Source organism: Salvelinus fontinalis, chromosome 2 (genome assembly GCF_029448725.1).
Source record: "Salvelinus fontinalis isolate EN_2023a chromosome 2, ASM2944872v1, whole genome shotgun sequence".
Classification (NCBI taxonomy): Eukaryota; Metazoa; Chordata; class Actinopteri; order Salmoniformes; family Salmonidae; genus Salvelinus; species Salvelinus fontinalis.
The window spans coordinates 96,446,318-96,590,496 of NC_074666.1; the positions used below are offsets into that span (position 1 = coordinate 96,446,318).

The 144,179-nt window shown below is 43.8% G+C and overlaps 7 protein-coding genes across 8 annotated transcripts in view; 5 read left to right on the top strand and 2 right to left on the bottom strand.

Annotated features, from left to right (window-relative positions):
• LOC129868491 (NACHT, LRR and PYD domains-containing protein 3-like) overlaps positions 1–3,515 on the top strand; it is a 47,568-nt gene extending 44,053 nt beyond the window's left edge. The window contains exon 14 of the mRNA XM_055942522.1: positions 1–3,515. This exon is cut by the window's left edge and continues 3,859 nt beyond it. The gene's annotated coding sequence lies outside the window, so the exon portion shown is untranslated.
• Positions 3,516–17,971: 14,456 nt separating this feature from the next.
• On the top strand, positions 17,972–70,240 carry LOC129868404 (NLR family CARD domain-containing protein 3-like). 2 transcript variants are annotated; one of them, XM_055942358.1, is made up of 10 exons: positions 17,972–18,048; positions 27,197–27,313; positions 60,760–60,876; positions 61,144–61,228; positions 61,358–61,580; positions 63,610–65,398; positions 65,679–65,852; positions 67,713–67,886; positions 68,136–68,182; positions 68,604–70,240. In XM_055942358.1, the coding sequence occupies exons 1-10, from the start codon at positions 18,011–18,013 to the stop codon at positions 69,134–69,136; spliced, it is 3,297 nt and encodes a 1,098-aa protein (XP_055798333.1). In that variant the 5' UTR covers positions 17,972–18,010; the 3' UTR covers positions 69,137–70,240. The 2 variants fall into 2 exon arrangements, with proteins under 2 accessions (XP_055798333.1, XP_055798342.1); XM_055942367.1 differs by lacking the exon at positions 60,760–60,876.
• A 3,920-nt stretch (positions 70,241–74,160) lies between these two features.
• LOC129867819 (chromosome alignment-maintaining phosphoprotein 1-like) lies at positions 74,161–78,041 on the top strand. Its single transcript, XM_055941316.1, has 2 exons — positions 74,161–74,361; positions 74,413–78,041. Exon 2 carries the CDS (start codon positions 76,128–76,130, stop codon positions 78,039–78,041), a length of 1,914 nt encoding a protein of 637 aa, XP_055797291.1. The 5' UTR covers positions 74,161–74,361; positions 74,413–76,127.
• Positions 78,042–79,713: 1,672 nt separating this feature from the next.
• LOC129867830 (piggyBac transposable element-derived protein 4-like) lies at positions 79,714–80,880 on the top strand. The gene has a single exon (XM_055941321.1). It carries the CDS (start codon positions 79,714–79,716, stop codon positions 80,878–80,880), a length of 1,167 nt encoding a protein of 388 aa, XP_055797296.1.
• A 4,468-nt stretch (positions 80,881–85,348) lies between these two features.
• LOC129868485 (stonustoxin subunit beta-like) lies at positions 85,349–87,639 on the top strand. Its single transcript, XM_055942509.1, has 3 exons — positions 85,349–85,518; positions 85,762–85,808; positions 86,324–87,639. Exons 2-3 carry the CDS (start codon positions 85,787–85,789, stop codon positions 86,881–86,883), a joined length of 582 nt encoding a protein of 193 aa, XP_055798484.1. The 5' UTR covers positions 85,349–85,518; positions 85,762–85,786; the 3' UTR covers positions 86,884–87,639.
• Positions 87,640–96,797: 9,158 nt separating this feature from the next.
• LOC129867840 (stonustoxin subunit beta-like) lies at positions 96,798–97,325 on the bottom strand (the record flags this gene model as incomplete). Its single annotated transcript, XM_055941329.1, has 1 exon — positions 96,798–97,325. A coding segment is annotated over one exon (525 nt), but the record flags the coding sequence as incomplete, so codon positions are not given.
• Positions 97,326–102,798: 5,473 nt separating this feature from the next.
• LOC129867850 (uncharacterized) lies at positions 102,799–128,886 on the bottom strand. The gene is made up of 3 exons (XM_055941336.1): positions 127,853–128,886; positions 126,932–127,759; positions 102,799–103,362 (listed from the first exon to the last, which is right to left on the bottom strand). The coding sequence occupies exons 1-3, from the start codon at positions 128,260–128,262 to the stop codon at positions 102,843–102,845; spliced, it is 1,758 nt and encodes a 585-aa protein (XP_055797311.1). The 5' UTR covers positions 128,263–128,886; the 3' UTR covers positions 102,799–102,842.
• Positions 128,887–144,179: the final 15,293 nt, after the last annotated feature.

Genomic DNA, 144,179 nt, shown 5'->3' on the forward strand with positions numbered 1-144,179 from the left:
TCTTCTGTAGTGTAGTTCTACTGTAGTGTAGTTCTACTGTAGTGTAGTTCTACTGTCGTGTAGTTCTACTGTAGTGTAGTTCTACTGTAGTGTAGTTCTTCTGTAGTGTAGTTCTACTGTAGTGTAGTTCTACTGTAGTGTAGTTCTACTGTAGTGTAGTTCTACTGTAGTGTAGTTCTTCTGTAGTGTAATTCTACTGTAGTGTAATTCTACTGTAGTGTAGTTCTGTAGTTTAGTTCTACTGTCGTCTAGTTCTTCTGTAGTGTAATTCTACTGTAGTGTAGTTCTGTAGTGTAGTTCTTCTGTAGTGTAATTCTACTGTAGTGTAGTTCTGTAGTGTAGTTCTGTAGTGTAGTTCTGTAGTGTAGTTCTGTAGTGTAATTCTACTGTAGTCTAGTTCTACTGTAGTCTAGTTCTACTGTAGTCTAGTTCTACTGTAGTCTAGTTCTACTGTCGTGTAGTTCTACTGTAGTGTAGTTCTACTGTAGTGTAGTTCTACTGTAGTGTAGTTCTACTGTAGTGTAGTTCTACTGTCGTGTAGTTCTACTGTCGTGTAGTTCTACTGTAGTGTAGTTCTACTGTAGTGTAGTTCTACTGTAGTTCTACTGTAGTGTAGTTCTACTGTCGTGTAGTTCTGTAGTGTAGTTCTACCGTAGTGTAGTTCTCCTGTAGTTCTACTGTAGTGTAGTTCTACTGTAGTTCTACTGTAGTGTAGTTCTACTGTCGTGTAGTTCTGTAGTGTAGTTCTACTGTAGTGTAGTTATTCTGTAGTGTAGTTATTCTGTAGTGTAGTTCTACTGTAGTGTAGTTCTACTGTAGTGTAGTTCTACTGTAGTGTAGTTCTACTGTAGTGTAGTTCTACTGTAGTGTAGTTCTACTGTAGTGTAGTTCTACTGTAGTGTAGTTCTGTAGTGTAGTTCTGTAGTGTAGTTCTGTAGTGTAGTTCTGTAGTGTAGTTCTGTAGTGTAGTTGTTCTGTAGTGTAGTTCTACTGTAGTGTAGTTCTACTGTAGTGTAGTTCTACTGTAGTGTAGTTCTACTGTAGTGTAGTTCTACTGTAGTGTAGTTCTACTGTAGTGTAGTTCTACTGTAGTGTAGTTCTACTGTAGTGTAGTTCTGTAGTGTAGTTCTACTGTAGTGTAGTTCTACTGTAGTGTAGTTCTGTAGTCTAGTTCTACTGTAGTGTAGTTCTACTGTAGTGTAGTTCTGTAGTCTAGTTCTACTGTAGTGTAGTTATTCTGTAGTGTAGTTCTGTAGTGTAGTTCTACTGTAGTGTAGTTCTGTAGTGTAGTTCTACTGTAGTGTAGTTCTACTGTAGTGTAGTTATTCTGTCGTGTAGTTCTACTGTAGTGTAGTTCTACTGTCGTGTAGTTCTACTGTCGTGTAGTTCTGTAGTGTAGTTATTCTGTAGTGTAGTTATTCTGTAGTGTAGTTATTCTGTAGTGTAGTTATTCTGTAGTGTAGTTCTACTGTAGTGTAGTTATTCTGTAGTGTAGTTATTCTGTAGTGTAGTTCTACTGTAGTGTAGTTCTACTGTAGTGTAGTTCTACTGTAGTGTAGTTATTCTGTAGTGTAGTTCTACTGTAGTGTAGTTCTACTGTAGTGTAGTTCTACTGTAGTGTAGTTATTCTGTCGTGTAGTTCTACTGTAGTGTAGTTATTCTGTCGTGTAGTTCTACTGTAGTGTAGTTCTACTGTAGTGTAGTTCTGTAGTGTAGTTATTCTGTAGTGTAGTTATTCTGTCGTGTAGTTATTCTGTCGTGTAGTTCTACTGTAGTGTAGTTCTATTGTGTAGTTCTACTGTAGTGTAGTTCTACTGTAGTGTAGTTATTCTGTAGTGTAGTTATTCTGTAGTGTAGTTATTCTGTAGTGTAGTTATTCTGTAGTGTAGTTATTCTGTAGTGTAGTTCTACTGTAGTGTAGTTCTGTAGTGTAGTTCTACTGTAGTGTAGTTCTGTAGTGTAGTTCTGTAGTGTAGTTGTAGTGTAGTTCTACTGTAGTGTAGTTCTGTAGTGTAGTTCTACTGTAGTGTAGTTCTGTAGTGTAGTTCTACTGTAGTGTAGTTCTTCTGTAGTGTAGTTCTTCTGTAGTGTAGTTCTTCTGTAGTGTAGTTCTGTAGTGTGGTTCTACTGTAGTGTAGTTCTGTAGTGTAGTTCTACTGTAGTGTAGTTATTCTGTAGTGTAGTTCTACTGTAGTGTAGTTCTATTGTGTAGTTATTCTGTAGTGTAGTTCTTCTGTAGTGTAGTTATTCTGTAGTGTAGTTCTGTAGTGTAGTTCTGTAGTGTAGTTCTACTGTAGTGTAGTTCTACTGTAGTGTAGTTATTCTGTAGTGTAGTTCTACTGTAGTGTAGTTCTATTGTGTAGTTATTCTATAGTGTAGTTCTGTAGTGTGGTTCTACTGTCGTGTAGTTCTACTGTAGTGTAGTTCTGTAGTGTAGTTCTACTGTAGTGTAGTTCTGTAGTGTAGTTCTACTGTAGTGTAGTTCTACTGTAGTGTAGTTCTACTGTAGTGTAGTTCTACTGTAGTGTAGTTCTGTAGTGTAGTTCTGTAGTGTAGTTCTGTAGTGTAGTTATTCTGTAGTGTAGTTCTACTGTAGTGTAGTTCTACTGTAGTGTAGTTATACTGTAGTGTAGTTCTGTAGTGTAGTTCTTCTGTAGTGAAGTTCTACTGTAGTGTAGTTCTGTAGTGTAGTTATTCTGTAGTGTAGTTCTGTAGTGTAGTTCTACTGTAGTGTAGTTCTACTGTAGTGTAGTTATTCTGTAGTGTAGTTCTACTGTCGTGTAGTTCTGTAGTGTAGTTCTTCTGTAAAGTATTTAAACTGGAAAAACCATTTCACTAATGGATTCAATATATCCAAGTAACAGATTAATAGTTTAGAAGAATGTTTTTTATGTTTCTGTAACATTCAAAGTCAGCATGCTTTGTATTCTGAAGACCTTAGTCACTCCAAAAGTGTGTCTATAGACCTGTACTATTCTGTTGTGTTTATAGACCTGTACTATTCTGCTGTGTTTATAGACCTGTACTATTCTGTTGTGTTTATAGACCTGTACTATTCTGCTGTGTCTATAGACCTGTACTATTCTGCTGTGTTTATAGACCTGTACTATTCTGCTGTGTTTATAGACCTGTACTATTCTGCTGTGTTTATAGACCTGTACTATTCTGTTGTGTTTATAGACCTGTACTATTCTGCTGTGTTTATAGACCTGTACTATTCTGCTGTGTTTATAGACCTGTACTATTCTGTTGTCTACATAGACCTGTACTATTCTGTTGTCTACATAGACCTGTCCTGCTCTCCGGTCCCTGTTTACTAGTTCTTGGGGAGAAGCAGCAATGCATTTCTCACAGTCTTGTTTTCCAGGCGTTTTTCCCAGTCGGATAAAATTCATCAAGGAATCTTCAACTGCATCCACCTCTATTGTCGACCAAAACCTTTTTGTTCCTTTGGCAATTTTGTAAAGAGATGACATTATGAATGACATTAAATAAAGGTTGACTACAACACAGTACTTGAACATCTCTCTGTATTAACTCTACCAGGTTACAGCTGTATCTGCAGAGAGTGTTGAGGTTAAACTAACAATCCCAACTAAATAACTACATAGAGAAAGATGTGAGAGAAGAATGTGCAATGCTGACATCAAGGCAGACTCAATCTGTATGGAATCTAAGCCCAACAATCTGTATGGAATCTAACCCCAACAATCTGTATGGAATCTAAGCCCAACAATCTGTATGGAATCTAACCCCAACAATCTGTATGGAATCTAACCCCAACAATCTGTATGGAATCTAACCCCAACCATCTGTATGGAATCTAACCCCAACCATCTGTATGGAATCTAAGCCCAACAATCTGTATGGAATCTAAGCCCAACAATCTGTATGGAATCTAAGCCCAACAATCTGTATGGAATCTAAGCCCAACAATCTGTATGGAATCTAAGCCCAACAATCTGTATGGAATCTAAGCCCAACAATCTGTATGGAATCTAAGCCCAACAATCTGTATGGAATCTAAGCCCAACAATCTGTATGGAATCTAACCCCAACAATCTGTATGGAATCTAACCCCAACAATCTGTATGGAATCTAACCCCAACAATCTGTATGGAATCTAACCCCAACAATCTGTATGGAATCTAACCCCAACAATCTGTATGGAATCTAACCCCAACAATCTGTATGGAATCTAATCCCAACAATCTGTATGGAATCTAAGCCCAACAATCTGTATGGAATCTAAGCCCAACAATCTGTATGGAATCTAAGCCCAACAATCTGTATGGAATCTAACCCCAACAATCTGTATGGAATCTAACCCCAACAATCTGTATGGAATCTAACCCCAACCATCTGTATGGAATCTAACCCCAACCATCTGTATGGAATCTAAGCCCAACAATCTGTATGGAATCTAAGCCCAACAATCTGTATGGAATCTAAGCCCAACAATCTGTATGGAATCTAAGCCCAACAATCTGTATGGAATCTAAGCCCAACAATCTGTATGGAATCTAAGCCCAACAATCTGTATGGAATCTAAGCCCAACAATCTGTATGGAATCTAAGCCCAACAATCTGTATGGAATCTAAGCCCAACAATCTGTATGGAATCTAACCCCAACAATCTGTATGGAATCTAACCCCAACAATCTGTATGGAATCTAACCCCAACAATCTGTATGGAATCTAACCCCAACAATCTGTATGGAATCTAACCCCAACAATCTGTATGGAATCTAACCCCAACAATCTGTATGGAATCTAAGCCCAACAATCTGTATGGAATCTAAGCCCAACAATCTGTATGGAATCTAAGCCCAACAATCTGTATGGAATCTAAGCCCAACAATCTGTATGGAATCTAAGCCCAACAATCTGTATGGAATCTAAGCCCAACAATCTGTATGGAATCTAACCCCAACAATCTGTATGGAATCTAACCCCAACAATCTGTATGGAATCTAAGCCCAACATTCTGTATGGAATCTAACCCCAACAATCTGTATGGAATCTAACCCCAACAATCTGTATGGAATCTAAGCCCAACAATCTGTATGGAATCTAAGCCCAACAATCTGTATGGAATCTAACCCCAACAATCTGTATGGAATCTAAGCCCAACAATCTGTATGGAATCTAACCCCAACAATCTGTATGGAATCTAAGCCCAACAATCTGTATGGAATCTAAGCCCAACAATCTGTATGGAATCTAAGCCCAACAATCTGTATGGAATCTAAGCCCAACAATCTGTATGGAATCGAACCCCAACAATCTGTATGGAATCGAACCCCAACAATCTGTTTGCAATGTAAACCTTCTCATTAAAGCAATACCTATTAAATCAAGTTCCCTCCCTCAAGAAAAACAATGTAAAGTGTGGTAATCCTTCTGTGTTAACATCTATCCTGACACACTAGTTCCAGATCTAACGTCTTGACTTGTGTCCAATCCAAACTGAACCGTTCTGTGCTGGCATGGGTGGAAATACACTAACTGATGGAGACAGGATTGATCTGGACCAGCACAGCACCATACGTTGACACTACAGAGTTAAAATGCACTGACTGAAGGCAGACAGGATTGATCTGGACCAGCACAGCACCATACGTTGACATTACAGAGTGAAAATACACTAACTGATGAAGACAGGATTGATCTGGACCAGCACAGAACCATACGTTGACACTACAGAGTGAAAATGCACTGACTGAAGGCAGCAGGAAACATGCTAACCGTGTGAGCCTCTCTCTTGTCCCAGCTTTCCCTTGGTCATTGGCTGTTGTCCCAGCTTTCCCTTGGTCATTGGCTGTTTGTCCCAGCTTTCCCTTGGTCATTGGCTGTTTGTCCCAGCTTTCCCTTGGTCATTGGCTGTTGTCCCAGCTTTCCCTTGGTCATTGGCTGTTTGTCCCAGCTTTCCCTTAGGCATTGGCTGTTGTCCCAGCTTTCCCTTGGTCATTGGCTGTTGTCCCAGCTTTCCCTTGGTCATTGGCTGTTTGTCCCAGCTTTCCCTTGGTCATTGGCTGTTTGTCCCAGCTTTCCCTTGGTCATTGGCTGTTGTCCCAGCTTTCCCTTGGTCATTGGTTGTTTGTCCCAGCTTTCCCTTGGTCATTGGCTGTTGTCCCAGCTTTCCCTTGGTCATTGGCTGTTTGTCCCAGCTTTCCCTTGGTCATTGGCTGTTTGTCCCAGCTTTCCCTTGGTCATTGGCTGTTTGTCCCAGCTTTCCCTTGGTCATTGGCTGTTTGGCCCAGCTTTCCCTTGGTCATTGGCTGTTTGTCCCAGCTTTCCCTTGGTCATTGGCTGTTTGGCCCAGCTTTCCCTTGGTCATTGGCTGTTTGGCCCAGCTTCCCCTTGGTCATTGGCTGTTTGTCCCAGCTTTCCCTTGGTCATTGGCTGTTGTCCCAGCTTTCCCTTGGTCATTGGCTGTTTGGCCCAATCTTCTCTCCTGGAAAACATCAGTGTAAAACATGTCATTTTCCAACAGGACATTGTAGTTCAGAATAGGTCCATGTATATGTGAGGTATAGACATACCTGTCAGATGTTCTTCATAGGAATTGTCTTCCTCTGATGATCCTGATGCTCTGGGACATAATCATCTCCACTGTTGTCAACGCTGGTTATTGAGTCATCAGTCTCGTATCCAAGCAGAGCTCTGATGATCCTGAAGCCCTGGGACATAATCATCTCCACTGTTGTCAACGCTGGTTATTGAGTCATCAGTCTTGTATCCAAGCAGAGCTCTGATGATCCTGATGCCCTGGGACATAATCATCTCCACTGTTGTCAACGCTGGTTATTGAGTCATCAGTCTCGTATCCAAGCAGAGCTCTGATGATCCTGATGCCCTGGGACATAATCATCTCCACTGTTGTCAACGCTGGTTATTGAGTCATCAGTCTTGTATCCAAGCAGAGCTCTGATGATCCTGATGCCCTGGGACATAATCATCTCCACTGTTGTCAACGCTGGTTATTGAGTCATCAGTCTCGTATCCAATCAGAGCTTTGGTCAACTGTGTTGAAGAAAACAAGGATCTTGGAGAACTAGACAGACGACACAGAAAGGATTTGGACTCCGACACATTTTGATTAGTTATGGCTCTGTGCTCCTCTACTTTACATTTTGATTAGTTATGGCTCTGTACTCCTCTACTTTACATTTTGATTAGTTATGGCTCTGTGCTCCTCTACTTTACATTTTGATTAGTTATGGCTCTGTGCTCCTCTACTTTACATTTTGATTAGTTATGGCTCTGTGCTCCTCTACTTTACATTTTGATTAGTTATGGCTCTGTGCTCCTCTACTTTACATTTTGATTAGTTATGGCTCTGTGCTCCTCTACTTTACATTTTGTTATAGTACAATGAATATGGGATGAAAGTGGAGACTTTCCCATCTTTGATTTACAAAACTGATTCACAAGAACTTACAGTATGTGCTGGTGTTGAATAACACTTTAACTTACGTATATACTGTCTGTTCTGATCAACGGAGGTGCATCATCCAACACATGGACTATCGACCCAGAGGTACTGGAGCCTCAGAGGTACTGGCAGCCTCAGAGGTACTGGCAGCCTCAGAGGTACTGGCAGCCTCAGAGGTACTGGCAGCCTCAGAGGTACTGGCAGCCTCAGAGGTACTGGCAGCCTCAGAGGTACTGGCAGCCTTGGTGTCTGACATCTAAGGATACAATAAAATGATATTAGTCATGTGTAAATTAGGCAATAGGACATGATAACGATTCAACAATCCCCAGTATCCTCATTCTAAACAACTGACAAACCTGAACTTGGGGATTTATCATTTCCTTTTCAAATCTGGCCTCACAAGTTCAATGATGTTTCTTTAGAGTTTCCATGCATCTTCTTATCCTCTGCAAAGCCTTTGAAAAGGAAGACAAGTTACAAAAAGAATAGATGAGACATAATAGAATGACAAGATTGGCTCACAACATAGAGGAGGGGCTGTGGGACACCAATGACTGTTATCATTGACTAATAGAGGGACTGTGGGACACCAATGACTGTTTATTTTTTTATAATTATCTATTACAAAAAACACAAGGAAGGGGAAACATAAAAATATTATAACATGAAGGACAAACAATACATCATCAAGACGCTATCAAACATGTATCAGTCTTTCTACAACAGAGCCATCCTTATGTGTCAGGGTGTCTACTACTACTATCAAACATGTATCAGTCTTTCTACAACAGAGCCATCCTTATGTGTGAGGGGGTCTACTACTACTATCAAACATGTATCAGTCTTTCTACAACAGAGACATCCTTATGTGTGAGGGTGCGTGTGCATGATAGTGATATAAAATATATGTCATCGTTTCCTTTTTCATGATCACAATCTTGTGAAACCCGAACCCTCCAAGATCCCCCCATAGTTCCCCAATAGCTGTCCCTCAACCATTCCAGACCCCTCCCCCCCCACAGTTCCCCAATAGCTTTCCCTCAACCATTCCAGACCACTCCCACAGTTCCCCAATAGCTGTCCCTCAACCATTCCAGACCCCCCCCCCATAGTTCCCCAATAGCTGTCCCTCAACCATTCCAGACCCCCCCCCCACAGTTCCCCAATAGCTTTCCCTCAACCATTCCAGACCACTCCCACAGTTCCCCAATAGCTGTCCCTCAACCATTCCAGACCCCTCCCACAGTTCCCCAATAGCTGTCCCTCAACCATTACAGACCCCTCCCACAGTGCCCCCGGAAGAAAACAATTTCAAATTAAAATATAAAAATAAATGTAAAACAAAGGACATCAAGGACAACTGAAATCATAACAGCAATGCCAACTGTATATGTTTGTGTGCATGTCTGGCACTATTACTGTCACGTTCCTGACCTATTGTTCCTTTTTCTTTTATTTATTTGGAACAAACTCCCTCACGACGCCAGGACAGCGGAGTCAATCACCACCTTCCGGAGACACCTGAAACCCCACCTCTTCAAGGAATACCTAGGATAGGACAAAGCAATCCTTCTGCCCCCCCCCCCCCTTAAAAGATTTAGATGCACTATTGTAAAGTGGCTGTTCCACTGGATGTCATTAGGTGAATGCACCAATTTGTAAGTCGCTCTGGATAAGAGCGTCTGCTAAATGACTTAAATGTAAATGTAATTTAGCTGGTCAGGGCGTGAGTTGGGGTGGGTTGTCTATGTGTGTTTTTCTATGTTGGGGTTTTTGTGTTCGGCCTGGTATGATTCTCAATCAGAGGCAGCTTGTCCCTGATTGAGAATCATACTAAGGCAGCCGGGGTTTCGCGTGTGTTTTGTTGGTGGTTGTATCGCATGTCTGTATTCGTTACCACACGGGACTGTTTGCGGTTTGTCACGTTTATTGTTTTGTATGTTAAGTGTTCATTCTATTTTCATTAAATAATCATGGACACAAACCACTCAGAGTATTGGTCTGATCCTTCTGATCCTTTACGACGACCGTTACAATTACATGTATCTGTGTGTTCTTGTATGTGTTTATTTGAATGAGAGTGTGTGTATATGCATGTGTACAAACACCTGCACGGCATCAGTCTCAGGCAAACCGGCAGTAGTTGTAAAAACACTGCCACCTAGTGTCATTCAAATGTACTTTTATTATGTTTTATTTTGACTTTTTTTCCTTTGACCATCATTCTATCTCTCACACAGCAACTCCACTCCCACTTGTCTCCAATTCCACATCCCAACCCCCAGCTTCCCTCAGCCCCTCCCATCTATCTCTGCTGGCCACCCTCAGCTTCCCTCGGCCCATCCCATCTATCTCTGCTGGCCACCCTCAGCTTCCCTCAGCCCATCCCATCTATCTCTGCTGGCCACCCTCAGCCCATCCCATCTATCTCTGCTGGCCACCCTCAGCTTCCCTCAGCCCATCCCATCTATCTCTGCTGGCCACCCTCAGCTTCCCTCAGCCCATCCCATCTATCTCTGCTGGACACCCTCAGCTTCCCTCAGCCCATCCCATCTATCTCTGCTGGCCACCCTCAGCTTCCCTCAGCCCATCCCATCTATCTCTGCTGGCCACCCTCAGCTTCCCTCAGCCCATCCCATCTATCGCTGCTGGCCACCCTCAGCTTCCCTCAGCCCATCCCATCTATCTCTGCTGGCCACCCTCAGCTTCCCTCAGCCCATCCCATCTATCTCTGCTGGACACCCTCAGCTTCCCTCAACCCATCCCATCTATCTCTGCTGGCCACCCTCAGCTTCCCTCAGCCCATACCATCTATCTCTGCTGGCCACCCTCAGCTTCCCTCAGCCCATCCCATCTATCTCTGCTGGCCACCCTCAGCTTCCCTCAGCCCATCCCATCTATCTCTGCTGGCCACCCTCAGCTTCCCTCAGCCCATCCCATCTATCTCTGCTGGCCACCCTCAGCTTCCCTCAGCCCATCCCATCTATCTCTGCTGGCCACCCTCAGCTTCCCTCAGCCCATCCCATCTATCTCTGCTGGCCACCCTCAGCTTCCCTCAGCCCATCCCATCTATCTCTGCTGGCCACCCTCAGCTTCCCTCAGCCCATCCCATCTATCGCTGCTGGCCACCCTCAGCTTCCCTCAGCCCATCCCATCTATCTCTGCTGGCCACCCTCAGCTTCCCTCAGCCCATCCCATCTATCTCTGCTGGACACCCTCAGCTTCCCTCAACCCATCCCATCTATCTCTGCTGGCCACCCTCAGCTTCCCTCAGCCCATCCCATCTATCTCTGCTGGCCACCCTCAGCTTCCCTCAGCCCATCCCATCTATCTCTGCTGGCCACCCTCAGCTTCCCTCAGCCCATCCCATCTATCTCTGCTGGCCACCCTCAGCTTCCCTCAGCCCATCCCATCTATCTCTGCTGGCCACCCTCAGCTTCCCTCAGCCCATCCCATCTATCTCTGCTGGCCACCCTCAGCCCATCCCATCTATCTCTGCTGGCCACCCTCAGCCCATCCCATCTATCTCTGCTGGCCACCCTCAGCCCATCCCATCTATCTCTGCTGGCCACCCTCAGCTTCCCTCAGCCCATCCCATCTATCTCTGCTGGCCACCCTCAGCTTCCCTCAGCCCATCCCATCTATCTCTGCTGGACACCCTCAGCTTCCCTCAGCCCATCCCATCTATCTCTGCTGGCCACCCTCAGCTTCCCTCAGCCCATCCCATCTATCTCTGCTGGCCACCCTCAGCTTCCCTCAGCCCATCCCATCTATCGCTGCTGGCCACCCTCAGCTTCCCTCAGCCCATCCCATCTATCTCTGCTGGCCACCCTCAGCTTCCCTCAGCCCATCCCATCTATCTCTGCTGGACACCCTCAGCTTCCCTCAACCCATCCCATCTATCTCTGCTGGCCACCCTCAGCTTCCCTCAGCCCATCCCATCTATCTCTGCTGGCCACCCTCAGCTTCCCTCAGCCCATCCCATCTATCTCTGCTGGCCACCCTCAGCTTCCCTCAGCCCATCCCATCTATCTCTGCTGGCCACCCTCAGCTTCCCTCAGCCCATCCCATCTATCTCTGCTGGCCACCCTCAGCTTCCCTCAGCCCATCCCATCTATCTCTGCTGGACACCCTCAGCTTCCCTCAGCCCATCCCATCTATCTCTGCTGGCCACCCTCAGCTTCCCTCAGCCCATCCCATCTATCTCTGCTGGCCACCCTCAGCTTCCCTCAGCCCATCCCATCTATCGCTGCTGGCCACCCTCAGCTTCCCTCAGCCCATCCCATCTATCTCTGCTGGCCACCCTCAGCTTCCCTCAGCCCATCCCATCTATCTCTGCTGGACACCCTCAGCTTCCCTCAACCCATCCCATCTATCTCTGCTGGCCACCCTCAGCTTCCCTCAGCCCATCCCATCTATCTCTGCTGGCCACCCTCAGCTTCCCTCAGCCCATCCCATCTATCTCTGCTGGCCACCCTCAGCTTCCCTCAGCCCATCCCATCTATCTCTACTGGACACCCTCAGCTTCCCTCAGCCCATCCCATCTATCTCTGCTGGCCACCCTCAGCTTCCCTCAGCCCATCCCATCTATCTCTGCTGGCCACCCTCGGCCCATCCCATCTATCTCTACTGGCCACCCTCAGCCCATCCCATCTATCTCTGCAGGCCACCCTCAGCCCATCCCATCTATCTCTGCTGGCCACCCTCAGCCATTCCTGAACCTGAGACCAGAAACAGGCTACCTGGGGGCAATACCAAAATAAATGGTCTATTGATTCTGTATCTGTCACGTTCCTGACCTGTTTTCTGTTGTTTTGTATGTGTTAGTCGGTCAGGGCGTGAGTGTGGGTGGGCATTTCTATGTCATGTGTTTCTATGTTGGTAAATGGGTGACCTGATATGGTTCTCAATTAGAGTCAGGTGGTTTTCATCTCCTCTGATTGAGAACTATATTAAGGTAAGTGGTTTCACATTGTTTGTTTGTGGGTGATTGTCGCTGTGTCTGTGTTATTTGCACCACACGGTACTGTCTCGTCTCATTCGTTCGTTCGTTCTTTCCTGTTCGTGCGTTCTTCATTTTATGTAGTTTGCATGTTCAGGTCAGTCTACATTGTCTGTTTGTTATTTTGTATTTATCAAGTATAGTTCGGTTCAGTGTTCGTCTTGTCTAATAAATTCATGATGTCTACATACCTCGCTGCACATTGGTCTTCCGATCCCTCTCTCCTCTCCTCGTCCGAGGAGGAGGAAGAACTAGAGTTACGTCATAGTATCCTCACAACAAAATCTGCAGAGCTTCGATGATTTTATGCCCCAAATATTCAACATTTTGTTGTTGGCAAGAATTCTATATAATAATTTTAGCCTAAAAGCACGAAGTCTTGAATCTTGCGTTGTTTTATATATCAACTCATACACCCTGTACCATGGAATCGGTACATCACAAATCTCTTCCCAACTATTTTGCCATCTGTATGGCCCAGTTGTCAACATCCTGGTCCTCAAATGAAACTGGTGTACTTTCCTATTGATGACATTGTTATTCCTCTGCCAGTTCTGATCCTTTATATTTGGCAGACAGACCAGTTCAATACCTCCTCTATTTTTACCTACATGTACAAACTACCTCAATAAGCCTGACTAACCGGTGTCTGTATGTAGCCTTGCTATTCTATTTTCAAATGTCTTTTTACTGTTGTTTTATTTCTTTACTTACACACACACACACACACACACACACACACACACACACACCTTTTTTTTCGCACTATTGATTAGAGCCTGTAAGTAAGCATTTCACTGTAAGGTCTACACCTGTGGTATTCGGCGCACGTGACAAATAAATGTTGATTTGATTTGATATTGGGCAGACAGACCAGTTCCCTACATCCTCCCGCTGCCACCCGCCTCCTCCATTTTTGGGGTAATGCTGTAATCAATTGGTTGTACTCTTGGATTGAACAGACCTTCCCAAACAATTCTGATAACTCCATGAAGAACGTAACTCTACCATTACAATTTACAATATAATTTAAGAACAAAATACCTTTTCAAACATCTTTCCCATAAATACAGGTATTTTATCAACTAGCACATTTGAGTTCAGCCATAATATTTGTTTTAATATTTGTTCTATCTTTTCAGGGGCGGATGAAATTAAAATTGTAGCCAGCTCTGCAATGCTGGTTTTAAAAAGAAAGATACTTTGAAAAAAGTATAATTCTCAATTAATCTAAAATGAGACATGGCAATCTGCACAAAGACAAAAAGGCAATTGTTAAACAATGGATGAGCTTTTCTTATTAATCTACTGGAGAACCATTTAGGGTTCAAGTAAAACTGTTCAATAAGTAAAGCTTTTAGAGAGAGGTTTAGGGCTTTTATATTTAATAATCTCAACCCACCCAGTTCATATTCATTATACAGATAGTCACGCTTTATTTGGTCTGGTTTAGCGTCCCAGATAAAGAAAATATTTGTTGCTCATATGATTTGAAAAACTAGTCATCAGGAACAGCAGCATCATAAACTGAGAGAAGATTAAGGGGTTAATCAGGGCAGTTTTCCATAAATAGACAGGTATTTACCTCTCCACAGACCAGGGCAGTTTTCCATAAATAGACAGGTATTTACCTCTCCACAGATCAGGGCAGTATTCCATAAATAGACAGGTATTTACCTCCACAGATCAGGGCAGTTTTCCATAAATAGACAGGTATTTACCTCTCCACAGATCAGGGCAGTTTTCCACAAATAGACAGGTATTTACCTCCACAGATCAGGGCAGTTTTCCATAACTAGACAGGTATTTACCTCTCCACAGATCAGGGCAGTTTTCCATAAATAGACAGGTATTTACCTCTCCACAGATCAGGGCAGTTTTCCATAAATAGACAGGTATTTACCTCTCCACAGATCAGGGCAGTTTTCCATAAATAGACAGGTATTTACCTCTCCACAGATCAGGGCAGTTTTCCATAAATAGACAGGTAATTACCTCTCCACAGATCAGGGCAGTTTTCCACAAATAGACAGGTATTTACCTCCACAGATCAGGGCAGTTTTCCATAAATAGACAGGTATTTACCTCTCCACAGATCAGGGCAGTTTTCCATAAATAGACAGGTATTTACCTCTCCACAGATCAGGGCAGTTTTCCATAAATAGACAGGTATTTACCTCTCCACAGATCAGGGCAGTTTTCCATAAATAGACAGGTAATTACCTCTCCACAGATCAGGGCAGTTTTCCATAAATAGACAGGTAATTACCTCTCCACAGATCAGGGCAGTTTTCCATAAATAGACAGGTAATTACCTCTCCACAGATCAGGGCAGTTTTCCATAAATAGACAGGTAATTACCTCTCCACAGATCAGGGCAGTTTTCCATAAATAGACAGGTAATTACCTCTCCATGGTTGCAGGATCTTATTAAAAAAAATGTGTTGTACTTGTTTCTGATCATGTGACATTGCCCTTGTTTATCAAATCAAATCACATTTTATTGGTCACAAACAAACACATGGTTAGCAGATGTTATTGCGAGTGTAGTGAAATGCTTGTGCTTCTAGTTCCGACCGTACAGTAATATCTAACAAGTAATCTAACAATTTCACAACAACTACCTTATACACACAAGTGTAAGGGAATGATTAAGAATATGTACATATAAATATATAGATGAGCGATGGCCAAACGGCATAGGCAAGATGCAGTAGATGGTATAGAGTACAGTATATACATATGAGATGAGTAATGTAGGGTATGCCTTAAATTCTGAGATGTTGTAAAGATTTGTCCTTTTGTATTGATGAGGTTGAGGTGAGAGAATGTCAACATACCAATAATTAGAAAAATCTTAAAAACCATGCATATGCAACAAATTATATACACCGAGCTACCAAAGTATTGGGACAGTGACACATTGTTTTTGTTTTGGCTGTACTCCAGCACTCTAGAATTTGAGTTAAATAAAAAATATAAAATCAGTGGCTTTTTTGCAGACTAAGAAGGCAGCATCTCCCTCCACCCTTACCCTGTCATACAGTATCAACTTACAAAACTCACAGTACACTTTAATATCTAAAGATGGTCAACTCTGCCATGATAAAACTCAACTGGCATCCCATGTACTGCAAATTAAAGTCAATCCTATCTATCTATCCATCATCTCACTGTGAATAGAAAACATTTCCCCACTAAGCAACATAAGACCATGGCACTGTAGAGTGGCATAAAGTGGCATAAAGTGGCATAGTTTAAAGTGGCTAGTGATACATGTATTACATAAAGATGGCAAGATGCATATGATAAGATGATATACAGTACAGTATATACATATGAGATGAGTAATGTAGGGTATGTAAACATTATATAAAGTGGCATTGTTTAGTAACTAGTGATACATTCATTACATCCAAAAATGTATTATTAAAGTGGCTAGAGTTGAGTCAGTATGTTGCCAGCAGCCACTCAATGTTAGTAATGGCTGTTTAACAGTCTGATGGCCTGGAGATAGAAGCTGTTTTTCAGTCTCTCAGTCCCAGCTTTGATGCACCTGTACTGACCTCGCCTTCTGGATGATAGCGGGGTGAACAGGCAGTGGCTCCGGTGGTTGATGTCCATGATGATCTTTATGGCCTTCCTGTGACATCGGGTGGTGTAGGTTTCCTGGAGGGCAGGAACTCAGTCTGCCTCCTCAAATTGCACTCTATAGTGCATTACTATTGGCTCTGGTCAAGTAGTGCACTATATAGGGAATAGTGTGCCATAGGACTCTGGTCAAGTAGTGCACTATATAGGGAATAGGGTGCCACTTGGGACAGAGCCTCAGACTTGAATCACTGGTCCTGGAGACTGCTAGTTGTTCATACAGTGTTGTTTTTAATGATTAACCTTGAAATGCAGTGGACTGAATCAGGGTCACAGTGTTTGTTGGAAGTCTTAAACAAATCTACTTTGAGACAAAGGTATCCACCTCACACACATGGTTCTGGGCTTAAAAACAAGAAGACACCTGTACCATGTCAGATATGGAGTTGAAATGTATTCTATATTGGTTTTTCATCCCAATATGACACTTTATATACATCACAGTTGACTGAACTATAATAAAAACCATTTGGCAGAGAAACACCGGAATTTCGGCCAAAAAAAAAGGTATTATGTTAATTAATTATGAAAATATGAATAACATTCCAACCATGAGGTCACTAGGTAATCTGACTGCAGGAAAGGACTCCAGGTAATAATGATACAATATGAATAACATTCCACCATGAGGTCACTAGGTAATCTGACTGCAGGAAAGGACTCCAGGTAATAATGATAAAATATGAATAACATTCCACCATGAGGTCACTAGGTGACTGCAGGAAAGTGGTAGCTACACAGAGATGTTATTGGAAACCCCTGGCTTTTCTGGTAAACAGGATAAACTGGTTAAACTGGTTTTCTGATGATGCTGACATGGGGTCAATGCCACTAAACTTTAACAGAACTGATGGTGTCTTAAGTTAATCAGAAACAAAGATGACAAAGTTTCCTGACATTGGGGAGGTGAATAAACCGTTCCCAAGGTTTCTTTCTCAACACAAAGGAAACTCTCACCGACTTGACACATTCTGGTTTTGAATTCAGGCTGCAAGGTAAGGATCCTACCAGGCATTATTCATGTATGATGTTGGTAGAATGTTGAAGTTAGGATAGTAGTAAGGATCCTACCAGGCATTATTCATGTATGATGTTGGTAGAATGTTGAAGTTGGGATAGTAGTAAGGATCCTACCAGGGATTATTCATGTAGGATGTTGGTAGAATGTTGAAGTTGGGATAGTAGTAAGGATCCTACCAGGGATTATTCATGTATGATGTTGGTAGAATGTTGAAGTTGGGATAGCAGTAAGGATCCTACCAGGGGTTATTCATGTAGGATGTTGGTAGAATGTTGAAGTTGGGATAGTAGTAAGGATCCTACCAGGGATTATTCATGTATGATGTTGGTAGAATGTTGAAGTTGGGATAGCAGTAAGGATCCTACCAGGGATTATTCATGTAGGATGTTGGTAGAATGTTGAAGTTGGGATGGTAGTAAGGATCCTACCAGGGATTATTCATGTAGAATGTTGGTAGAATGTTGTAGATACAGAGCCACTTGTCATCAGAAAGGTGCTCTCTCAGCAGAACAGAAAATATATAATTTACTTGACATGTTCTGGTTGTGAATTCAGACAACAAGGTAAGACTTTTCCCAGGGAATATTGTAAAGTGTGAAAGAAATTAAATGTATGGTGTAATTCTAGTATAGTGAATGACAGTAAAACACTCAGATCTAACAGTCCATTTCACCTGGGACAGCTACGTGACAGTTCAATCATACAAAATGGCGCTAACTGGGCGTAGGCAATACAATGTAAAAACATTTTGTTCATATATTCGTATATTGTGGATATTTTACAATTTGTACATTTTTCATGTATTATAGTTCAATGACATGTTGGATCTCTGTTTAGGAGTCATTGCTCGAAAATGAACCTCTCTGGGGAGAGAGAGGAGGGACCTGCCTCTAAAATGAGTCTCTCTGGGGAACATGACACCAAAGCTAAGAGGTGAGATTACAATTTTGTTTAAGAATTTATGAAGAGTTTATTTCCAAAACGCTATGTCCATAATTTTTTCACACGTGTGTTTTTTCATCAGAAATTAACGCTTCTGGGTACCTTCATGTGTAAAATATTACTGTTCTAAGATGCATAGATTTTAGTGTCTGATATTTTCTCCTAAACGTCAACTGAGCAGAGACACCATTCATATATGTGCAGACTCATTACAACTTCAGCTGTAAACACAACGTGATGTTGTCCGTCTGTGACCAAGAGAAAGTGGTCTGAGTTAAATTTTACCAAATTATTTAGTTTTTTTTTTCATTTTGGGGGCTGAACATCACAGCGAATATTGTTACATCACAGCGAATATTGTTACATCACAACAAGATTAAACTAATATTGTTACATTCTCTAGATTCTCCTGTTTAATTTGATCTATAGAGCCCCACAGTGGAGGTGTCATAATACCCATAACACCTAGTGGTCACACAGGGAAATGGTTCCAATAGTTTTATAGAGCCCCACAGTGGAGGTGTCATAATACCATTACATTTACATTTACATTTAAGTCATTTAGCAGACGCTCTTATCCAGAGCGACTTACAAATTGGTGCATTCACCTTATGACATCCAGTGGAACAGCCACTTTACAATAGTGCATCTAGATCTTTTAAGGGGGGGGGGGGGGGGGGGGGCAGAAGGATTGCTTTATCCTAGGTATTCCTTGAAGAGGTGGGGTTTCAGGTGTCTCCGGAAGGTGGTGATTGACTCCGCTGTCCTGGCGTCGTGAGGGAGTTTGTTCCACCATTGGGGTGCCAGAGCAGCGAACAGTTTTGACTGGGCTGAGCGGGAACTGTACTTCCTCAGTGGTAGGGAGGCGAGCAGGCCAGAGGTGGATGAACGCAGTGCCCTTGTTTGGGTGTAGGGCCTGATCAGAGCCTGAAGGTACTGAGGTGCCGTTCCCCTCACAGCTCCGTAGGCAAGCACCATGGTCTTGTAGCGGATGCGAGCTTCAACTGGAAGCCAGTGGAGAGAGCGGAGGAGCGGGGTGACGTGAGAGAACTTGGGAAGGTTGAACACCAGCCGGGCTGCGGCGTTCTGGATGAGTTGTAGGGGTTTAATGGCACAGGCAGGGAGCCCAGCCAACAGCGAGTTGCAGTAATCCAGACGGGAGATGACAAGTGCCTGGATTAGGACCTGCGCCGCTTCCTGTGTGAGGCAGGGTCGTACTCTGCGGATGTTGTAGAGCATGAACCTACAGGAACGGGCCACCGCCTTGATGTTGGTGGAGAACGACAGGGTGTTGTCCAGGATCACGCCAAGGTTCTTAGCGCTCTGGGAGGAGGACACAATGGAGTTGTCAACCGTGATGGCGAGATCATGGAACGGACAGTCCTTCCCCGGGAGGAAGAGCAGCTCCGTCTTGCCGAGGTTCAGCTTGAGGTGGTGATCCGTCATCCACACTGATATGTCTGCCAGACATGCAGAGATGCGATTCGCCACCTGGTCATCAGAAGGGGGAAAGGAGAAGATTAATTGTGTGTCGTCTGCATAGCAATGATAGGAGAGACCATGTGAGGTTATGACAGAGCCAAGTGACTTGGTGTATAGCGAGAATAGGAGAGGGCCTAGAACAGAGCCCTGGGGGACACCAGTGGTGAGAGCGCGTGGTGAGGAGACAGATTCTCGCCACGCCACCTGGTAGGAGCGACCTGTCAGGTAGGACGCAATCCAAGCGTGGGCCGCGCCGGAGATGCCCAACTCGGAGAGGGTGGAGAGGAGGATCTGATGGTTCACAGTATCGAAGGCAGCCGATAGGTCTAGAAGGATGAGAGCAGAGGAGAGAGAGTTAGCTTTAGCAGTGCGGAGCGCCTCCGTGATACAGAGAAGAGCAGTCTCAGTTGAGTGACTAGTCTTGAAACCTGACTGATTTGGATCAAGAAGGTCATTCTGAGAGAGATAGCAGGAGAGCTGGCCAAGGACGGCACGTTCAAGAGTTTTGGAGAGAAAAGAAAGAAGGGATACTGGTCTGTAGTTGTTGACATCGGAGGGATCGAGTGTAGGTTTTTTCAGAAGGGGTGCAACTCTCGCTCTCTTGAAGACGGAAGGGACGTAGCCAGCGGTCAAGGATGAGTTGATGAGCGAGGTGAGGTAAGGTAGAAGGTCTCCGGAAATGGTCTGGAGGAGAGAGGAGGGGATAGGGTCAAGCGGGCAGGTTGTTGGGCGGCCGGCCGTCACAAGACGCGAGATTTCATCTGGAGAGAGAGGGGAGAAAGAGGTCAAAGCACAGGGTTGGGCAGTGTGAGCAGAACCAGCGGTGTCGTTTGACTTAGCAAACGAGGATCGGATGTCGTCGACCTTCTTTTCAAAATGGTTGACGAAGTCGTCTGCAGAGAGGGAGGAGGGGGGGGGAGGGGGAGGAGGATTCAGGAGGGAGGAGAAGGTGGCAAAGAGCTTCCTAGGGTTAGAGGCAGATGCTTGGAATTTAGAGTGGTAGAAAGTGGCTTTAGCAGCAGAGACAGAAGAGGAAAATGTAGAGAGGAGGGAGTGAAAGGATGCCAGGTCCGCAGGGAGGCGAGTTTTCCTCCATTTCCGCTCGGCTGCCCGGAGCCCTGTTCTGTGAGCTCGCAATGAGTCGTCGAGCCACGGAGCGGGAGGGGAGGACCGAGCCGGCCTGGAGGATAGGGGACATAGAGAGTCAAAGGATGCAGAAAGGGAGGAGAGGAGGGTTGAGGAGGCAGAATCAGGAGATAGGTTGGAGAAGGTTTGGGCAGAGGGAAGAGATGATAGGATGGAAGAGGAGAGAGTAGCGGGGGAGAGAGAGCGGAGGTTGGGACGGCGCGATACCATCCGAGTAGGGGCAGTGTGGGAAGTGTTGGATGAGAGCGAGAGGGAAAAGGATACAAGGTAGTGGTCGGAGACTTGGAGGGGAGTTGCAATGAGGTTAGTGGAAGAACAGCATCTAGTAAAGATGAGGTCAAGCGTATTGCCAGCCTTGTGAGTAGGGGGGGAAGGTGAGAGGGTGAGGTCAAAAGAGGAGAGGAGTGGGAAGAAGGAGGCAGAGAGGAATGAGTCAAAGGTAGACATGGGGAGGTTAAAGTCACCCAGAACTGTGAGAGGTGAGCCGTCCTCAGGAAAGGAGCTTATCAAGGCATCAAGCTCATTGATGAACTCTCCAAGGGAACCTGGAGGGCGATAAATGATAAGGATGTTAAGCTTGAAAGGGCTGGTAACTGTGACAGCATGGAATTCAAAGGAGGCGATAGACAGATGGGTAAGGGGAGAAAGAGAGAATGACCACTTGGGAGAGATGAGGATCCCGGTGCCACCACCCCGCTGACCAGAAGGTCTCGGGGTGTGCGAGAACACATGGGCAGACGAAGAGAGAGCAGTAGGAGTAGCAGTGTTATCTGTGGTGAGCCATGTTTCCGTCAGTGCCAGGAAGTCGAGGGACTGGAGGGACGCATAGGCTGAGATGAGCTCTGCCTTGTTGGCCGCAGATCGGCAGTTCCAGAGGCCACCGGAGACCTGGAACTCCACGTGGGTCGTGCGGGCTGGGACCACCAGGTTAGGGTGGGCGCGGCCACGCGGTGTGAAGCGTTTGTATGGTCTGTGCAGAGAGGAGAGAACAGGGATAGACAGACACATGGTTGACAGGCTACAGAAGAGGCTACGCTAATGCAATGGAGATTAGAATGACAAGTGGGCTACACGTCTCGAATGTTCAGAAAGTTAAGCTTACGTTGCAAAAAATAAAAATAAAATACAAGATCTTATTGACTAAAATGATATAGTACTGCTGGCTGGTGAAGTAGCCTGGCTAGCAGTGGCTACGTTGTTGAAAGTGAAGCTGGCTAGGTAACCTCGACAATTTCACTAAATTTCTCTAAACTACACAATTATCATGGATACAAGGACAGCAAAGACAACTAGCTAACACTACGCTAATCAAGTCGTCCCGTTGTAGTGTAAGTTTCTACAGTGCTGCTATTCGGTAGAAGTTGGCTAGCTAGCAGTGTTGGCTAGGTAGGAGGACGGCAGCGCGGCAGGCGAAAAATAGCTGGCTAGCTAACCGATAATTACTCAAAGCTACACAATTATCTTAGATAAAAAGATACCCATAACACCTAGCGGTCAAACAGGGAAATGGTTCCAATAGTTTTATAGAGACCCACAGTGGAGTTGTCATAATACCCATAACACCTAGTGGTCAAACAGGGAAATGGTTCCAATAGTTTTATAGAGCCCCACAGTGGAGGTGTCATAATACCCATAACACCTAGTGGTCAAACAGGGAAATGGTTCCGATAGTTTTATAGAGCCCCACAGTGGACGTGTCATAATACCCATAACACCTAGTGGTCAAACAGGGAAATGGTTCCAATAGTTTTATAGAGCCCCACAGTGGAGGTGTCATAATACCCATAACACCTAGTGGTCAAACAGGGAAATGGTTCCAATAGTTTTTTGAGCCCCACAGTGGAGGTGTCATATTACCCATAACACCTAGCGGTCAAACAGGGAAATGGTTCCAATAGTTTTATAGAGCCCCACAGTGGAGGTGTCATAATACCCATAACACCTAGTGGTCAAACAGGGAAATGGTTCCAATAGTTTTATAGAGCCCCACAGTGGAGGTGTCATAATACCCATAACACCTAGTGGTCAAACAGGGAAATGGTTCCAATAGTTTTATAGAGCCCCACAGTGGAGGTGTCATTATACCCATAACACCTAGTGGTCAAACAGGGAAATGGTTCCAATAGTTTTATAGAGCCCCACAGTGGAGGTGTTACAGTACCCATAACACCTAGCTGTCAAACAGGGAAATGGTTCCAATAGTTTTATAGAGCCTCACAGTGGAGGTGTCATTATACCCATAACACCTAGAGGTCAAACAGGGAAATGGTTCCAATAGTTTTTCCACCATACATTTTTCCCATAGGGAATTGTAGAAACATTTAAAATAAGGGCTATGTAGGGTGGGGTGGCGTGGCGATTCTTGTGGGCAAATTGTGTCGTCAAACTTTGTCATCAAAGTCTGGCATTCTCTGGATTTATGGTGCTTTTACAACAACTTGGAACTCTGAAAAAAGCAAAGTCGAAAAATTGCATAATTTATCTTCAGGTCGGAGCTCCAAAAAAAGTCCAGTGTCCCCGACTTAGAATTTAGAGTTGGATGACGTATTCAAGACGTATTTTCTCATTTGGAGCTAGTTTTTTCCGAGTTCCCAGTTGTCTTGAACACACTGAAATCTGAGATTTCCACGTTTCCAGTTGTTTTGAACTCAGCAGAAGTCACAGCATGGCCAATGTATTCAACCTTTTCTGGTCCATGGTGTTGCTGGTGAATGTTTATCCTTTTAAGCTTGGAAAAGACTTGGACCACACCCCCTCTCCAATTTTAGAATTTTAGAGATCTCCCTGTATATTTTGCGGTGACGTAGTGTCTCCATGAGTGACAGAACACTTAGCCAATCATGACGCAACTATTTATTTATTATTTATTTTTTGACTGAATATCAGGTGGGGCTCTGCACCTGAATAACAGGTTGCCTCTGTTCCAAAGCAGGAACCACTGATTGGCTGCATGTTCTAATATCAAAATACCTGCTGGTACCTCTTAACTGGTTCGGACAGCTCATGAGGTTATTATACCTGCTGGTACCTCTTAACTGGTTAGGACAGCTCATGAGGTTATTATACCTGCTGGTACCTCTTAACTGGTTAGGACAGCTCATGAGGTTATTATACCTGCTGGTACCTCTTAACTGGTTAGGACAGCTCATGAGGTTATTATCCATTATCCTGTCCTAACTACTTAAAAATCATACAATGTGATTTTCTGGATTTTTGTTTTAGATTCCATCTCTCACAGTTGAAGTGTACCTATGATAAAAATTACAGACCTCTACATGCTTTGTAAGTAGGAAAACCTGCAAAATCGGCAGTGTATCAAATACTTGTTCTCCCCACTGTATATTATTACTGTGTAAAACCTATCAGAACTACTGATTTCTCTGAGAGTGAGGTAGATATATATTATTACTGTGTAAAACCTAGCAGTACTACTGATTTCTCTGAGAGTGAGGCAGATATATATTATTAGTGTGTAAAACCTAGCAGTACTACTGATTTCACTGAGAGTGGGGCAGATATATAGCATTTAGCAAATACCCATGATTATTTGTCCCTCTGAAATGAAACCATCTAGTGATAGATTTTAAACAAAATCATATATCTGTCATTGAACAAACCAATGCCATGATTAAATAATGAAAAAACACTCCAATCTCTTTCAAAATATCTTTAAGAAATAAAAGCTTATTTACGAACGTTTCTGAAAAGTAATATATAGCGTTTTGGAATGAAACTTATCTTATGTTTCCCCATGTCACGTTCCTGACCTGTTTTCCTTTGTTTTTGTATTTATTTAGTTGGTCAGGGCGTGAGTTGGGTGGGGTTGTCTATGTGTGTTTTTCTATGTTGGGGTTTTGTGTTCGGCCTGGTATGATTCTCAATCAGAGACAGCTGTCAATCGTTGTCCCTGATTGAGAATCATACTTAGGCAGCCTGGGTTTCACTTGTGTTTTGTGGGTGTTTGTTTCCTGTCTCTGTGATTGTCTGCACCAGATAGGTCTGTCTCGGTTTTTGCACATTTGTTATTTTGTATTGTTGTTTGTAGTGTTTCACTTGTTCTTTATTAAACATGTTTAACACTAGCCGCGCTGCACTTTGGTCCTCTCCTTCACCTATGGAAGAAAACCGTTACAGAAACACCCACCAAACCCGGACCAAGCAGCGTGGCAACGGGCAGCGACAGCAGCAGAGACAGACAGAGGAATGGACATGGGAAGATGTCTTAAACGGCAAGGGTTGCTACACATGGGAGGAGATCCTGGCTGGAAAGGATCGCCTCCCATGGGAACAGCTGGAGGCAGCGAGGAGAGCAGAGGCAACCGGAGAGAGGAACCGGAGGTATGAGGGTACGCGACTAGCACGGAAGCCCGAGAGGCTCACCCAAAAATTTCTTGGGGGGGGGGGGAGGCTAAAGGGGAGTGTGGCGAAGCCGGGTTGGATACCTGAGCCAACTCCCCGGGCTTACCGTGGAGTGAGAGGGCGTCGTACTGGTCAGACACCGTGTTATGCGGTGGAGCGCACGGTGTCCCCAGTACGCGTGCTTAGCCCAGTGCGGGCTATTCCACCTTGCCGCACTGGTAGGGCTAGGTTGGGCATCGAGCCGGGTGCCATGAAGCCGGCCCAACATATCTGGCCTCCAGTACGTCTCCTCGGGCCGGCGTACATGGCACCAGCCTTACAGGTGGTGTCCCCGGTTCACCTGCATAGCCCATTGCGGGCTATTCCACCTCGCCGCACTGGCAGGGCTACGGGGACCATTCAACCTGGTGAGGTTGGGGAGGCTCGGTGCTCAAGAGCGCGTGTCCTCCTTCACGGTCCGGTATATCCGGCGCCACCTTCCCGCCCCAGCCCAGTACCACCAGTGCCTACACCACGCACCAGGCTTCCAGTGCATCTCCAGAGCCCTGTTCCTCCTCCACGCACTCTCCCTATGGTGCGTGTCTCCAGCCCAGTGCCTCCAGTTCCGGCACCACGCACCAAGCCTCCTGTGCGTCTCCAGAGCCCTGTACGCACTGTTCCTTCTCCCCGCACTCGCCCTGAGGTGCGTGCCCTCAGCCCGGTACCTCCAGTTCCGGTACCACGCACCAGGCCTATAGTGCGCCTCGAGAGTCCAGTGTGCCCTGTTCCTGCTCCCCGCACTCGCCCTGAGGTGCGTGCCCTCAGCCCGGTACCTCCAGTTCCGGCACCACGCATCAGGCCTATAGTGCGTCTCAGCCGGCCAGAGTCTGCCGTCTGCCCAGCGGTGCCTGAACTGTCCGTCTGCCCAACGCCGTCAGAGCCATCCGTCTGCCAAGCGCCATCGGAGCCATCCGTCTCCCCAGCGCCATCGGAGCCATCCGTCTCCCCAGCGCCATCTGAGCCATCCGTCTCCCCAGCGCCATCTGAGCCATCCGTCTCCCCAGCGCCATCTGAGCAATCCGTCTCCCCAGCGCCGTCTGAGCCATCAGTCTCTCCCGAGCCGTTAGAGCCGCCCGTCTGTCCCGAGCCGTCAGAGCTGTTCGTCAGTCAGGAGCCGCTAGAGCCATTCGTCAGTCAGGATCTGCCAGGGCCGCCAACCAGACAGGATCTGCCAGAGCCGCCAACCAGACAGGATCTGCCAGAGCCGCCAACCAGACAGGATCTGCCAGAGCCGCCAACCAGACAGGATCTGCCGGAGCCGTCAGCCAGCCATGAACGTCCGGAGCCGTCCAGCCAGGACCAGCCAGAGCCGTCCAGCCAGGACCAGCCAGAGCCGTCCAGCCAGGATCCGCCAGAGCCTTCCGCCAGCCAGGATCCGCCAGAGCCTTCCGCCAGCCAGGATCCGCCAGAGCCTTCCGCCAGCCAGGATCCGCCCCTCAGTCCGGTGCTGCCCCTCAGTCAGGTGCTACCCCTCAGTCTGTTACTGCTCTTTGGTATAGTGGGATTGACATGGAGGGTGGACATTGGGAGGAGGCCACGGAAGCGGGGGTTGACTATGGTGGGGTGGGGACCACGACCAGCGCCAGAGCCGCCACCGTGGACAGACGCCCACCCAGACCCTCCCCTAGACTTTGTGCTGGTGCGCCTGGAGTTTGCACCTTAAGGGGGGGGGTTCTGTCATGTTCCTGACCTGTTTTCCTTTGTTTTTGTATTTATTTAGTTGGTCAGGGCGTGAGTTGGGAGGGGTTGTCTATGTGTGTTTTTCTATGTTGGGGTTTTGTGTTCGGCCTGGTATGATTCTCAATCAGAGACAGCTGTCAATCGTTGTCCCTGATTGAGAATCATACTTAGGCAGCCAGGGTTTCACTTGTGTTTTGTGGGTGTTTGTTTCCTGTCTCTGTGATTGTCTGCACCAGATAGGTCTGTCTCGGTTTTTGCACATTTGTTATTTTGTATTGTTGTTTGTAGTGTTTCACTTGTTCTTTATTAAACATGTTTAACACTAGCCGCGCTGCACTTTGGTCCTCTCCTTCACCTATGGAAGAAAACCGTTAAACCCCATCTGAGCTCAGAGTAGATGAGAGATGTAATGTTTGTCTCTGTTGTGTTGAAGACCAATCAAGCCGGAGAGACCAGCCTCCCCTGTACCCAGCTGTGTGTCCATGAAGAGTGACTGGTCTATGGATCCTCCTCTAAACTTTAGAGAGGGAGACTTTTCTACTGAACAAAGGTAAGAAGAACTCATGGGTCATGGTCAGTGAGTTAAACAACACTGTCTCTAGTCATTTCTCCTCTCCCATTTTCCCATTTATTTTGTTGTTTTCGTAATCTATAAGATAATTATTTTGTCCATTTTCATAGTCCTAAAACAATATTAAACAAACACATCATTCCGTGTGTGTGTGTGTGTGTGTGTGTGTGTGTGTGTGTGTGTGTGTGTGTGTGTGTGTGTGTGTGTGTGTGTGTGTGTGTGTGTGTGTGTGTGTGTGTGTGTGTGTGTGTGTGTGTGTGTGTGTGTGTGTGTGTGTGTGTGTGTGTGTGTGTGTGTGTGTGTGTGTGTGTGTGTGTGTGTGTGTGTGTGTGTGTGTGTGTGTGTGCACTCCCTGGATGAGGAGAAGTAATCTCCATCCTGATTGCCTAGTCAGTTTTATCCCTACCTACATGTACATATGAACTCTATTACCTCAACTACCTGGTACCCTGCACATTGACTCAGTACTGGTACTCCTTATAGTCTCATTATTACCTCAACTACCTGGTACCCCTGTACATTGACTCAGTACTGGTACTCCTTATAGTCTCATTATTACCTCAACTACCTGGTACCCCTGCACATTGACTCAGTACTGGTACTCCTTATAGTCTCATTATTACCTCAACTACCTGGTACCCCTGCACATTGACTCAGTACTGGTACTCCTTATAGCCTCATTATTACCTCAACTACCTGGTACCCCTGCACATTGACTCAGTACTGGTACTCCTTATAGTCTCATTATTACCTCAACTACCTGGTACCCTGCACATTGACTCAGTACTGGTACTCCTTATAGTCTCATTATTACCTCAACTACCTGGTACACCTGCACATTGACTCAGTACTGGTACTCCTTATAGTCTCATTATTACCTCAACTACCTGGTACCCCTGCACATTGACTCAGTACTGGTACTCCTTATAGTCTCATTATTACCTCAACTACCTGGTACCCCTGCACATTGACTCAGTACTGGTACTCCTTATAGTCTCATTATTACCTCAACTACCTGGTACCCCTGCACATTGACTCAGTACTGGTACTCCTTATAGTCTCATTATTACCTCAACTACCTGGTACCCCTGCACATTGACTCAGTACTGGTACTCCTTATAGTCTCATTATTACCTCAACTACCTGGTACCCCTGCACATTGACTCAGTACTGGTACTCCTTATAGCCTCATTATTACCTCAACTACCTGGTACCCCTGCACATTGACTCAGTACTGGTACTCCTTATAGTCTCATTATTACCTCAACTACCTGGTACCCTGCACATTGACTCAGTACTGGTACTCCTTATAGTCTCATTATTACCTCAACTACCTGGTACCCCTGCACATTGACTCAGTCCTGGTACTCCTTATAGTCTCATTATTACCTCAACTACCTGGTACCCCTGCACATTAACTCAGTACTGGTACTCCTTATAGTCTCATTATTACCTCAACTGCCTGGTACCCCTGCACATTGACTCAGTACTGGTACTCCTTATAGTCTCATTATTACCTCAACTACCTGGTACCCTGCACATTGACTCAGTACTGGTACTCCTTATAGTCTCATTATTACCTCAACTACCTGGTACCCCTGCAAATTGACTCAGTACTGGTACTCCTTATAGTCTCATTATTACCTCAACTACCTGGTACCCTGCACATTGACTCAGTACTGGTACTCCTTATAGTCTCATTATTACCTCAACTACCTGGTACCCCTGCACATTGACTCAGTACTGGTACTCCTTATAGTCTCATTATTACCTCAACTACCTGGTACCCCTGCACATTGACTCAGTACTGGTACTCCTTATAGTCTCATTATTACCTCAACTACCTGGTACCCTGCACATTGACTCAGTACTGGTACTCCTTATAGTCTCATTATTACCTCAACTACCTGGTACCCCTGCACATTGACTCAGTACTGGTACTCCTTATAGTCTCATTATTACATCAACTACCTGATACCCCTACACATTCACTCAGTACTGTTACTCCTTATAGTCTCATTATTACCTCAACTACCTGGTACCCTGCACATTGACTCAGTACTGGTACTCCTTATAGTCTCATTATTACCTCAACTACCTGGTACCCCTGCACATTGACTCAGTACTGGTACTCCTTATAGTCTCATTATTACCTCAACTACCTGGTACCCCTGCACATTGACTCAGTACTGGTACTCCTTATAGTCTCATTATTACCTCAACTACCTGGTACCCCTGCACATTGACTCAGTACTGGTACTCCTTATAGTCTCATTATTACCTCAACTACCTGGTACCCCTGCACATTGACTCAGTACTGGTACTCCTTATAGCCTCATTATTACCTCAACTACCTGGTACCCCTGCACATTGACTCAGTACTGGTACTCCTTATAGCCTCATTATTACCTCAACTACCTGGTACCCTGCACATTGACTCAGTACTGGTACTCCTTATTGTCTCACTATTACCTCAACTACCTGGTACCCCTACACATTGACTCAGTACTGGTAGTCCTTATAGTCTCATTATTACCTCAACTACCTGGTACCCCTGCACATTGACTCAGTACTTGTAGTCCTTATAGTCTCATTATTACCTCAACTACCTGGTAGCCCTGCACATTGACTCAGTACTGGTACTCCTTATAGTCTCATTATTACCTCAACTACCTGGTTCCCCTGCACATTGACTCAGTACTGGTACTCCTTATAGTCTCATTATTACCTCAACTACCTGGTTCCCCTGCACATTGACTCAGTACTGGTACTCCTTATAGTCTCATTATTATCTCAACTACCTGGTTCCCCTGCACATTGACTCAGTACTGGTACTCCTTATAGTCTCATTATTACCTCAACTACCTGGTTCCCCTGCACATTGACTCAGTACTGGTACTCCTTATAGTCTCATTATTACCTCAACTACCTGGTACCCCTGCACATTGACTCAGTACTGGTACTCCTTATAGTCTCATTATTACCTCAACTACCTTGTACCCCTGCACATTGACTCAGTACTGGTACTCCTTATAGTCTCATTATTACCTCAACTACCTGGTACCCCTGCACATTGACTCAGTACTGGTACTCCTTATAGTCTCATTATTACCTCAACTACCTGGTACCCCTGCACATTGACTCAGTACTGGTACTCCTTATAGTCTCATTATTACCTCAACTACCTGGTACCCCTGCACATTGACTCAGTACTGGTACTCCTTATAGTCTCATTATTACCTCAACTACCTGGTACCCCTGCACATTGACTCAGTACTGGTACTCCTTATAGTCTCATTATTACCTCAACTACCTGGTACCCCTGCACATTGACTCAGTACTGGTACTCCTTATAGTCTCATTATTACCTCAACTACCTGGTACCCCTGCACATTGACTCAGTACTGGTACTCCTTATAGTCTCATTATTACCTCAACTACCTGGTACCCCTGCACATTGACTCAGTACTGGTACTCCTTATAGTCTCATTATTACCTCAACTACCTGGTACCCCTGCACATTGACTCAGTACTGGTACTCCTTATAGTCTCATTATTACCTCAACTACCTGGTACCCCTGCACATTGACTCAGTACTGGTACTCCTTATAGCCTCATTATTACCTCAACTACCTGGTACCCCTGCACATTGACTCAGTACTGGTACTCCTTATAGTCTCATTATTACCTCAACTACCTGGTACCCCTGCAAATTGACTCAGTACTGGTACTCCTTATAGTCTCATTATTACCTCAACTACCTGGTACCCCTGCACATTAACTCAGTACTGGTACTCCTTATAGTCTCATTATTACCTCAACTACCTGGTACCCCTGCACATTGACTCAGTACTGGTACTCCTTATAGTCTCATTATTACCTCAACTACCTGGTACCCCTGCACATTGACTCAGTACTGGTACTCCTTATAGTCTCATTATTACCTAAACTACCTGGTACCCCTGCACATTGACTCAGTACTGGTACTCCTTATAGTCTCATTATTACCTCAACTACCTGGTACCCCTGCACATTGACTCAGTACTGGTACTCCTTATAGCCTCATTATTACCTCAACTACCTGGTACCCCTGCACATTGACTCAGTACTGGTACTCCTTATAGTCTCATTATTACCTCAACTACCTGGTACCCTGCACATTGACTCAGTACTGGTACTCCTTATTGTCTCACTATTACCTCAACTACCTGGTACCCCTACACATTGACTCAGTACTGGTAGTCCTTATAGTCTCATTATTACCTCAACTACCTGGTAGCCCTGCACATTGACTCAGTACTGGTACTCCTTATAGTCTCATTATTACCTCAACTACCTGGTAGCCCTGCACATTGACTCAGTACTGGTAATCCTTATAGTCTCATTATTACCTCAACTACCTGGTTCCCCTGCACATTGACTCAGTACTGGTACTCCTTATAGTCTCATTATTACCTCAACTACCTGGTTCCCCTGCACATTGACTCAGTACTGGTACTCCTTATAGTCTCATTATTACCTCAACTACCTGGTTCCCCTGCACATTGACTCAGTACTGGTACTCCTTATAGTCTCATTATTACCTCAACTACCTGGTTCCCCTGCACATTGACTCAGTACTGGTACTCCTTATAGTCTCATTATTACCTCAACTACCTGGTACCCCTGCACATTGACTCAGTACTGGTACTCCTTATAGTCTCATTATTACCTCAACTACCTGGTACCCTGCACATTGACTCAGTACTGGTACTCCTTATAGTCTCATTATTACCTCAACTACCTGGTACCCCTGCACATTGACTCAGTACTGGTACTCCTTATAGTCTCATTATTACCTCAACTACCTGGTACCCCTGCACATTGACTCAGTACTGGTACTCCTTATAGTCTCATTATTACCTCAACTACCTGGTACCCCTGCACATTGACTCAGTACTGGTACTCCTTATAGTCTCATTATTACCTCAACTACCTGGTACCCTGCACATTGACTCAGTACTGGTACTCCTTATAGTCTCATTATTACCTCAACTACCTGGTACCCCTGCAAATTGACTCAGTACTGGTACTCCTTATAGTCTCATTATTACCTCAACTACCTGGTACCCTGCACATTGACTCAGTACTGGTACTCCTTATAGTCTCATTATTACCTCAACTACCTGGTACCCCTGCACATTGACTCAGTACTGGTACTCCTTATAGTCTCATTATTACCTCAACTACCTGGTACCCCTGCACATTGACTCAGTACTGGTACTCCTTATAGTCTCATTATTACCTCAACTACCTGGTACCCCTGCACATTGACTCAGTACTGGTACTCCTTATAGTCTCATTATTACCTCAACTACTTGGTACCCCTGCACATTGACTCAGTACTGGTACTCCTTATAGTCTCATTATTACCTCAACTACCTGGTACCCCTACACATTGACTCAGTACTGGTACTCCTTATAGTCTCATTATTACCTCAACTACCTGGTACCCTGCACATTGACTCAGTACTGGTACTCCTTATAGTCTCATTATTACCTCAACTACCTGGTAGCCCTGCACATTGACTCAGTACTGGTACTCCTTATAGTCTCATTATTACCTCAACTACCTGGTTCCCCTGCACATTGACTCAGTACTGGTACTCCTTATAGTCTCATTATTACCTCAACTACCTGGTTCCCCTGCACATTGACTCAGTACTGGTACTCCTTATAGTCTCATTATTACCTCAACTACCTGGTACCCCTGCACATTGACTCAGTACTGGTACTCCTTATAGTCTCATTATTACCTCAACTACCTGGTACCCCTGCACATTGACTCAGTACTGGTACTCCTTATAGTCTCATTATTACCTCAACTACCTGGTTCCCCTGCACATTAACTCAGTACTGGTACTCCTTATAGTCTCAGTATTACCTCAACTACCTGGTACCCCTGCACATTGACTCAGTAATGGTACTCCTTATAGCCTGATTATTACCTCAACTACCTGGTACCCCTGCACATTGACTCAGTACTGGTACTCCTTATAGCCTCATTATTACCTCAACTACCTGGTACCCTGCACATTGACTCAGTACTGGTACTCCTTATAGCCTCATTATTACCTCAACTACCTGGTAGCCCTGCACATTGACTCAGTACTGGTACTCCTTATAGTCTCATTATTACCTCAACTACCTGATACCCTGCACATTGACTCAGTACTGGTACTCCTTATAGTCTCATTATTACCTCAACTACCTGGTACCCCTACACATTGACTCAGTACTGTTACTCCTTATAGTCTCATTATTACCTCAACTACCTGGTACCCTGCACATTGACTCAGTACTGGTACTCCTTATAGTCTCATTATTACCTCAACTACCTGGTACCCCTGCACATTGACTCAGTACTGGTACTCCTTATAGTCTCATTATTACCTCAACTACCTGGTACCCCTGTACATTGACTCAGTACTGGTACTCCTTATAGTCTCATTATTACCTCAACTACCTGGTACCCCTGCACATTGACTCAGTACTGGTACTCCTTATAGTCTCATTATTACCTCAACTACCTGGTACCCCTGCACATTGACTCAGTACTGGTACTCCTTATAGCCTCATTATTACCTCAACTACCTGGTACCCCTGCACATTGACTCAGTACTGGTACTCCTTATAGTCTCATTATTACCTCAACTACCTGGTACCCCTGCACATTGACTCAGTACTGGTACTCCTTATAGTCTCATTATTACCTCAACTACTTGGTACCCCTGCACATTGACTCAGTACTGGTACTCCTTATAGTGTCATTATTACCTCAACTACCTGGTACCCCTGCACATTGACTCAGTACTGGTACTCCTTATAGTCTCATTATTACCTCAACTACTTGGTACACCTGCACATTGACTCAGTACTGGTACTCCTTATAGTCTCATTATTACCTCAACTACCTGGTACCCCTGCACATTGACTCAGTACTGGTACTCCTTATAGTCTCATTATTACCTCAACTACCTGGTACCCCTGCACATTGACTCAGTACTGGTACTCCTTATAGTCTCATTATTACCTCAACTACCTGGTACCCCTGCACATTGACTCAGTACTGGTACTCCTTATAGCCTCATTATTACCTCAACTACCTGGTACCCCTGCACATTGACTCAGTACTGGTACTCCTTACAGTCTCATTATTACCTCAACTACCTGGTTCCCCTGCACATTGACTCAGTACTGGTACTCCTTATAGTCTCATTATTACCTCAACTACCTGGTACCCCTGCACATTGACTCAGTACTGGTACTCCTTATAGTCTCATTATTACCTCAACTACCTGGTACCCCTGCACATTGACTCAGTACTGGTACTCCTTATAGTCTCATTATTACCTCAACTACCTGGTTCCCCTGCACATTAACTCAGTACTGGTACTCCTTATAGTCTCAGTATTACCTCAACTACCTGGTACCCCTGCACATTGACTCAGTAATGGTACTCCTTATAGCCTGATTATTACCTCAACTACCTGGTACCCCTGCACATTGACTCAGTACTGGTACTCCTTATAGCCTCATTATTACCTCAACTACCTGGTACCCTGCACATTGACTCAGTACTGGTACTCCTTATAGCCTCATTATTACCTCAACTACCTGGTAGCCCTGCACATTGACTCAGTACTGGTACTCCTTATAGTCTCATTATTACCTCAACTACCTGATACCCTGCACATTGACTCAGTACTGGTACTCCTTATAGTCTCATTATTACCTCAACTACCTGGTACCCCTACACATTGACTCAGTACTGTTACTCCTTATAGTCTCATTATTACCTCAACTACCTGGTACCCTGCACATTGACTCAGTACTGGTACTCCTTATAGTCTCATTATTACCTCAACTACCTGGTACCCCTGCACATTGACTCAGTACTGGTACTCCTTATAGTCTCATTATTACCTCAACTACCTGGTACACCTGCACATTGACTCAGTACTGGTACTCCTTATAGTCTCATTATTACCTCAACTACCTGGTACCCTGCACATTGACTCAGTACTGGTACTCCTTATAGCCTCATTATTACCTCAACTACCTGGTAGCCCTGCACATTGACTCAGTACTGGTACTCCTTATAGTCTCATTATTACCTCAACTACCTGATACCCTGCACATTGACTCAGTACTGGTACTCCTTATAGTCTCATTATTACCTCAACTACCTGGTACCCCTACACATTGACTCAGTACTGTTACTCCTTATAGTCTCATTATTACCTCAACTACCTGGTACCCTGCACATTGACTCAGTACTGGTACTCCTTATAGTCTCATTATTACCTCAACTACCTGGTACCCCTGCACATTGACTCAGTACTGGTACTCCTTATAGTCTCATTATTACCTCAACTACCTGGTACCCCTGCACATTGACTCAGTACTGGTACTCCTTATAGTCTCATTATTACCTCAACTACCTGGTACCCCTGCACATTGACTCAGTACTGGTACTCCTTATAGTCTCATTATTACCTCAACTACCTGGTACCCCTGCACATTGACTCAGTACTGGTACTCCTTATAGCCTCATTATTACCTCAACTACCTGGTACCCCTGCACATTGACTCAGTACTGGTACTCCTTATAGTCTCATTATTACCTCAACTACCTGGTACCCCTGCACATTGACTCAGTACTGGTACTCCTTATAGTCTCATTATTACCTCAACTACTTGGTACCCCTGCACATTGACTCAGTACTGGTACTCCTTATAGTGTCATTATTACCTCAACTACCTGGTACCCCTGCACATTGACTCAGTACTGGTACTCCTTATAGTCTCATTATTACCTCAACTACTTGGTACACCTGCACATTGACTCAGTACTGGTACTCCTTATAGTCTCATTATTACCTCAACTACCTGGTACCCCTGCACATTGACTCAGTACTGGTACTCCTTATAGTCTCATTATTACCTCAACTACCTGGTACCCCTGCACATTGACTCAGTACTGGTACTCCTTATAGTCTCATTATTACCTCAACTACCTGGTACCCCTGCACATTGACTCAGTACTGGTACTCCTTATAGCCTCATTATTACCTCAACTACCTGGTACCCCTGCACATTGACTCAGTACTGGTACTCCTTACAGTCTCATTATTACCTCAACTACCTGGTTCCCCTGCACATTGACTCAGTACTGGTACTCCTTATAGTCTCATTATTACCTCAACTACCTGGTACCCCTGCACATTGACTCAGTACTGGTACTCCTTATAGTCTCATTATTACCTCAACTACCTGGTACCCCTGCACATTGACTCAGTACTGGTACTCCTTATAGTCTCATTATTACCTCAACTACCTGGTTCCCCTGCACATTAACTCAGTACTGGTACTCCTTATAGTCTCAGTATTACCTCAACTACCTGGTACCCCTGCACATTGACTCAGTAATGGTACTCCTTATAGCCTGATTATTACCTCAACTACCTGGTACCCCTGCACATTGACTCAGTACTGGTACTCCTTATAGCCTCATTATTACCTCAACTACCTGGTACCCTGCACATTGACTCAGTACTGGTACTCCTTATAGCCTCATTATTACCTCAACTACCTGGTAGCCCTGCACATTGACTCAGTACTGGTACTCCTTATAGTCTCATTATTACCTCAACTACCTGATACCCTGCACATTGACTCAGTACTGGTACTCCTTATAGTCTCATTATTACCTCAACTACCTGGTACCCCTACACATTGACTCAGTACTGTTACTCCTTATAGTCTCATTATTACCTCAACTACCTGGTACCCTGCACATTGACTCAGTACTGGTACTCCTTATAGTCTCATTATTACCTCAACTACCTGGTACCCCTGCACATTGACTCAGTACTGGTACTCCTTATAGTCTCATTATTACCTCAACTACCTGGTACACCTGCACATTGACTCAGTACTGGTACTCCTTATAGTCTCATTATTACCTCAACTACCTGGTACCCCTGCACATTGACTCAGTACTGGTACTCCTTATAGTCTCATTATTACCTCAACTACCTGGTACCCCTGCACATTGACTCAGTACTGGTACTCCTTATAGCCTCATTATTACCTCAACTACCTGGTACCCCTGCACATTGACTCAGTACTGGTACTCCTTATAGTCTCATTATTACCTCAACTACCTGGTACCCTGCACATTGACTCAGTACTGGTACTCCTTTTTGTCTCACTATTACCTCAACTACCTGGTACCCCTGCACATTGACTCAGTACTGGTACTCCTTATAGTCTCATTATTACCTCAACTACCTGGTACCCCTGCACATTGACTCAGTACTGGTACTCCTTATAGCCTGATTATTACCTCCACTACCTGGTACCCCTGCACATTGACTCAGTACTGGTACTCCTTATAGTCTCATTATTACCTCAACTACCTGGTACCCCTGCACATTGACTCAGTACTGGTACTCCTTATAGTCTCATTATTACCTCAACTACTTGGTACCCCTGCACATTGACTCAGTACTGGTACTCCTTATAGTGTCATTATTACCTCAACTACCTGGTACCCCTGCACATTGACTCAGTACTGGTACTCCTTATAGTCTCATTATTACCTCAACTACTTGGTACACCTGCACATTGACTCAGTACTGGTACTCCTTATAGTCTCATTATTACCTCAACTACCTTGTACCCCTACACATTGACTCAGTACTGTTACTCCTTATAGTCTCATTATTACCTCAACTACCTGGTACCCTGCACATTGACTCAGTACTGGTACTCCTTATAGTCTCATTATTACCTCAACTACCTGGTACCCCTGCACATTGACTCAGTACTGGTACTCCTTATAGTCTCATTATTACCTCAACTACCTGGTACCCCTGCACATTGACTCAGTACTGGTACTCCTTATAGTCTCATTATTACCTCAACTACCTGGTACCCCTGCACATTGACTCAGTACTGGTACTCCTTATAGCCTCATTATTACCTCAACTACCTGGTACCCCTGCACATTGACTCAGTACTGGTACTCCTTACAGTCTCATTATTACCTCAACTACCTGGTACCCTGCACATTGACTCAGTACTGGTACTCCTTATTGTCTCACTATTACCTCAACTACCTGGTACCCCTACACATTGACTCAGTACTGGTAGTCCTTATAGTCTCATTATTACCTCAACTACCTGGTACCCCTGCACATTGACTCAGTACTGGTACTCCTTATAGTCTCATTATTACCTCAACTACCTGGTAGCCCTGCACATTGACTCAGTACTGGTACTCCTTATAGTCTCATTATTACCTCAACTACCTGGTTCCCCTGCACATTGACTCAGTACTGGTACTCCTTATAGTCTCATTATTACCTCAACTACCTGGTTCCCCTGCACATTGACTCAGTACTGGTACTCCTTATAGTCTCATTATTACCTCAACTACCTGGTACCCCTGCACATTGACTCAGTACTGGTACTCCTTATAGTCTCATTATTACCTCAACTACCTGGTACCCCTGCACATTGACCCAGTACTGGTACTCCTTATAGTCTCATTATTACCTCAACTACCTGGTTCCCCTGCACATTAACTCAGTACTGGTACTCCTTATAGTCTCATTATTACCTCAACTACCTGGTACCCCTGCACATTGACTCAGTAATGGTACTCCTTATAGCCTGATTATTACCTCAACTACCTGGTACCCCTGCACATTGACTCAGTACTGGTACTCCTTATAGCCTCATTATTACCTCAACTACCTGGTACCCTGCACATTGACTCAGTACTGGTACTCCTTATAGCCTCATTATTACCTCAACTACCTGGTACCCCTGCACATTGACTCAGTACTGGTACTCCTTATAGTCTCATTATTACCTCAACTACCTGATACCCTGCACATTGACTCAGTACTGGTACTCCTTATAGTCTCATTATTACCTCAACTACCTGGTACCCCTGCACATTGACTCAGTACTGGTACTCCTTATAGTCTAATTATTACCTCAACTACCTGGTACCCTGCACATTGACTCAGTACTGGTACTCCTTATAGTCTCATTATTACCTCAACTACCTGGTTCCCCTGCACATTGACTCAGTACTGGTACTCCTTATAGTCTCATTATTACCTCAACTACCTGGTACCCCTGCACATTGACTCAGTACTGGTACTCCTTATAGTCTCATTATTACCTCAACTACCTGGTAGCCCTGCACATTGACTCAGTACTGGTACTCCTTATAGCCTGATTATTACCTCCACTACCTGGTACCCCTGCACATTGACTCAGTACTGGTACTCCTTATAGTCTCATTATTACCTCAACTACCTGGTACCCCTGCACATTGACTCAGTACTGGTACTCCTTAGAGTCTCATTATTACCTCAACTACCTGGTACCCCTGCACATTGACTCAGTACTGGTACTGCTTATAGTCTCATTATTACATCAACTACCTGGTACCCCTGCACATTGACTCAGTACTGGTACTCCTTATAGTCTCATTATTACCTCAACTACCTGGTACCCTGCACATTGACTCAGTACTGGTACTCCTTATTGTATCACTATTACCTCAACTACCTGGTACCCCTACACATTGACTCAGTACTGGTAGTCCTTATAGTCTCATTATTACCTCAACTACCTGGTACCCCTGCACATTGACTCAGTACTGGTACTCCTTATAGTCTCATTATTACCTCAACTATCTGGTACCCCTGCAAATTGACTCAGTACTGGTACTCCTTATAGTCTCATTATTACCTCAACTACCTGGTACCCTGCACATTGACTCAGTACTGGTACTCCTTATAGTCTCATTATTACCTCAACTACCTGGTACCCCTGCACATTGACTCAGTACTGGTACTCCTTATAGTCTCATTATTACCTCAACTACCTGGTACCCCTGCACATTGACTCAGTACTGGTACTCCTTATAGTCTCATTATTACCTCAACTACCTGGTACCCCTGCACATTGACTCAGTACTGGTACTCCTTATAGTCTCATTATTACCTCAACTACCTGGTACCCCTGCACATTGACTCAGTACTGGTACTCCTTATAGCCTCATTATTACCTCAACTACCTGGTACCCCTGCACATTGACTCAGTACTGGTACTCCTTATAGTCTCATTATTACCTCAACTACCTGGTACCCCTGCACATTGACTCAGTACTGGTACTCCTTATAGTCTCATTATTACCTCAACTACCTGGTACCCCTGCACATTGACTCAGTACTGGTACTCCTTATAGTCTCATTATTACCTCAACTACCTGGTACCCTGCACATTGACTCAGTACTGGTACTCCTTATTGTATCACTATTACCTCAACTACCTGGTACCCCTACACATTGACTCAGTACTGGTAGTCCTTATAGTCTCATTATTACCTCAACTACCTGGTACCCCTGCACATTGACTCAGTACTGGTTCTCCTTATAGTCTCATTATTACCTCAACTACCTGGTAGCCCTGCACATTGACTCAGTACTGGTACTCCTTATAGTCTCATTATTACCTCAACTACCTGGTACCCCTGCACATTAACTCAGTACTGGTACTCCTTATAGTCTCATTATTACCTCAACTACCTGGTACCCCTGCACATTGACTCAGTACTGGTACTCCTTATAGTCTCATTATTACCTCAACTACCTGGTACCCCTGCACATTGACTCAGTACTGGTACTCCTTATAGTCTCATTATTACCTCAACTACCTGGTACCCTGCACATTGACTCAGTACTGGTACTCCTTATAGTCTCATTATTACCTCAACTATCTGGTACCCCTGCAAATTGACTCAGTACTGGTACTCCTTATAGTCTCATTATTACCTCAACTACCTGGTACCCTGCACATTGACTCAGTACTGGTACTCCTTATAGTCTCATTATTACCTCAACTACCTGGTACCCCTGCACATTGACTCAGTACTGGTACTCCTTATAGTCTCATTATTACCTCAACTACCTAGTACCCCTGCACATTGACTCAGTACTGGTACTCCTTATAGTCTCATTATTACCTCAACTACCTGGTACCCCTGCACATTGACTCAGTACTGGTACTCCTTATAGTCTCATTATTACCTCAACTACCTGGTACCCCTGCACATTGACTCAGTACTGGTACTCCTTATAGTCTCATTATTACCTCAACTACCTGGTACCCCTGCACATTGACTCAGTACTGGTACTCCTTATAGTCTCATTATTACCTCAACTACCTGGTACCCCTGCACATTGACTCAGTACTGGTACTCCTTATTGTCTCACTATTACCTCAACTACCTGGTACCCCTACACATTGACTCAGTACTGGTAGTCCTTATAGTCTCATTATTACCTCAACTACCTGGTACCCCTGCACATTGACTCAGTACTGGTACTCCTTATAGTCTCATTATTACCTCAACTACCTGGTAGCCCTGCACATTGACTCAGTACTGGTAATCCTTATAGTCTCATTATTACCTCAACTACCTGGTTCCCCTGCACATTGACTCAGTACTGGTACTCCTTATAGTCTCATTATTACCTCAACTACCTGGTTCCCCTGCACATTGACTCAGTACTGGTACTCCTTATAGTCTCATTATTACCTCAACTACCTGGTTCCCCTGCACATTGACTCAGTACTGGTACTCCTTATAGTCTCATTATTACCTCAACTACCTGGTTCCCCTGCACATTGACTCAGTACTGGTACTCCTTATAGTCTCATTATTACCTCAACTACCTGGTACCCCTGCACATTGACTCAGTACTGGTACTCCTTATAGTCTCATTATTACCTCAACTACCTGGTACCCTGCACATTGACTCAGTACTGGTACTCCTTATAGTCTCATTATTACCTCAACTACCTGGTACCCCTGCACATTGACTCAGTACTGGTACTCCTTATAGTCTCATTATTACCTCAACTACCTGGTACCCCTGCAAATTGACTCAGTACTGGTACTCCTTATAGTCTCATTATTACCTCAACTACCTGGTACCCCTGCACATTGACTCAGTACTGGTACTCTTTATAGTCTCATTATTACCTCAACTACCTGGTACCCCTGCACATTGACTCAGTACTGGTACTCCTTATAGTCTCATTATTACCTCAACTACCTGGTACCCCTGCACATTGACTCAGTACTGGTACTCCTTATAGTCTCATTATTACCTCAACTACCTGGGACCCCTGCACATTGACTCAGTACTGGTACTCCTTATAGTCTCATTATTACCTCAACTACCTGGTACCCCTGCACATTGACTCAGTACTGGTACTCATTATAGTCTCATTATTACCTCAACTACCTGGTACCCCTGCACATTGACTCAGTACTGGTACTCCTTATAGTCTCATTATTACCTCAACTACCTGGTACCCATGCACATTGACTCAGTACTGGTACTCCTTATAGTCTCATTATTACCTCAACTACCTGGTACCCCTGCACATTGACTCAGTACTGGTACTCCTTATAGTCTCATTATTACCTCAACTACTTGGTACCCCTGCACATTGACTCAGTACTGGTACTCCTTATAGTGTCATTATTACCTCAACTACCTGGTACCCCTGCACATGGCTCAGTACTGGTACTCCTTATAGTCTCATTATTACCTCAACTACTTGGTACCCCTGCACATTGACTCAGTACTGGTACTCCTTATAGTCTCATTATTACCTCAACTACCTGGTACCCCTACACATTGACTCAGTACTGGTACTCCTTATAGTCTCATTATTACCTCAACTACCTGGTACCCCTGCACATTGACTCAGTACTGGTACTCCTTATAGTCTCATTATTACCTCAACTACCTGGTACCCCTGCACATTGACTCAGTACTGGTACTCCTTATAGTCTCATTATTACCTCAACTACCTGGTACCCCTGCACATTGACTCAGTACTGGTACTCCTTATTGTCTCACTATTACCTCAACTACCTGGTACCCCTGCACATTGACTCAGTACTGGTACTCCTTATAGCCTCATTATTACCTCAACTACCTGGTACCCCTGCACATTGACTCAGTACTGGTACTCCTTATAGTCTCATTATTACCTCAACTACCTGGTACCCTGCACATTGACTCAGTACTGGTACTCCTTATAGTCTCATTATTACCTCAACTACCTGGTACCCCTGCACATTGACTCAGTACTGGTACTCCTTATTGTCTCACTATTACCTCAACTACCTGGTACCCCTACACATTGACTCAGTACTGGTAGTCCTTATAGTCTCATTATTACCTCAACTACCTGGTACCCCTGCACATTGACTCAGTACTGGTACTCCTTATAGTCTCATTATTACCTCAACTACCTGGTAGCCCTGCACATTGACTCAGTACTGGTAATCCTTATAGTCTCATTATTACCTCAACTACCTGGTTCCCCTGCACATTGACTCAGTACTGGTACTCCTTATAGTCTCATTATTACCTCAACTACCTGGTTCCCCTGCACATTGACTCAGTACTGGTACTCCTTATAGTCTCATTATTACCTCAACTACCTGGTTCCCCTGCACATTGACTCAGTACTGGTACTCCTTATAGTCTCATTATTTACCTCAACTACCTGGTTCCCCTGCACATTGACTCAGTACTGGTACTCCTTATAGTCTCATTATTACCTCAACTACCTGGTACCCCTGCACATTGACTCAGTACTGGTACTCCTTATAGTCTCATTATTACCTCAACTACCTGGTACCCTGCACATTGACTCAGTACTGGTACTCCTTATAGTCTCATTATTACCTCAACTACCTGGTACCCCTGCACATTGACTCAGTACTGGTACTCCTTATAGTCTCATTATTACCTCAACTACCTGGTACCCCTGCAAATTGACTCAGTACTGGTACTCCTTATAGTCTCATTATTACCTCAACTACCTGGTACCCCTGCACATTGACTCAGTACTGGTACTCCTTATAGTCTCATTATTACCTCAACTACCTGGTACCCCTGCACATTGACTCAGTACTGGTACTCCTTATAGTCTCATTATTACCTCAACTACCTGGTACCCCTGCACATTGACTCAGTACTGGTACTCCTTATAGTCTCATTATTACCTCAACTACCTGGGACCCCTGCACATTGACTCAGTACTGGTACTCCTTATAGTCTCATTATTACCTCAACTACCTGGTACCCCTGCACATTGACTCAGTACTGGTACTCCTTATAGTCTCATTATTACCTCAACTACCTGGTACCCCTGCACATTGACTCAGTACTGGTACTCCTTATAGTCTCATTATTACCTCAACTACCTGGTACCCATGCACATTGACTCAGTACTGGTACTCCTTATAGTCTCATTATTACCTCAACTACCTGGTACCCCTGCACATTGACTCAGTACTGGTACTCCTTATAGTCTCATTATTACCTCAACTACTTGGTACCCCTGCACATTGACTCAGTACTGGTACTCCTTATAGTGTCATTATTACCTCAACTACCTGGTACCCCTGCACATTGACTCAGTACTGGTACTCCTTATAGTCTCATTATTACCTCAACTACTTGGTACCCCTGCACATTGACTCAGTACTGGTACTCCTTATAGTCTCATTATTACCTCAACTACCTGGTACCCCTACACATTGACTCAGTACTGTTACTCCTTATAGTCTCATTGTTACCTCAACTACCTGGTACCCTGCACATTGACTCAGTACTGGTACTCCTTATAGTCTCATTATTACCTCAACTACCTGGTACCCCTGCACATTGACTCAGTACTGGTACTCCTTATAGTCTCATTATTACCTCAACTACCTGGTTCCCCTGCACATTAACTCAGTACTGGTACTCCTTATAGTCTCATTATTACCTCAACTACCTGGTACCCCTGCACATTGACTCAGTAATGGTACTCCTTATAGCCTGATTATTACCTCAACTACCTGGTACCCCTGCACATTGACTCAGTACTGGTACTCCTTATAGCCTCATTATTACCTCAACTACCTGGTACCCTGCACATTGACTCAGTACTGGTACTCCTTATAGCCTCATTATTACCTCAACTACCTGGTAGCCCTGCACATTGACTCAGTACTGGTACTCCTTATAGTCTCATTATTACCTCAACTACCTGGTACCCCTGCACATTGACTCAGTACTGGTACTCCTTATAGTCTTATTATTACCTCAACTACCTGATACCCTGCACATTGACTCAGTACTGGTACTCCTTATAGTCTCATTATTACCTCAACTACCTGGTACCCCTACACATTGACTCAGTACTGTTACTCCTTATAGTCTCATTATTACCTCAACTACCTGGTACCCTGCACATTGACTCAGTACTGGTACTCCTTATAGTCTCATTATTACCTCAACTACCTGGTACCCCTGCACATTGACTCAGTACTGGTACTCCTTATAGTCTCATTATTACCTCAACTACCTGGTACCCCTGCACATTGACTCAGTACTGGTACTCCTTATAGTCTCATTATTACCTCAACTACCTGGTACCCCTGCACATTGACTCAGTACTGGTACTCCTTATAGTCTCATTATTACCTCAACTACCTGGTACCCCTGCACATTGACTCAGTACTGGTACTCCTTATAGCCTCATTATTACCTCAACTACCTGGTACCCCTGCACATTGACTCAGTACTGGTACTCCTTATAGTCTCATTATTACCTCAACTACCTGGTACCCTGCACATTGACTCAGTACTGGTACTCCTTATTGTCTCACTATTACCTCAACTACCTGGTACCCCTGCACATTGACTCAGTACTGGTACTCCTTATAGTCTCATTATTACCTCAACTACCTGGTACCCCTGCACATTGACTCAGTACTGGTACTCCTTATAGCCTGATTATTACCTCCACTACCTGGTACCCCTGCACATTGACTCAGTACTGGTACTCCTTATAGTCTCATTATTACCTCAACTACCTGGTACCCCTGCACATTGACTCAGTACTGGTACTCCTTATAGTCTCATTATTACCTCAACTACTTGGTACCCCTGCACATTGACTCAGTACTGGTACTCCTTATAGTGTCATTATTACCTCAACTACCTGGTACCCCTGCACATTGACTCAGTACTGGTACTCCTTATAGTCTAATTATTACCTCAACTACTTGGTACCCCTGCACATTGACTCAGTACTGGTACTCCTTATAGTCTCATTATTACCTCAACTACCTGGTACCCCTACACATTGACTCAGTACTGTTACTCCTTATAGTCTCATTATTACCTCAACTACCTGGTACCCTGCACATTGACTCAGTACTGGTACTCCTTATAGTCTCATTATTACCTCAACTACCTGGTACCCCTGCACATTGACTCAGTACTGGTACTCCTTATAGTCTCATTATTACCTCAACTACCTGGTACCCCTGCACATTGACTCAGTACTGGTACTCCTTATAGTCTCATTATTACCTCAACTACCTGGTACCCCTGCACATTGACTCAGTACTGGTACTCCTTATAGTCTCATTATTACCTCAACTACCTGGTACCCCTGCACATTGACTCAGTACTGGTACTCCTTATAGCCTCATTATTACCTCAACTACCTGGTACCCCTGCACATTGACTCAGTACTGGTACTCCTTACAGTCTCATTATTACCTCAACTACCTGGTACCCTGCACATTGACTCAGTACTGGTACTCCTTATTGTCTCACTATTACCTCAACTACCTGGTACCCCTACACATTGACTCAGTACTGGTAGTCCTTATAGTCTCATTATTACCTCAACTACCTGGTACCCCTGCACATTGACTCAGTACTGGTACTCCTTATAGTCTCATTATTACCTCAACTACCTGGTAGCCCTGCACATTGACTCAGTACTGGTGCTACTTATAGTCTCATTATTACCTCAACTACCTGGTTCCCCTGCACATTGACTCAGTACTGGTACTCCTTATAGTCTCATTATTACCTCAACTACCTGGTTCCCCTGCACATTGACTCAGTACTGGTACTCCTTATAGTCTCATTATTATCTCAACTACCTGGTTCCCCTGCACATTGACTCAGTACTGGTACTCCTTATAGTCTCATTATTACCTCAACTACCTGGTACCCCTGCACATTGACTCAGTACTGGTACTCCTTATAGTCTCATTATTACCTCAACTACCTGGTACCCCTGCACATTGACCCAGTACTGGTACTCCTTATAGTCTCATTATTACCTCAACTACCTGGTTCCCCTGCACATTAACTCAGTACTGGTACTCCTTATAGTCTCATTATTACCTCAACTACCTGGTACCCCTGCACATTGACTCAGTAATGGTACTCCTTATAGCCTGATTATTACCTCAACTACCTGGTACCCCTGCACATTGACTCAGTACTGGTACTCCTTATAGCCTCATTATTACCTCAACTACCTGGTACCCTGCACATTGACTCAGTACTGGTACTCCTTATAGCCTCATTATTACCTCAACTACCTGGTAGCCCTGCACATTGACTCAGTACTGGTACTCCTTATAGTCTCATTATTACCTCAACTACCTGGTACCCCTGCACATTGACTCAGTACTGGTACTCCTTATAGTCTCATTATTACCTCAACTACCTGATACCCTGCACATTGACTCAGTACTGGTACTCCTTATAGTCTCATTATTACCTCAACTACCTGGTACCCCTGCACATTGACTCAGTACTGGTACTCCTTATAGTCTCATTATTACCTCAACTACCTGGTACCCCTGCACATTGACTCAGTACTGGTACTCCTTATAGCCTGATTATTACCTCCACTACCTGGTACCCCTGCACATTGACTCAGTACTGGTACTCCTTATAGTCTCATTATTACCTCAACTACCTGGTACCCTGCACATTGACTCAGTACTGGTACTCCTTATTGTATCACTATTACCTCAACTACCTGGTACCCCTACACATTGACTCAGTACTGGTAGTCCTTATAGTCTCATTATTACCTCAACTACCTGGTACCCCTGCACATTGACTCAGTACTGGTTCTCCTTATAGTCTCATTATTAACTCAACTACCTGGTAGCCCTGCACATTGACTCAGTACTGGTACTCCTTATAGTCTCATTATTACCTCAACTACCTGGTTCCCCTGCACATTGACTCAGTACTGGTACTCCTTATAGTCTCATTATTACCTCAACTACCTGGTTCCCCTGCACATTGACTCAGTACTGGTACTCCTTATAGTCTCATTATTACCTCAACTACCTGGTTCCCCTGCACATTGACTCAGTACTGGTACTCCTTATAGTCTCATTATTACCTCAACTACCTGGTTCCCCTGCACATTGACTCAGTACTGGTACTCCTTATAGTCTCATTATTACCTCAACTACCTGGTACCCCTGCACATTGACTCAGTACTGGTACTCTTTATAGTCTCATTATTACCTCAACTACCTGGTACCCCTGCACATTGACTCAGTACTGGTACTCCTTATAGTCTCATTATTACCTCAACTACCTGATACCCTGCACATTGACTCAGTACTGGTACTCCTTATAGTCTCATTATTACCTCAACTACCTGGTACCCCTGCACATTGACTCAGTACTGGTACTCCTTATAGTCTCATTATTACCTCAACTACCTGGTACCCCTGCACATTGACTCAGTACTGGTACTCCTTATAGCCTGATTATTACCTCCACTACCTGGTACCCCTGCACATTGACTCAGTACTGGTACTCCTTATAGTCTCATTATTACCTCAACTACCTGGTACCCCTGCACATTGACTCAGTACTGGTACTCCTTATAGTCTCATTATTACCTCAACTACCTGGTACCCCTACACATTGACTCAGTACTGGTACTCCTTATAGTCTCATTATTACCTCAACTACTTGGTACCCCTGCACATTGACTAAGTCCTGGTACTCCTTATAGTCTCATTATTACCTCAACTACCTGGTACCCCTACACATTGACTCAGTACTGTTACTCCTTATAGTCTCATTATTACCTCAACTACCTGGTACCCTGCACATTGACTCAGTACTGGTACTCCTTATAGTCTCATTATTACCTCAACTACCTAGTACCCCTGCACATTGACTCAGTACTGGTACTCCTTATAGTCTCATTATTACCTAAACTACCTGGTACCCCTGCACATTGACTCAGTACTGGTACTCCTTATAGTCTCATTATTACCTCAACTACCTGGTACCCCTGCACATTGACTCAGTACTGGTACTCCTTATAGTCTCATTATTACCTCAACTACCTGGTACCCCTGCACATTAACTCAGTACTGGTACTCCTTATAGTCTCATTATTACCTCAACTACCTGGTACCCCTGCACATTGACTCAGTAATGGTACTCCTTATAGCCTGATTATTACCTCAACTACCTGGTACCCCTGCACATTGACTCAGTTCTGGTACTCCTTATAGCCTCATTATTACCTCAACTACCTGGTACCCTGCACATTGACTCAGTACTGGTACTCCTTATAGCCTCATTATTACCTCAACTACCTGGTAGCCCTGCACATTGACTCAGTACTGGTACTCCTTATAGTCTCATTATTACCTCAACTACCTGGTACCCCTGCACATTGACTCAGTACTGGTACTCCTTATAGTCTCATTATTACCTCAACTACCTGGTACCCCTGCACATTGACTCAGTACTGGTACTCCTTATAGTCTCATTATTACCTCAACTACCTGATACCCTGCACAATGACTCAGTACTGGTACTCCTTATAGTCTCATTATTACCTCAACTACGTGGTACCCCTGCACATTGACTCAGTACTGGTACTCCTTATAGTCTCATTATTACCTCAACTACCTGGTACCCCTGCACATTGACTCAGTACTGGTACTCCTTATAGCCTGATTATTACCTCCACTACCTGGTACCCCTGCACATTGACTCAGTACTGGTACTCCTTATAGTCTCATTATTACCTCAACTACCTGGTACCCCTGCACATTGACTCAGTACTGGTACTCCTTATAGTGTCATTATTACCTCAACTACCTGGTACCCCTACACATTGACTCAGTACTGGTACTCCTTATACTCTCATTATTACCTCAACTACCTGGTACCCTGCACACTGACTCAGTACTGGTACTCCTTATAGTCTCATTATTACCTCAACTACCTGGTACCCCTGCACATTGACTCAGTACTGGTACTCCTTATACTCTCATTATTACCTCAACTACCTGGTACCCTGCACATTGACTCAGTACTGGTACTCCTTATAGTCTCATTATTACCTCAACTACCTGGTACCCCTGCATATTTGACTCAGTACTGGTACTCCTTATAGCCTCATTATTACCTCAACTACCTGTTACCCTGCACATTGAGTCAGTACTGGTACTCCTTATAGTCTCATTATTACCTCAACTACCTAGTACCTCTGCACATTGACTCAGTACTGGTACTCCTTACAGCAAAATTATTACCTCAACTACCTGGTACCCTGCACATTGACTCAGTACTGGTACTCCTTATAGTCTCATTATTACCTCAACTACCTGGTACCCCTGCACATTGACTCAGTACTGGTACTCCTTATAGTCTCATTATTACCTCAACTACCTGGTACCCCTGCACATTGACTCAGTACTGGTACTCCTTATAGTCTCATTATTACCTCAACTACCTGGTTCCCCTGCACATTGACTCAGTACTGGTACTCCTTATAGTCTCATTATTACCTCAACTACCTGGTACCCCTGCACATTGACTCAGTACTGGTACTCCTTATAGTCTCATTATTACCTCAACTACCTGGTACCCCTGCACATTGACTCAGTACTGGTACTCCTTATAGTCTCATTATTACCTCAACTACCTGGTACCCCTGCACATTGACTCAGTACTGGTACTCCTTATAGTCTCATTATTACCTCAACTACTTGGTACCCCTGCACATTGACTAAGTACTGGTACTCCTTATAGTCTCATTATTACCTCAACTACCTGGTACCCCTACACATTGACTCAGTACTGTTACTCCTTATAGTCTCATTATTACCTCAACTACCTGGTACCCTGCACATTGACTCAGTACTGGTACTCCTTATAGTCTCATTATTACCTCAACTACCTGGTTCCCCTGCACATTAACTCAGTACTGGTACTCCTTATAGTCTCTTTATTACCTCAACTACCTGGTACCCCTGCACATTGACTCAGTAATGGTACTCCTTATAGCCTGATTATTACCTCAACTACCTGGTACCCCTGCACATTGACTCAGTACTGGTACTCCTTATAGCCTCATTATTACCTCAACTACCTGGTACCCTGCACATTGACTCAGTACTGGTACTCCTTATAGCCTCATTATTACCTCAACTACCTGGTAGCCCTGCACATTGACTCAGTACTGGTACTCCTTATAGTCTCATTATTACCTCAACTACCTGGTACCCCTGCACATTGACTCAGTACTGGTACTCCTTATAGTCTCATTATTACCTCAACTACCTGGTACCCCTGCACATTGACTCAGTACTGGTACTCCTTATAGTCTCATTATTACCTCAACTACCTGATACCCTGCACATTGACTCAGTACTGGTACTCCTTATAGTCTCATTATTACCTCAACTACCTGGTACCCCTGCACATTGACTCAGTACTGGTACTCCTTATAGTCTCATTATTACCTCAACTACCTGGTACCCCTGCACATTGACTCAGTACTGGTACTCCTTATAGCCTGATTACTACCTCCACTACCTGGTACCCCTGCACATTGACTCAGTACTGGTACTCCTTATAGTCTCATTATTACCTCAACTACCTGGTACCCCTGCACATTGACTCAGTACTGGTACTCCTTATACTCTCATTATTACCTCAACTACCTGGTACCCCTACACATTGACTCAGTACTGGTACTCCTTATACTCTCATTATTACCTCAACTACCTGGTACCCTGCACACTGACTCAGTACTGGTACTCCTTATAGTCTCATTATTACCTCAACTACCTGGTACCCCTGCACATTGACTCAGTACTGGTACTCCTTATACTCTCATTATTACCTCAACTACCTGGTACCCTGCACATTGACTCAGTACTGGTACTCCTTATAGTCTCATTATTACCTCAACTACCTGGTACCCCTGCACATTGACTCAGTACTGGTACTCCTTATAGCCTCATTATTACCTCAACTACCTGTTACCCTGCACATTGAGTCAGTACTGGTACTCCTTATAGTCTCATTATTACCTCAACTACCTGGTACCTCTGCACATTTACTCAGTACTGGTACTCCTTACAGCAAAATTATTACCTCAACTACCTGGTACCCTGCACATTGACTCAGTACTGGTTCTCCTTATAGTCTCATTATTACCTCAACTACCTGGTACCCCTGCACATTGACTCAGTACTGTTACTCCTTATAGTCTCATTATTACCTCAACTACCTGGTACCCCTGCACATTGACTCAGTACTGGTTCTCCTTATAGTCTCATTATTACCTCAACTACCTGGTACCCCTGCACATTGACTCAGTACTGGTACTCCTTATAGCCTGATTATTACCTCCACTACCTGGTACCCCTGCACATTGACTCAGTACTGGTACTCCTTATAGTCTCATTATTACCTCAACTACCTGGTACCCCTGCACATTGACTCAGTACTGGTACTCCTTATACTCTCATTATTACCTCAACTACCTGGTACCCTGCACATTGACTCAGTACTGGTACTCCTTATAGTCTCATTATTACCTCAACTACCTGGTACCCCTGCACATTGACTCAGTACTGGTACTCCTTATAGTCTCATTATTACCTCAACTACCTGGTTCCCCTGCACATTGACTCAGTACTGGTACTCCTTATAGTCTCATTATTACCTCAACTACCTGGTACCCCTGCACATTGACTCAGTAATGGTACTCCTTATAGCCTGATTATTACCTCAACTACCTGGTACCCCTGCACATTGACTCAGTACTGGTACTCCTTATAGCCTCATTATTACCTCAACTACCTGGTACCCTGCACATTGACTCAGTACTGGTACTCCTTATAGCCTCATTATTACCTCAACTACCTGGTAGCCCTGCACATTGACTCAGTACTGGTACTCCTTATAGTCTCATTATTACCTCAACTACCTGGTACCCCTGCACATTGACTCAGTACTGGTACTCCTTATAGTCTCATTATTACCTCAACTACCTGGTACCCCTGCACATTGACTCAGTACTGGTACTCCTTATAGTCTCATTATTACCTCAACTACCTGATACCCTGCACATTGACTCAGTACTGGTACTCCTTATAGTCTCATTATTACCTCAACTACCTGGTACCCCTGCACATTGACTCAGTACTGGTACTCCTTATAGTCTCATTATTACCTCAACTACCTGGTACCCCTGCACATTGACTCAGTACTGGTACTCCTTATAGCCTGATTACTACCTCCACTACCTGGTACCCCTGCACATTGACTCAGTACTGGTACTCCTTATAGTCTCATTATTACCTCAACTACCTGGTACCCCTGCACATTGACTCAGTACTGGTACTCCTTATACTCTCATTATTACCTCAACTACCTGGTACCCCTACACATTGACTCAGTACTGGTACTCCTTATACTCTCATTATTACCTCAACTACCTGGTACCCTGCACACTGACTCAGTACTGGTACTCCTTATAGTCTCATTATTACCTCAACTACCTGGTACCCCTGCACATTGACTCAGTACTGGTACTCCTTATACTCTCATTATTACCTCAACTACCTGGTACCCTGCACATTGACTCAGTACTGGTACTCCTTATAGTCTCATTATTACCTCAACTACCTGGTACCCCTGCACATTGACTCAGTACTGGTACTCCTTATAGCCTCATTATTACCTCAACTACCTGTTACCCTGCACATTGAGTCAGTACTGGTACTCCTTATAGTCTCATTATTACCTCAACTACCTGGTACCTCTGCACATTGACTCAGTACTGGTACTCCTTACAGCAAAATTATTACCTCAACTACCTGGTACCCTGCACATTGACTCAGTACTGGTTCTCCTTATAGTCTCATTATTACCTCAACTACCTGGTACCCCTGCACATTGACTCAGTACTGGTACTCCTTATAGTCTCATTATTACCTCAACTACCTGGTACCCCTGCACATTGACTCAGTACTGGTACTCCTTATAGCCTCATTATTACCTCAACTACCTGTTACCCTGCACATTGAGTCAGTACTGGTACTCCTTATAGTCTCATTATTACCTCAACTACCTAGTACCTCTGCACATTGACTCAGTACTGGTACTCCTTACAGCAAAATTATTACCTCAACTACCTGGTACCCTGCACATTGACTCAGTACTGGTACTCCTTATAGTCTCATTATTACCTCAACTACCTGGTACCCCTGCACATTGACTCAGTACTGGTACTCCTTATAGTCTCATTATTACCTCAACTACCTGGTACCCCTGCACATTGACTCAGTACTGGTACTCCTTATAGTCTCATTATTACCTCAACTACCTGGTTCCCCTGCACATTGACTCAGTACTGGTACTCCTTATAGTCTCATTATTACCTCAACTACCTGGTACCCCTGCACATTGACTCAGTACTGGTACTCCTTATAGTCTCATTATTACCTCAACTACCTGGTACCCCTGCACATTGACTCAGTACTGGTACTCCTTATAGTCTCATTATTACCTCAACTACCTGGTACCCCTGCACATTGACTCAGTACTGGTACTCCTTATAGTCTCATTATTACCTCAACTACTTGGTACCCCTGCACATTGACTAAGTACTGGTACTCCTTATAGTCTCATTATTACCTCAACTACCTGGTACCCCTACACATTGACTCAGTACTGTTACTCCTTATAGTCTCATTATTACCTCAACTACCTGGTACCCTGCACATTGACTCAGTACTGGTACTCCTTATAGTCTCATTATTACCTCAACTACCTAGTACCCCTGCACATTGACTCAGTACTGGTACTCCTTATAGTCTCATTATTACCTAAACTACCTGGTACCCCTGCACATTGACTCAGTACTGGTACTCCTTATAGTCTCATTATTACCTCAACTACCTGGTACCCCTGCACATTGACTCAGTACTGGTACTCCTTATAGTCTCATTATTACCTCAACTACCTGGTACCCCTGCACATTGACTCAGTACTGGTACTCCTTATAGTCTCATTATTACCTCAACTACCTGGTTCCCCTGCACATTAACTCAGTACTGGTACTCCTTATAGTCTCATTATTACCTCAACTACCTGGTACCCCTGCACATTGACTCAGTAATGGTACTCCTTATAGCCTGATTATTACCTCAACTACCTGGTACCCCTGCACATTGACTCAGTACTGGTACTCCTTATAGCCTCATTATTACCTCAACTACCTGGTACCCTGCACATTGACTCAGTACTGGTACTCCTTATAGCCTCATTATTACCTCAACTACCTGGTAGCCCTGCACATTGACTCAGTACTGGTACTCCTTATAGTCTCATTATTACCTCAACTACCTGGTACCCCTGCACATTGACTCAGTACTGGTACTCCTTATAGTCTCATTATTACCTCAACTACCTGGTACCCCTGCACATTGACTCAGTACTGGTACTCCTTATAGCCTGATTATTACCTCCACTACCTGGTACCCCTGCACATTGACTCAGTACTGGTACTCCTTATAGTCTCATTATTACCTCAACTACCTGGTACCCCTGCACATTGACTCAGTACTGGTACTCCTTATAGTGTCATTATTACCTCAACTACCTGGTACCCCTACACATTGACTCAGTACTGGTACTCCTTATACTCTCATTATTACCTCAACTACCTGGTACCCTGCACACTGACTCAGTACTGGTACTCCTTATACTCTCATTATTACCTCAACTACCTGGTACCCTGCACATTGACTCAGTACTGGTACTCCTTATAGTCTCATTATTACCTCAACTACCTGGTACCCCTGCACATTGACTCAGTACTGGTACTCCTTATAGTCTCATTATTACCTCAACTACCTGGTTCCCCTGCACATTGACTCAGTACTGGTACTCCTTATAGTCTCATTATTACCTCAACTACCTGGTACCCCTGCACATTGACTCAGTACTGGTACTCCTTATAGTCTCATTATTACCTCAACTACCTGGTTCCCCTGCACATTAACTCAGTACTGGTACTCCTTATAGTCTCTTTATTACCTCAACTACCTGGTACCCCTGCACATTGACTCAGTAATGGTACTCCTTATAGCCTGATTATTACCTCAACTACCTGGTACCCCTGCACATTGACTCAGTACTGGTACTCCTTATAGCCTCATTATTACCTCAACTACCTGGTACCCTGCACATTGACTCAGTACTGGTACTCCTTATAGCCTCATTATTACCTCAACTACCTGATAGCCCTGCACATTGACTCAGTACTGGTACTCCTTATAGTCTCATTATTACCTCAACTACCTGGTACCCCTGCACATTGACTCAGTACTGGTACTCCTTATAGTCTCATTATTACCTCAACTACCTGGTACCCCTGCACATTGACTCAGTACTGGTACTCCTTATAGTCTCATTATTACCTCAACTACCTGATACCCTGCACATTGACTCAGTACTGGTACTCCTTATAGTCTCATTATTACCTCAACTACCTGGTACCCCTGCACATTGACTCAGTACTGGTACTCCTTATAGTCTCATTATTACCTCAACTACCTGGTACCCCTGCACATTGACTCAGTACTGGTACTCCTTATAGCCTGATTACTACCTCCACTACCTGGTACCCCTGCACATTGACTCAGTACTGGTACTCCTTATAGTCTCATTATTACCTCAACTACCTGGTACCCCTGCACATTGACTCAGTACTGGTACTCCTTATACTCTCATTATTACCTCAACTACCTGGTACCCCTACACATTGACTCAGTACTGGTACTCCTTATACTCTCATTATTACCTCAACTACCTGGTACCCTGCACACTGACTCAGTACTGGTACTCCTTATAGTCTCATTATTACCTCAACTACCTGGTACCCCTGCACATTGACTCAGTACTGGTACTCCTTATACTCTCATTATTACCTCAACTACCTGGTACCCTGCACATTGACTCAGTACTGGTACTCCTTATAGTCTCATTATTACCTCAACTACCTGGTACCCCTGCACATTGACTCAGTACTGGTACTCCTTATAGCCTCATTATTACCTCAACTACCTGTTACCCTGCACATTGAGTCAGTACTGGTACTCCTTATAGTCTCATTATTACCTCAACTACCTGGTACCTCTGCACATTTACTCAGTACTGGTACTCCTTACAGCAAAATTATTACCTCAACTACCTGGTACCCTGCACATTGACTCAGTACTGGTTCTCCTTATAGTCTCATTATTACCTCAACTACCTGGTACCCCTGCACATTGACTCAGTACTGTTACTCCTTATAGTCTCATTATTACCTCAACTACCTGGTACCCCTGCACATTGACTCAGTACTGGTTCTCCTTATAGTCTCATTATTACCTCAACTACCTGGTACCCCTGCACATTGACTCAGTACTGGTACTCCTTATAGCCTGATTATTACCTCCACTACCTGGTACCCCTGCACATTGACTCAGTACTGGTACTCCTTATAGTCTCATTATTACCTCAACTACCTGGTACCCCTGCACACTGACTCAGTACTGGTACTCCTTATAGTCTCATTATTACCTCAACTACCTGGTACCCCTGCACATTGACTCAGTACTGGTACTCCTTATACTCTCATTATTACCTCAACTACCTGGTACCCTGCACATTGACTCAGTACTGGTACTCCTTATAGTCTCATTATTACCTCAACTACCTGGTACCCCTGCACATTGACTCAGTACTGGTACTCCTTATAGTGTCATTATTACCTCAACTACCTGGTACCCCTGCACATTGACTCAGTACTGGTACTCCTTATAGCCTCATTATTACCTCAACTACCTGGTACCCCTGCACATTGACTCAGTACTGGTACTCCTTATAGTCTCATTATTACCTCAACTACCTGGTACACCTACACATTGACTCAGTACTGGTACTCCTTATACTCTCATTATTACCTCAACTACCTGGTACCCTGCACACTGACTCAGTACTGGTACTCCTTATAGTCTCATTATTACCTCAACTACCTGGTACCCCTGCACATTGACTCAGTACTGGTACTCCTTATACTCTCATTATTACCTCAACTACCTGGTACCCTGCACATTGACTCAGTACTGGTACTCCTTATAGTCTCATTATTACCTCAACTACCTGGTACCCCTGCACATTGACTCAGTACTGGTACTCCTTATAGTCTCATTATTACCTCAACTACCTGGTTCCCCTGCACATTGACTCAGTACTGGTACTCCTTATAGTCTCATTATTACCTCAACTACCTGGTACCCCTGCACATTGACTCAGTACTGGTACTCCTTATAGTCTCATTATTACCTCAACTACCTGGTTCCCCTGCACATTAACTCAGTACTGGTACTCCTTATAGTCTCATTATTACCTCAACTACCTGGTACCCCTGCACATTGACTCAGTAATGGTACTCCTTATAGCCTGATTATTACCTCAACTACCTGGTACCCCTGCACATTGACTCAGTACTGGTACTCCTTATAGCCTCATTATTACCTCAACTACCTGGTACCCTGCACATTGACTCAGTACTGGTACTCCTTATAGCCTCATTATTACCTCAACTACCTTGTAGCCCTGCACATTGACTCAGTACTGGTACTCCTTATAGTCTCATTATTACCTCAACTACCTGGTACCCCTGCACATTGACTCAGTACTGGTACTCCTTATAGTCTCATTATTACCTCAACTACCTGGTACCCCTGCACATTGACTCAGTACTGGTACTCCTTATAGTCTCATTATTACCTCAACTACCTGATACCCTGCACATTGACTCAGTACTGGTACTCCTTATAGTCTCATTATTACCTCAACTACCTGGTACCCCTGCACATTGACTCAGTACTGGTACTCCTTATAGTCTCATTATTACCTCAACTACCTGGTACCCCTGCACATTGACTCAGTACTGGTACTCCTTATAGCCTGATTACTACCTCCACTACCTGGTACCCCTGCACATTGACTCAGTACTGGTACTCCTTATAGTCTCATTATTACCTCAACTACCTGGTACCCCTGCACATTGACTCAGTACTGGTACTCCTTATACTCTCATTATTACCTCAACTACCTGGTACCCTGCACACTGACTCAGTGCTGGTACTCCTTATAGTCTCATTATTACCTCAACTACCTGGTACCCCTGCACATTGACTCAGTACTGGTACTCCTTATACTCTCATTATTACCTCAACTACCTGGTACCCTGCACATTGACTCAGTACTGGTACTCCTTATAGTCTCATTATTACCTCAACTACCTGGTACCCCTGCACATTGACTCAGTACTGGTACTCCTTATAGCCTCATTATTACCTCAACTACCTGTTACCCTGCACATTGAGTCAGTACTGGTACTCCTTATAGTCTCATTATTACCTCAACTACCTGGTACCTCTGCACATTGACTCAGTACTGGTACTCCTTACAGCAAAATTATTACCTCAACTACCTGGTACCCTGCACATTGACTCAGTACTGGTTCTCCTTATAGTCTCATTATTACCTCAACTACCTGGTACCCCTGCACATTGACTCAGTACTGGTACTCCTTATAGTCTCATTATTACCTCAACTACCTGGTACCCCTGCACATTGACTCAGTACTGGTTCTCCTTATAGTCTCATTATTACCTCAACTACCTGGTACCCCTGCACATTGACTCAGTACTGCTACTCCTTATAGCCTCATTATTACCTCAACTACCTGGTATCCCTGCACATTGACTTAGTACTGGTACTCCTTAAAGCCTCATTATTACGGTCGGTCACATTTGAGAGTGAGGCAAATATATAGCATTTTGCGAGAAAAAAAAACATGATTATTTGACTCTCTGAAATGAAAACATCAAATGATTTTTAAACAAATACATGTCTGTCATTGACCAATCCCATGCCATGATTAGATCGTGGAAAAACACACCAATCTCTTTCAGAAATGCTTTAAACAATAAAAGCTAATTTACTAACATTTCTGAAAATTGATATAAAGCGTTTTGGAATGAAACTCTTCTTCTGTTTCCCAATCTGAGCTCAGAGTAGATGAGAGATGTAATGTTTGTCTCTGTTGTGTTGAAGCCCAATCAAGCAGGAGAGACCAGCCTCCCCTGTACCCAGCTGTGTGTCCATGAAGAGTGACCGGTCTATAGAGCAACCTATATCATTTAGAGAGGGAGACTTTTCTACTGAACAAAGGTAAGAAGAACTCATGGGTCATGGTCAGTGAGTTAAACAACACTGTCTCGAGTCATTTCTCCTCTCCCATTTTCCCATTTATTTTTACTGTTTTCATTATCCATAGGCTAATCCTTTTGTCCATTTTCATAGTCCTAAAACAAGATTAAACAAACACAACATTCCCTCCCTGTGTGTGTGTGTGTGTGTGTGTGTGTGTGTGTGTGTGTGTGTGTGTGTGTGTGTGCTCCCTGGATGAGGAGATGTAATCTCATGTTTTGTCCACAGAAACCAACAGGAGAGATCAGAGTCAGAGATTCTCAGTGGTCAGTCTTCCCAGAGACATCAAACAGACCTGGCCTCCATATTCAGTGTATGTGGTCCTGTTATGTACATTTGTTTTTGTTTACCTCAAGTAAAGTTGATCTGTCAATCATTCATTAATGTGTTAATGAGAAAGCATTTCTTCTCTTGCTTAACTTATTTACTTGATTTATTTCAGTTGCTTGAAGAGAAAATTATGACATTTGTGAAGAACGAGCTGAAGATGTTTAAGAGGATTCTTAGTCCAGAACTCCCAGAAGGCTTTGAGAGTCAGAAGCAGGAAGTGGTGGACACTGAAGATGACAAGCAGGAGAGCAGTGCCAGAGAGGGGGCTCTGAAGATCACACTGCACGTCCTGAGGAAAATGAACCAGAAGGAGCTTGCTGACACACTGGAGAAATGTAAGAGCTGTCTGCCTCATGTTGAATGCTGTTTTATAACATTTAAAAGCTGTAGCTAAAGTACAGCTAAAGTAGCTGTGTAGCTCAATGATATTGTAGCAGCCTAACTAGAGGTCGACTGATTATGATTTTTCAACGCAGATACCTATACCGATTATTGGAAGACCAAAAAAGCCAATACAGATTAATCGGCCAATTTTTAAAAAATGTATTTGTAATAATGACAATTACAACAATACTGAATGAACACTTATTTTAACTTAATATAATACATCAATAAAATCAATTTAGCCTCAAATAAATAATGAAACATGTTCAATTTGGTTTAAATAATGCAAAAACAAAGTGTTGGTGTAACGGTTTTCTTCCATAGGTGAAGGAGAGGACCAAAGTGCAGCGCGGCTAGTGTTAAACATGTTTAATAAAGAACAAGTGAAACACTACAAACAACAATACAAAATAACAAATGTGCAAAAACCGAGACAGACCTATCTGGTGCAGACAATCACAGAGACAGGAAACAAACACCCACAAAACACAAGTGAAACCCAGGCTGCCTAAGTATGATTCACAATCAGGGACAACGATTGACAGCTGTCTCTGATTGAGAATCATACCAGGCCGAACACAAAATCCCAACATAGAAAATCAAACCTCGACCATCCCACCCAACTCACGCCCTGACCAACTAAAACAAATACATGACAAAGGAAAACAGGTCAGGAACGTGACAGTTGGAGAAGAAAGTAAAAGTGCAATATGTGCCATGTAAGAAAGCTATTGTTTCAGTTCCTGGCTCAGAACATGAGAACATATGAAAGCTGGTGGTTCCTTTTAACATGAGTCTTCAATATTCCCAGATAAAAGTTTTAGGTTGTAGTTATTATAGGAATTATAGGACTATTTCCCTCTATACCATTTGTATTTCATTAACCTTTGACTATTGGATGTTCTTATAGGGACTTTAGTATTGCCAGTGTAACAGTATAGCTTCCGTGCCTCTCCTCGCTTCTCCCTGGGCTCGAACCAGGAACACAACGACAACAGCCACCCTCGAAGCAGCGTTACACATGCAGAGCAAGGGAAATAACCACTCCAAGTCTCAGAGCGAGTGACGTTTGTAACGCTATTAGCGCATGCTAACTAGCTAGCCATTTCACTTCGGTTACACCAGCCTCATCTCGGGAGTTGATAGGCTTGAAGTCATAAACAGCGCGATGCTTGACGCACAACGAAGAGCTGCTGGCAAAACGCACGAAAGTGCTGTTTGAATGAATGTTTACGCGCCTGCTTCTGCCTACCACCACTCAGTCAGATACTTAGATACTTAGATGCTTGTATGCTCAGTCAGATTATATATATTATCTAGCAGGACACGCTAGATAATATCTAGTAATATCATCAACCATGTGTAGTTAACTAGTGGTTATGATTGATTTATTGTTTTTTATAAGATAAGTTTAATACTAGCTAGCAACTTACCTTGGCTTACTGCATTCGCGTAACAGGCAGTCTCCTTGTGGAGTGCAATGAGAGAGAGGCAGGTCGTTATTGCGTTGGACTAGTTAACCTGAAGGTTGCAAGATTGGATCCCCTGAGCTGACAAGGTGAAAGTCTGTCGTTACTCCCCTGAACGAGGCAGTCATTGAAAATAAGAATGTGTTCTTAACTGACTTGTTAAATAAAGAAGAAAAAAGAAGAAAAAATCAGTGTCCAAAAATACCGATTTCCGATTGTTATGAAAACTTGAAATCGGCCCTAATTAATCAGCCATTCCGATTAATCGGTCGACCTCTAGCCTTAACACAACACCTAGCGACCTCATCAAGTAGCAGCAGGGATGTGTTGTGGTGATTCATTTAGAGAGAGAGACAACATTAATAATACCATCAATAATACCAATAATAATATAATCAGTCACACCAGTCTGTAATGCATTATGACAACATTTACACTTAACAGTCCTGCAATACTGTAGTCATTAAAACAGATGTAATATTAATATCCTCTCTGTTACTTCTTCATTCAGATGAGCTTGCTGTGATTTGCCAACGTGAACTCAAATCTAATCTAAAGAAGAAGTTTCAATGTGTATTTGAGGGGATCGCTCAACAAGGAAACCCAACACTTCTCAATAAGATCTACACAGAGCTCTACATCACAGAGGGTGGAACAGGAGAGGTCAATAATGAACATGAGCTGAGACAGATTGAGACAACAACCAGGAAACAAGCAAGACCAGAGACTGCAGTCAAATGTAACGACATCTTCAAACCCTTAACTGGACAAGACAAACTTATCAGAACTGTGCTGACAAAGGGAGTCGCTGGCATTGGAAAAACATTCTCTGTGCAGAAGTTCATTCTGGACTGGGCTGAAGGAAAAGCAAATCAGGATGTCCAATTTGTATTTTCATTCCCTTTCCGGGAGCTGAATTTGATGAAAGGGGAAAACACTTTCATTGAACTTCTCAATCACTTCTCAATGGAAACCAAACAATCAAGAATCTCCAACTACAACAAGTACAAAGTTCTGTTCATCTTTGATGGTCTGGATGAGTGTCGACTGCCCCTAGACTTCCAGAAGAACACGATCTGTTGGGACGTCACAGAGTCAACCTCAGTGGATGTTCTGCTGACAAATCTCATCAAGGGAAATCTGCTTCCCTCTGCTCTCCTCTGGATAACTACCCGACCTGCAGCAGCCAATAAGATCCCTTCAGGGTGTGTTGACCAGGTGACAGAGGTACGAGGGTTCAATGACCCACAGAAGGAGGAGTACTTCAGGAAGAGATTCAGTGATGAGGACCTTGCCAGCAGAATCATCTCACACATAAAGACATCAAGGAGCCTCCACATCATGTGCCACATTCCAGTCTTCTGTTGGATTTCTGCAACAGTCCTTGAACACATGCTGAAACATAAGAGAGAAGAGATGCCCAAGACTCTGACTGAGATGTACACACACCTTGTGGAGTTTCATACCAAACAGAAGAATGAAAAGTATCTTGGGAAAGAAGAGACAGGTCCACACTGGAATAAAGAGAGCATTCTGTCACTGGGAAAACTGGCTTTTCAACAGCTTGTGAAGGGCAATCTGATTTTCTATGACGAAGACCTGAAAGAGGCTGGCATTGATGTCAGTGAAGCCTCAGTGTACTCAGGATTGTGCACACAGCTCTTTAAAGAGGAATGTGTGCTGTACCAGGACAGGGTGTACTGCTTTGTTCATCTGAGCATTCAGGAGTTTCTGGCTGCTGTATATGTGTTCCTCTCATTCATCAACAACAATGAGAATCTAATGGCCGAACGGCAATCAACATCCAGGAACTTTTCCGTGAGGATCAAACAAAGGCGTAAAGTTACTTTCTACAAGAGTGCTGTGGATAAAGCCTTACAAAGTGAGACGGGAAACCTGGACCTTGTCCTCCGCTTCCTTCTGGGCCTCTCACTGGAGTCCAATCAGAAGCACTTACAAGGTCTACTGACAAAGACAAAAAGCAGCCCACAGAGCCATGAAGAAACAGTGAAGTACATCAAGAAGAAGATCGGGGAGAATCTCTCACCAGAGAGGAGCATCAATCTGTTCCACTGTCTGAATGAACTGAATGACCATTCTCTAGTGGAGGAGATCCAAAGCTACCTGAACTCAGGAAGTCTCTCAAAACCCAACCTGTCACCTGCACAGTGGTCAGCATTGGTCTTTGTGTTGCTGACTTCAGAAAAGGAGCTGGATGTATTTGACCTGAAGAAATATTCCAGATCAGAGGAAGGTCTTCGGAGGCTGCTGCCAGTGGTCAAAGCCTCCAGAGCTGTTCTGTGAGTAAATAAAAATGACATATAAGAACTAATCATCAGGAAGCATTATTCAGTTTAGAGAAAATAATGTACATAATCCTTATATAATTTTATGTTGAAAAACATATTGAATAAATGCATTGATGTTTACATTAGTATAACAAAATGACCGTACAGTTCTAGAAGACAGAAGATTAATCTATATGTTTGGGAGAATTAACTACATGCATCTGACATTGTCCTTCTACACTACTGGTGTTAAATTAACAGTGTGTTTGTGTCATGATGATCTCTTTGTCAGGCTGTCAGGCTGTGGAGTCACAGAGGAAGGCTGTGCTTCTCTGGTCTCAGCTCTGGAGTCAAACCCCTCACACCTGAGAGAGCTGGATCTGAGTAACAATGACCTGAAGGATTCAGGAGTGAAGCTGCTCTCTGCTGGACTGGGGAATCCCCGCTGTAAACTGGAGACTCTGAGGTCAGTATTCCTGTAGTTGGTCAGCAAGTGATAACTGTTCACCAGATCCACATGTGTTTACCAGACACACATAGTCCACACCATATGTGTTTGGACAGTAAAGCTTACAGTTTTACATTTGGTGTTGGATTTGAGATATAATGTTTCGTATTAGATGACAGTACAGAATGTCACCTTTCACATACATATTTATGTATGTACAGTGGCTTGCAAAAGTTTTTACCCCCTTGGCATTTTTCCTATTTTGTTGCCTTAAAACCTGTAATTAAAATAGATGTTTTGGGGGTTTGTATCAGTTGATTTACACAACATGCCTACCACTTTGAAGATGCAAAATATTTTTTACTGTTAAACAACCAATAAATAAAAAATAAAATAACTTGAGTGTACATAACTATTCACCCCCCCCCCCCCCAAAGTCAATACTTTGTAGAGCCACCTTTTGCAGCAATTACAGCTGCAAGTCTGTTGGGGCTTGTCTCTATAAGCTTGGCACATTTCGCCACTGGGATGTTTGACCATTTTTCAAGGCAAAACTGCTCCAGCTCCTTCAAGTTGGATGGGCTCCGCTGGTGTACCACAATCTGTAAGTCATTCCACAGATTCTCAATTGGATTGAGGTCTATGCTTTGACTTGACCATTACAAGACATTTACATTTTTACCTTTTAACCACTCGAGTGTTGCTTTAGCAGTCTCAAAATCTCTGGAAGACTGAAACAGGTTTCCCTCCATAATTTCCCTGTATTTAGCGCCATCCATCATTCCTTCAATTCTAACCAGTTTCCCAGTCCCTGCCGATGAAAAACATCCCCACAGCATGATGCTGCCACCACCATGCTTCACTGTGGGGATGGTGTTCTCGGGGTGATGAGAGGTGTTGGGTTTGCGCCAGACATAGAATTTCCCTTGATGGCCAAAAAGCTAAATAAACTCTTAGTGTCCTGATTCAGATCTGTTCAAACCAACTCTTAGTTTCCTGATTCAGATCTGTTTAAACCATCTCTTAGTTTCCTGATTCAGATATGTTCAAATTAACTCTTAGTTTCCTGATTCAGATCTGTTTAAACCATCTCTTAGTTTCCTGATTCAGATCTGTTTAAACCAACTCTTAGTGTTATTATTCATTATTTATTTATGATTTGTATTAATTAAGGCATAATCAGGTTTAATTTAGTATTGTTTAGAAACGTGTTATCTACTCACTTAGACAGAAAATGACTCCAGTCATCATCCACAGTTCAGTTACTATTGGGCAAAACACAACCCAAAACACAACCAAAATAAACTGCAAATGCAACCAATGAGTTTGGGACCAAATACTACATTTTTGACTACTTTAATACACTATGAGTTATTTGATCAGAATATTTATGACTTCTTCAAATGGGGGGACTAGATACATAAAGTGCCTTCATTTCTAAATGGTGAAACAGATATGTATTTAAATATCCTCAAATAAAAGGTGACATTATATACTGTCACCTCATATGAAACATTTGATCTGAAATCCAAAATGTTGGAGTATAGAGCCACATTTAAAATGTTAGCTTCCCTGTCAAAATAGATATGGTGTGGACTGTATACTCAATACAATCTAAATCTGATACCTCACTGTCTGTCTTTTGACTGATACTGCTTTTTAAACTGGTCTGGTCAGTCTACTCAAATATTTGTACTATACATTTTTCTATCTGCAGGCAATACTTTGATAATTTTTAATAATGAAACATTCATTTATGAATAGATCTGGCAGGTTTCAGGAGGCTGATGTATCTGAAAATGTTAAAACGTTATACTGCCACTATTTTCACCACCAAAGAATATCAGTGTGATTTTAATATGATTTGACTCTTTGCAGGCTGTCAGGCTGTCTAGTCACAGAGGAAGGCTGTGCTTCTCTGGTCTCAGCTCTGAGGTCAAACCCCTCACACCTGAGAGAGCTGGACCTGAGCTACAATCACCCAGGAGACTCAGGAGTCAGACTACTCTCTGCTGGACTGGAGGATCCACACTGCAGACTGGAGAAACTCAAGTATGTAGAGGGTTTATGTCAATGTTCATATCAGACATGTTTGACTTATCAGGCTAGTTAAGACAAACATTCTGACTACCACTTGGACAAAGTTATATGCTGACTGTGTGTGTGTGTGTGTGTGTGTGTGTGTGTGTGTGTGTGTGTGTGTGTGTGTGTGTGTGTGTGTGTGTGTGTGTGTGTGTGTGTGTGTGTGAGAGTTCAGGTGTATCCCTCAATGACTGTCTGTTCTTCTGCTTACTGCTACAGTGTGGAACATGGTGGAGAGAACACAATGAAACCTGGGCTTAGAAAATGTGAGTGTTGACTGCTGTGAAGAATATGACTAAGAATAAGTCTTAATTCAAGTTAATTCAAAGTCAAAGACCACCATCATTACTTACTTGGTCATATTAAATATCAGCTGTAGTTCTACAGAAGCAGAAATCAGGGACACCAACGTTTACAAAGAGTTGCTTTGACAATGTGTGTGTGTGTGTGTGTGTGTGTGTGTGTGTGTGTGTGTGTGTGTGTGTGTGTGTGTGTAATTAATGAGGATAAGTGTGTTTTATATTACCAGACAGTATAACATATGATCATTCAACAAGCCTCAAGTTACCTTAACTTCTCCTTTTGATACCTAGAAACATCTACATTAAATGAATTAGTGAAAAGTGAGTTAACATTCTAATGTGAATGATGATGATTTCTAATATTGTGTCTGGTTTCATCCATCAGATGTCTGTGATCTCACACTGGACCTAAACACAGTAAACAGACTCCTCTCTCTGTCTGAGGAGAACAGAAAGGTGACATGGAGGAGAGAGGAGCAGCCGTATCCTGATCACCCAGAGAGATTTGAGGACTGGAGACAGGTGCTGTGTAGAGAGGGTCTGACTGGGCGCTGTTACTGGGAGGTAGAGTGGAGTGGGATAATGGGGGCTGATATAGGAGTGACATATAAAGGAATCAGCAGAAGAGGAGGGGTTAAGGACTGTTGTCTTGGATGGAATGACAAGTCCTGGAGTCTGAACTGCCATGACAACAGTTACTCTGCCTGGCACAATAATAATCCCACTACCATAGACGTCCCCTCCTCCAGCTCCCACAGAGTAGGAGTGTATCTGGACTGGCCAGCCGGCACTCTGTCCTTCTATAGAGCCTCCTCTGACACACTGACCCACCTGATCACATTCACCTCCACATTCACTGAGCCCCTCTATCCAGGGTTTGGGGTTTGGGGTGATGGTGACTCAGTGTCCCTGAAATAATAACCTGACACACACACACACACACACACACACACACACACACACACACACACACACACACACACACACACACTGGACTCACACACATTGACAAACACACACACACACTAGAAACACAACACATACACACAGACAAACACACACACACACTAGAAACACAACACATACACACAGACAAACACACACACATTGGACTCACACACATTGACGGACACACACACACACACACACACACTGGACTCACATACATTGACACACACACACTGACACACACACACACACACACTCACTCACACACTGGACACACACACACACACACTGGACACAATCACACTAGACAAAGACACACACTCTGGACACTTACACACACAAATTAAACTAACAATCCCAACTAAATAACTACATAGAGAAGGATGTGAGAGAAGAATGTGCAATGCTGACATCAAGGCAGACTCAATCTGTATGGAATCTAACCCCAACAATCTGTATGGAATCTAACCCCAACAATCTGTATGGAATCTAACCCCAACAATCTGTATGGAATCTAACCCCAACAATCTGTATGGAATCTAACCCCAACAATCTGTATGGAATCTAACCCCAACAATCTGTATGGAATCTAACCCCATCAATCTGTATGGAATCTAACCCCAACAATCTGTATGGAATCTAACCCCAACAATCTGTATGGAATCTAACCCCATCAATCTGTATGGAATCTAACCCCAACAATCTGTATGGAATCTAACCCCAACAATCTGTATGGAATCTAACCCCAACAATCTGTATGGAATGTAACCCCAACAATCTGTATGGAATGTAACCCCAACAATCTGTATGGAATCTAACCCCAACAATCTGTATGGAATCTAACCCCAACAATCTGTATGGAATCTAACCCCAACAATCTGTATGGAATCTAACCCCAACAATCTGTATGGAATCTAACCCCAACAATCTGTATGGAATCTAACCCCAACAATCTGTATGGAATCTAACCCCAACAATCTGTATGGAATCTAACCCCAACAATCTGTTTGCAATGTAAACCTTCTCATTAAAGCAATACTTATTAAATCAATTTCCCTCCCTCAAGAAAAACAATGTAAAGTGTGGTAATCCTTCTGTGTTATCCTCCAGGCCGGCTCGGTCCTCCCCTCCCGCTCCGTGGCTCGACGACTCATTGCGAGCTCACAGAACAGGGCTCCGGGCAGCCGAGCGGAAATGGAGGAAAACTCGCCTCCCTGCGGACCTGGCATCCTTTCACTCCCTCCTCTCTACATTTTCCTCTTCTGTCTCTGCTGCTAAAGCCACTTTCTACCACTCTAAATTCCAAGCATCTGCCTCTAACCCTAGGAAGCTCTTTGCCACCTTCTCCTCCCTCCTGAATCCTCCTCCCCCTCCCCCCCCCTCCTCCCTCTCTGCAGACGACTTCGTCAACCATTTTGAAAAGAAGGTCGACGACATCCGATCCTCGTTTGCTAAGTCAAACGACACCGCTGGTTCTGCTCACACTGCCCAACCCTGTGCTTTGACCTCTTTCTCCCCTCTCTCTCCAGATGAAATCTCGCGTCTTGTGACGGCCGGCCGCCCAACAACCTGCCCGCTTGACCCTATCCCCTCCTCTCTTCTCCAGACCATTTCCGGAGACCTTCTACCTTACCTCACCTCGCTCATCAACTCATCCTTGACCGCTGGCTACGTCCCTTCCGTCTTCAAGAGAGCGAGAGTTGCACCCCTTCTGAAAAAACCTACACTCGATCCCTCCGATGTCAACAACTACAGACCAGTATCCCTTCTTTCTTTTCTCTCAAACTCTTGAACGTGCCGTCCTTGGCCAGCTCTCCTGCTATCTCTCTCAGAATGACCTTCTTGATCCAAATCAGTCAGGTTTCAAGACTAGTCACTCAACTGAGACTGCTCTTCTCTGTATCACGGAGGCGCTCCGCACTGCTAAAGCTAACTCTCTCTCCTCTGCTCTCATCCTTCTAGACCTATCGGCTGCCTTCGATACTGTGAACCATCAGATCCTCCTCTCCACCCTCTCCGAGTTGGGCATCTCCGGCGCGGCCCACGCTTGGATTGCGTCCTACCTGACAGGTCGCTCCTACCAGGTGGCGTGGCGAGAATCTGTCTCCTCACCACGCGCTCTCACCACTGGTGTCCCCCAGGGCTCTGTTCTAGGCCCTCTCCTATTCTCGCTATACACCAAGTCACTTGGCTCTGTCATAACCTCACATGGTCTCTCCTATCATTGCTATGCAGACGACACACAATTAATCTTCTCCTTTCCCCCTTCTGATGACCAGGTGGCGAATCGCATCTCTGCATGTCTGGCAGACATATCAGTGTGGATGACGGATCACCACCTCAAGCTGAACCTCGGCAAGACGGAGCTGCTCTTCCTCCCGGGGAAGGACTGTCCGTTCCATGATCTCGCCATCACGGTTGACAACTCCATTGTGTCCTCCTCCCAGAGCGCTAAGAACCTTGGCGTGATCCTGGACAACACCCTGTCGTTCTCCACCAACATCAAGGCGGTGGCCCGTTCCTGTAGGTTCATGCTCTACAACATCCGCAGAGTACGACCCTGCCTCACACAGGAAGCGGCGCAGGTCCTAATCCAGGCACTTGTCATCTCCCGTCTGGATTACTGCAACTCGCTGTTGGCTGGGCTCCCTGCCTGTGCCATTAAACCCCTACAACTCATCCAGAACGCCGCAGCCCGTCTGGTGTTCAACCTTCCCAAGTTCTCTCACGTCACCCCGCTCCTCCGCTCTCTCCACTGGCTTCCAGTTGAAGCTCGCATCCGCTACAAGACCATGGTGCTTGCCTACGGAGCTGTGAGGGGAACGGCACCTCAGTACCTTCAGGCTCTGATCAGGCCCTACACCCAAACAAGGGCACTGCGTTCATCCACCTCTGGCCTGCTCGCCTCCCTACCACTGAGGAAGTACAGTTCCCGCTCAGCCCAGTCAAAACTGTTCGCTGCTCTGGCACCCCAATGGTGGAACAAACTCCCTCACGACGCCAGGACAGCGGAGTCAATCACCACCTTCCGGAGACACCTGAAACCCCACCTCTTCAAGGAATACCTAGGATAAAGCAATCCTTCTGCCCCCCCCCCCCCCCCCTTAAAAGATCTAGATGCACTATTGTAAAGTGGCTGTTCCACTGGATGTCATAAGGTGAATGCACCAATTTGTAAGTCGCTCTGGATAAGAGCGTCTGCTAAATGACTTAAATGTAAATGTAATCATCTATCCTGACACACTAGTTCAGATCTAACGTCTTGACTTGTGTCCAATCCAAACTGAACCGTTCTGTGCTGGCATGGTTGGAAATACAGTAACAGATGCTGACAGGATTGATCTGGACCAGCACAGAACCATACATTGACACTACAGAGTGAAAATGCACTGACTGAAGGCAGCAGGAAACATGCTAACCGTGTGAGCCTCTCTCTTGTCCCAGCTTTCCCTTGGTCATTGGCTGTTTGGACCAGCTTTCCCTTGGTCATTGGCTGTTTGGACCAGCTTTCCCTTGGTCATTGGCTGTTTGGCCCAATCTTCTCTCCTGGAAAACATCAGTGGAAAACATGTCATTTTCCAACAGGACATTGTAGTTCAGAATAGGTCCATGTGTATGTGAGGTATAGACATACCTGTCAGATGTTCTTCATATGAATTGTCTTCCTCTGATGATCCTGATGCCCTGGTACATAATCATCTCCACTGTTGTCAACGCTGGTTATTGAGTCATCAGTCTTGTATCCAAGCAGAGCTTTGGTCAACTGTGTTGAAGAAAACAAGGATCTTAGATAACTAGACAGACGACACAGAAAGTATTTGGACACCGACACATTTTGATTAGTTATGGCTCTGTGCTCCTCTACTTTAGATTTTGTTATAATACAATGAATATGGGATGAAAGTGCAGACTGTTTGATTTACAAAACTGATTCACAAGAACTTACAGTACTGGTGTTGAATGACACTAACTTACGTATTGTTAGGGTCTTATTTTTCAGTGTAAACAACTCACAGACACTAGAGAAGCTTTAACCAAGTGTAATTCTTCCCAAAGGTTCTGTACAGCTGTAATTCAGCCAACATGTCTCCCATCACAGGTATATATATCCCCCTTAAGACACGCCTCCTTCTCTCCATTCCTTACATCTTCTGGTTCCACAGGAACAGGAAACCTTTATTACTCCCTTCAGGGGATCTGACCTCCTGACCTCAACCCCTCCTTCTTCTGGTTCCACAGGAACAGGAAACCTTTATTACTCCCTTCAGGGGATCTGACCTCCTGACCTCAACCCCTCCTTCTTCTGGTTCCACAGGAACAGGAAACCTTTATTACTCCCTTCAGGGGATCTGACCTCCTGACCTCAACCCCTCCTTCTTCTGGTTCCACAGGAACAGGAAACCTTTATTACTCCCTTCAGGGGATCTGACCTCCTGACCTCAACCCCTCCTTCTTCTGGTTCCACAGGAACAGGAAACCTTTATTACTCCCTTCAGGGGATCTGACCTCCTGACCTCAACCCCTCCTTCTTCTGGTTCCACAGGAACAGGAAACCTTTATTACTCCCTTCAGGGGATCTGACCTCCTGACCTCAACCCCTCCTTCTTCTGGTTCCACAGGAACAGGAAACCTTTATTACTCCCTTCAGGGGATCTGACCTCCTGACCTCAACCCCTCCTTCTTCTGGTTCCACAGGAACAGGAAACCTTTATTACTCCCTTCAGGGGACCTGACCTCCTGACCTCAACCCCTCCTTCTTCTAGTCCACAGATGTCCATCTGCCTCCCCTATAGCAATCCTTTGATCTCCTCCCGTCCACCCAGCACATTCCACAGCCACTCTGTCTTTCTACAGATCTCACTCCTTAATATACTATACGTCTGATCTGTTCTTATCAATGGCGGTGCATCATCCAACACATGGACTATCGACTTAGGCAGCCTCAGAGGTACTGGCAGCCTCAGAGGTACTGGAGTCTCAGAGGTACTGGAGTCTCAGAGGTCCTGGCAGCCTCAGAGGTACTGGCAGCCTCAGAGGTACTGGCAGCCTCAGAGGTACTGGCAGCCTCAGAGGTACTGGCAGCCTCAGAGGTACTGGAGCCTCAGAGGTACTGCAGTCTCAGAGGTACTGGCAGCCTCAGAGGTACTGGCAGCCTCAGAGGTACTGGCAGCCTCAGAGGTACTGGAGTCTCAGAGGTACTGGAGCCTCAGAGGTACTGGAGCCTCAGAGGTACTGGAGCCTCAGAGGTACTGGCAGCCTCAGAGGTACTGGCAGCCTCAGAGGTACTGGCAGCCTCAGAGGTACTGGCAGCCTCAGAGGTACTGGCAGCCTCAGAGGTACTGGCAGCCTCAGAGGTACTGGAGCCTCAGAGGTACTGGAGTCTCAGAGGTCCTGGCAGCCTCAGAGATACTGGCAGCCTCAGAGGTACTGGCAGCCTCAGATGTACTGGCAGCCTCAGAGGTAGTGGCAGCCCCAGAGGTAGTGGCAGCCCCAGAGGTAGTGGCAGCCTCAGAGGTACTGGCAGCCTCAGAGGTACTGCGGCCTCAGAGGTACTGGCAGCCTCGGTGTCTGACATCTAAGGATACAATAAAATGATATTAGTCATGTGTAAATTAGGCAGTAGGATATGATAACGATTCAACCATCCCCAGTATCCTCATTCTAAACAACTGACCAACCTGAACTTGGGGATTTATCATTTCCTTTTCAAATCTGGCCTCACAAGTTAAATTATGTTTCTTTAGAGTTTCCATGCATCTTCTTATCCTCTGCAAAGCCTTTGAAAAGGAAGACAAACATTAAAATATTACAACATGAAGGACAAACAATACATCACCAAGACACTATCAAACATGTATCAGTCTTTATACAACAGAGACATCCTTATGTGTGAGGGTGTCTACTACTACTATCAAACATGTATCAGTCTTTCTGCAACAGAGCCATCCTTATGTGTGAGGGTGCGTGTGCATGATAGTGATATAAAATATATGTCATAGTTTCCTTTTTCATGATCACAATCTTGTGAAACCCGAACCCTCCAAGATCCCCCCACAGTTCCCCAATAGCTGTCCCTCAACCATTCCAGACCCCTCCCACAGCTCCCCAATAGCTGTCCCTCAACCATTCCAGACCCCTCCCACAGTTCCTCTGGAATAAAAATAAAAATAAATACAATTAATTCCATTCCCCCAAGAACCCCCCAATGCACCAACAACCAAGAACCCCCCAATGCACCAACAACCAAGAACCCTCCAATGCACCAACAACCAAGAACCCTCCAATGCACCAACAACCAAGAGAATGAACCCCCACCCTCAATAACCCCCCAATGCACCAACAACCAAGAGAATGAACCCCCCACCAAGAACCCCCCAATGCACCAACAACCAAGAGAATGAACCCCCCACCAAGAACCCCCCAATGCACCAACAACCAAGAACCCCCCAATGCACCAACAACCAAGAACCCCCCAATGCACCAACAACCAAGAGAACTAAAGAGAAAAAAGGAAAAGACAGAAAACAGAAAACAACAATGCAAAAATATAATAATAATAATACATTTAAACCAAAGGACATCAAGAACAACTGAAATCATGACAGCAATGCCAACTGTATATGTTTGTGTGCATGTCTGGCACTATTACATGTATGTGTGTGTTCTTGTATGTGTTTATTTGAATGAGAGTGTGTGTATATGCATGTGTACAAACACCTTCACGGCATCAGTGGTCCCGTGTGGCTCAGTTGGTAGAGCATGGCGCTTGCAACGCCAGGGTTGTGGGTTCATTCCCCACGGGGGGACCAGGATGAATATGTATGAACTTTCCAATTTGTAAGTCGCTCTGGATAAGAGCGTCTGCTAAATGACTTAAATGTAAAATGTAAATCAGCCTCAGGCAAACCGGCATTAGTTGTAAAAACACTGCCACCTAGTGTCATTCAAATGTACTTTTATTATGTTTTATTTGGACATTTTTCTTCCTTTGACCATCATTCTCTCTCTCACACAGCAACTCCACTCCCACTTGTCTCCAATTCCACATCCCAACCCTCAGCTTCCCTCAGCCCATCCCATCTATCTCTGCTGGCCACCCTCAGCTTCCCTCAGCCCATCCCATCTATCTCTGCTGGACACCCTCAGCTTCCCTCAGCCCATCCCATCTATCTCTGCTGGCCACCCTCAGCTTCCCTCAGCCCATCCCATCTATCTCTGCTGGCCACCCTCAGCTTCCCTCAGCCCATCCCATCTATCTCTGCTGGTCACCCTCAGCTTCCCTCAGCCCATCCCATCTATCTCTGCTGGCCACCCTCAGCTTCCCTCAGCCCATCCCATCTATCTCTGCTGGCCACCCTCAGCTTCCCTCAGCCCATCCCATCTATCTCTGCTGGCCACCCTCAGCTTCCCTCAGCTCATCCCATCTATCTCTGCTGGCCACCCTCAGCTCCCCTCAGCCCATCCCATCTATCTCTGCTGGCCACCCTCAGCTTCCCTCGGCCCATCCCATCTATCTCTGCTGGCCACCCTCAGCTTCCCTCAGCCCATCCCATCTATCTCTGCTGGCCACCCTCAGCTTCCCTCAGCCCATCCCATCTATCTCTGCTGGCCACCCTCAGCTTCCCTCAGCCCATCCCATCTATCTCTGCTGGCCACCCTCAGCTTCCCTCAGCCCATCCCATCTATCTCTGCTGGCCACCCTCAGCTTCCCTCAGCCCATCCCATCTATCTCTGCTGGCCACCCTCAGCTTCCCTCAGCCCATCCCATCTATCTCTGCTGGCCACCCTCAGCTTCCCTCAGCCCATCCCATCTATCTCTGCTGGCCACCCTCAGCTCCCCTCAGCCCATCCCATCTATCTCTGCTGGCCACCCTCAGCTTCCCTCAGCCCATCCCATCTATCTCTGCTGGACACCCTCAGCCCATCCCATCTATCTCTGCTGGACACCCTCAGCCCATCCCATCTATCTCTGCTGGCCACCCTCAGCTTCCCTCGGCCCATCCCATCTATCTCTGCTGGCCACCCTCAGCTTCCCTCAGCCCATCCCATCTATCTCTGCTGGCCACCCTCAGCTTCCCTCAGCCCATCCCATCTATCTCTGCTGGCCACCCTCAGCTTCCCTCAGCCCATCCCATCTATCTCTGCTGGCCACCCTCAGCTTCCCTCAGCCCATCCCATCTATCTCTGCTGGCCACCCTCAGCTTCCCTCAGCCCATCCCATCTATCTCTGCTGGCCACCCTCAGCTTCCCTCAGCCCATCCCATCTATCTCTGCTGGCCACCCTCAGCTCCCCTCAGCCCATCCCATCTATCTCTGCTGGCCACCCTCAGCTCCCCTCAGCCCATCCCATCTATCTCTGCTGGCCACCCTCAGCTTCCCTCAGCCCATCCCATCTATCTCTGCTGGCCACCCTCAGCTTCCCTCAGCCCATCACATCTATCTCTGCTGGCCACCCTCAGCTTCCCTCAGCCCATCCCATCTATCTCTGCTGGCCACCCTCAGCTTCCCTCAGCCCATCCCATCTATCTCTGCTGGCCACCCTCAGCTCCCCTCAGCCCATCCCATCTATCTCTGCTGGCCACCCTCAGCTTCCCTCAGCCCATCCCATCTATCTCTGCTGGACACCCTCAGCCCATCCCATCTATCTCTGCTGGCCACCCTCGGCCCATCCCATCTATCTCTGCTGGCCACCCTCAGCTTCCCTCAGCCCATCCCATCTATCTCTGCTGGCCACCCTCGGCCCATCCCATCTATCTCTGCTGGCCACCCTCGGCCCATCCCATCTATCTCTGCTGGCCACCCACTTCCTGTTTCTACGCAACACATATCTTTCAACTATGCTGTGGTGTTTAACGTACAATTTCAATATATCTAATCGAATATAATCCACAGATTGCGTGTTGAAGATAAATATTTTTACTAAGAGTATTAGTATACTAGTAATTGACTGACCCGGTCTCTCCAGATCTCCCAACAGTATTATTTCTAGGGTCAATTTTAGAGCAATTCTATGCATTTTCAGCCATTCCTGAACCTGAGACCAGAAACAGGCTACCTGAGGGCAATACCAAAATAAATGGTCTATTGATTCTGTATCCTCATGTCATGTCTTTGGCATCATTAATCTGAAGATTAATCTTTATCAAATTACAATATTTTGTTCATCAAAACCTGTCTAAGCGCTGTCGTGTCTTTATTAAATAAATCATTTATCAAAGATTCTCTGTAATTATTATTACGCGATTAAACTGATTAATCATGTAACTGTAATTAACTAGGAAGTCGAGGCACCAAGGAAAATATTCAGATTACAAATTATAATTTTAATTAAAGTTATAATTTTCCTAATATAATATCCTCTACTTAGTACCGATCCCGGATCCGGGTTTGAAAATAGACAACATACGGTGATCGCCACAAATAGTCATATTAAACATTCCTGAAAATAAAAGTGTCTCACATGTTTCAAAAGCCTAGAATCTTGCTAATCTAACTGCGTTGTCAGATTTAAAAGATGATTTACTGCGAAAGAATAGGATGCAATTATCTGAGCTCAACGCTCCATAAATAAATACTTTTCAACCAGCACAAGCGTAACATTATCACAGATTGCGTTGAAATAAATTGTTTACCTGTGAAAATCTTTCTCTGTTTGCAATCCCAAGGCTCATTGGTACACACTGAATGGTCTTTGTTCGGTTAAATCCATTTTTTATAGCCTAACACGAAACATTTTGTGAACGCTTATGTCGTTGAATTTCATGTCATTAAATTTTCGGCGAAACATCGGATGTAAATACACACACTAAACGTGACTTTATCCAGTCTAATTTGGTTTCCTTGCAATCAACTGTTTGTTTGTAACACAACCAAACTTGATTGGTCATTTTGCGGGATGTATTGATCCGAAAAAAAACGATTGGAAGACAACGAGTAACGAGCTCATTTGCGCACCAATCATATGACCACTGTCTCTTTGATTGACTGTATTTTAACCCAATGACCACTCATCGTCTTGAAATCTAGCTGGGTAGATAGCCAATGAACAGAGGTAAATGGCACTATCAAATGGTCCTTTGTTTGGAGACTAACTCACATGGTAAACGTTTGCGCAATTGCAGTCTTTGCAATTCGCGGTTCAACGAGGAAGGACTGAAAGTGATTACGCACAGCGGTATTTCGGCAACGTGCATCTTCAGCTGTATTTTTATCCAACGTCATGGCGAATAAGTCTGGGAAAGCTAAATCCAAGACTAGATATAGCAATGTAGAGACAATTTTAGAGGAAATTGATCGTGATAGCGATACAGAAATGTTATCTGAGGAAGATTCTGTTAGTGAGCATTCATTTGATTCTGAAACTGAGGCCTATTTCTTGAACGGAGAGGATATCGTTTAGGACTGGTAAGTTCTTGTCATGCTAATGCCGTTGTTTGTAAAATAAAATTTTATTTGTGATTGTTTTTACATTTTAGTTGCAATATATGCACAATAAGTTTGGGGAGAAGAGGCAGGCAGGCAAAAAGGTAGCATGGAAGCCCGTATCCATGTCAGACTTTTACTGCTACCTTTCACTGGTCATCTACATGGGGCTGGTGAAGATGAAAAGCCTGACTGACTACTGGAAGACGTCATCACTCTACCAACTGCCTTTCCCCATGACTGTTATGTCCTGCAAAAGGTTTCTGGTTGTTTCACAGGCGCTTCATATCAGTGACCCAAAGGTTGATGAAGAGAACGAGAAGAAGAGAGGCACAGCAACGTTTGATAGACTGTGCAAAATCAAACCTCTCTACTCCAGCATTGTTGAGGCCTGCAAGACGTACTTTCAGCCAGCCCATAACCTGTCCATCGATGAGAGAATGGTAGCCTCAAAGGCCAGAATTGGCCTCAAACAATACATGCGAAACAAACCAACCAAGTGGGGTTACAAGCTGTTGGTGTTGGCTGATTCTGTGTGTGCCTACACATGCAATTTCTTTGTCTATGAGGGGAAGAACACTTGTGCGACTGGTAAGGGACTTAGCTATGACTCTGTAATGGAGTTATTGGATTCTCAACTGCTAGGGAACAAACTGTTTGTGGACAACATCTACACGAGCCCTTCCCTGTTTACAGACCTTAGGAAGCGGATGGATACCAGGGAAGTCGTGATGTGTTCAACGATCCACAAGTCCTTCAATGGGGATCATGTTGCCCGGCGTGTCAAGGATGGTACTGGGAATTGGACCACAAAAAATGTCCCCATTCCAACTGCAGTGAAGGACTACAACAAGAGCCTGGGAGGTGTGGACCTATCAGATGCGCTGTTAGGCTATTACAATGTTCTGCATAAGACAATGAAATGGTACAAGACCTTCACCATTGCTGTGGTGAATGCATTCATCCTACACAAGGAAATGGCTAAGAGCTGTGGAAAGCCCTTCCTCTCACAGAAGGCCTTCAGAGAGCAGCTCATCAAGGAGCTTGCTGGCTACAGCACCACTGCACCACGCCCTGTCCCTTCTGCTCCTGCCACAAGTGTTCATCTGCCCAGATATATTTGTGCAGACATGGATGTGCCTAAGGGCCAAAAGGGCACAGCATGGAGGCGTTGCTGTGTTGTTTGCAAGATGAAGTCGCCCATCACATGCACCACATGCTCGGTGACCCTCTGCTTTACATCAGAAAGAGACTGCTATAGCATCTGGCATCGACAGCAAAATATTGTGTAGAGCTTTGGTAAAGTGGGTTATATCCTTCCTGTTTGGCCCTGTCCGAGGGTCTCATCGGATGGGGCCACAATGTCTCATGACCCCCTCCTGTCTCTGCCTCCAGTATTTATGCTGCAGTAGTTTGTGTCGGGGGGCTAGGGTCAGTTTGTTATCTGGAGTACTGTTCCTGACTTATCCTGTGTGAATTTAAGTATGCTCTCTCTTTCTCTCCTTCTTTCTCTGAGGACCTGAGCCCCAGGACCATGCGTCAGGACCCCCTGGCATGATGACTCCTTGCTGTCCCCAGTCCACCCGACCTTGCTGCTGTTCCAGTTTCAACTGTTCTGCCTGCGGCTATGGAACCCTACCTAAACTGTTCATTTTTACTCTTGAGGTGCTGTCCTGTTGCACCCTCTACAACCACTGTGATATCTACCCGGCACAGCCAGAAGAGGAATGGCCACTCCTCATAGCCTGGTTCCTCTCTAGGTTTCTTCCTAGGTTCTGGCCTTTCTAGGGAGTTTTTCCTAGCCCCTGTGCTTCTACACCTGCATTGCTTGCTGTTTGGGGTTTTAGGCCGAGTTTCTGTATTATTATTATTATTTCTTTTTTATTTATTTTTTTACCTTTATTTTACTAGGCAAGTCAGTTAAGAACAAATTCTTATTTTCAATGACGGCCTAGGAACAGTGGGTTAACTGCCTGTTCAGGGGCAGAACGACAGATTTGTACCTTGTCAGCTCAGGGATTCGATCTTGCAACCTTTCGGTTACTAGTCCAACGCTCTAACCACTAGGCTACGCTGAGATATTAGCTGATAGGAAGGGCTATGTAAATACATTTGATTTGATAGAGGACTAAGGGTCTTCCAAATATTGAAAGTGTGTAAATAGTCACCCATGTTATTTTGTAAATGTATATTTTATTTATTTTTTCATATTTTTTTTATAAAAAAAAAATCCAACTTTATTTCATATTTTTTGGGGGGGGGTATTAGAATACCATTTTGGTATTTTGTATATAGTTATTTGTTTCAAAATGTATACCTTCACCAATTTGGCCACTTGGGTACATTTGGGCTACATGTGTGGGACACCTGGGTGACTTCATGATAAATGTCATGTAGCACACTCATTTTGGAAGTTATCATTCTGAAACTTTGCACAAGTACTGTTGCCTTATGTTTTCCACTGAAATTGTCCCCATATTCATATCTAAATGTTTGTTTTATCTTGTTCATTTTAAATATGATGATACAACAATTAAAATGAAAAAACGTATGGTTTTTTCATTGTATTATCAAAACCAGATCTATTGTGTTATATTCTCCTACATTCAATTCACATTTACACAAACTTCAGAGTGTTTTCTTTCAAATGGTACCAAGAATATGCATATCCTTGCTCCTGGGCCTGAGCTAGAGACAGTTAGATTTGGGTATGTCTTCAGGCGTAAAATGAAAGGGGGGGGGGGGGTATTCCCAAGAGGATAACTTTCAGAAATGTTCATATCTGATCAATAGTCTTCTGATTAATGAATTTTCTTGACCTCACGTTAGTCTCATTCCAAACGCCGTAAATTCTTGGTTATCTGCACGAACCCAGTCTTCACTATGAGTCATCCATACATCAATTGTCTTAAATCATTTATTTACTAAGTAATTCACATAAATGCATAAACAAACAGTAGATAGTTACAAGGAAATGATAACGGAGTTTCCCTAGTGGGATTAACCGTCATGGCGTCTTCGTGTACAAAAGGGAAGTGGGGGTCGACTGAGATACTACAACTACAGAGTTGATAATTATAACAATTGAAATGTTAATCCTTTGCACATGAACACTCACTCATTTGGGAACAATTGCAATCAATGTATATATTTACACTCAGTGTGTCGTCAGGGTCTCTGTTGAAAAGTTTGTTTCTGTTGGAGCGTTTGTCCACTCTCTCTCTCTGTCGTGGTTAGATTGGATAGTTCAGAGTGACATTCATTCATGTCGTTATAGAATAGATGTTTCGGCGGTTGTCGGTCTTCGCGTTCAACGATACCGAATTCCTAGCTGCAGACTAGTAATTAATATCAAAGACTTGTTCTTATTCTGTCGGTATCAATAGTCTAAGAGTTTAACCACGTGGGATGGTTAAAAGATTCAGCAGTCTGGTCTCAAACCTTGGCCCTCTAGTTATCGAGGTAAGCTGGCCTGCAACCTTTGTCCTTTCGTAATGGAGAGAAACATGGTCTGTTGAGAAATTCTCAAAGTTGGGGTTTTATTCGGGAGTTGAAGAAAAGTACCTGTCCCAGGATGCCCGACCCTAACTGGGCTCATGGGCGGTCCTCCGATTTACCTCAAAAGAGAATTGGAGATTCATTCATTAAAAAGTCCAAAATCACATTTACAATTTTACAAACAGTATCATCCTCACCCATTCATCCAATACAACAATTAGATGTAAACCTCATATCTGAGGCTATTATAGAAACAGCGTTATGGTAATGTGGCCGCACCGTCTCCCCGAGCCCCACAAAATTGCACCAAACGGAAAAAAGTACGTAGCTGGATTCTTCACCAATGTTTTATACCTTCTCTGGAACATAAATGTTGCTCGGACCTCAAGTTCTGTGAGGTGGAAGAAATGCCTTTGTTCTCTATGAAAATTCACTCTGTGTCTTCACTGTGGCCATGAGGAGATAATCTCCTACAGGAATTTACGACCTCTCTCTGACCACAGCAGCCTGGCTGTAGGAGACAGAGAGAGGGGGATGGGGCTTGCTGTACCCAAAGAGGGCAACGTCTTAGACACCCCTCTATTATAGGTAATGGTGAGAGGTTAGCATATTTTGTTGTAGCCTCTGTTATCGGTAATGGTGAGAGGTTAGCATGTTTTGTTGTGGCCTCTGTTATTGGTAATGGTGAGAGGTTAGCATGTTTTGTTGAAGCCTCTGTTATTGGTAATGGTGAGAGGTTAGCATTTTTTGTTGTAGCCTCTGTTATTGGTAATGGTGAGAGGTTAGCATGTTTTGTTGAAGCCTCTGTTATTGGTAATGGTGAGAGGTTAGCATTTTTTGTTGTAGCCTCTGTTATTGGTAATGGTGAGAGGTTAGCATGTTTTGTTGTATCCTCTGTTATTGGTAATGGTGAGAGGTTAGCATTTTTTGTTGTAGCCTCTGTTATTGGTAATGGTGAGAGGTTAGCATGTTTTGTTGTATCCTCTGTTATTGGTAATGGTGAGAGGTTAGCATGTTTTGTTGAAGCCTCTGTTATTGGTAATGGTGAGAGGTTAGCATGTTTTGTTGTAGCCTCTGTTATTGGTAATGGTGAGAGGTTAGCATGTTTTGTTGTAGCCTCTGTTATTGGTAATGGTGGGAGGTTAGCATGTTTTGTTGTAGCCTCTGTTATTGGTAATGGTGAGAGGTTAGCATGTTTTGTTGTATCCTCTGTTATTGGTAATGGTGAGAGGTTAGCATGTTTTGTTGTATCCTCTGTTATTGGTAATGGTGAGAGGTTAGCATGTTTTGTTGTAGCCTCTGTTATTGGTAATGGTGGGAGGCTAGCATGTTTTGTTGTAACCTCTGTTATTGGTAATGGTGAGAGGTTAGCATGTTTTGTTGTAGCCTCTGTTATTGGTAATGGTGAGAGGTTAGCATGTTTTGTTGTAGCCTCTGTTATTGGTAATGGTGAGAGGTTAGCATGTTTTGTTGTAGCCTCTGTTATTGGTAATGGTGAGAGGTTAGCATGTTTTGTTGTAGTCTCTGTAACTTACTCACAATTTTTCATGATTGATACATGATTTTTCTCGCATCATCAGGATTAATTTAGAAACTTGTTATCTAATCACTTAGACCTAAGATTAAGCCAGTCATCATCCACCATTCAGTTATTATTGGGCAAAACACAACCAAAACAAACTGCAAATGCAACCAACAAGTGGGACTTGATACTAAACTTTTGACTACTTTAATACACTGTATGTTAATTGGTTAGAATACTTATGACTTCTTCAACTAGGGGGACTAGATACATAAAGTGCTTTCAATTTGAAACTTGAAACAGGTATTTATTAAAATATCCTCAAATAAAAGGTAACATTATATACTGTGAACTCATATGAAACATTTGATCTCTATTTCACAATGCTGGAAAATAGAGCCACATTTAAAATGTTGACTTCACTGTCATTATAGATATGGTGTGGACTGTATTCTCAATACAATCTAAATCTGATACCTCACTGTCTGTCTTTTGACTGATACTGCTTTGTAAACTGGTCTGGTCAGTCTTCTCAAATATTTGTACTATACATTGATCTCTCAACAAGCAATACTTTGATAATTTGTCATTTATAATAATGATAAAATCATTTATTAATAGATATGGCAGGTTTCAGGACACTGATATATCTGAATATGCTGAAAAAAATATACTGCCACTATTTTCACCACCAAAGAATAGCAGTGTGATTTTAATATGATTTGACTCTTTGCAGGCTGTCAGGCTGTCTAGTCACAGAGGAAGGCTGTGCTTCTCTGGTCTCAGCTCTGAAGTCAAACCCCTCCCACCTGAGAGAGCTGGACCTGAGCTACAATCACCCAGGAGACTCAGGAGTCAGACTGCTCTCTGCTGGACTGGAGGATCCACACTGCAGACTGGAGAAACTCAAGTATGTAGAGGGTTTATGTCAATGTTCATATCAGACATGTTTGACTTATCAGGCTAGTTAAGACAAACATTCTGACCACCACTTGGACAAAGTTATATGCTGAATGTGTGTGTGTGTGTGTGTGTGTGTGTGTGCGTGTGTGTGTGTGTGTGTGTGTGTGTGTGTGTGTGTGTGTGTGTGTGTGTGTGTGTGAGTTCAGGCGTATCCCTCAATGACTGTCTGTTCTTCTGCTTACTGCTACAGTGTGGAACATGGTGGAGAGAACAGAATGAAACCTGGGCTTAGAAAATGTGAGTGTTGACTGCTGTGAAGAATATGACTAAGAATAAATCTTAATTCAAGTGAAGTCAAAGCCAAAGACCACCATCATTACTTACTTGGTCATATTAAATATCAGCTGTAGTTCTACAGAAGCAGAAATCAGGGACACTAAAGTTTACAAAGAGTTGCTTTGACAATGTGTGTGTGTGTGTGTGTGTGTGTGTGTGTGTGTGTGTGTGTGTGTGTGTGTGTGTGTGTGTGTGTGTGTGTTATGTTAGAAATGTGTGTGTGTGTGTTCGTGTTACATAAGAAACGTGTGTTTGCGTACAGGTGTGTGTGTGTGTGTGAGTGTGTTTGTGTCTGTGTGTAATTATTGGGAATAAGTCTGTTATGTTACCATACAGTTTAACATATGATCATTCAAGAAGTCTCAAGTTACCTTAATTTCTCCTTTTGATACCTAGAAAAATCTACATGAATCAGTGAAAAGTGAGTCAACATTCTAATGACGATTTCTAATATTGTGTCTGTTTTCATCCATCAGATGTCTGTGATCTCACACTGGACCCAAACACAGTAAACAGACACCTCTCTCTGTCTGAGGAGAACAGAAAGGTGACACGTAGGAGAGAGAAGCAGACATATCCTGATCACCCAGAGAGATTTGAGTACTGGGAACAGGTGTTGTTTAGAGAGGGTCTGACTGGACGCTGTTACTGGGAGGTAGAGTGGAGTGGGAAAGGGGCGAGAATAGGAGTGGCATATAAAGGAATCAGCAGGAGAGAAGGGGGTAAGGACTGTCTTATTGGATACAATGACAAGTTCTGGAGCCTGACCTGGTATGACAACAGTTACACTGCCTGGCACAATAAGAAATCCACTACCATAGACGTCCCCTCCTCCAGCTCCCACAGAGTAGGAGTGTATCTGGACTGGCCAGCCGGCACTCTGTCCTTCTATAGAGCCTCCACTGACACACTGACCCACCTGTACACATTCACCTCCATATTCACTGAGCCCCTCTATCCAGCGTTTAGGGTTTGGGATGATGACTCCTCCTCAGTGTCCCTGTGTCAGGTGGTTCCTGTGTCAAACACAACATGATGTTTCACTCTGGTCAGCGGTTTTATGTTTGATCAGAATATGACACTTAAATACATGGAGTAACAAACACCAATTTGTGCCAGTTTATTCCTTTAAATAGTAACTCTGTCTGTCTCTTTCTGTGATCCTGAGAGAATGGTTCAGACACACACACACACACACACACACACACACACACACACACACACACACACACACACACACACATGAAACATTTTAATTGTATGTGTCCACATAACTGAGTATGTGACTGACCTTGTGAAACTGTGTGAAACTGTCCTATTATATTGTCCTGTTCTTGGGAGTAAAATCCTGTGTTGTCAACCAGCTGTCCAACTACCTCACAAAATAACTTTAACCCGACAAAAAAAAAAAGAAAAACAGATTCATCTATAGACACGGATGATTTTCTTACCGTTGAAGTAGAGGCTGGCGCTCTGGCTGGAATCGATGCAACACTGGAAAAGTTGTGTGAGGAGGTAGCAGGGCTTGGAGGAGTTTGGAGTTTAGCCAGAGGGAAATTCTCATGCTCCAAGGAGAGAACAAGGCAGTCACAGCCAAGGTAAAAATCCACAATTCCAACATGAATTGTCTACTCAGAGAAAATAGGGTGATGAAGGAGTCGCTGCTAGATATACAAAGACATAGCATGCGTGAAAATCTATTTTTTCTGGGGTTGCTGAGGACGCATCCAATAATCCAGTGGGCGCGATCAGAGAATTCATGCAATCCGCTTTGAAACTCCCTATAGAAACTGTAAACAAGGTGGCTTTACACCGAGTACACAGACTTGGAGCTTGGAGCGACAAATTCGGCCTCAATTACCAATTTCCAAGGGAGATAAACTAACGTCGTATGAGACTGTATCCGGTACAGAGGCAACAGAGGGAGAAGGGTAAGCGTGCCTTTCTCCTTGTGGATAAACTCTTTATAGATGGACAGCTATTCCAAGACAGCTCCATATCACCATGGCTGTACTAAATTCTACAGGGACTTCAGGTTACGAAAAAAAGAAAGTATGGGAACTGTAAAAATATCTGAAGATTATGAAGTGGATATGAACACACACGTATTCAATTACATGCTCGCTTACACATAAGGACTTATACATACACACACACCTGATCTCTCTCTCTTCTCTCACTCTCTCTCTCTCTTTTCTCTTCTCTTCTCTCTCTATCTCTCTTTTTTCTTCTCTTCTCTCACTCTCTCTATCTCTCTTTACTCTTCTCTCACTCTCTCTATCTCTCTTTACTCTTCTCTCACTCTCTCTATCTCTCTTTTCTCTTCTCTCACTCTCTCTTTCTCTCTTTTCTCTTCTCTTCTCTCTCTCTATTGTCGAGAACTGTTTTATCATTTAATTTGTTTCATGTTTGTCTATCTTTTTTATGTGTTTGTCTACGAGTTTATATATGTTTACAACAAGCAAGGGGAAGATATCAGAATAGGGGCATTGGGGAATAATAACATATTGTACGGAATACATTTGTACTGTAGCGAAGCCATCTCTAGAGTAATGCAAGGTTTCTTTCATGATCATGTGAAATGTCAATTGCTATGGAAAAAATAAATACTATAAAAAATAAATGGAAATGCTGGGATGTGTTTTTCATAGATGTTGAAGGTAAGTATGATGCAACTATGACAGTGATTCGATATGGATTACAATTATGCTCATGAGTATTAAGGCTGGACGCACTACATGTTACACACATAGACACTCAAACATGCAAATTGGCAGAGTTATTATTTATTTGAACAGCACACATTATAGTCTTACTCTTATACAGACATCGTACACACTCTCACTAAATCACATCCAATATCATACACATCAACCTACTCAGATTTACTACACACATAATGTCTTGATTCAAAATTCTAACATCTGTGGCATTGGCTCACAGGCAAACAGGCAATAAACAAATATTGCTAGAACCTATTTCTTTAATTCTAAATATCAGACATTTGAAAGCTCTAATTTTGACCTTCATAATACCTCTGATGGCAGTAACTTTACAAGCACTAATTATGGTCAATTTAGCCTGAGAATAGTATCTAGTTATGGTAAGGGGTGAAATAAGTATAGCCAGTTATAATTGTAACGGTTTAGCAGATTATAAAAAAAGAAGATCAGTCTTTCCATGGCTAAAAGAAAAGGAATATATCATATACTGTTTCCAGGAAACTCACTCTACATCCTTAGATTAAGTTGCGTGGAAAAAGGATTGTCGTGGTGAAATAATTGTCTGTCATGGACAAAGGAACTCAAAGGGTGTGATGATATTAATTACCAAAAATGTCGATCTGAATGTGCAAATAGTCAAGAATGATTCGCAAGGAAGGTGGATCCTTTTAAAAAAGATTTGTCTCATTAATCTATATGGTCCAAATCAGGATGATCTACACTTCTTCGAAAACATGTATACCAATTTATTGAACTTACAGGCAACAAATGATCAAATCATTATAGTAGGAGACTATAACAAAGTGTTAAGTACCTCAATGGACCATAAAGGTAATCACTCTACAAACTATCATCACCGTGCCCATAAGGAAATCACAAATATTATGGACACATTAGAAATCGTGGATATTTGGAGACTAAAAAACCTTGACCTAGTGAGATATACATGGAGGAAACTTAATCAAGCTAGTCGTCTTGACTACTTTCTAGTCTCTTTGTCTCTTGCGTCAAAGATTAAAGCAGTTTTAATAGGAGACCCAATGTGATCGGATCATCATCTAATTGGCATTCACATAACTCTTATAGATTGGAAATTTAATCAAAGTTTACTAGAGGACAACTTATTTTCAACTAAGACAAAAGAATTTATAACTGAATTCTTCCAGTATAATATAGGTTCAGCAAATTCTCTTATTGTTTGGGATACCTTTAAATGTGCCTTCAGGGGTATTTCAATTCAATATACATCAATAATAAAAAATCAGTTTCTGGCTAAAGAGACAAGACTAACAAGGGAAATCCATGAACTAATAGTACAGGTAGATAGCAATAAAAACAATACTACAGATGTAAATACCTGTCAATTTACGGAAAAATTGCCCAGATTTTCTATCCAATACTACCAATTATATACATATCCTAGCTTCTGGGCCTGAGTAACAGGCAGTTTACTTTGGGCACCTCATTCATCCATTCTTCCGAATGCTTAGCCCGAAGAAGTTAATGTTACTTGTGTGTCTTAATCCTGAATATACAATGATGCTGTAGAAGGTTTTGATCCTAGGTTGCACTACCATTTTCAGCCTAAATCGCAGGAACATCCAAAGCAGTAAAACTTGTTTTGTAAAAAGTATTTTAGAGAATTTTGAACATGTATTACCTCAGAAACCTATTTTGTGGTGTTATTCATGTTATCAACCTTTGTATGATGAGTTGTTGAAGGAAATAAAAATGTATTTTGTTGAAGGAATACCAGCATCCCTGTCTGATGATGAACTCTGACCTCCTCATATAAAAAAATCTGCTGGTTTTGCCGGTAGTGAACATGCTGAAATAGCTTTAACTCAATATACTCATCATCAAAACCTGTCAGTGCTTTACTTGGTACAAAATGTGTTTCACCAAGTTAAAATTAGCTGTACCATTAGCTTGAATGCCAATTAAAAATAGTTCCCCCTAGCTTCAAGAGGTTAACTCCTTCCCATTCACCTAATCCAAACCCACCTCGTCCAACCCTCTCAAATCCACTAATAAAGCCTTTCAGTCTGTCTCCTTGACATACCCCGTATTTAAACGCCCATTACATGGTTTTGTTCAAAAACCCTAGAGACAAACTACAAATAAACATTCTAGCTTATTGGGTGTAATCCTTAGTAGAGGTCGACCGATTAATCGGAATGGCTGATTAATTCGGGCCGATTTCAAGTATTCCTAGGTATTCTGGAGTATTCCATTTTAAATCCACGATTAAATAAGAAAATGGTGCTTTGGTAGCGTCCTCATAGCTTTCCATGAAGAAGGATTTCCATCCAGGGTACATCTGCTGAGTTTTAAATAAAGATACATTGAAAAATAGAAAAGACACTCCTTGGAGGGTAAGACTGGGCCTTGATGACAAGGTGAAGCCAGCATGGAGAGCACTGTACAAGCCACCGTTGCTAAAGGGGACTGGTGATATGTAATGGAGGGTGATGATGACAAGGTAAAGCCAGCATGGAGAGAACTGTACAAGCTACCGTTACTAAAGGGTAAAGTTTAGTTTAGTTTCTGTCATTAACTCAGATGTTGGAGATGGACGTCCTTTATGTAATATCAGAGAAACAATTTTACTGTTTTATGGAGTGTGAGAGGATAAAGCCTCTCTTTGAAATACTAGAGTCTTTGTTTACAGCTGTAGGGGAGATTTTCAATAACACTGTTTTTATTTTGGGGTTTCAATATAGTAAGATACAGGAAATACAATGTCAAATGTTACATTTTATTTTGGGTCAAGATGATAAACAGAGGATCCATCTAAAACAGTATAAAACAAGATGATAAACAGAGGATACATCTAAAACAGTATAAAACAAGATGATAAACAGAGGATCCATCTAAAACAGTATAAAACAAGATGATAAACAGAGGACACATCTAAAATAGTATAAAACAAGTGCAGTATGTTCTGAGAATGTTACTTTAACGTCAACTCATAACGTCACACTATAACTTCATGGGAGTCTTGTGGAAAGACTGCATGTTGTTTTGGGGGGATTGAGTGACGTCTTCATCAACATTTGCAGAATATTCCGGTAATATTTTCACCTCTTGTCAGACGCCAACAGCCTAGTCGGCTGCAGACATTCATAAGGAGGTCAAGTGGTTTATTTGCCATTTGCAGGTATTAAAAGTAATACATACATTGTAATTCCTTGTTGGAGCTCTCTCACATATAGGACAGTACATACCAGAGGAGGCTGCTGAGGGGAGGACGGCTCATAATAATGTCTGGAACAGAGTGAATGAAATGGAACACATGGAAACCACGTGTTTGATACCATTCCACTTATTCCCCTCCAGCCATTACAAGCCTGTCCTCCCCAATTAAGGTCTCACCAACCTCGTGTGGTACATACACAAACAGTAAAATATATCATAAAATCACACTGTGTGTCTATGTGTGTGTTTGTGTGTGTGTGTCCTTTATATTCATACCTCAGTGGGGAAAGAGAGAAATTAAGTACATTTTAAGAAGAACGTCATCCTGAATAATTTCTGCTGACTAATCTTTCTCTCTCTCTCTCTCTCTCTCTCTCTCTCTTGCTCTCCCTCCACAGCATCTCATATCTCTCAGAGAGTCACTGATGTCACCCAGCCCATCAGGGCTCAAAGGCCCCCAATTACCAAATATAAAGCAACTTCCACACATCCTCTGTCTCCACTCCCTCTCTCTCTCTTTCCCTATGTTCTGACTCTCTACCCTCCCTCTCTCTCTCTTTCCCTCTGTTCTGACTCTCTCCCCTCCCCTCCCTCTCTCTTTCCCTCTGTTCTGACTCTCTCCCCTCCCCTCTCTCTCTCTTTCCATCTGTTCTGACTCTCTACCCTCCCTCTCTCTCTCTTTCTCTCTGTTCTAACTCTCTACCCTCCCCCTCTCTCTCTTTCCCTCTGTTCTGACTCTCTCCCCTCCCTCTCTCTCTCTTTCCCTCTGTTCTGACTCTCTACTCTCCTTCTCTCTCTCTTTCCCTCTGTTCTGACTCTCTGCCCTCCCTCTCTCTCTCCCCCTCTGTTCTGACTCTCTACCCTCCCTCTCTCTCTCTTTCCCTCTGTTCTGACTCTCTACCCTCCCTCTCTCTCTTTCCCTCTGTTCTGACTCTCTGCCCTCCCTCTCTCTCTTTCCCTCTGTTCTGACTCTCTACCCTCCCTCTCTCTCTCTTTCCCTCTGTTCTGACTCTCTACCCTCCCTCTCTCTCTTTCTCTGTTCTGACTCTCTACCCTCCCTCTCTCTCTCTTTCCCTCTGTTCTGACTCTCTACCCTCCCTCTCTCTCTTTCCCTATGTTCTGACTCTCTACCCTCCCTCTCTCTCTCTTTCCCTATGTTCTGACTCTCTACCCTCCCTCTCTCTCTTTCCCTCAGGGCTCCAGATCCTCTATCAGTTCTGACTCTCTACCATCCCAGTATAGTATACACAGACTGGACAACAGGACAAAGATCCTAAGCCCGGACTTGAACCCGATCGAACATCTCTGGAGAGACCTGAAAATAGCTGTGCAGTGACGCTCCCCATCCAACCTGACAGAGTTTGAGAGGATCTGCAGGGAAGAATGGGAGAAACTCCCCAAATACAGGTGTGCCAAGCTTGTAGCGTCAAACCCAAGAAGACTTAAGGCTGTAATCACTGCCAAAGGTGTTTCAACAAAGTACTGAGTAAAGGGTCTGAATACTTATGTAAATGTGATATCTAAGTTTTTTTTAAATATACATTTGCACACATAAAATAAACAGTTTTTGCTTTGTAATTCTGGGTTATTGTGTGTAGATTGATGAGGGGAAAAAACAATGTAATCCATTTTAGAATAAGGCTGTAACGTGACAAAATGTGTAAAAAGTCAAGGGGTCTGAATACTTTCTGAATGCACTGTATATCAGTATATTAGACTCTCTCTCTCTCGATGCAGTGATGTTGTTTTCATCACTTCTGGTTTAACACTGACATCAAGTGGTGATTGTCCAAACTACACCCCTGTTAAGATATAAAGCGAGAGAGAGCAGTGTGAGAGAGAGAGATAGAAGAGAGCATAGCACAGAGAGAGCAGAGAGTGTGTGAGAGAGAGATAGAAGAGAGCATAGCACAGAGAGAGAGAGCAGAGAAAAGAGAGAGAGCAGGCTGAGAGAGCAGAGCGAGAGAGTAGAGAGCAGGCTGAGAGAGCAGAGAGAAGAGAGCAGGCTGAGAGAGCAGAGAGTGAGAGAGCAGAGAACAGAAAGAGAGAGATCAGAGAGAGCAGAGAAAAGAGAGAGAGCAGAGAGAGAACAGAGGGAGTGAGAGAGCAGAGAAAAGAGAAAGAGCAGCAGAGCAGAGAGAGAGAGCAGAGAACAGAGCGAGAGAGTAGAGAGCAGGCTGAGAGAGCAGAGAGTGAGAGAGCAGAGCAGAGAACAGAGCGAGAGAGTAGAGAGAAGAGAGCAGGCTGAGAGAGCAGAGAAGAGAGCAGGCTGAGAGAGAAGAGAGCATTAGAGAGAGGGAGAGACCGGAGAGCAGGCTGAGAGAGCAGAGACAGCAGAGAACAGAAAGATCAGAGAGAGCAGAGAGAGAGAACAGAGAGCAGAGAACAGAGAGAAGAGAGCAGAGGGAGTGAGAGAGAGCAGAGAACAGAGAGAAGAGAGAGCAGAGAACGAGAGCAGAAAGAGAGAGCAGAGAACAGAAAGAGAGAGATCAGAGAGAGCAGAGCAAAGAGAGAGAGCAGCAGAGAACGAGAGCAGAAAGAGAGCAGAGAAAAGAGAAAGAGCAGCAGAGCAGAGAGAGAGCAGAGAACAGAGAGAGCAGAGAGCGAAGAGGGAGAGAGCAGAGTGAGAGAGCAGAGCGAGAGAGCAGAGAGCAGGCGGAGAGAGTAGAGAGAAGAGAGAGAGCAGAAAGAGAGAGAGAGAGAAGGGAGAGAGCAGAGAAGAGAGAGGGCAGAGAGCAGAGAGAGGAGAGAGAGCAGAGAGGGAGAGGGAGCAGAGAGGGAGAGAGCAGAGAGAGAGAGCGCAGAGACAGAGCAGAAAGAGAGAGAGTGAGAGAGTAGAGAGAGAGTAGAAAGCAGACTGAGAGAGCAGAGAGAGAGCAGAGAGTAGAGAGCAGAGAGAGAGAGCAGAGAGTAGGCTGAGAGCAGAGAGAGAGCAGAGTGAGAGAGAGCAGAGAGAGAGTAGGGAGCAAAGAGAGAGCAGGAAGAGAGATCAGCGAGAGAGCAGAGAGAGAGAGAGCAGGAAGATTTGAGAACAGAGCAGAGTGAGAGAGAAGAGAGGGAGAGAGAGAACAGAGAGCAGAGAGTGCTTAGAGAGCAAGAGAGCAGAGAGAGAGCAATAGAGAGCAGAGAAAAGAGAGAACAGCAGAGCAGAGAGAGCAGGCTGGGAGAGAAGAGAGAGTGAGAGAGAGCAGGGAGGGAAAGAGTGCTTAGAGAGCAAGAGAGCAGAGAGAAGAGAGAGAGCAGAGAGAGAAGAGAGCAGAGAGAGGGCAGAGAGAGCAGAGAGCAGGCTGAGAAATCAAAGAGAGAGTGAGAGCGTAGAGAGAGAGCAGAGAAAACAGCAGAGCAGAGAGAGAAGAGAGAGAGAGCAGAGAAAACAGCAGAGCAGAGAGCAAGAGAGAGCAGGGAGGGATAGAGCAGAGAGAGAGCAGAGAAAAGAGAGAACAGAGAGAGCAGAGAGAGAGCAGAGAGAGAGCAGAGAAAAGAGAGAAGAGAGAGAGAAGAGAGGGCAGAGAGAGGAGAGCAGAGAGTGAGAGCAGAGAAAAGAGAGAACAGAGAGTGAGAGATAGAGCAGAAGGAGGGCAGAGAGAGAAGAGAGCAGAGAGTGAGAGAGCAGAGAAAATAGAGAACAGAGAGCAGAGAGTGAGCAGAGAGTGAGAGATAGAGCAGAGAGAGGGCAGAGAGAGAAGAGAGCAGAGAGAGAGCAGAGATAGACAGCAGAGAGAGTAGAGTGAGAGAGAACAGAGAGCAGAGAGCAAAGAGTGAGAGAGAGCAGAGGGAGAGAGAGCAGAGAGGGTGAACTCTGTTACTATAGTAACCCTGCATCACAACACTCTGTTGCTATAGTGACACTGCATTACAACACTCTGTTGCTATAGTAACCCTGCATCACAACACTCTGTTGTACAATTTGTTTAATTCTATTCCACATATTTAATTGTTTTGTATTTCATTTCATATTAGTTTCATGTTTCAACCAGTCGCAGGTTAACGTCAACCTGACAGAGGAAACGTAACATCAATAACCAAACTGTTTTCACAATTAACATGCTTTTCTTGTTTCAACTATGTTTTATTATGAAAAGTACAATATATCCTTGTATACTTGTACAACTATGGAGCGTATGTCCATATATAATTATACAATTTGTTATTCAACATAAAAGACATACAACAAATTATCACATTGGTATTTTAACGGTGTTATTGTCACAATTATAGGAAGACACGCATGTGTGTGTTTGTGTGTTTGTCCAGTGTGTGTTTGTGTGTGTGTGAGTCCAGTGTTTGTCCAGTGTGTGTGTGTGTGTCCCCACTGTGTCTGTGTGTGTGTGTGGTTGTCCAGTGTGTGTGTGTGTTTGTGGTTGTCCAGTGTGTGTTTGTGTTTGTCCAGTGTGTGTGTGTGTTTGTGTTTGTTTGTCCAGTGTGTGTGTGTATCACTGGCAGAGGGACACTGATTCGCAACCCCAAAGATTAATCCCTGGATTGTGATGATGGTTAGTATTTCAGGGACACTGTCTGTGTTTGTGTGTGTGTGTGTCCAGTGTGTGTGTGTGTGTGTGTCCAGTCTGTGTGTGTGTGTGTGTGTGTCCAGTGTGTGTGTGTGTGTGTGTGTCCAGTGTGTGTGTCCAGTGTGTGTGTGTGTGTGTGTGTCCAGTGTGTGTGTGTGTGTTTTCAGTGTGTGTGTGTGTCCAGTGTGTGTGTGTGTGTGTGTCTGTCCAGTGTGTGTGTGTGTGTGTGTCCAGTGTGTGTGTCAATGTGTGTGTGTCCAGTGTGTGTGTGTGTCCAGTGTGTGTGTGTGTGTGTGTGTGTGTGTGTGTGTGTGTGTGTATCACTGACAGTGTGTGTGTGTGTGTGTGTGTGTGTGTGTGTGTGTGTGTGTGTGTGTATCACTGACAGTGTGTGTGTGTGTGTGTGTGTGTGTGTGTGTGTGTGTGTGTGTGTGTGTGTGTGTGTGTGTGTGTGTGTGTGTGTGTGTGTGTGTGTGTGTGTGTGTGTGTGTGTGTGTGTGTATCACTGATAGTGTGTCAGGTTATTATTTCAGGGACACTGAGGAGTCAACATAAACCCCAAAACCTGGATAGAGGGGCTCAGTGAATGTGGAGGTGAATGTGTTCAGGTGGGTCAGTGTGTCAGAGGAGGCTCTATAGAAGGACAGAGTGCCGGCTGGCCAGTCCAGATACACTCCTACTCTGTGGGAGCTGGAGGGGCGGACGTCTATGGTAGTATGATTATTATTGTGCCAGGCAGCGTAACGGTTGTCAGAGCAGAACAGACTCCAGGACTTGTCATTGTATCCAAGACAACAGTCCTTAACCCCTCCTCTCCTGCTGATTCCTTTATATGTCACTCCTATACCAGCCCCCATTCTCCCACTCCACTCTACCTCCCAGTAACAGCGCCCAGTCAGACCCTCTCTACACAGCACCTGTCCCCAGTCCTCAAATCTCTCTGGGTGGTCAGGATACGTCTGCTTCTCTGTCCTACATGTCACCTTTCTGTTCTCCTCAGACAGAGAGAGGATTCTGTATACTGTGTTTAGGTCCAGTGTGAGATCACAGACATCTGATGGATGAAACCAGACACAATATTAGAAATCATCATCATTCACATTAGAATGTTAACTCACTTTTCACTAATTCATTTAATGTAGATGTTTCTAGGTATCAAAAGGAGAAGTTACGGGAACTTGAGACTTGTTGAATGATCATATGTTATAATGTATGGTAATATAAAACACACTTATTCCCATTAATTACACACACACACACACACACACACACACACACACACACACACACACACACACACACACACACACACACACACACACACACACACACACACACACACACACACACACACACACACACACACACAGTCACACAAACACACACACACACACATTGTCAAATCAACTCTTTGTAAACGTTGGTGTCCCTGATTTCTGCTTCTGTAGAACTACAGCTGATATTTAATATGACCAAGTCAGTAATGATGGTGGTCTTTGACTTTGACTTAACTTGAATTAAGACTTATTCTTAGTCATATTCTTCACAGCCGTCAACACTCACATTTTCTAAGCCCAGGTTTCATTGTGTTCTCTCCACCATGTTCCACACTGTAGCGGTAAGCAGAAGAACAGACAGTCATTGAGGGATACACCTGAACTCACACACACACACACACACACACACTAGACACACACACAGACACAGATAAACAGGAGCCACACACACACGGGAGACACACACACACACACTTACTGGACACACACACACACACACACACACACACAGTCAGCATATACCTTTGTCCAAGTGGTGATCAGAATGTTTGTCTTAACCAGCCTGATAAGTCCAACATGTCTGATATGAACATTGACATAAACCCTCTACATACTTGAGTTTCTCCAGTCTGCAGTGTGGATCCTCCAGTCCAGCAGAGAGCAGTCTGACTCCTGAGTCTCCTGGGTGATTGTAGCTCAGGTCCAGCTCTCTCAGGTGTGAGGGGTTTGACCTCAGAGCTGAGACCAGAGAAGCACAGCCTTCCTCTGTGACTAGACAGCCTGACAGCCTGCAAAGAGTCATATTAAAATCACACTGATATTCTTTGGTGGTGAAAATAGTGGCAGTATATTCTTTCAACATATTCAGATACATCAGTGTCCTGAAACCTGCAATATCTATTCATAAATGAATGTATCATTATTATAAATTATCATAATTTTACTTGTAGAGAGAAAAATGTATAGTACAAATATTTGAGTAGACTGACCAGACCAGTTTAAAAAGCAGTATCAGTCAAAAGATTTTTAACAGAATATAATGTCACCTTTTATTTGAGGGTATTTTAATACATATCTGTTTCACCATTTAGAAAAATAAAAACACTTTATATCTAGTCCCCCTATTTGAAGAAGTCATAGGTATTCTGACCAATTCATAGTTATAATAATAATTTATATATATATATATATATATATATATATATCATAATTTATAGTTTATTAAAGTACCGTAATTTCCGGACTATAAGCCGCTACTTTTTTCCCACGCTATGAACCTCGCGCTTTATACAATGACTCGGCTAATTTATGGATTTTTCCCGCTTTCACAAATTCATGCCGCCAAAAAACTGAGCACCATCACATAATGTGACGCAAATTGAGCGCGCTCAAACTTGCCATCATTCTGATTACGGTAGTCATTTTGTCATCATGGCAAAGACACGGAGAAATGCATATGATGCAGCTTTCAAGTTGAAGGCGATCGATCTGGCTGTTTGAAAAGGAAATAGAGCTGCTGCACGGGAGCCTTAATGAGTCGATGATAAGACGTTGGAAACAGCAGCGTGAGAAACTGACTCAGTGCAAAAAGACAACAAAAGCTTTCAGAGGGAAGAAAAGCAGATGGCCCGAACTAGAAAATGAGCTTGAAGACTGGGTCAACACACAGAGAGCAGACGGCCGAGGTGTTTCAACTGTGCAGATCCGACTGAAAGCCAAAACAATCGCCACCGCAATGAAGTTTGAGGATTTTAGAGGTGGACCATCGTGGTGTCTAAGATTTATGAGACGTAAAGGCCTGTCCATCAGGGTACGGACGAGTCTGTGTCAGCAGCTCCCTCCCGACTACGAGGAAAAAGTTTCAAACTTCCGTAAATTCACTGATGCAAAGATAGCGGAGCATTCCATCGGCCCGCACGACATCATAAATATGGATGAGGTTCCTCTGACGTTTGACCTGCCTCTCACTCGGACTGTCAACAGGAAAGGCGAATCATCCATCACGCTGAAAACAACTGGGCATGAAAAAACGCACTTCACCTGTGTTCTGAGCTGCACGGCATCGGGAGAAAAGCTTCCACCGATGTTGATTTTCAAACGCATGACGATGCCAAAAGAAAAATTCCCGAGAGGAATTGTTGTGAAAGTCAACAAGAAAGGATGGATGACGGAAAGCCTAATGCATGAATGGCATACGGAGTGTTACGGCAAGCGACCGGGAGGATTATTTCACAAGAACAAGGCATTGCTCGTGTTGGACAGCATGAGGGCCCACATAACAGATTCTGTGAAAGAAGACATCAAGAGGACAAACTCAATTCCAGCTGTGATTCCTGGGGGCACAACAAAGTATTTGCAGCCACTCGACATCAGTGTAAATCGTGCATTTAAGGTGGCGCTCCGTGTTCAGTGGGAGGCTTGGATGACAAGTGGGGAGAAATCCTTCACTAAAACGGGCCACATGCGAAGAGCGACTTATGGTCAAGTCTGCCAGTGGGTCCTGACAGCGTGGAGCATTGTCAAAAGATCCACTATCATCAACGGGTTTCGAAAGGCTGGACTGCTGCGTGTTGAAGAGGGCAGCATGAGCTCAGCGGGGAATTTGCCTCCGGATGAAAGTGACGAGAGCGACAATGAAAACGATCCAACATCGGATGAAGCAATTCTGAGGCTATTCAACTCCGACACCGAAGGAGATGACTTCAGTGGTTTCAGTGCACAGGAGGAGGAAGATAGTGACCAATGACTTTCTTGTTAGGCTACTGTTTACTGCTATTTTTTAAATTTTTGTTACAAGCCGTGTTTCGTTTAAAAGCCTATTTATTTTTGTTACAAGCCGTGTTTCGTTTAAAGGCTGTGTAAAGTTCATTTGTTTCAATGTACCGGTAGGCACCTGCGGCTTATAGACATGTGCGGTTTATTTATGTACAAAATACATATTTTTTAAAAATTCAGTGGGTGCGGCTTATATTCAGGTGCGCTTAATAGTCCAGCAATTACGGTAGTCAAAAGTGTAGTATTTGGTTCCAAACTCATTGACACATTTGCAGTATGTTTTGGTTGTGTTTTGCCCGATAGTAACTGAATGGTGGATGATGACAGGACTCATTTTATTTCTAAGTGAGTAGATAACATGTTTCTAAACATTACTAAATTACTATTTGAAGAAGTCATAAGTATTCATAAGTATTCTGACCAATTCATTTAAGTGTATTAAATTTGTCAAAAGTATATTTGGAACCATATTCCTTGAACGCAATGACTACATCAAGCCTGTGACTGCCATGAAAGAAAGATCATGAATGAATCATGAATAATAATGAGTGAGAAAATTAGAGGGGCTACAACAAAACATGCCAACCTCTCACCATTACCAATAACAGAGGCTACAACAAAACATGCCAACCTCTCACCATTACCAATAACAGAGACTACAACAAAACATGCTAACCTCTCACCATTACCAATAACAGAGGATACAACAAAACATGCTAACCTCTCACCATTACCAATAACAGAGACTACAACAAAACATGCCAACCTCTCACCATTACCAATAACAGAGGCTACAACAAAACATGCTAACCTCTCACCATTACCAATAACAGAGACTACAACAAAACATGCTAACCTCTCACCATTACCAATAACAGAGGATACAACAAAACATGCTAACCTCTCACCATTACCAATAACAGAGACTACAACAAAACATGCTAACCTCTCACCATTACCAATAACAGAGACTACAACAAAACATACTAACCTCTCACCATTACCAATAACAGAGGCTACAACAAAACATGCTAATCTCTCACCATTACCAATAACAGAGACTACAACAAAACATACTAACCTCTCACCATTACCAATAACAGAGACTACAACAAAACATGCTAACCTCTCACCATTACCAATAACAGAGACTACAACAAAACATGCTAACCTCTCACCATTACCAATAACAGAGACTACAACAAAACATACTAACCTCTCACCATTACCAATAACAGAGTCTACAACAAAACATACTAACCTCTCACCATTACCAATAACAGAGGCTACAACAAAACATGCTAACCTCTCACCATTACCAATAACAGAGGCTACAACAAAACATGCTAACCTCTCACCATTACCAATAACAGAGACTACAACAAAACATGCTAACCTCTCACCATTACCAATAACAGAGACTACAACACAACATGCTAACCTCTCACCATTACCAATAACAGAGGCTACAACAAAACATGCTAACCTCTCACCATTACCAATAACAGAGGCTTCAACAAAACATACTAACCTCTCACCATTACCAATAACAGAGGCTACAACAAAACATGCTAACCTCTTACAATTACCAATAACAGAGGCTACAACAAAACATGCTAACCTCTCACCATTACCAATAACAGATACAACAAAACATGCTAACCTCTCACCATTACCAATAACAGAGACTACAACAAAACATGCTAACCTCTCACCATTACCAATAACAGAGACTACAACACAACATGCTAACCTCTCACCATAACCAATAACAGAGTCTACAACAAAACATGCTAACCTCTCACCATTACCAATAACAGAGGCTACAACAAAACATACTAACCTCTCACCATTAACCTCAAATAAAAGGTGACATTCTGCACTGTCACCTAATATGAAACATTCTACCTCAAATCTAAAATGCTGGAGCATAACACCAAATGTAAAACTGTACGCTTCACTGTCCAAACACATATGGTGTGGACTATGTGTGTCTGGTAAACACATGTGGATCTGGTGAACAGTTATCACTTGTTGACCAACTACAGGAATACTGACCTCAGAGTCTCCAGTTTACAGTGGGGATTCCCCAGTCCAGCAGAGAGCAGCTTCACTCCTGAATCCTTCAGGTCATTGTTACTCAGATCCAGCTCTCTCAGGTGTGAGGGGTTTGACCTCAGAGCTGAGACCAGAGAAGCACAGCCTTCCTCTGTGACTCCACAACCTGACACCCTGACAAAGAGATCATCATGACTTCACAAACACACTGTTAATTTAACACCAGTAGTGTAGAAGGACAATGGCAGATGCATTTGGTTTATTCTCTCTAACAACATATAGATTCATATTCCATCTCATAGAATTGTATGGTCATATTGTTATACTAATGTGAAAATCAATGCATTTATTCAATATGTTTTTCAATATAATATTATACACATATTATTGTGCATATTTTTCTCTAAACTGAATATTTCTTCCTGATGATTAGTTCTTAAATGTCATTTTATTTACTCACAGAACAGCTCTGGAGGCTTTGACCACTGGCAGCAGCCTCAGAAGACCTTCCTCTGATCTGGAGTATTTCTTCAGGTCAAACACATCCAGCTCCTTTTCTGAAGTCAGCAACACAAAGACCAGAGCTGACCACTGTGCAGGTGACAGGTTGGGTTTTGAGAGACTTCCTGAGCTCAGGAAGCTTTGGATCTCCTCCACTAGAGAATGGTCATTCAGTTCATTCAGACAGTGAAACAGATTGATACTCCTCTCTGGAGAGGGATTCTCCCTGATCTTCTCCTTGATGTACTTGACTGTTTCTTCATGGGTCTTTGAGCTGCTTCTTGTCTTTGTCAGTAGACCTTGTAAGTGCTTCTGATTGGACTCCAGTGAGAGGCCCAGAAGGAAGCGGAGGAAAAGGTCCAGGTTTCCCGTTTCACTTTGTAAGGCTTTATCCACAGCACTCTTGTAGACAGAAACTTTACGCCTTTGTTTGATCCTCACAGAAAAGTTCCTGGACGTTGATTGTAGACAGTAACTTTAGACTTGTCTCTGAACAGCGCAGAAAGGTTCCTGGACTTTGATTGCGGTTCGGCCATTAGATTCTCATTGTTGTTGATGAATGAGAGGAACACATATACAGCAGCCAGAAACTCCTGAATGCTCAGATGAACAAAGCAGTACACCTTGTCCTGGTACAGCCCACATTCCTCTTTAAAGATCTGTGTGCACAATCCTGAGTACACTGAGGCTTCACTGACATCAATGCCAGCCTCTTTCAGGTCTTTTTCATAGAAAATCAGATTGCCCTTCACAAGCTGTTGAAAAGCCAGTTTTCCCAGTGACAGAATGCTCTCTTTATTCCAGTGTGGACCTGTCTCTTCTTTCCCAAGATACTTTTCATTCTTCTGTTTGGTATGAAACACCACAAGGTGTGTGTACATCTCAGTCAGAGTCTTGGGCATCTCTTCTCTCTTATGTTTCAGCATGTGTTCAAGGACTGTTGCAGAAATCCAACAAAAGACTGGAATGTGGCACATGATGTGGAGGCTCCTTGATGTCTTTATGTGTGAGATGAGATGATTCTGCTGGCCAGGTCCTCATCACTGAATCTCTTCCTGAAGTACTCCTCCTTCTGTGGGTCATTGAACCCTCGTACCTCTGTCACCTGGTCAACACACCCTGAAGGAATCTTATTGGCTGCTGCAGGTCGGGTAGTTATCCAGAGGAGAGCAGAGGGAAGCAGATTTCCCTTGATGAGATTTGTCAGCAGAACATCCACTGAGGTTGACTCTGTGACGTCCCAACAGATCTTGTTCTTCTGGAAGTCTAGGGGCAGTCGGCACTCATCCAGACCATCAAAGATGAACAGAACTTTGTACTTGTAGTAGTTGGAGATTCTTGATTGTTTGGTTTCCATTGAGAAGTGATTGAGGAGTTCAATGAAAGTCTGTTTGTCCTCTTTCATCAAATTCAGCTCCCGAAAAGGGAATGAAAATACAAATTGGACATCCTGATTTGCTTTTCCTTCAGCCCAGTCCAGAATGAACTTCTGCACAGAGACTGTTTTTCCAATGCCAGCGACTCCCTTTGTCAGCACAGTTCTGATAAGTTTGTCTTGTCCAGTTAAGGGTGTGAAGATGTCTTCACATTTGATTGCAGTCTCTGGTCTTGCTTGTTTCCTGGTTGTTGTCTCAATCTGTCTCAGCTCATGTTCATTATTGACCTCTCCTGTTCCACCCTCTGTGATGTAGAGCTCTGTGTAGATCTTATTGAGAAGTGTTGGGTTTCCTTGTTTAGCGATCCCCTCAAATACACATTGAAACTTCTTCTTTAGATTAGATTTGAGTTCACGTTGGCAAATCACAGCAAGCTCATCTGAATGTAGAAATAACACAGAGGATATTATGTTTTAATGACTACAGTATTGTAAGACGGTTATAACGTTTTAAATTATAATCATTTATTCTCTTAACTGACTGTATAAATGTGTAAATGTTTTCATAATGCATTACAGACTGGTGTGACTGATTATATTATTATTGGTATTATTGATGGTATTATTAATGTTGTCTCTCTCTTTCTCTAAATTAATCACCACAACACATCCCTGCTGCTACTTGATGAGGTCACTAGGTGTAGTGTTAAGGCTAGAGGTCGACCGATTAATCGGAATGGCCGATTAATTAGGGCCGATTTCAAGTTTTCATAACAATCGGAAATCGGTATTTTTATACCGATTTTGCAGATGTTTTTCTATTATTTTTTTTACACCTTTATTTAACAAGTCAGTTAAGAACACATTCTTATTTTCAATGACGGCCTAGGAACGGTGGGTTAACTGCCTCGTTCAGGGGCAGAATGACAGATTTTCACCTTGTCAGCTCGGGGGAGCCAATATTGCAACCTTCAGGTTAACTAGTTCAACGCAATAACGACCTGCCTGCCTCTCGTTGCACTCCACAAGGAGACTGCCTGTTACGCGAATGCAGTAAGCCAAGGTAAGTTGCTAGCTAGCATTAAACTTATCTTATAAAAAACAATCAATCAATCATAACCACTAGTTAACTACACATGGTTGATGATATTACTAGATATTATCTAGCGTGTCCTGCTAGATAATATATATAATCTGACTGAGCATACAAGCATACAAGTATCTAAGTATCTGACCGAGCGGTGGTAGGCAGAAGCAGGCGCGTAAACATTCATTCAAACAGCACTTTCGTGCGTTTTGCCAGCAACTCTTCGTTGTGCGTCAAGCATTGCGCTGTTTATGACTTCAAGCCTATCAACTCCCGAGATGAGGCTGGTGTAACCGAAGTGAAATGGCTAAGTAGTTAGCGCGCGCTAATAGCGTTTCAAACGTCACTCGCTCTGAGACTTGGAGTAGTTGTTCCCCTTGCTCTGCATGGGTAACGCTGCTTCGAGGGTGGCTGTTGTCGTTGTGTTGCTGGTTCAAGCCCAGGGAGGAGCGAGGAGAGGGACGGAAGCTATACTGTTACACTGGCAATACTAAAGTGCCTATAAGAACATCCAACAGTCAAAGGTTAATGAAATACAAATGGAATAGAGGGAAATAGTCCTATAATTCCTATAATAACTACAACCTAAAACTTCTTACCTGGGAATATTGAAGACTCATGTTAAAAGGAATCACCAGCTTTCATATGTTCTCATGTTCTGAGCAAGGAACTTAAACGTTAGCTTTCTTACATGGCACATATTGCACTTTTACTTTCTTCTCCAACACTTTGTTTTTGCATTATTTAAACCAAATTGAACATGTTTCATTATTTATTTGAGGCTAAATTGATTTAATTGATGTAATATAATAAGTTAAAATAAATGTTCATTCAGTATTGTTGTAATTGTCATTATTACAAATTCGTTTTTTTTTAAATTGGCCGATTAATCGGTATCGGCTTTTTGGTCGTCCAATAATCGGTATCGGTATCTGCGTTGAAAAATCATAATCGGTCGACCTCTAGTTAAGGCTGCTACAATATCATTGAGTTACACAGCTACTTTAGCTGTACTTTAGCTACAGCTTTTAAATGTTATAAAACAGCATTCAACATGAGGCAGACAGATCTTACATTTCTCCAGTGTGTCAGCAAGGTCCTTCTGGTTCATTTTCCTCAGGATGTGCAGTGTGATCTTCAGAGCCCCCTCTCTGGCACTGCTCTCCTGCTTCTCATCTTCAGCATCCACCACTTCCTTATCCTGCTTCTGACTCTCAAAGCCTTCTGGGAGTTCTGGACTAAGAATCCTCTTGAACATCTTCAGCTCGTTCTTCACAAATGTCATAATATTCTCTTCAAGCAACTGAAATGAATTAAGTAAATAAGTTAAGCAAGAGAAGAATTGATTTCTCATTAACACATTAATGAATGATTGACAGATCAACTTTAATTGAGGTAAACAAAAACAAATGTACATAACAGGACCACATACTCTGAATATGGAGGCCAGGTCCGTTTGATGACTCTCGGAAGACTGACCACTGAAAATCTCTGACTCTGATCTCTCCTGTTGGTTTCTGTGGACAAAACATGAGATTACATCTCCTCAACAAGGGAATGAGTTAGTATGAACAGACAGCCAGACAGAGACAGACAGACAGAGACAGACACAGACCAAGACAGAAACAGACACAGACAGAGACATAAACAGAGACAGACACGGAGACAGACAGACGGAGACAGACAGACGGAGACAGACAGACAGAGACAGACAGAGACACACAGACAGAGACACACAGACAGAGACACACAGACAGACACAAAGACAAACAGACGGAGACACAGACAGACAGAGACAGACCAAGACAGAAACAGAGACAGACAGAGACAGACACAGAGACAGACACAGAGACAGACACAGAAAGGAGACAGACAGACAGACAGACAGACAGACAGACAGACAGACAGACAGACAGACAGACAGACAGACAGACAGACAGACAGACAGTGAGGGAATGTTGTTTTAGGACTATGGAAATGGACATAAGGATTAGCCTATGGATTATGAAACAACAAAAATAAATGGGAAAATGGGAGAGGAGAAATGACTAGAGACAGTGTTGTTTAACTCACTGACCATGACCCATGAGTTCTTCTTACCTTTGTTCAGTAGAAAAGTCTCCCTCTCTAAAGTTTAGAGGAGGATCCATAGACTTGTCACTCTTCATGGACACACAGCTGGGTACAGGGGAGGCTGGTCTCTCCTGCTTGATTGGTCTTCAACACAACAGAGACAAACATTACATCTCTCATCTACTCTGAGCTCACATGGGGAAACATAAGAAGAGTTTCATTCCAGAACGATATATATACATTTTCAGAAACGTTCATAAATTAGCTTTTATTGTTTTGTTACATTTTTAAAGAGATTGGTGTGTTTTTTCACTATCTAATCATGGCATGGGGTTGTTCAATGACAGACATGTATTTGTTTAAAATCACTTGATGGTTTCATTTCAGAAGGACAAATATTCATGTTTTTTTGCAAAATGCTATATATCTGCCTCACTCTCAGAGAAATCAGTGGTACTGCTAGGTTTTATACAGTAATAATATATATCTGCCTCACTCTCAGAGAAATCAGTGGTACTGCTAGGTTTTATACAGTAATAATATATATCTGCCTCACTCTCAGAGAAATCAGTAGTACTGCTAGGTTTTACACAGTAATAATATATATCTGCCTCACTCTCAGAGAAATCAGTGGTACTGCTAGGTTTTACACAGTAATAATATATATCTGCCTCACTCTCAGAGAAATCAGTGGTACTGCTAGGTTTTACACAGTAATAATATATATCTGCCTCACTCTCAGAGAAATCAGTGGTACTGCTAGGTTTTATACAGTAATAATATATATCTGCCTCACTCTCAGAGAAATCAGTAGTACTGCTAGGTTTTACACAGTAATAATATATATCTGCCTCACTCTCAGAGAAATCAGTAGTACTGCTAGGTTTTACACAGTAATAATATATATCTGCCTCACTCTCAGAGAAATCAGTAGTACTGCTAGGTTTTACACAGTAATAATATATATCTGCCTCACTCTCAGAGAAATCAGTAGTACTGCTAGGTTTTATACAGTAATAATATATATCTGCCTCACTCTCAGAGAAATCAGTAGTACTGCTAGGTTTTACACAGTAATGCTATATATCTGCCTCACTCTCAGAGAAATCAGTAGTACTGCTAGGTTTTACACAGTAATAATATATATCTGCCTCACTCTCAGAGAAATCAGTGGTACTGCTAGGTTTTATATAGTAATAATATATATCTGCCTCACTCTCAGAGAAATCAGTAGTACTGTTAGGTTTTACACAGTAATAATATATATCTGCCTCACTCTCAGAGAAATCAGTGGTACTGCTAGGTTTTACACAGTAATAATATATATCTGCCTCACTCTCAGAGAAATCAGTGGTACTGCTAGGTTTTATATAGTAATAATATATATCTGCCTCACTCTCAGAGAAATCAGTGGTACTGCTAGGTTTTATATAGTAATAATATATATCTGCCTCACTCTCAGAGAAATCAGTAGTACTGCTAGGTTTTATATAGTAATACTATATATCTGCCTCACTCTCAGAGAAATCAGTAGTACTGCTAGGTTTTACACAGTAATAATATATATCTGCCTCACTCTCAGAGAAATCAGTAGTACTGCTAGGTTTTACACAGTAATAATATATATCTGCCTCACTCTCAGAGAAATCAGTAGTACTGCTAGGTTTTACACAGTAATAATATATATCTGCCTCACACTCAGAGAAATCAGTAGTACTGCTAGGTTTTACACAGTAATAATATATATCTGCCTCACTCTCAGAGAAATCAGTAGTACTGCTAGGTTTTACACAGTGAAATGTGACCGACCGGCTCGATTCGGTCTTAATAACTTTTACTTGCTAAATATTTTCATTAGATGGCAGCATAAGACCATGAAGCATCAGTTATAGGCTACAAGCAGCAATATGATTAACATAAAATAGCATGCAACCACAGACTGTATGTCCCATGATTTTCTAAAATGGTCACTCATTACTTTAGTTAGCTATATATCTCATATTAGGGTTGTGTTGCTTTTAGGAGAGCAACAAAATAGTGACTATAGCAGGTATTGAACCCCGGGTAAATAATCACTAGTCAGAACCTCAACCTTAATATACATGCATTATAAAAAATCATTTTAATATCTGATATTGCGAGTAAACAACCTCGGAATAGAAAAGACATGAGTGCGTCTTCCAGCCCACCAATAAATTACATCATTCAACCCTCCAGGTTAGTAAATTTACCTCAACATGCCCCCGGAGAAGGCAGAGTGACGACACCAGCATTTTACCGGTGCAGAGTTGACTACTAGCAAGAGAAGGCAGAGCAGGTCGATGCATTTGACAGTGAATGTACCTGGAAAATATGTTTTCCTCGACCAGAGATGACTGAATTAATGTTCAGGATTATTGATAATCTTTGTATTAAAGAAGTATAATTTCAAACATGGGCATAAAAACAGGTATTAAAAACATGAATCATAATTATATTACTTCACAGTAATCTGTTAAATGCTTTTTCAGTGCTTCCTCTTGCGTTAGCAGTGTGGAAAGGGACAGAAAGAAGCACACAGGAGTTTTCCTGTGAGGGGGAGTGGTGGTGTATCCAGGGAGAAAACTAAACTAATCTTCTGAAATTTCATTTGTGGTCTTATGCTGCCATCTATTGGAATTATTTAGCAACTGCAGTAGTACTGAATAATGTGTAATTCCTTACTAAAGTAGTAATTACTCAGAATTGCAAAACATAACATTTTCTAGTTCATTTTACCACTTACAACCATAAACTAACAATATATTGCTTAACAAACAATGAAACTGACATAAACCAAAACATCATACATTTAGTTATTTATATATATATATTTTAAATAAACCATTTATTTAGATGGGTGACATTATCTGCCAAAGTAACAGCCCTGTAGACAAAGAAGAGCTCTCCAGTAGGAACCAAAACATTTTAAAAGCTATTTTCATAAAAGTGAGGTTACAAAGTTTATCAACGTTCAAAGCAGAATTTCTTTCCCGTTGTTCCTCAACTGTGTATGATATACCATATTCTACCTCTGAGTCTCTACTTTTATCCAATGTAAAAAACACCATTTAAAATATTGCTACTTAATTCATGTGCAGACATTGGTGAGACAGCTGAGAATTAAAGTGTATTTTTCTTGTTAATTCCTTAGATCAGTCTCAAACCTGCCCCACATATCACACGCCAATTTCAAACCAGTTCAAACCACATTTGAAAAATAAAACTAGTGTATCTTGTTTATCAAGTGTTCTGCCCTGCAATAATAAATATAATAAAATAACAAAACAATAAAAGCGAACTGCTTTGACAGGTTTTGATTAACAAAATAATCAAAATGCTATTTAGTACTACAATTGTATTTACTAACATAATATTATTACTGAAATAGTTTCTAAAAGTGTTCTAGACTACCCTACCCTAGAATTAGGGTTAGAGTTAAAATAGGTTCTAACTAGGGTTAGAGTTGATGTATAGCACTTAGTGTCATCTGCTAATGTAAAAAGGTCTTTATAAATACATTTGATTGATTGTTAGGTTTAGGGTTTTAAACGTAAAATCAGTATGGGTTTATAGCTCTCTTGCTCCTCCCTGTGGCCTTCTGTGGGTACTACATAACTCATTCACGACACCTGCTTGGCTCATAATCTGAGGTAGCAACTGCGTCAGATCTACAAATCAATGAGCTAGACCTGTCCATTTGGTTTGCAACTCAGTGAACCTGCACAGCATTCACTCAATTCGATACCTACGAATGAAGATTTCGATGCATATCAAATTACCCAGCAGCCATTTAGAAACAACAAGTCGTCAAAAAAAGTGTTATTTCTTGCAAAAAAAAAAAAAGTCTGGCTCTTTAAATGTCACATCTTGAAAAAGAAGACAGGGACATGCATTTTATTTAGGTTGTATACCTTTTTCTGAAAACACATATGGTTCACCATGACCAGAAAATGTTTAACGTTTAGGACTGTGGGTCACCACAACGTGTACCCAGGTACCTCACAAAGTAACCCTGTTAGTAATAAGTTACCAGCAATCACGGTTAATGACAACAATAGAGAGAAGAAAAAAAAAGTTCCGAAGGTGAGTTGGTGTTCAATTGAACAGGATAGGAAAATGGCAGGTGAAAAATGATCTGAAATAAGGCCTGTTTTTTGCGATTACTTCATAACTAGGGACATAGCGTAATGTTATGAAATTGGGCTCCATGGCGATTGCAATTAACTAGTTTTTATCAGGAAAAATAGCATTATTAAAAATGGAATGTGTCCAGCCTACTTGAGGCGCCCAAAAATAATATTAAAAAGTTTGGTCCTTGGACACAGAGGGGTTAAACACTAAATTTACTGTCCATCTAGTGAAGAGAGGAGAACCGGACAGAGGTAGCCAGCATCCGTCAACGAGAGAGGGAGAAGCCCTCCACGGATTTAACAGGTGGAAGAAACAACCGGGGAGCTCCATCGGTCCACAAGAAATGCAGACAGCCGGTGATGATGTAGTGGTAGCTATGGTAACTAGGATGCTGCTGGTAGAGTAGCTAGCCAGCTTGCCGATCTGTACCGACTAGCTAGGATAACTAGGATGCTGCTGGTAGAGTAGCTAGTGTAAGAAATACCATTGTAATAACACAAGCATATTGCTATTACATTGTTATAACTAACTTCTTTCTTAAACAAGGTTCTCTCACATACTCACAAGCAGAAACTGAGACACACACACACCAGAGACAGATGGCTGACACAGAACATTCATAAACACTGATAAGGCAGGGAAGGCCTTGAGCAAGAGTGCTTGGGTCTGCATCACACGAGATAATGAGACACACACACCCAGAGACAGATGGCTGACATAGACCTTTTATAAACACTGACAAAGAAAAGGGTGCTTGGTACGGTATTTCACGAGGTACTGAGACACACACATACCCAAGGACAGAGGGCTGACGTAAATCTTTCATAAACACAGATAAGACAGGAACATCAACGCACACACAAAAACTCCTCTTCAGTCTGAACATTTTTGAAGACAAAGAACTCTACTCAGAGCCAATGGGACAGTGATACTAGCCTGAAGGAGACCTCGCCCAACTCATCAGAACCAACCAGAGGACCAGAACTTCCAGACTCAACCTACTTTCTGTGCTGTATAAAATGACTATGTATTTCTGTTATCTGGGCTCTGTCTGCAGGTTCCTTACGAGCTGAATGAACGAGTCCAAGCATGCTTGTATCAGATATCTTTACCTCTGAATAAAACTGCTTTTTATTATACGAATATCCACCCTGTCCAGAGTCTCTACTTCGTCTCAGTTCTCCAGTAAACTTGTGTCATCAACAAAATGGTAGCAGGGGATGGTTTTCTTCTCTGAATTCGATCCATCAAAGTTGACAGAGAAAAGAGACAAGTGAGAGACGGATCAGAAAGGAAGGGTGACCGGTCCGACGGAGCAGCCGGGAATCCAGCTCGCCTCAGGAAACTGATCTAGACGGCCGTCAAAACGAAGGTAAGCAGTACCTGTTAAATCAAAAATCTGCATATTGTATAATAGGAAAATCCAAATTTAAAGATCAGAAGTACTGAGGTGGAGTATGGATTACTGTTAAATTTATGATAAATGTCTATTGTAAATGTAAAAGCAAACATGTAAAGATATCTGAGATATAGAGAGTCACATAGTCGGGTAGAAGCCGTGAGACTCAGAGTCACATAGTCGGGTAGAAGCCGTGAGACTCAGAGTCACATAGTCGGGTAGAAGCCGTGAGACTCAGAGTCACATAGTCGGGTAGAAGCCGTGAGACTCAGAGTCACATAGTCGGGTAGAAGCCGTGAGACTCAGAGTCACATAGTCGGGTAGAAGCCGTGAGACTCAGAGTCACATAGTCGGGTAGAAGCCGTGAGACTCAGAGTCACATAGTCGGGTAGAAGCCGTGAGACTCAGAGTCACATAGTCGGGTAGAAGCCGTGAGACTCAGAGTCACATAGTCGGGTAGAAGCCGTGAGACTCAGAGTCACATAGTCGGGTAGAAGCCGTGAGACTCAGGGTCACATAGTCGGGTAGAAGCCGTGAGACTCAGAGTCACATAGTCGGGTAGAAGCCGTGAGACTCAGAGTCACATAGTCGGGTAGAAGCCGTGAGACTCAGAGTCACATAGTCGGGTAGAAGCCGTGAGACTCAGGGTCACATAGTCGGGTAGAAGCCGTGAGACTCAGAGTCACATAGTCGGGTAGAAGCCGTGAGACTCAGAGTCACATAGTCGGGTAGAAGCCGTGAGACTCAGAGTCACATAGTCGGGTAGAAGCCGTGAGACTCAGAGTCACATAGTCGGGTAGAAGCCGTGAGACTCAGAGTCACATAGTCGGGTAGAAGCCGTGAGACTCAGAGTCACATAGTCGGGTAGAAGCCGTGAGACTCAGAGTCACATAGTCGGGTAGAAGCCGTGAGACTCAGAGTCACATAGTCGGGTAGAAGCCGTGAGACTCAGAGTCACATAGTCGGGTAGAAGCCGTGAGACTCAGAGTCACATAGTCGGGTAGAAGCCGTGAGACTCAGAGTCACATAGTCGGGTAGAAGCCGTGAGACTCAGAGTCACATAGTCGGGTAGAAGCCGTGAGACTCAGAGTCACATAGTCGGGTAGAAGCCGTGAGACTCAGAGTCACATAGTCGGGTAGAAGCCGTGAGACTCAGAGTCACATAGTCGGGTAGAAGCCGTGAGACTCAGAGTCACATAGTCGGGTAGAAGCCGTGAGACTCAGAGTCACATAGTCGGGTAGAAGCCGTGAGACTCAGAGTCACATAGTCGGGTAGAAGCCGTGAGACTCAGAGTCACATAGTCGGGTAGAAGCCGTGAGACTCAGAGTCACATAGTCGGGTAGAAGCCGTGAGACTCAGAGTCACATAGTCGGGTAGAAGCCGTGAGACTCAGAGTCACATAGTCGGGTAGAAGCCGTGAGACTCAGAGTCACATAGTCGGGTAGAAGCCGTGAGACTCAGAGTCACATAGTCGGGTAGAAGCCGTGAGACTCAGAGTCACATAGTCGGGTAGAAGCCGTGAGACTCAGAGTCACATAGTCGGGTAGAAGCCGTGAGACTCAGAGTCACATAGTCGGGTAGAAGCCGTGAGACTCAGAGTCACATAGTCGGGTAGAAGCCGTGAGACTCAGAGTCACATAGTCGGGTAGAAGCCGTGAGACTCAGAGTCACATAGTCGGGTAGAAGCCGTGAGACTCAGAGTCACATAGTCGGGTAGAAGCCGTGAGACTCAGAGTCACATAGTCGGGTAGAAGCCGTGAGACTCAGAGTCACATAGTCGGGTAGAAGCCGTGAGACTCAGAGTCACATAGTCGGGTAGAAGCCGTGAGACTCAGAGTCACATAGTCGGGTAGAAGCCGTGAGACTCAGAGTCACATAGTCGGGTAGAAGCCGTGAGACTCAGAGTCACATAGTCGGGTAGAAGCCGTGAGACTCAGAGTCACATAGTCGGGTAGAAGCCGTGAGACTCAGAGTCACATAGTCGGGTAGAAGCCGTGAGACTCAGAGTCACATAGTCGGGTAGAAGCCGTGAGACTCAGAGTCACATAGTCGGGTAGAAGCCGTGAGACTCAGAGTCACATAGTCGGGTAGAAGCCGTGAGACTCAGAGTCACATAGTCGGGTAGAAGCCGTGAGACTCAGAGTCACATAGTCGGGTAGAAGCCGTGAGACTCAGAGTCACATAGTCGGGTAGAAGCCGTGAGACTCAGAGTCACATAGTCGGGTAGAAGCCGTGAGACTCAGAGTCACATAGTCGGGTAGAAGCCGTGAGACTCAGAGTCACATAGTCGGGTAGAAGCCGTGAGACTCAGAGTCACATAGTCGGGTAGAAGCCGTGAGACTCAGAGTCACATAGTCGGGTAGAAGCCGTGAGACTCAGAGTCACATAGTCGGGTAGAAGCCGTGAGACTCAGAGTCACATAGTCGGGTAGAAGCCGTGAGACTCAGAGTCACATAGTCGGGTAGAAGCCGTGAGACTCAGAGTCACATAGTCGGGTAGAAGCCGTGAGACTCAGAGTCACATAGTCGGGTAGAAGCCGTGAGACTCAGAGTCACATAGTCGGGTAGAAGCCGTGAGACTCAGAGTCACATAGTCGGGTAGAAGCCGTGAGACTCAGAGTCACATAGTCGGGTAGAAGCCGTGAGACTCAGAGTCACATAGTCGGGTAGAAGCCGTGAGACTCAGAGTCACATAGTCGGGTAGAAGCCGTGAGACTCAGAGTCACATAGTCGGGTAGAAGCCGTGAGACTCAGAGTCACATAGTCGGGTAGAAGCCGTGAGACTCAGAGTCACATAGTCGGGTAGAAGCCGTGAGACTCAGAGTCACATAGTCGGGTAGAAGCCGTGAGACTCAGAGTCACATAGTCGGGTAGAAGCCGTGAGACTCAGAGTCACATAGTCGGGTAGAAGCCGTGAGACTCAGAGTCACATAGTCGGGTAGAAGCCGTGAGACTCAGAGTCACATAGTCGGGTAGAAGCCGTGAGACTCAGAGTCACATAGTCGGGTAGAAGCCGTGAGACTCAGAGTCACATAGTCGGGTAGAAGCCGTGAGACTCAGAGTCACATAGTCGGGTAGAAGCCGTGAGACTCAGAGTCACATAGTCGGGTAGAAGCCGTGAGACTCAGAGTCACATAGTCGGGTAGAAGCCGTGAGACTCAGAGTCACATAGTCGGGTAGAAGCCGTGAGACTCAGAGTCACATAGTCGGGTAGAAGCCGTGAGACTCAGAGTCACATAGTCGGGTAGAAGCCGTGAGACTCAGAGTCACATAGTCGGGTAGAAGCCGTGAGACTCAGAGTCACATAGTCGGGTAGAAGCCGTGAGACTCAGAGTCACATAGTCGGGTAGAAGCCGTGAGACTCAGAGTCACATAGTCGGGTAGAAGCCGTGAGACTCAGAGTCACATAGTCGGGTAGAAGCCGTGAGACTCTAAAGTAATTAAAAAGAGATTCACATAGTCGGGTAGAAGCCGTGACAATCCAAATAACTTATAGAGGGTCACATAGTCGGGTAGAAGCCGTGAGACTCAGATTCACATAGTCGGGTAGAAGCCGTGAGAATCTAAGTAAATGTGTGTTGTAAAAAGATTCACATAGTCGGGTAAAAGCCGTGCGAATCCAAGAAATTGTGTTATAATTGTAACTGTGTTGTAAAACGATTCACATAGTCGGGTAGAAGCCGTGAGAATCCAAGAAATTGTGTTATAATTGTAACTGACTTGATAAAAAGATTCAGATAGTCGGGTTGAGTGAGAATTCCGTGAGAATCCAAGTCTAGAAAAGGTTCCCCAGACTTAACAACATTTGATTGGTTAAAACACTTGGAAGTTACCTAGGGGGAATCAACAAAATAAAAATAAAAATACAAGTTCAGATAGCGGGCAATGGTTGACTTGGCACTTAACTAGATGCACTGTGAAGAACTTAACTTGCGATCAATGTATTAATGTTGTTATGTAATAAAATACAAATGTGGAAATGTTAATTTGAATGCTATGTAAGATTGGCCGTTTCACGAGACTCACAAGTTGATAACTTTCGGGAGGACAGCTGAGTCTTCTTTTGGCCCGTGGTACAGCCGCCGAGCTGAAGACTGACTTGTATTTTTCCTCTATTGTGATGTTGGTGTTTCCATAATTCCTAAAATTGAATTGACAATTGGTACAGCAGCGCTTCGATTTGTTAATGTATTTTTCCGGAAGGGCGATTCCGACACCTTCTGGGAGGATATTTAACAGATCGAAAAACTGAAAAGCGATAATAACTATCGCAAAATAATTCTCAAAATTGCATTGACAATTGGTACAGCAGCGCTTCGATTTGTTAATGTATTGTTCCGGAAGGGCGATTCCGACACCTTCTGGGAAGATATTTAACAGATCGAAAAACGGAAAAGCGATAATAACTATTGCAAAATAATTCTCAAAATTGAATTGACAATTGGTACAGCAGCGCTTCGATTTGTTAATGTATCGTTCCGGAAGGGCGATTCCGACACCTTCTGGGAAGATATTTAACAGATCGAAAAACTGAAAAGCGATAATAACTATTGCAAAATAATTCTCAAAATTGAATTGACAATTGATACAGCAGCGCTTGGATTTGTTAATATACTGTTCCGGAAGGGCGATTCCGACACCTTCTGGGAAAGTATTTAACGAATCGAAAAACTAAAAAGCAATTATAACTATTGCAAAATAATTCTTAAAATTGAATTGACAATTGGTTCAGAAGCGCCTGGATTTGTTAATATATTCTTCCGGGAGGGCGATTCCGACACCTTCTGGGAAAATATACAACAACTCGAAAAACTGATTAACAGTAATAACTGCTGTAAATAATTCTTTGTGTACGAGGGTGAAGTGCAAGAGATAAGTCTGCACTTGCACCGAGAATTCGTCTCGGGTTTTATACTCAGAGACGGGCTAAGTATACAAAGATAGTGGATAGATTACACACACATAGTACTTAATTTATAAGACAGAGAGGGTCTCGTGTAACGCGCCAATCAAACCCTTAAGGCTAAGATAGCTAAAGTATGTGCAGGTTCGAAGTTGATATGGGTTGAAGCCCTGCCTCTGGCGTTGATGGCCATGAGAGCCTCTCCAGGGGCAGGCACCCATCTCTCTCCTCATGAGATAATGACTGGTCCACCAAGAGAGGGAGGTCATATGCCCGCTCTTGATGTAATTATGTGAAACAACTGACGGAACTCTCTGTAGCACTCTCTACCCAGGTTCGCAAGGTTCGAGAGGGGAAGCTGCCAGGAGGCACGCCACCACGGAATGTAAAATGGTGACTGGGTGGGGTGAGAGTCCACAAGAGAAAGTGGCTAGAACCCAGGTGGACTGAACTGTACGAAGTGAAGGAGGTTTCTTCACACTCAGTTCAGGTCAAAGGTAAATCAGGCGCACCTTGGCACCACCTCACACATTGTACTCTAGCTCCAATTCCTTACAGAAGTCAGAGCCGATTTGAGCGGCCTAAATTCGATTCCAAATTAAGACACTCCTGATTCAGGTGATGCGGCATCAAACTTCGCCTCCCCTGAAGATGGAACCTCTCCCAGTTAGAGGCTGCAAATGAGAACGTGTTCTCAGTCAACTTACCTGGTAAAATAACGGTAAAATAAAATAAATAAATAAATAAATAAAACACTCATAACTCTTAGAGCTGTACAGAGAATGGACAGAAGATGGCAGTATTGCAGCACTCAACGGTCTCCCAGAAAATGGAGAGCCTGTTTGAATGCTGGTGACAGAAAAAACTTAGAACCAATTCGGAGTAGAGAGAATACATTTAATAACTTATTTAGGTTAAATTTACAGACTAATGATATTATTGTTATGGATTGGCTGACATGCGATATAAATTTATCGAAGTATATGGTAAGTTTACACTTTGGAATGGAAAGAGTTGAGAAGTTGATTTTACTTATACGATAGTTTTGCTGCTAAACTTAGTTGGAGTAACTAGATGTTTTGCCTAGAGGCATGAATAAGACAGTCATTTTTGGTATTATATTGGCTAGTTGCTGCGTTCTGAACACAGGTTGAGCGCTAGTAAACGCATATCTTTATTTGAACTATACTAATCTATTTGATAAAAGTACTAAACCTGTATATTTAACATTTGATAATGATTTACCGGGTGTGGCCGTATTAAATTATGCTAGAGAAAATTGGTTGTGTCATTTAGAGGGAAAATGTGTACATTATAGCTTTGAGATACTTTTCAAAAGTTGCTGAAAGTTATTAGTTTTTGGTTTAGGTAACACCAGAGAATTCGAACAATAAGTAAACGTATTCTAAACGTGATCTGTTTTCATTATGGGGGACAAAGAACGACTCGCAACCTGGTATGGCAGGCATTGAGAGTTTTTAAAGGGACAGTGTACGTTTATCACAGTTGTATGGTTAGTACATGAAACATCGGGGAAATTTAAAACGAATGATTTAAGGGTATTATCATAATTATTAGGTTTTGTTTTTGTGGTAAACGTTTTGGGTTAAGGGGTTTTCCGTGTTCCGAGAGACAAGATAATATTAGGTGTTTTACTTTCTGAGTTTTATTTAGACAAGGGACTTTGTTAAGATAAAGGGTTCTTTTGGTATGTCTAGATATGGAACACGAATGTAGGTGTAACCTTTTTGACCTCTTTTCGTTGCATTTTCCTGTCAATCACGGGGGGATCAATCACGGGGGGATGTAGTGAGAATAATGAAATTGTGGTCATTTGGGAATACTAGTTTTGAGGTAAATTGATATAATAGAGTTTATAACTCTTGACCATAATTGTAGTTTTAACCACAGAGGAGTCAGGATTCTGTTTTTAAACATTGGCTATGACGGTTTTGAATGGGCTGTTATTGAATTGGTTTGAACAGGAGATATTTTAAGCCTATAGGGCATGGAAATAAAAGTGATAGAGAGCTTATTAGTAAAGAAAGGAATTTATATGGTTAGCATTTGTTTTGGCCATAAGAAGATAGAGATAGGTTTATTAAGGTTATGTAAAGACTTTGGAGATTGACACTATAAGCCATGTTGTTAATTTTAAATCCATGATTTTAGATAAAGTCAAAACAGTGAGACACTTAGTTAATGTTTGGGACCAAGCTACAGACAGATAAGGGAAAGGGCAGACAGAGTGGCCCTCCCCGCACTGCTGAGACCTTGAAGGTTTGAGAGCAGAGAAGGGAGTTTTGGAAGGGGCGCCAGGACAGAGATAACAGAATGGGTAGATAACAGTTACTGAATGGAGACAAAAGGGAGAATTGGACATGTGGAAAATAAAAGGGGCGCTCCTACATAATAATGTAGAACATAAGAATATTTTACTAAGTCATTATTTAGAATAGGTAAGGTTGATACCTGGGCAGAGCCAGGTATCAAACGGGGGAGGGGTACATTGTGGTCTAGGATAGGATGGGGCCTATTGGATAATAAACTAATTTAAAATTAAAAATTCTAGCTAAAAAATAGGCATAGAAGTTAAATATATAATCAGATAGAACAAATGATAAACGGTTTGATATACAAACCTGTATGTCCAAGATTTTATGCGTTACAGGTGAATTAAAGGAGAAGGTGATTCACTAGATCTGGGGGCATATCGCACTTGGAGGGTGAGACACACTGACACTGTCGAATGATCACAGAGTTAAGGAGAAGAACCGTTGCTAATAGAGTTCGGGGATCAACTCCTTAATGAAGAATTCCCTCCCCCGACCTTTCCTCACTGTGTTTGTTCATAGAAGTGAAAGTGTTGCTTGATCTCTGGCTGATGATGTGTTCTCTGGGAGAGGGTGGGGCTTTACAGGATTGCTTGTAGTCCTGAGTTGTCTGTTTAGGATACGATGGGGATGTTACCATCACAGTACTGCCAGAACCACCACCAGTTCCAACAGACCAGGTTCAGCCGGCCTCCTCCACCACTTCAAGACCAAGTCCCACGCCATCACCTAAACTCTACAATCTGGTATAGGTAATAAATGTGAAAGACATCTCAGATAGTGACCAATTGGGGACTGATTCTGGTTATGAGGGAAGGGAGAATATGTGGTTGGCCTATAAAACACTTAATAGAAAGGACTGTGTCGTATGTGGACATGCCAGACCTATTCTGGCTGCTCACCCATTTGCCCTAAGTAATGGGGAAGGTTGGATGTGCATATTGGAAAGTTTAAGCCAAATTCAACCCTGTGTAAAACTCTGAGTCTTGTGTTCCCAGAAGTCCGTCCCCAGAAGACACCATGGGGGGTTAAGGCATATGGGGGATATTACAGCTGTAACACTGGTACAGGTAGAGGTATAGACTATGGGAGGTTCCCTACTGCTGCCTGCATCACAAATGTCACTATTAACTAGAGGTGTTGCTGATGTATGGTGGATGTGTGGACCTGCCAGGCGGTTGACCCCATTTGGAAAGGAGATTGTCAGGGAACATGTGTTTTGGCCAGTCTGATAAACACCATTGCCTATTATTGAGGTTACAGCTAACCAACTTTTGGGAGCTGCACATGACAGAGGCTTGGGACCAACCCAGGAGACGGCAGAAACGTGACGCTCCTTGGTCCGAGGGAACAGATAACATTCACACCAACCTGTTGGGGGTCCCAATAGGGGTCCCCCACGAATTCCAGACATTAAACAGGAATGATGGCCTGTGGCATCTGATGCCCATCATTGGCCCAGCTATTGTTGATGCTAAGCATAATGCCTGGATCAATTATATCTACTATAATTAATAATGATTTGTTAAATACACCCACACAGCACTTACGGGAATGGCTGAACAATTGGATGCTACCTCTCAAACCAGTAGACAAAATAGACTAGCACTGGACATGATTCTGGCCATCCAGGGAGGCGTATGTAAAATGTTTGGAGAACAGTGTTGCACGTTTGTCCCTAACAATACTAGTTCGGATGGGAGCATTTCAAAAGCTCTGAGTGTGTTGGCAAGGTTATCAGTGGAGATGAAGGGTCTTGCAGGTGTGGAGGAGACTGGACTGGTCCCTTGGCTGGGTGGTTGGTTTGGTAAGTACACTGCAATAATGATTACTGAATTTCTGACACTAGTTGTTGTTTTTCATTTCTGTGCTGCCTGTATCATACCTTGTTTGAAGAAGTCTGTTACAGATGTGGCAAGGGCCTCTGGTATGATGCCGCTGCTTGATGCTCCAGTAGGAGAGGCTGATACGGAATCAAGCTTTCGCAGGAGAGTGGGCCTGACAGAGGAGGACCCTTGGTTTGCTGTAGATGATGTTGTCGAATGAATAAAAAGTGATGTTTGTCCTCCCTGTTGTGAAGGTTTGAAGTTCCCGGGTGGCGACGAGCCCACCTGGTACAGGTTGTATAGAGGGATGGACCTGAGGGTTTAACATACTCTTGTTTTTTGGTTACTAATGTGTCCAGGGGTAGTTCTTGGAGTAGGTCTCCTTTTGGTCCTTGCTCATCCTTATCGTGGGCAAACTTGCAGCACCGCCCACTCTCGACGGTGCTATCCTTACAGCTACAGGGGTCTCGGGACTTACGAATAATTGGCTATTATTGGCTGAGGAGGCGGGCAAGGCCACCCACCAGAGCCGTGTGGTATGTATGGGAGCCCGTCCACTCCTACGCATTGTACCGGCTACCCTACCTGACGTATGTCTTCTTCCTGTTATGAAACATGACAACCCAACTGCCAACTGCTACGTATGGGACAAGTTTTACCCTATTGTTAAAAGTACTATAAAGGGCCCCGATGTTTTCTTCTCGGGTTGCCAGGGCTAATTTCACTTGTATAAATATGTCCCTTGGCCCTCCAATGCTGGGAGCATTACCTTATGAATGGTGCAATAACACCCATAATCCTAATGCCCCTTTCCAACCTGTGTCTAGAGCTGATGTCTGGTGGTGGTGTGGAGGAAATCATCTATATGACCGCCTGCCAGAGAATGCCACTGGTCTTTGTGCTCTTGTCTCTCTGCTTCTTCCTGTTTCAGTGTATCCTATGGAAGTAAAGGACCTGATGGCCCGTGTAGAGAGGGACGGGGATTTATCCCGGTCCAAAAGATCAACAGGAGTGGATCCTGGAGACCCCACCTATATTGACGCCATAGGAGTCCCTAGGGGGGTGCCAGATAAGTATAAACTAGTAGACCAGGTTGTAGCCGGTTTGGAATCATCAGTGTGCTGGTGGTGCACCATTAATAAAAATGTTGACAGGATCAACTATATCCATTTTAATGTCCAAAAACTAGGCAATTGGACCCAGCAAGGCTTTGAGGCGGTACATGGCCAATTGGCGGCTACCAGCTTGATGGCCTTCCAAAACCGCATTGCAGTAGACATGCTTCTCTCTGAGAAGGGAGGTGTATGCTCTATGTTTGGTGAACAGTGTTGCACCTTTATACCTAACAACACCGCCACTGAAGGTAGCCTGACCATTGCCTTAGAAGGCTTGAGGACTCTTAATGGTAAGATGAAATCCCATTCTGGTGTAGACACCTCCATGTGGGATTCCTGGATGGATGCTTTTGGGAAATATAAAACCCTGGTGTCCTCAATTTTGGTTTCTATCTCAGTGTTTGCAGCCATTTTGGTTTTGTGTGGTTGCTGTTGCATACCATGCATTCGTTCACTCACCACTAGGGTCATATCTAAAGCCATTGACCCAACAAGCCCTTCCCAGATGTTTCCTCTTTTAGGGGATGAAGGCCCTCCATCTTTTGAGGACAACAACATGCCTGCTGCTTTTACCTTTTTCTAGTTTATGTCACGTCTCTTAGGAGACGTGAAGAGAGGGCATATGAAACTTTCTCTTCAAGAAAGTTTCTGCATATACTACTCCTGCTTGATTCCATGTTTATGTCACGTCTCTTAGGAGACGTGAAGAGAGGGAATTCAAAACTTTTTCTTCTGGAAAAAGTTTCCCTTCTTGTGCCTGGATTTGCTTAAAGTTTATGTCACGTCTCTTGTGAGATGTGAAGAGAGGGAATTAAAACTTTCTCTGAGAAAGTTTCCCTGGTTGTTTACTTTTGCTTTTCTTACTCTTACCTAGTTTATGTCACGTCTCTTGTGAGACGTGAAGAGAGGGAATCAAAACTTTATCTTCTGATAAAGTTTACTCTAATTTTGCCATTAATAGCTTTTGTCCTAGCTTTTGTCACGTCTCTTATGAGACGTGAAGAGGGGGATTTGTAATAAATACCATTTAAAATAACACAAGCATATTGCTATTACATTGTTATAACTAACTTCTTTCTAAGCAGGGTTTCTCACACACCCAAAGATAGATGGCTGGCACAGACCTTTCATAAACACTGATAAGGAAAGGCCTTGATCAAAAGAGTGCTTGGGTCCGCATTTCACGAAATAATGAGACACACACATAACCAAGGACAGATGGCTGACTACGCACACACAAAATCTCCTGCTTAGCTGAACATTTGATAACAAAGAACTTTTGCTATAAGACTCAGAAGGATGACGCCCAGCTCATCAGGACCAATCTGAGAAGACAACAACCTGTCCAGAACCAACCAAAGGACCAGAACTTCCAGACTCAACCTACTTTCTGTGTTGTATAAAATGTCTATGCATTCTGTTATCTGGGCTTTTTCTGGAGGTTCTCTATGAGCCGAAGGAACGAGACCGTATACGCCTGTACCAGATATCTTTACTCATAATTAAACTGTCGCTTGTCATACAATTTATCACCTTGTCTGAATCGATCCTTGACCGGCTCACCCTTCTCCATATCCAATTATCAACACTTCTCGCAACGGAAAAGATGCTCTCTGGACCCGCTCGTAGTAGCTCTCGTCATCTCCCTGCACGGTCCTATCGGATAGCCCAAGGTGTCTGGACTATCAAGCGTTTGATGTCTGGTTAACGATACCAACGTGCTTTCCCGTATACTTACAAAGTGTGCAGCTTATGAGCCGAGCCTCCAGCATGGTCTGGATGCTGTTCAGAGCCGTATGTTGTCTGTGTAGCAACAGGCTGAGAGGCTAACAACCCTGAGCAACCTAAACCCAGGTGGTGGTTATTACCACTACTACCAGGACGACAGCGACGATGAGGACAGCGACGACGACAGTGATACCATATACCCCACTACCCTATCACATGGAAACACCAGCAGATTCACTGACATAGGGAGGCGAGTAGCACCTTCCTTTGTAAGTTCTAAATAGACAGTACACAGATAGATCCCTGTGCTGAATGAAATAGCTTCTGATTTCCTCTGGCGGTGATAACGGACCCTGGCCGCGTAGAACTAAGGCAGGGAATGCAACACAGAACCAGTGTCTACTGAGTAATCCACATAGATGTGCACCCGATCATAGGCAGTTCATTCTCAATTACTGTCACATCAATTGTCTTTCAAAATGTGGTGTCGCTGTCATCTTTCAAATAAACACAACCAAGATATATGTATATGCAAGACATATTTTATTTCAAGGCAATAGATATATAAGGTTGGCTGATACAAAAGGGTATACACATTACCCAGGTGTAATTTGGTCAATTAAAGTAAGGTATAAAATCGTAAACATGTGACATTGAGAACATCACCATATTAATTTTTATCAGTCAGGGCCCATTGTCAAACAAGACCTAAAATAACCTTTAGGCATCATGTCACCACACGGTCCCACATGTAGACTCTTGTAGGCTGAGGTAACAATATACAAACATCATTGCTCTACTTTAAAGGAAGCTGTACCACTCTGTGGTTGTGGACATGTGAGTGAGACCAATACCATCATCGCCACTGTTGTGGTAGGAGCTAAACTCCTCAACAATATCGATGTAATTACCTCCTGAATTACCATCTGAGGGGCATGTGAACATGTTATTGGCATTCCTGCCATTGAAACAGTAATTGCTATCATCTTTGGGCCGTTGCTGGGCCAGGTGAGGTGTTACTGTTTCCATCCCAATCCTGGAGGCCAACAAAGCTATGACATGGACCAAAGTAGGACCTTCACTAGGTTTACAATCTAACACCATGTTAAGCTGCCTGTCTGGTGGGGACCCGTACTGAGCTGTAAACCACCTACACAGATAGAATACCATTCGTCTAAACTCTATGCTTGAGGTATGGTTCTTCAGTGTGCTGTCAACCAGTGTGAATACCTTAGGCTGCCCTCTGCTGGGCATTGAAGTGCACCACATAGTTAAAATAATCTGTTTCTTCAGAACAAAACAGCACCAATGAAACTTGTAGGACCCTAGTGACACATTGAACAATCTTGGCAAGGAGTCATCGGGCCCGATCATGTTCGCCGTTTTGGGAAGGGTCCGGGTTCCCACCACGACGTGATCCCAGAAACCAGGTATATGAGGGATGCAGACATATCTGCAGGCCACCTCTTCTGGCATTGCTTCGTTTACCCAGTACTTGAAGGACATGGTGTCCTTCTCTGTGACGAGATGGTTGAACACTGTGTGGAAAGACAACACTGTCAGTTCAGCTACATGATCAGGGCTCGTCATTGTAGTATAACATAGACATAGACAGATATATCTATACATGGAAATATACATACCTCTTCGCAGGGTGTCAACTCCAGAGGATTGCTCCTCATTCATAATCAGCTGCACATGGTAATATACATACCTCTTGGCAGGGTGTCAACTCCAGAGGATGGCTCCTTATTCATTAACAGCTGCACATGGACATTGACTTCATTGTCAGTTTTGAACATATCACCTATGTTGAGTTCCAGATCCCAGTCTCCTACATTCTCCAGAGCAGGGAAAATTGGCAAGGGTGTGGTGCTTAGAGTGGTATCTCTCTCTCTATTTATCTCTCTCTGTCTCTCTATCTCTCTCTCTCTCTCTCTCTCTCCTCTATCCCCCCCCTCTCTCTCCCCCCCCCCCCTCTCTCTGTCTCTCTCTCTCTCTCTCACTCTCTCTCTCTCTCTCTCTCTCTCTCTCTCTCTCTCTCCTTGTGGACGATATATTGTGTAGGCTACAACCACGTTGTTGACTGTAACACAGTGTGCATAATACACAGCCACAAGCACATTGTATGGGCCTGTTCAGCTGAATCAAGTAGGTGTTACATATGACCGCTCTGTTGAACTTCTTTTTACACGTGGCGCATATAATCAACTGTTTCATCACAGGGATTATCATCGCAATGGACGACACGGTAGCCCCGTCGCTGTACAGGTTATATCGGCTGGGACCAGGCACGGATTCTTCATAGGTGACAGCTGCTTCGGATTGTGGTGGTGTGGGGAACAATGTCCTTTGCGACTGTAAAGATGTCACTGGCTTGGGTTTGCACACGTTGAACCCTCGTATATCAACAGTCTGCTGTGGAGTTTCAGGCACTTGAGATGCTGGTTGTTGGGGATGTAGGACCCGGGCCTCCTGCTGCGGCACTTGATGAAACGTTTCCAGATGCACCTCAACCTGCTGGGGCTCTAGAGGCTGTGCCGGCTGTTGTTGTTGAAAGACATATTCACCACAGACCCTCTCAAGAGCAGCCATGGAGTTTTCTGGGTACCCGAGAGGGGCCATGTCACCAATACAGGCGTTGAAGGTGCTGAGTTCCACATCTGTAGGCTGGGTTACCACATTAGAGATGGCGCTTGAAGGTGGTTTCATAGTGGGAAGGGGATCGGTTGAAGCAGAAAATATTGAACCTGGACAAGAGTCAACGTTCCACTGTGGCCTACTGAAATGTGGCTCGGATGCTTGGGACACTTCACTCTCTTGAAAGGCGTTTGCATATTCCACATCGGTTAGCATATCATCCGGAGCTCTCTCGGTACCCCTGTAACACAAGGCGGAAACAAGTCACCCCTCTACCCAAAGGCAATACATTACTATTCAGTAATAACACAATGTGTGTGATAGTTACACTTACGTGACACATGTCATGCTATCCAGGGCAGCAGTAACCTCCTCTGATGTATCACACCCAGACATGGCTGTGATGCTATCCACGGCAGTCTGAAGCTCCTTTGAGGTAGCACATCCGGCCCTGTTTACGTGCTCTGTCGCAGAGACAACTTCATCAGCCCTATCTTGATACCCAGGCGCATCTAATACAATTGCATGGTCAACTCTACATTCAGGCACATTGTGAGACATTTCACATGTTTCACCAATAGGTTGTTGGAACGATGGTTCAGTTGTAGACTGGGGCTTGGGTACAGCAGACACTACCTCCTTGGTCTGAGTCTCATCAGAGTCTGGCTCCTTGGTCTGAGTCTCATCAGAGTCTGGCTCCTTGGTCTGAGTCTCATCAGTCTGGCTCCTTGGTCTGAGTCTCATCAGTCTGGCTCCTTGGTCTGAGTCTCATCAGAGTCTGGCTCCTTGGTCTGAGTCTCATCAGTCTGGCTCCTTGGCCTGAGTCTCATCAGAGTCTGGCTCCTTGGTCTGAGTCTCATCAGTCTGGCTCCTTGGTCTGAGTCTCATCAGTCTGGCTCCTTGGTCTGATTCTCATCAGAGTATGGCTCCTCGGTCTGTGTCTCATCAGAGTCTGGGGTCTGAGTCTCTGCAGACACAGTCTCAGCAGACACTACATCATTGGCCTGAGTCTCATCAGAGTCTGGCTCCTTGGTCTGAGTCTCATCAGAGTCTGGCTCCTCGGTCTGTCTCTCAGCAGATTCTGGGGTCTGAGTCTCTGCAGACACAGTCTCAGCAGACAGCAGACACTACATCATTGTCCTGAGTCTCATCAGAGTCTGGCTCCTGGGTCTGAGTCTCATCAGAGTCTGGCTCCTGGGTCTGTGTCTCATCAGAGTCTGGGGTCTGAGTCTCTGCAGACACAGTCTCAGCAGACACTACATCATTGGCCTGAGTCTCATCAGAGTCTGGGGTCTGAGTCTCTGCAGACACAGTCTCAGCAGACACTACATCATTGGCCTGAGTCTCATCAGAGTCTGGCTCCTGGGTCTGCGTCTCATCAGAGGTCGCCCCGGCTGGGGCCGACACAGGCTCTGTGTCATCTGTGGTGTGGGAATTAGGCACAGTGCATACCGTCCCAGAACAGGCAGCATCCTCTGTATACTGATACTCTGGCTCAGCAGATACACATGGTTCAGTATCAGGGTCTAGTTGGACTCCAGCCACTCTGGTACTGTTTTGTTTGATAGGTACACTATGTTTGACTGGAGAGGATACCCTTTCCGAGACATGTTTGGGTACAGAATTGTGACAGTCCTCCTTGTCATCATCGCTAGTGTGAACAGAGTCACTGGAGGAACTTGTGTTGCTTTCATCTCCGCTATCATCTGTACCAGGTTCTGCAGGTACTTTAGCCCCGATTCCACTGCTGGAGTCATCGCTTTCATCTCCGCTATCATCTCCGCTATCATCTGTACCAAGTTCTGCAGGTACTTTAGCCCCGATTCCACTGCTGGAGTCATCGCTTTCATCTCCGTTATCATCTCCACTATCATCTGTACCAGGTTCTGTAGGTACTTTAGCCCTGATTCCACTGCTGGAGTCATCGCTTTCATCTCCGCTTTCATCTCCACTATCATCTGTACCAGGTTCTGTAGGTACTTTAGCCCTGATTCCACTGCGGGAGTCATCGCTTTCATCTCCGCTATCATCTCCGCTATCATCTGCACCAGGTTCTGTAGGTACTTTAACCCTGATTCCACTGCTGGAGTCATCGCTTTCATCTCCGCTATCATCTGTACCGGGTTCTGTAGGTAGGTTAGCCCTGATTCCACTGCTGGAGTCATCGCTTTCATATCCGCTATCATCTCCGCTATCATCTGTACCGGGTTCTGTAGGTAGGTTAGCCCTGATTCCACTGCTGGAGTCATCGCTTTCATCTCCGCTATCATCTGTACCAGGTTCTGTAGGTAGGTTAGCCCTGATTCCACTGCTGGAGTCATCGCTTTCATATCCGCTATCATCTCCGCTATCATCTGTACCGGGTTCTGTAGGTACTTTAGCCCTGATTCCACTGCTGGAGTCATCGCTTTCATATCCGCTATCATCTCCGCTATCATCTGCACCGGGTTCTCAAGGTACTTTAGCCCTGATTCCACTGCTGGAGTCATCGCTTTCATCTCCGTTATCATCTGCACCGGGTTCTATAGGTACGTCAGCCTCCTCATTGGTATCCGTCACATGGTTTTGAACCTCAGATGTGATATTGTCTACATTGTCACTGTTGTGCTGTCTCTTGCTGAACATCCAGGTCCTCTTTCTGTAACTCCCCTTAAGGCTGGACTGAGAACCAGGTTGATTGTAGGACATGTCGACCGCTCTATTCTTAATATTGTCCAGATCCCCACGTTTTTGATGTGGGCCAGTGGGCGATCTATGCGATCTAGGCATGCTGTTGCGTTGTGAAGCAAACCTGTTTTCATATCTGCCAATCTTTACTGATGTGACGCTGCTACCAAGACCACCATTGCGGCCGCTGCTACAGGAGACCTCGGGACACACCTTTTGAGCTTTAACAACTTTATTGGGTTCTTTGCTTCGCCTACTGTTGACAGAATTATCGTTCATGTCTCTGCTGCCGCTGGTGGTGTGAGCTCGGCTGTGGTCCCTGGGAGACTGGGCCCTGACGCTGTCCCTTGGGGGGTGGGACCGACGGCTGCCCCTGGTGGGCTGGGGCCGGCTGCTGACATTGTCATGACGTCCGTGTATCTTACCAGTCTTGCGTTGTGTTTTGGCAGGTTGTCCTTCACAGGGATCCAGTCCGGAGGTATACGACGTTTCCCCTTTGCTGGAGTAGGAGCAGGAGCGTGACAAAGGGATTGTGGCTGTCTGTTGTACTGTTTTGGAGGTCTATTGTAAACATTGGTCTTCCGTGACAGTCCTATGTCATGACTAACTTGTTGTAACCTCTGTTTGTCAGGCCTACATCTTACGTCAAAGGGTTGGGGGTGTCTAGGATAAACAGGTACATTGTGTGGAACCAAACGGTGTCTTTGGTATGTGTTGCGGTCCTCTGTATTACAAAGTCTGTCCTTAGCGGCTCTTTCGTACCATCTTCTCTGTTGCATGTTGCGCAAGGGAGAGGGTGTTGATTCTCTTATTTCTGTATATTCTTCAACTCCTAGGCCCATATTGTGTTGCTGGTAATACCGTTCACCTCTGTTATTGTATTTTGAATAAAGGTCATGTGACATTCTATCTTTTGTTTCTAATTCTTGTTGTTTTATAAAGTACTTCACACCATGTCCATGGTTCAGCTGCAAATATACACTGAATTTTCCACTGTCTGTGTAACTAATCTTATATATGTAGCTGAGGCTCCTCCTAAAAGCTTCAAGGCCGTTTGAAGTAATCACCACAATGTGTCATCAGGTAGACTATATGTATCTTTCCTGTTTCACTGCTTAGGTGTCAACCTGAGGTGACCTAGTTTCAATGTCTCACTGTGGGTTGTGTATCCAACCACCGCTGTTTCTACGGGCTTCCGATACGTCCAACCACTGCTGTTTCTACGGGCTTCCGATACGTCGAACCACTGCTGTTTCTACGGGCTTCCGATACGTCCAACCACTGCTGTTTCTACGGGCTTCCGATACGTCCAACCACTGCTGTTTCTACGGGCTTCCGATACGTCCAACCACTGCTGTTTCTACGGGCTTCCGATACGTCCAACCACTGCTGTTTCTACGGGCTTCCGATATGTCCAACCACTGCTGTTTCTACGGGCTTCCGATACGTCCAACCACTGCTGTTTCTACGGGCTTCCGATACGTCCAACCACTGCTGTTTCTACGGGCTTCCGATACGTCCAACCACTGCTGTTTCTACGGGCTTCCGATACGTCCAACCACTGCTGTTCTATGGGCTACCGATACCTCCAACCCCTGCTGAATCTTCCATTCCCATGTTATGCACATAACCTCGAATCGTCCAATAACTCCTGAGTCGCCCAACCGCTGTTCATCTAACATTGCTCATACAATCCAAACAGAGCTGACACCTCCGGCCGCAGCTGGGTCTTCCCAACCGCTGTTATGCAGATGAAACTCACACTTTCCAAGTACAGATGACTCACCCAACTAATGTCATCTCCATGGGGCTCCAACACCCAGAGCAAGGTAGATCGTCCAACCACTGTTATGTATATGGGGCTCCAACACCCAGGTAGATCGTCCAACCACTGTTATGTATATGGGGCTCCAACACCAAGGTAGATCGTCCAACCACTGTTATGTATATGGGGCTCCAACACCCAGGTAGATCGTCCAACCACTGTTATGTATATGGGGCTCCAACACCCAGGTAGATCGTCCAACCACTGTTATGTATATGGGGCTCCAACACCCAGGTAGATCGTCCAACCACTGTTATGTATATGGGGCTCCAACACCCTGGTAGATCGTCCAACCACTGTTATGTATAATGGGGCTCCAACACCCAGGTAGATCGTCCAACCACTGTTATGTATATGGGGCTCGAACACCCAGGTAGATCGTCCAACCACTGTTATGTATATGGGGCTCCAACACCCAGGTAGATCGTCCAACCACTGTTATGTATATGGGGCTCCAACACCCAGGTAGATCGTCCAACCACTGTTATGTATATGGGGCTCCAACACCAAGGTAGATCGTCCAACCACTGTTATGTATATGGGGCTCCAACACCCAGGTAGATCGTCCAACCACTGTTATGTATATGGGGCTCCAACACCCAGGTAGATCGTCCAACCACTGTTATGTATATGGGGCTCCAACACCCAGGTAGATCGTCCAACCACTGTTATGTATATGGAGCTCCAACACCCAGGTAGATCGTCCAACCACTGTTATGTATATGGGGCTCCAACACCCAGGTAGATCGTCCAACCACTGTTATGTATAATGGGGCTCGGAACATCCAACGCTGGGGGGGGTTTCAGCTGTTATGTCAATGAAGCTCAGACTGTCCAAGTGTGAATGATTCACCCAGCTACTGCTATCTCCATGGTGAGCAAACATCCACACCAGATAGGTCATTCTATTAGCTATGTCAACTACAGAATAACAAGCTTTTCTGTTTGGGAGTCTAAGGTGGGAGCTGTTAGTAGCTGATTGACTTTGGACCTGTTGCCGTGCCACCCAAACACGATCTGGTGTAAACAAGGTAACCTTATCTATAAGGCATGTTTGTTCATCCAGCACATTTTCGGTGTGAACAGATACAATAAAGGCTGCATGGGAACATTAGAAAGTGTCTACCGGTTACACATTTAAATGATGGTGAGGGATAATGATGACTCTACAAATAAATGGTCACAGGTCTATTAAAACAGTATCAAGATATCAGGTAAGTGCAGCAATAACACCATAATCCTACTACTGCCACTGAGTAACTGAAACAACCAGGAATAACACCATAATCCTACTACTGCCACTGAGTAACTGAAACAACCAGGAATAACACCATAATCCTACTACTGCCACTGAGTAACTGAAACAACCAGGAATAACACCATAATCCTACTACTGCCACTGAGTAACTGAAACAACCAGGAATAACACCATAATCCTACTACTGCCACTGAGTCACTGAAACAACCAGGAATAACACCATAATCCTACTACTGCCACTGAGTAACTGAAACAACCAGGAATAACACCATAATCCTACTACTGCCACTGAGTAACTGAAACAACCAGGAATAACACCATAATCCTACTACTGCCACTGAGTAACTGAAACAACCAGGAATAACACCATAATCCTACTACTGCCACTGAGTAACTGGAACAACCAGGAATAACACCATAATCCTACTACTGCCACTGAGTAACTGAAACAACCAGGAATAACACCATAATCCTACTACTGCCACTGAGTAACTGAAACAACCAGGAATAACACCATAATCCTACTACTGCCACTGAGTAACTGAAACAACCAGGAATAACACCATAATCCTACTACTGCCACTGAGTAACTGAAACAACCGGGAGTAACACCATAATCCTACTACTGCCACTGAGTCACTGAAACAACCAGGAATAACACCATAATCCTACTACTGCCACTGAGTAACTGAAACAACCAGGAATAACACCATAATCCTACTACTGCCACTGAGTAACTGAAACAACCAGGAATAACACCATAATCCTACTACTGCCACTGAGTAACTGAAACAACCAGGAATAACACCATAATCCTACTACTGCCACTGAGTAACTGAAACAACCAGGAATAACACCATAATCCTACTACTGCCACTGAGTCACTGAAACATCCAGGAATAACACCATAATCCTACTACTGCCACTGAGTAACTGAAACAACCAGGAATAACACCATAATCCTACTACTGCCACTGAGTAACTGAAACAACCAGGAATAACACCATAATCCTACTACTGCCACTGAGTCACTGAAACATCCAGGAATAACACCATAATCCTACTACTGCCACTGAGTAACTGAAACAACCAGGAATAACACCATAATCCTACTACTGCCACTGAGTAACTGGAACAACCAGGAATAACACCATAATCCTACTACTGCCACTGAGTAACTGAAACAACCAGGAATAACACCATAATCCTACTACTGCCACTGAGTAACTGAAACAACCAGGAATAACACCATAATCCTACTACTGCCACTGAGTAACTGAAACAACCAGGAATAACACCATAATCCTACTACTGCCACTGAGTAACTGAAACAACCGGGAGTAACACCATAATCCTACTACTGCCACTGAGTCACTGAAACAACCAGGAATAACACCATAATCCTACTACTGCCACTGAGTAACTGAAACAACCAGGAATAACACCATAATCCTACTACTGCCACTGAGTAACTGAAACAACCAGGAATAACACCATAATCCTACTACTGCCACTGAGTAACTGAAACAACCAGGAATAACACCATAATCCTACTACTGCCACTGAGTAACTGAAACAACCAGGAATAACACCATAATCCTACTACTGCCACTGAGTCACTGAAACATCCAGGAATAACACCATAATCCTACTACTGCCACTGAGTAACTGAAACATCCAGGAATAACACCATAATCCTACTACTGCCACTGAGTAACTGAAACAACCAGGAATAACACCATAATCCTACTACTGCCACTGAGTAACTGAAACAACCAGGAATAACACCATAATCCTACTACTGCCACTGAGTAACTGAAACAACCAGGAATAACACCATAATCCTACTACTGCCACTGAGTAACTGAAACAACCAGGAATAACACCATAATCCTACTACTGCCACTGAGTAACTGAAACAACCAGGAATAACACCATAATCCTACTACTGCCACTGAGTAACTGAAACATCCAGGAGTAACACCATAATCCTACTACTGCCACTGAGTAACTGAAACAACCAGGAATAACACCATAATCCTACTACTGCCACTGAGTAACTGAAACAACCAGGAATAACACCATAATCCTACTACTGCCACTGAGTAACTGAAACAACCAGGAATAACACCATAATCCTACTACTGCCACTGAGTAACTGAAACATCCAGGAGTAACACCATAATCCTACTACTGCCACTGAGTAACTGAAACAACCAGGAATAACACCATAATCCTACTACTGCCACTGAGTAACTGAAACAACCAGGAATAACACCATAATCCTACTACTGCCACTGAGTCACTGAAACAACCAGGAATAACACCATAATCCTACTACTGCCATTGAGTAACTGAAACAACCAGGAATAACACCATAATCCTACTACTGCCACTGAGTAACTGAAACAACCAGGAATAACACCATAATCCTACTACTGCCACTGAGTCACTGAAACAACCAGGAATAACACCATAATCCTACTACTGCCATTGAGTAACTGAAACAACCAGGAATAACACCATAATCCTACTACTGCCACTGAGTAACTGAAACAACCAGGAATAACACCATAATCCTACTACTGCCACTGAGTAACTGGAACAACCAGGAATAACACCATAATCCTACTACTGCCACTGAGTAACTGAAACAACCAGGAATAACACCATAATCCTACTACTGCCACTGAGTAACTGAAACAAACAGGAATAACATCATTTATTTGTTGGCAGGTAAAATATGTGGATGTTGTTACTGGTACAAAGTGTAATTACAAAAAGGCTGTACTTCATTATAATGAAAGTTGTACTCTACTTAGCCCGTGTGTGTGTGTGTGTGTGTGTGTGTGTGTGTGTGTGTGTGTGTGTGTGTGTGTGTGTGTGTGTGTGTGTGTGTGTGTGTGTGTGTGTGTGTGTGTGTGTGTGTGTGTGTGTGTGTGTGTGTGTGTGTGTGTGTAGAGACATGCACAGTATACATTGTTGTCACTCAGGTTTATTGACCAGTTTATCACAAAACAAAGCAGTGGTACATATCACCAAGCTATAGCTCAATAGAGACATTTTGCAATGGCACATTTATAGAACTAACACTGTTCAGTGTAGTAAACACAGTTTATCATTGACTACATATCCTAGGGACATTTATAGACCTAATACTGTTCAGTGTAGTAAACACAGTTTATCATTGACTACATATCCTAGGGACATTTATAGACCTAATACTGTTCAGTGTAGTAAACACAGTTTATCACTGACTACATATCCTAGGGACATTTATAGACCTAATACTGTTCAGTGTAGTAAACACAGTTTATCATTGACTACATATCCTAGGGACATTTATAGACCTAATACTGTTCAGTGTAGTAAAAACAGTTTATCATTGACTACATATCCTAGGGACTGAGGCCGACTATGTACGTTTTCAACTGGTCTGCCAGGCTGTTTTGGTTCATTTCCCTCAGTGTTTTGTAAATGCCATAACATCTGCTAACCCGGTTCTATCTGTCACATATTGCAGGTCCAGAGCACTGATGCGGTGTCGATGCGTGATCTCTATCTCTCTCATAACAAACTTCATCTTCTCAATATCATCACGGGTTATATTGTCCCAAAAAATTGAGACTATTTCCTTAGGTGACATAACATTACCATTACCTACTGAGGATGATCCAGGGTAATTTTCCCATGTTGCTATCAAGCTATTGCTAGTAATACCTCCCTTACTTCTGGCAGTGTCAATCAGGGCCTGGGCCTTGTCATGAGTACCTCCTATAAACTGGATACTGTCCAACTCTCCATTGTTTAGCATCCTTTGTGCAAAGAGAACATCTGCAATATGGTCCAACATCTTCATCTTGGCAGCATCTATGTAGCTGAGTCTTTTCTTGTAAAGGACATTCATGGTATCGGCTATTCGGTATGTGACACAGGAACAGCTTGTTGAAATATACAACAGCACGTTGGCTCTGCTAGACCTCTGCTTATGACCAACTTTAGTGTTCTGTATTTCAGAGAAACATCATGACCAACTTTAGTGTTCTGTGTTTTAGAGAAACATCATGACCAACTTTAGTCTTTACTGTTTTAGAGAAACATCATGACCAACTTTAGTGTTCTGTGTTTTAGAGAAACATCATGACCAACTTTAGTCTTTACTGTTTTAGAGAAACATCATGACCAACTTTAGTGTTCTGTGTTTTAGAGAAACATCATGACCAACTTTAGTGTTCTGTGTTTTAGAGAAACATCATGACCAACTTCAGTCTTCTGTGTTTTAGAGAAACATCATGACCAACTTTAGTGTTCTGTGTTTTAGAGAAACATCATGACCAACTTTAGTGTTCTGTGTTTTAGAGAAACATCATGACCAACTTTAGTCTTTACTGTTTTAGAGAAACATCATGACCAACTTTAGTGTTCTGTGTTTTAGAGAAACATCATGACCAACTTTAGTCTTTACTGTTTTAGAGAAACATCATGACCAACTTTAGTGTTCTGTGTTTTAGAGAAACATCATGACCAACTTTAGTGTTCTGTGTTTTAGAGAAACATCATGACCAACTTTAGTGTTCTGTGTTTTAGAGAAACATCATGACCAACTTTAGTGTTCTGTGTTTTAGAGAAACATCATGACCAACTTTAGTGTTCTGTGTTTTAGAGAAACATCATGACCAACTTTAGTGTTCTGTGTTTTAGAGAAACATCATGACCAACTTTAGTGTTCTGTGTTTTAGAGAAACATCATGACCAACTTTAGTGTTCTGTGTTTTAGAGAAACATCATGACCAACTTTAGTATTTACTGTTTTAGAGAAACATCATGACCAACTTTAGTGTTCTGTGTTTTAGAGAAACATCATGACCAACTTTAGTGTTCTGTGTTTCAGAGAAACATCATGACCAACTTTAGTGTTCTGTGTTTTAGAGAAACATCATGACCAACTTTAGTGTTCTGTGTTTTAGAGAAACATCATGACCAACTTTAGTCTTTACTGTTTTAGAGAAACATCATGACCAACTTTAGTCTTTACTGTTTTAGAGAAACATCATGACCAACTTTAGTCTTTACTGTTTTAGAGAAACATCATGACCAAATTTAGTGTTCTGTGTTTCAGAGAAACATCATGACCAACTTTAGTGTTCTGTGTTTTAGAGAAACATCATGACCAACTTTAGTCTTTATGGTTTCAGAGAAACATCATGACCAACTTTAGTCTTTACTGTTTTAGAGAAACATCATGACCAACTTTAGTGTTCTGTGTTTTATAGAAACATCATGACCAACTTTAGTCTTTACTGTTTTAGAGAAACATCATGACCAACTTTAGTGTTCTGTGTTTTAGAGAAACATCATGACCAACTTTACTGTTCTGTGTTTTAGAGAAACATCATGACCAACTTTAGTCTTTACTGTTTTAGAGAAACATCATGACCAACTTTAGTCTTTACTGTTTCAGAGAAACATCATGACCAACTTTAGTGTTCTGTGTTTCAGAGAAACATCATGACCAACTTTAGTGTTCTGTGTTTCAGAGAAACATCATGACCAACTTCTGACCTTGAAGCAGTTCAGAACGGACTGCTTCCTGTCCTTCTTTCTCTCTTTCTGTCGTTCTCCAACAGCAGCATGATGTTTCTCTGAAACACAGAACACTAAAGTTGCACGCACGCACGCACACACACACACACACACACACACACACATACACACACACACACACACACACCTCTAGCTCAATCTAGCCATCTCTGGTCACTGTCAGCAGCTGGTTAATGAGAAGGGGACTAAAATCAATGCACACACCATGGGAGGAATTCATGATTACCTACCCCTCGTGTTTGTGTGTGTGTGTGTCCTTTATCCTCCTCAGAGGGGAAAATAAAGAAGTAAATTTAAAGATGAACGTCGTCCTGAATAATTACTGCTGACTAATCTCTCCCTCTCTCTCTCCCTCCACAGCAGCTCATATCTCTCAGAGAATCACTGATGTCACCCATTCCATCAGGGCTCAAGGCCCCCAAATATAAATAACCTCCCCACATCCTCTGTCTACCCTCCATCTCTCTCTCTTTCCCTCTGTTCTCTCTCCCCTCCCTCTCTCTCTCTTTCCCTCTGTTCTGACTCTCTACCCTCCCTCTCTCTCTTTCCCTCTGTTCTGACTCTCTACCCTCCCTCTCTCTCTTTCCCTCTGTTCTGACTCTCTACCCTCTCTCTCTCTCTTTCCCTCTGTTCTGACTCTCTACCCTCCCTCTCTCTTTCCCTCTGTTCTGACTCTCTACCCTCCCTCTCTCTCTCTTTCCCTCTGTTCTGACTCTCTACCCTCCCTGTCTCTCTTACCCTCTGTTCTGACTCTCTACCCTCCCTCTCTCTCTTTCCCTCTGTTCTGACTCTCTACCCTCTCTCTCTCTCTTTCCCTCTGTTCTGACTCTCTACCCTCCCTCTCTCTTTCCCTCTGTTCTGACTCTCTACCCTCCCTCTCTCTCTCTTTCCCTCTGTTCTGACTCTCTACCCTCCCTCTCTCTCTCTTTCCCTCTGTTCTGACTCTCTACCCTCCCTCTCGCTCCCCTCCCTCTCTCTCTTTCCCTCTGTTCTGACTCTCTCCCCTCCCTATCTCTCTCTCTCTCTGTTCTGACTCTACCCTCCCCCTCTCTCTCTTTCCCTCTGTTCTGACTCTCTACCTTCCCCCTCTCTCTTTCCCTCTGTTCTGACTCTCTCCCCTCCCTGTCTCTCTCTTTCCCTCTGTTCTGACTCTCTACCCTCCCTCTCTCTCTCTTTCCCTTTGTTCTGACTCTCTCCCCTCCCTGTCTCTCTCTTTCCCTATGTTCTGACTCTCTCCCCTCCCGCTCTCTCTCTCTTTCCCTCTGTTCTAACTCTCTACCCTCCCTCTCTCTCTCTTTCCCTCTGTTCTGACTCTCTACCCTCCCTCTCTCTCTCTTTCCCTCTGTTCTGACTCTCTACCCTCCCTCTCTCTCTCTTGCCCTCTGTTCTGACTCTCTACCCTCCCTCTCTCTCTCTTTCCCTCTGTTCTGACTCTCTACCCGCCCTCTCTCTCTCTCTTTCTCTCTGTTCTGACTCTCTACCCTCCCTATCTCTCTCTTTCCCTCTGTTCTGACTCTCTACCCTCCCTCTCTCTCTCTTTCCCTCTGTTCTGACTCTCTACCCTCCCTCTCTCTCTCTCCCCCTCAGGGCTCCAGATCCTCTATCAGTTCTGACTCTGTACCCTCCCAGTATAGTATACACAGACTGGACAACAGGACAATGATCCTAAGCACACAGCCAAGACAATGCAGGAGTGGATTCGGGACAAGTCTCTGAATGTCCTTGAGTGACCCAGCCAGAGCCCGGACTTGAACCCGATCTAACATCTCTGGAGAGACCTGAAAATAGCTGTGCAGCGACGCTCCCCATCCAACCTGACAGAGGTTGAGAGGATCTGCAGAGAAGAATGTGAGAAACTCCCCAAATACTGGTGTGCCAAGCTTGTAGCGTCATACCCAAGAAGACTTGAGGCTATAATCACTGCCAAAGGTGCTTCAACAAAGTACTGAGTAAAGGGTCTGAATACTTATGTAAATGTGATATCTAAGTTAAAAAATAAAATAAAAATGCACAAAATGTGTAAAAAGTCAAGGGGTCTGAATACTTTCTGAATGCCCTGTATATCAGTATATTAGACTCTCTCTCTCGATGCAGTGATGTTGTTTTCATCACTTCTGGTTTAACACTGACATCAAGTGGTGATTGTCCAAACTGCACCCCTGTTAAGATATAAAAAGCGAGAGAGATTGGGGGGAGAGAGAGAGCAGAGAGAAAAGATAGCAGAGAGAGAAGAGAGTGCAGAGAGGAAAGAGCAAAGAGAGCGAGCAGAGAGCAGAGAGAGAGAGAGAGAGGGAGAGAGAGAGAGTGAGCAGAGAGAGCGCAGAAAGAGAGACAGCAGAGAGAGAGAGACAGCAGAGAGAGAGAAACAGCAGAGAGAGAGAGACAGAGACAGCAGAGAGAGAGAGAGAGAAGAGAGAGAGCAGAGAGAGAGAGAGAGACAGCAGAGAGAGTGTGTCTAGAATCTCTCACTCCTGGTCTGGAGATTCCACCGGGCCGCAATACAACACTCTGTTGCTATAGTGACCCTGCAATGCAACACTCTGTTGCTATAGTGACCCTGCAATGCAACACTCGGTTGCTATAGTGACCCTGCAATGCAACACTCTGTTGCTATAGTGACCCTGCAATGCAACACTCTGTTGCTATAGTGTCCCTGCAATGCAACACTCTGTTGCTATAGTGACCCTGCATTACAACACTCTGTTGCTATAGTGACCCTGCATTACAACACTCTGTTGCTATAGTGACCCTGCAATGCAACACTCTGTTGCTATAGTGACCCTGCAATGCAACACTCTGTTGCTATAGTGACCCTGCAATGCAACACTCTGTTGCTATAGTGACCCTGCAATGCAACACTCTGTTGCTATAGTGACCCTGCAATGCAACACTCTGTTACTATAGTGACCCTGCAATGCAACACTCTGTTACTATAGTGACCCTGCAATGCAACACTCTGTTACTATAGTGACCCTGCAATGCAACACTCTGTTACTATAGTGACCCTGCAATGCAACACTCTGTTACTATAGTGACCCTGCAAGGCAACACTCTGTTACTATAGTGACCCTGCAATGCAACACTCTGTTGCTATAGTGTCCCTGCAATGCAACACTCTGTTGCTATAGTGACCCTGCATTACAACACTCTGTTGCTATAGTGACCCTGCATTACAACACTCTGTTGCTATAGTGACCCTGCAATGCAACACTCTGTTGCTATAGTGACCCTGCAATGCAACACTCTGTTGCTATAGTGACCCTGCAATGCAACACTCTGTTGCTATAGTGACCCTGCAATGCAACACTCTGTTGCTATAGTGACCCTGCAATGCAACACTCTGTTGCTATAGTGTCCCTGCAATGCAACACTCTGTTGCTATAGTGACCCTGCAATGCAACACTCTGTTGCTATAGTGACCCTGCATTACAACACTCTGTTGCTATAGTGACCCTGCAATGCAACACTCTGTTGCTATAGTGTCCCTGCATTACAACACTCTGTTGCTATAGTGACCCTGCAATGCAACACTCTGTTGCTATAGTGACCCTGCAATGCAACACTCTGTTGCTATAGTGACCCTGCAATGCAACACTCTGTTGCTATAGTGACCCTGCATTACAACACTATGTTGCTATAGTGACCCTGCATTACAACACTTTGTTGCTATAGTAACCTTGCATCACAACACTCTGTTGTACAATTTGTTTAATTCTATTTCAGATATTTAATTGTTTTGTATTTCATTTCATATTTGTTTCATGTTTCAACCAGTCGCAGGTTAACGACAACCTGACAGAGGAAACGTAACATCAATAACCAAACTGTTTTCACAATTAACAGGCTTTTCTTGTTTCAAGTATGTTTTATTATGAAAAGTACAATATATCCTTGTATACTTGTACAACTATGGAGCGTATGTCCATATATAATTATACAATTTGTTATTCAACATAAAAATCATACAACAAAATGATCACATTGGTATTTTAACGGTGTTATTGTCAGAGGTCCTGGATCAAGGTCCTCACAACTATAGGAAGACGTGTGTGTCCACTGTGTGTGTCCTGTGTATGTCTATGTGTGTTTGTCCAGTGTGTCTGTTTGTCCAGTGTGTATGTGTGTGTGTGTGTGTGTCCAGTGTGTGTGTTTGTGTTTGTCCAGTGAGTGTGTGTGTGTCCAGTGTGTGTGTGTGTCCAGTGTGTGTGTTTGTTCAGTGTGTGTGTGTGTGTTTGTCCAGTGTGCGTGTGTGAGTCCAGTGTGTGTGTGTTCAGCGTGTGTGTGTCCAGTGGGTGTCTGTGTGTGTTTGTCCAGTGTGTGTGTGTGTGTTTGTCCAGTGTGTGTGTGTGTGTGTGTGTTTGTATGTGTATGTCTGTATTTGTTTGTCCAGTGTGTGTGTGTGTGTTTGTCCAGTGTGTGTGTGTGTGTTTGTCCAGTGTGTGTGTGTGTGTGTTTGTCCAGTGTGTGTGTGTGTGTTTGTCCAGTGTGTGTGTGTGTTTGTCCAGTGTGTGTGTGTGTGTTTGTCCAGTGTGTGTGTGTGTTTGTCCAGTGTGTGTGTGTGTGTGTTTGTCCAGTGTGTGTTTGTCCAGTGTGTGTGTGTTTGTGTTTGTTCAGTGTGTGTTTGTCCAGTGTGTGTGTGTGTGTGTGTGTATGTGTGTGTGTGTATGTGTGTGTGTGTTTGTTCAGTGTGTCTGTTTGTCCAGTGTATGTCTGTGTGTGTTTGTTCAGTGTGTATGTGTGTGTGTGTGTGTGTGTGTGTGTGTGCGTGTGTGTGCGTGTGTGTGTGTGTGTGTGAGAGAGTCCAGTGTGTGTGTGTGTGTCAGGTTATTATTTCAGGGACACTGAGTCGCCAACATTATAAAGCCTAAACCCTGGATAGAGGGGCTCAGTGAATGTGGAGGTGAATGTGATCAGGTGGGTCAGTGTGTCAGAGGAGGCTCTATAGAAGGACAGAGTGCCGGCTGGCCAGTCCAGATACACTCCTACTCTGTGGGAGCTGGAGGAGGGGACGTCTATGGTAGTGGAGATATTATTGAGCCTGGCAATGTAACGGTTGTCAGAGTAGAACAGACTCCAGGACTTGTCATTGTGTCCAAGACAACAGTCATAACCCCTTCCTCTCCTGCTGATTCCTTTATATGTCACTCCTATATCAACCCTGCTCCCACTCCACTCTACCTCCCAGTAACAGCGCCCAGTCAGACCCTCTCTACACAGCACCTGTCTACAGTCCTCAAATCTCTCTGGGTGATCAGGATACGGCTGCTTCTTTCTCCTACATGTCACCTTTCTGTTCTCCTCAGACAG

Coding starts and splice junctions, on each gene's coding strand:
- LOC129868404 (XM_055942358.1), top strand. CDS start 18,011: ATGAGTCTCTCTGGGGAACATGACACCAAAGCTAAGAG. Junction 27,314..60,759: donor GACTTTTCTACTGAACAAAG/GTAAGAAGAACT, acceptor GTTGTGTTGAAG/CCCAATCAAGCAGGAGAGAC. Junction 65,399..65,678: donor AAAGCCTCCAGAGCTGTTCT/GTGAGTAAATAA, acceptor TCTCTTTGTCAG/GCTGTCAGGCTGTGGAGTCA.
- LOC129867819 (XM_055941316.1), top strand. CDS start 76,128: ATGTTTTATTTGGACATTTTTCTTCCTTTGACCATCATTCTCTCTCTC.
- LOC129867830 (XM_055941321.1), top strand. CDS start 79,714: ATGTCAGACTTTTACTGCTACCTTTCACTGGTCATCTACATGGGGCTG.
- LOC129868485 (XM_055942509.1), top strand. CDS start 85,787: ATGAAACCTGGGCTTAGAAAAT. Junction 85,809..86,323: donor GAAACCTGGGCTTAGAAAAT/GTGAGTGTTGAC, acceptor TTCATCCATCAG/ATGTCTGTGATCTCACACTG.
- LOC129867850 (XM_055941336.1), bottom strand. CDS start 128,262: ATGAGACTCAGACCAAGGAGCCAGACTGATGAGACTCAGACCAAGGAG. Junction 127,760..127,852: donor GATAGCATGACATGTGTCAC/GTAAGTGTAACT, acceptor CTTGTGTTACAG/GGGTACCGAGAGAGCTCCGG. Junction 103,363..126,931: donor TGTAGCCTACACAATATATC/GTCCACAAGGAG, acceptor ACAAGTCTAAAG/TTACTGTCTACAATCAACGT.